The sequence below is a fragment of the Aedes aegypti genome, chromosome 2 (assembly GCF_002204515.2).
Source record: "Aedes aegypti strain LVP_AGWG chromosome 2, AaegL5.0 Primary Assembly, whole genome shotgun sequence".
Taxonomy (NCBI): domain Eukaryota; kingdom Metazoa; phylum Arthropoda; class Insecta; order Diptera; family Culicidae; genus Aedes; species Aedes aegypti.
The window spans coordinates 407029895-407174073 of record NC_035108.1 but is presented as its reverse complement, the minus strand read 5'-3'; the positions used below and the strand labels follow the sequence as shown (position 1 = coordinate 407174073).

The 144179-nt window shown below is 39.1% G+C and overlaps 1 protein-coding gene across 1 annotated transcript; it reads right to left on the bottom strand.

Moving 5' to 3' along the window:
• Positions 1–63460: 63460 nt before the first annotated feature.
• On the bottom strand, positions 63461–121081 carry LOC5573815 (protein Wnt-1). The gene is made up of 5 exons (XM_021847307.1): positions 120332–121081; positions 93021–93283; positions 75228–75526; positions 65929–66245; positions 63461–65854 (listed from the first exon to the last, which is right to left on the bottom strand). The coding sequence occupies exons 1-5, from the start codon at positions 120433–120435 to the stop codon at positions 65548–65550; spliced, it is 1290 nt and encodes a 429-aa protein (XP_021702999.1). The 5' UTR covers positions 120436–121081; the 3' UTR covers positions 63461–65547.
• Positions 121082–144179: the final 23098 nt, after the last annotated feature.

The window sequence follows — 144179 nt, the reverse complement described above, 5'->3', positions numbered from 1 at the left end:
TCATAGATCTTGTCTTCCAACCCTGTTATGATGATCGGATATATAACATCGGATCGGACATCAAACGATCTAGTAGGCATGGCACAACTTCGACGCCTCACTCCTATAGTAATGTCAAAATGGAATGCAAGGTTCTTCGTGGTGCTCCCGCTTGCCAACAACGATTCTGAGCTTCACATTTGCATTTGGCGATCCTGCCAGGAGTTTTAAATAAATTTTCGTTTTTCCTGGAGAGCCTGGATTCGATAGCAAGCGGGAGTGTCCACTAGGAAATGTGTTTGTGTCGAGTGCTTCTTAAACCGCGTGTGAAAATATGTATTCAGAGTGATTGTGGAGTGAAGTTTGAATCTGATAAAAAGGCATCTGTAAGTAAACAGCAATGTGGTATTTTATATGAATAATAGAAAACTGATTGAAGAGGAAATATGACATTGATATGCATTAGCCGCTTCACTACTCGCTGAAGCAGCAATGTTTCTCTCTGTTCTTGTTGTTGCTCTTATTGAACACCAGCATCACCTCAACTATTTGAGTTGCGCGATGCAGGCTTTGAAGTGAATATTTTGTTTTGCATTTGAATTCAAACAGATTGCTTCGATGGAAATATTTGAATGTAATAGAAAGTGTTTTATCTATTTTATCCGATTCAAAGATAATTATCATTTCGAGCTGATTCATCTAAGTTATGAAGTGCGCATTTTGCTTTTATCAGGGACCTATTTTCTGTATAGGTTGAACGGAAAAAAGAATAACGTTAGGAACTGAACTATTTTTTTTCGCAGAAGTCAATTGAACATATCCGTACAAAACGTGTTTGAAAAAATATCGTATAATTAAGTATAATTTGTAAAATAATGTAATTTTGCAAAAGAGAAGTGAAGTGTTGAAGTTATTAGTGGTTTTCATGAATATTAATCAATTCGTATAACTTATCAATTAGTAATTTCAATCGAAAAAAAAAACTCCCGTAATAATAAAACTTCGCTTTGGTTGTATGTGATCATTTCATTGTTTCTTCCGTGATGATACACACATTTCTATATCTTACTAGTGGTCCCGGCAAACTTCGTCTCGCCATCAAGTATGCTGTTGAAAACCGCTATGAATCGTCCCATACAAAATGACAGTTCCGTTCAGTACCGTTTTTCCTACTTTCCCGGTGAACAACCTTGAACTTTTATATACACAAACACGTCGGAACCCTTGACGAACAAAATTGAGAAAGAATCATTCAAATCCGTTGCCCCGTTCGTGAGCCATTTCGTGACATACAAACATTATACCATTTTTATTTATATAGATATATCCTGCTTTCAAATAAAAACAAAATAATTTCAATAAAATAAAATAGAGTGAAAAATGAATGTAAGTGTGTGCAAATATTCCTAACCATGAGCGATTTTGAATTGGTGTTCCAAAAGTAGATTTTTCGTTCCAATTAATCGATTTTTTGATGTTGAAACAACATGAAATCCTAATACAAGGGATTTGATCTTGTTTTGAGTCGTTGTTCTTGTAAATTTGCTTACGAGTGAAGAAATCGAATCGATTTGAATAAAATCGATACAAAGGACGAATCGAATTGTAATCGATTCAGTATTATCGATGTTTTGGTCAAATTTGACCTATAATGCACATGATTGTTTTCTTTCCTATTTGCTTCAGTACATTGTGTATCCCGTAATGTTTAACGAACAAGTTAAGTGTGAAGCATACTGAATCGGTGAAATTTGTGACTTTTGTGTCGATAACCGGTGAGATCCAAACTATTCAAATCTACTTAATTCATTATTATTTCTAAATAAATGCCATGTTAAAAAAAAGTAATATCAAGTTTGAAAAAAATATCCATAACGCGACTGGTGGTTGCTATGGAAAAATGCCCTTAACACAATTGGTGTATGCAATGCAAAAAAAATGTCCTTAACGTGACTGGTGGTTGCAATTAAAAAAATATTATTGCCGCGATTGGTGGTTGCATTTGGTTTGGTATTTGGTTGTCTTTAACGCGACAAATGGTTGCAATGAATATGTTATTAACTCAACTGGTGGTCGCATACTTGTTCATAGCAATCAATGTTATTGATAATGCTAGCGCGACTGCAGGTCGCATATTTGTTCTAAGCAATGGTGGTGTATACTTACTACCGCGACTGGTGGTCGCATACTTGTTCATAGTAACTGCTATTGATGTTGTTCACTCGACTGGTGGTCGTATACTTGTTCCTAGCAAGTATTATTGATGTTGTAAGCTCGACTGGTGGTCGTATATTTGTTCTATACAATGGTGTTGTACACTTGCTACCGCGACTGGTGGTCGCATACTTGTTCATAGTAACTGCTATTGATGTTGTTAACTCGACTGGTGGTCGTATATTTACTCTAAGTAATGGTGGTGTACACTTGCTATCGCGACTAGTGGTCACAAATTGGTTCCTAATAAAAGTGATGTTCACATGCATGCGCGACTGTATCTATAGAATAAGATATGTAAGCCCAATGACGGCTAGTAACTTAGATATGTTATATCAAAACAAGTAACAATAGTCAAACAAGTCTTTGAGTGAGTATTTCCGTGAAAGTACGGTGGATTGAATGTACAACAAGATGAAAGTCAAACACTGATGCTACTCTGTTGAACGCATATATGTCAGTTTATTAATAGCAATATTTTGTCCAAAATTCATCTTAGATATGTCATTTCATATAATTAGCTTGCCGTTTCTAATGTATGGAACGACATTCAACCGATCAATAATTTCAACGCCGTTCTGATTGCGTGGGTATCCTACAGCGGAAAAATGTTTCAAAGTCGCATGTACAAGTGAACAGTTGAAATATGAAACAGTATACATCGGTGAAGTTCTTAGCGATGTGAAATATACATCCTGAATTCCTGAAAGCTTTCGTGATGACGGAAACGATGTGAAAACTCATCACTTCAAACTTTTTTTTCCTGAGAAGAGGGAGGATGTGTGGTACTGAATGAACATTGTCATAGATCTTGTCTTCCAACCCTGTTATGATGGTTGACAATCAAAAGCCTGTTGAAAGAACTCCGAGAATGTAACATCGGATCGGACATCAAACGATCTAGTAGGTATGGCACAACTTCGACGCCTCACTCCTATAGTAATGTCAAAATGGAATGCAAGGTTCTTCGTGGTGCTCCCGCTTGCCAACAACGATTCTGAGCTTCACATGAATAAATCAAAGGAATCGCATTTACTTAATGAACAAAATTTTTGAAAGATACCATAACGCTTGCAAGTATAATGGAAATGCTATTCATTTAATGATGATGATGTATGATATCAATAAAAGTAAGAACCGCTAAACCAATCATGGAGAGTTATTAGTGATATTTTGGCATAGCATCTACTAGCCCCAGTTTCGATCTTCAATATAGATTTTCTGAAAACAAGGTTTTTGACCCTTACACTCCATTCCTTGTAACTAATTTAAAAATTATTTTTGCATGTGACAAAAACGATAATATTTTTTTATAAATGGGTTAGTAGATCGCACTAAACCGATTATTTTGGAATAATAAATTTATAAACTCAGGTGTCCGGTACTGGGGGATCTTCCTCTATTCTTGGTGAACAAATAATTATTTAATTTATAATAAACTAGTGGTCCCGGCAAACTTCGTCTTGCCATCAAGTAGGCTGTTGAAAAACGCTTTTGATCGTCCCATATAAAATGACAGCTTCGTTCGCGCTTGTTTTTTCAACTTTCCCGGTGAATATCCTGGGATTTTTATACACACAAACACGTCGGAATCCTTAACGAACAAAACTGAGAAAGAATCATTCAGATCAGTTGACGCGTTCGTAAGCCATTTCGTGACATACAAACACCATTCCATTTTTATTTATATAGATAAGTTCAAATAACATCATTATACATTTTTTTAAATAGAATTTGTCGGGTATGTTGCGCGTGAATTGGTAACCCGCACAAAAAAAAGGATTTGAGCTTACGACTAAAAGTATATCGCTCTTACGACTCTAGGTATATCACTCGGTTCCGTTGAAGACATATTTCGCTTCCTTTTTCAATTCCCAATAACGTAAATTAGTATCATCGTAGTTAATTACTCGAAAGAATATCAATCTTCTCACCAGCAAAACGCTTCGCGGCAACTTTTCAATGGCGCAATATATTTTCCGCATGGGACATAAAAGCCTGCACTCACCGCAAGCTATAATTTATATTAATTTGGAAATTTGTTATTGTTGTACCCTTTTTCCGTAACACTTTACCTCCAGCTTGCGAACCAATAATACCATCTCAGTGCCAGTCAGCCACAGAGCTTCTTCATCCATTTTGGTCAGCGGCATCCAGAGCTGTTCAGTCTACGCCGGGTTCGTCGCTTACCGTTTGGCTGACGAGTCCGTTGAAGTCTCCGCGTCGATGTTTCTTTGCTTGCTTTGCACATTCCTCTCCTCGGGCAGAGCCTGCGAAAATAGGAAGGATTCAAACGAATCGGAGGCAACAGGTCAGAAAGGAAATTAAAGCCAACACCGAACGTGTAGCATTTGATACCTTGACTCTGTTATTAGGGTGCATTAGTAGATGATGATGTTACGTTTTCTTCGGCTGCAGCGGAGAAGAAATCCTTTGATTTTCGGACCCGATGTGTAAATTTGTTTTGGCGGGCCGTGACAGACAAAATCGTTTGGAAAAAGGATAATTAGTATTTTCAATCCTGAATGGTTGGAACGCTACCTCTCAGCCATTGTGATAGAACCAATCCTTGAGAAAGTACATAAGTTTCGCGTTTTGTGGTGTCAGTGGCTTTGGCCGAAGAATGGCGGTGATGCCGATGAGATAAAAAAGGATCCGATAAAATTTATGATCCTTCTCGACCGTCATTTTTACGATATAATATCCAGTCACTTCGAGGCGGGAGCGATTATCGGACGCGAGCCAAAAAGTGAAATAATTTGTTCATCTTCTCCAAACAAAACCGCACAATAAAGTGAGACATAATGATCCGGGCGGGAGGTGGCTTCTCGAACCATTCACACAGGGATGGCTTTTCCATTAGGCCTTTGATGAGGTGGTTTCGTTGGAGCAAAGAATAAAACCCTGGTCTGATTCGATTGAGTTGTGAACGGTGTTGAGGGATGGTCTTCGGTTGATCCCAGGGGCAATCATTTTTCTCGCCTCGGTCTCGCCAGCTTAATTTCGGTCTGTGTGGTCCAACGTGGTTTCGATAATGATTCTGTTGCTGCTTTTTTGCTATTATTAAAAGCAGAGCGAGGAATGCGTGGTGTGATCCTGATGCTATTCCGTTGAGTATTTTGCATGGTCTCTCGGGGAGATGCTCACCCCGTATAGACAAAGAAATCTATATAATTAAAAGTCATATTATTCCAATACTGTGGACAGTCTGAACGAGAATCTCGATACCATTAGCAGCAATATCCGACCAAAAGGAAATTCTCCAATGATACTATTTCATTATTGATAACTGAAACTGACACTTCCAATAACTTCGAATACGTTAATATAAACTAGGTAATAAAATGTCGAAGTCATCTATTTCACATACAACAGATTTTTATGTATACCGCCACCTGATATTGAGTTATTCCTTTCTGATCGAGTACGTCATTCTATCATCACCCAGCAACAATGTATGATTAAGAGATTTGTGTCTTTTGGTGGTCTGAAATTCCTCGCCGAAATTAATCGCTGTGAACGCGCTAATTATGCAAATCCTTCCCCCTTCCTACTAAATGCTCTTTGTTCGAAAAGATTCTGTGGCAACTCATCGGCATATTGAAACCACATTAACATTTCAAATAGACTGGATTTTAAAAATTAATGAGCTATCTGAAAACCTCCTACACATTCCTCGTGTTTGGTCAACAGAAGAAAAAATAGGACAGTATGTTATTGCATTTGTTCGTTTCCATTGGCATGTCCGGCGATGCTTTGTCTTTGAAGATGAACAGAATTTAAAAAAATGTAACATTGAAAGCATAAAATTATTGGCATTCTATTCCAAAAATAACTTTTTTTTATATTTTCAGTTTCGCATTAATCATGTCGCATAAATGGTTCAATAGCAGATGTGGAACATCTTGGTAAGAATTCATCACTTATGATGACAAAACTGGAAGGTCTTTAAAGTGACGATGAATTATCTGAAGAGATCAATAGTTAATTGATTTTATTATATTTTACTCGGTCCAAAGAATCATAAACAAAAAAAAACCCAATCTGATAATCGTCGGAGAGGTCTTTCTTAGGAAATTTTTTATTCTCACTTTTACAAAACTGATCTGAAAACAGTTTTGTTCCATTTTTGCAATGTTCCGATTTTATTACCTACCTTGATACCTTGATGACTACAGCGTAGCGTCACGCCATTGCCGGGCGTATTGTAGAGCTCCATCTTCGTCGGTCTTGGGCAAAACTTCTCCAGTTGCTCCGAACGTTTAGGGTCGCCAGGACCTCTTGCACTGCGTACATCCAGCGTATTTGTGGTCTTCCCCGAAGCCGCCGATCTCTACCTGGTTCCCTGTTGAACATTATTTTTGCAATTCTTTCTTCCGACATTCGCAATATGTGACCAGCCCACTGAAGTCTGCCGTATTTTACACGTTTGATAATATTCGCATCTTTGTACACTTGATACAACTCGTGATTCATGCGTCTGCGCCACACACCATTTTCGAGTTTCCCACCGAGTATTGTCCGCAGCACTTAACGCTCGAAAACACCGAGAGCTTTCCGGTCTGACTCTTTCAACGTCCACGCTTCGTGCCCGTAGAGAACCACCGGAAGAATCAATGTTTTATACAGGGCGTATTTTGTTTCCGTTTGCAAGCTGCGGGGCCTTAGCTGGTTACGTTGTCCGTAAAAGGCCCTATTTGTAGCCGCAAAACGTCTTTTCGCTTCGCGGGAAACGTCGTTGTCACATGTCACAAGTGTTCCAAGGTAAACAAATTTTTCAACAACTTCAAACACATCCCCATCAAACACAACCTCAGCACCTACACCAGCATGCCTGACTCTATCTCTACCTGCAACCATGTACTTCGTTTTGGTAGAATTAATGGTCGAGCCTATCCTCGCTGTCTCCCTTTTCAGAGGTACGAAGGCCTCTTCCACTGACCTGCGATCGATTCCAATTAGGTCTATATCGTCCGCAAATCCAAGGAGCATGTGCGACCTTGTGATAATAGTGCCATTTCTCTGCACGCCAGATCTCCTAATAGTACCCTCGAGTGCAATGTTGAACAGTAAATTCGAAAGTGCGTCTCCTTGCTTCAATCCGTCTAACATCACGAACGAGGTTGACACCTCGTCTGCGATCCGATAACTTGATTTAGAACCATCCCGCGTAGCACGTATCAGCCTAATTAGTTTCGCCGGAAAACCATATTCAGTCATTATCTGCCAAAGCTCATTTCTTTTTACTGAGTCGTACGCCGCTCTGAAATCAATAAACAGATGGTGAGCCTGCAAGTTATACTCCCGAAATTTGTCTTGGATCATTCGCAAGCTAAACATCTGATCCGTTGTCGAACGGTCCTCACAAAAACCAGCTTGGTATTTGCCGACGGAGGACTCCTCGAGCGGTCCCAGTCTGTTACAGGATGCACGACAGAATTTTGTACGCCGAATTCAGCTGGGTAATTCCTCTGTAATTGGCACACTCCAGTCTGTGCCCTTTCTTGTAGATAGGGCGAATGAGGCCATCCAACCAGCCGGTGGGCAATTCTTCGTCCTCCCATACCTTCAGAAGTACTCGGTGGATCGACTGGTAAAGTGCTTGAAAAGCTCGACCGGGATCTCGTCCTTCCCAGCAGCCTTACAGATCTTCAGCTCGCTGATAGCCTTTTTAACCTCTCCTATGGTCGGTGGGTCCACAGCTTGATCGTCATCATGTATGTTCATCCTGTTCCTCGCTACATTTCCATTTCCACCTTTCAACAATTGCTGAAAGTGCTCCTTCCGCCTGGCCACCGCCGTTTTATCGGTCAGCAAATTCCCTGCTCGATCATTGCACATGGCGGGCACTGGTACGGTATTGTGCCGCGCACCATTGACCGTTGCGTAGAAACTCCGCATATCTTTCCGGTTCATCAGTTACCACACTTTCTTCGTGCTGCTTTTTCTTTCTGCGGTGGATTCGCTTTTCTTCGGCTCTCGCTGCCCTGTACCGCTCTCTGTTTTGTCGGGTACCGGCCACAAGCATACGGCTTCTGGCGATATTCTTCATGTGTGTCACCCTCTGGCGCTCTTCATCGAACCAGTCGTTTCATCTTCGTCGTTGACCAGTGCCGATCACTTCCCGCGCCGTTGTTGTCACAGCTTCGTGGATAGGGTCCCACAGGCTGTCGACGTCTCCAGCAACGTTGATTCTTCCCAACTGCTCGTCTAGTTGCTGACTCTAGTGCCAGGCTCTCATAGAACTCATCCTTCATGTCATCGGGCTTATCGTTCGTTGGCGCATATATGCTGATCAAGCTGTAGTTGAAGAACTTGCTCTTCATTCTTAACACACAGATTCGGTCGCTTACCGGTTTCCACCGAATAATTCGCTTCATCTGCTTCCCAATAACCATGAAGCCAACTCCACGTTCTGCTCTGTCGCCACCGCTGTAGTAGATGTGGTACTTGATTGAAGTGTTGGCGATGGGGTCCACCGCTCGGAATTCGCGTTCTCCGGTTCTCGGCCAGCGTATTTCGTGGATAGCTGCCACGTTCACGCCGACATTCCACAGTTCACGAGCCAGGAGCCCAACACACTTCAAAAATGTTGAAAGTGGCTAATATGCAGTTATGAGCAGATTTATCTCGCATATAAACAGACAGATTTCGTGAACTGCTATAATTGTTGATCATAGTATTGTGTATTTCTTTTACTACTGGACTGCGAAGTACGGCTTCAAAAGTGCGAAAATGTGAATAAAAGTGTGAGGTTGCATCGAATCTTGTTGGTGTCCTAAGAGCACTTATTCTTTGGACTGCGATGAATAACCCCGCTGAAGGCACCGACTCGATTTCATGCAACCGCGCACTTTTATTTGCGTTCCCACACTTGTAAAAACTTCTGCGATAGTCGAAAGAAATGTTCAATATTGGCGATTGGTCAAGATCGATCCGAACTTTTTTACTGATCCATCTTTATCGGCTCTAAACTTATCGCGATAATTATCACAATGCAAATCAAAAATTGCCACCGACAGGATTCGAACCCATGTCCATGAACAAAAACGTTTTCAGAGCGCGCGTGCACCATAACCACACGACCACGCCAGCTGAACGAAGGGGGAGAGAAATTTGGTACACTCCCGTGCATAAGTTTGGGTTCACCCCCTAAAAAACATGCAAAAGTGTCCATATCTCTGTGATTACACGTCTAATTGAAACTCTTTAAGCCGCATTCGAAAGGCAAAGAGTTATTCTTACTTCGTATGTATTTTTCCAAAAACATTCTTTGAACTTTGTATACTAAATATGTACTTAAAGTTGTGACATTTTTCAAAAAACACACTGAAAAAACATTACTAATTTCCTCAGCATTGGATTGATCAAAATTTTAAAATAAGGTGTCTTTAGAATCATAATATTATATTCTTTGAAGAGCACTCATGAAATTTTTGCGGAAAATTCTGAAAAGTCTTCAAAATAAATAAAACAGTCAGTCAAGTCATCGTGCAAAAGTTTGGGTTCACCCCTCAGTATGGTGTATCGTGCAAAAGTTTGGGTTCACCTGAACTTACTTAAATCTGTGAAATCTCAAACCAATCATGTACGCGTCATTATTTGCGCTCAAAAAAGCTTTAAACTATTAAAATCGGTTGAAAAATGGCAGAGATATTGACAAAAATGATGTGCGTGTGGCTCAGGTGAACCCAAACTTTTGCACGATTTGCATCATACTGAGGGGTGAACCCAAACTTTTGCACGATGACTTGACTGACTGTTTCATTGATTTTGAATACTTTTCAGATTTTTCCGCCAAAATTTCGTGGGGTCTCTTAAAGAATATAAGATTACGATTCTAATGACATTTTGATTTAAAATTGTGGTCGACCCAATGCTGAGGAAATCAGATATGATTTTTAGTGCGTTTTTTGAAAAATGTCACAACTTTAAGTAAAAATTTAGTATAAAAAATTAAAAGAATGTTTTTGGAAAAATACTTACGAAGTAAGAATAACTCTTTGCCTTTCGAATGCGGCTTAAAGAGTTTCAATTGGACGTGTAATCACAGAGATATGGACAGAACACTTTTGTATGTTTTTGAGGGGGTGAACCCAAACTTTTGCACGGGAGTGTATATAAAGGCAACATGCGGGAGCGAAGGGCACTCAAAACGACGATACGAGAGTAGAAAAGAAGGAAGCCAACTTCTTGTTGCTGGTATAAATTCGTTGCTGCAGATCTCGTGAGAGCACACTCTCGCGATGCTGAACGCGTCTGATGTTATCGCACGTCTCTTTCCATCGAAAAATCGGCTTGAGCAATAGGCTTATGATTATCGTACTGTCCGATAATTTCACACCCTGCTTCTTACCAGTCCAGTTTTATTTTCACCCTGATTCGTGTCAGATTTCACTATGTCACATGAAATAACATACCCCATAAAAACACTACTTTTTCGTTCTTTAAAATGATATTATATTTTCGGAGTATGAATGTCTTTCTATAACTTTATGAGATTTGTAATATATGTCTGTTACACTGAAACCTTCAATTGAGTTACTTCTATTAACGTAAATTTCAATTACGTAATATTACGTAAATGGAATTTGAGTGAATTTCGTACTACGCGGTATTCATACCCCTAGGGGGCCACGACCACTTCTCAGGGGGTCCACGAGCTTGAAAATGAAACTAAGATTGTTCTTGTTCGTACCTATATGGTATACACCCCAACCTCTTTTTACGACCGTTATCGGAGGGTCGTTAAAAGAACCGGTCATAAAAAATCAGGGTTATAATTGAGTTTTTGGAAAATACAACATCTAGATGTGAGTTGAAGCATTGATTGAGAACTTGCCAAAAAGGCCATTGAAAATTTCATATTCATATATATTTCATAATAAATGGCAACACTGCTCGATTGTTATCAAAAGAGCCAATTATATAGGGGTGTTATATGCAAATACCAAGAGATTTTAATGATAACGATACTGAATGTTCACCAAAGTTGAAAGAAGTGTTGCCTGCTATACAGTCGGCTAGGCAATACTATTTAAGAAGAATTAACTTTTGTTTAGCAGATATCTCAAGATCCTGACAACTCAGAGAGATGGCGTCTTCGGCAAAGTTCTTCAATAGCTCAAGGATTATCGTTATTTGAACCATGAAATTCGGAATTTTGCCTCTAGGTGGCGCTAGTGAGCATAAATTATTTATTTATGGTTATCTCAGGATCCTGTCCACTAAGGAAGATGGCGTCTTCGGCAAGGTTGTTCAGTAGCTTAAGGACTATAATTATTTAAGCCATGAGATTCGGAATTTTGCCACTAGGTGGCGCTGGTGAGCATGATGTTTTTGTATTGCAGGTATTTCAGAATCCTGACTACTTAAGAAGAAGACGTTCTCGGCAAAGTTGTTTAGTAGCTCAAGCACTATCATTATAAAAGCTATAAGGTTCGTAATTTTGCCACCAGGCAGCACTAGTGTGCATGAATTATTTTTTTGTGGTTATCTCAGGACTTTTGGTTTGGCATTATTTTGAATTTAATAGTTTTTATAATAAAAGCGCTTGAGCTACTGGTTAACTTTGCCGAAGACGCCATCTCTTTAAATGGCAGGATCCTGAGATAACCACGACACAAAAATTTCATGCTCACTAGCGCCGCCTAGTGGCAAAATTCCGAATCTAATGGCATTTCTAATGATAGCGCTCAAGCTACCGGATATCTTTGCGTCCTAAGTAGTCAGGATCCTGAGACAACCACAAACAAAAGTTTCATGCTTACTAACGCCGCCTAGTGGCAAAAATTACGAATCTCATGGCTTTTGTAATGATAGCCCTTGAGCTACTTTTTTTACTTTATTTATTAGTATCATTTCAAACATTACATTCATTTCTAATACCTAGGTGTTCTGCGTTATTAGACAACACTATCATCTTAATTTGGTCAAACAAATTTAAGATTTCATAAGCATTTTGTTAACAACATAATACATTTCATTTGCCGTAGCACTTCAGATTTTTTACCAGTGAGTTGATTTCACCTGCTTATAGGAGTGTAGAACTAGCCCTCGTGCGTTAAAATACACTCAAATAAAGATTTAAAAAAAAAAAAAAAACCTGCTTATAGGAGAAAAAAACACGTTTTCAATTTACTTAACCTAACTTAACTTAGCCCTTAAGCTACTGATTAACTTAGTCGAAGACGTCATCTTCCAAAGTGCTCAGGATCCTGAGATAAACGCAAAACAAAAATTTCATGCTCACTAGCGCTACCTGGTGGCAATATTTCGAATTTCAATGACCACCGCATATTACCCCATTATCTATTGAACAATTTTGCTGAGCATCATTACCCTTTATTTTGATTACTTTTTAGGATATTGATCATTCATGAAAACGATCGTTAATCTGAATTTCTGTCGTAAAAAAAGTGGTCGTTAAACGAACTGTCGTAAAAAAAGGTCGTAAAATGAGGTTGGAGTTTACTTAACAAATTTTTGGATCAATCCATCGTAGATTTCACCCGCTTCCTGGTGAGATCCCCTAATCAAGTAATTCTTCCACTGTTTTCACTCAATAAATTCGTGGATCACTCACAAATCAATCAGCAGATTTTTTTGTGGAATTTTCAACTAATATTTATAGTACAGATCCTAAGTATTATTCTGCGAAGATTTCTCATGAACATCTGACAAGGTTTTCGAAGAGTTTCTTAATAATTTCCTAATGATTTCTTTCCTCAGCTTAAAGGTCTAATGTATTTTCTCTTAATATTATTAATAGTTTTCATAGCTTCAAACGATGATTCTTGGTAAGTCAAAAACTCTGCAAAATTTCAAGGTGAGATGTGTGGAAATATTTTTTTAATACCTGAAGAAATCTTCAAGAATTACTTTTGAAGAATTGATGGCAGATTTTTGTTGTGATCTTCCCGAGTATCTCACTGGTAGTAGAGATGTACTGTGAGTGTTCACAAATGTTCCTAAGATTGCACTCGTGTTCATGTTCTGGTTTTGAACAAACACAAGGATCACTAGACTGATCGCACGGCATTTCGTTGTATTCGTGAAATAAATTAAGTATATTTGCAGTATATGTTGTAGTGATATCTTAGTGAGATCTTAGGATGTTTTACAAATACATAGCAACATCCGACTGACAGCCACAAAACAAATAAACCGGAGTAATACATTCGATTCCTTGAGAGCTTTAACGCAAATGAGGATTATATAGAGTATTCCATCAAGATTTTATAGTGCTGCGATGTTGGATTATGAACGTGATTTTTTGGATAAGCTAGCTAAGAATCCGTTGATTCATTCTGGATTTTTTTGCAAAAGGGCCGAAAATTCAAAAAAAAAAAAAATTTCAGGTACCCCCTAATTTTTTTTTTTTTTGAGATGGTTTCAGAACTTCAAAGGGGTTACAGTTTCAATGAGGTTGGGAACCACTGGATAGGGTTTTATAGAACATTTATAAGTATGTTCTAACTTAGGGGAACATGGCCCAATTCGGACCTAGTAACAGTTTTTTGGCCATATCTTTTCAGCACGATGAACTACATCAAAAGTTTGATGTTATCGTGAAAGCCTGATTCAGCGCGCACACTTTTTACTCAGAGAGTTTTATGATATCTCCTGCCAGGACATGACTAGACATATTTGAACGAAATTCTCCAGAAGGTCCGTATTGGACCAGCCCTGTTCCAATCCGGACCCCCCATGTTCTAATTCGGACCATCTTATATATTATTGCTTATTGCTATGGTAGTAATAAAATATAACTCCGATTTGTTTGGTATCAAAGCTTATTGAACTTCTTCTGTAAGCGCGAGCAAAATAAATAAACTCAATTCGTGACAAATTACATTTTAATTCTAGGTAGAACTAGCTCAAGTAAAATGAGAATTCCACTTGAAAAGAAAATCATAAGTGCAATCCACTGGTGAAGATGTTCCAAAATTAGGTACACTCAACTCTCCCTAATTCGATTTTGAACGGACCATAGTGTATGGGAGATATCGAGATAATAAACATATATTTTTAAAACTTTGGAGCTTTTTTCATTTTGACAAAATACATTCGAAAAGGTAATTTAAACTTTGAATGTAGTAAAATTTCAACACATTGAAACTTTGCATGAAAATATCGAGTAAAACAGGTGAACTTGTATGGGGCACTGAAACAGACATCATCGAATCTCAGGACATTAAGTTGGAGAAGTATGGACTCCGATATAGGGGTCAAAGTATCTATACACTATATTGAAAGAACTGCGCATTCAATCGAGCTTGTGAACATGAATACAGAATATCGGGTAAGGGAAAGTTGACTGTATTGTTCTAAAAACTCGTAAATGATTTTAATACCATCCTGCCAAACTATTTTGGACACAGCTTGGCTGTGGTATTGATTGAGATACCTTTCAAGTCGCTAATATATTGATTCCTTTAGTTTTTGGTGATCTACCGTATTTCTTAGATTTATTTTCGAAGCCTTTTCTTGACCACAACAGAAACAAAGGCACCATTGATCAATATTATACCTGCTGTGATTTTCTACCAAGTCGAGAAGACTTTCACGGTGTGGAGCTCTTAGAATAGACTGAGTACACGTTGAAAAGCAAGAGGTACATATTGAACCATATCAAAAGGTCCGGATTAGACCAACGCACATTTTATGATGTTCTATCTAGTTTGAAGAAATATTGTCGCTTAAAGAAGCTTGGAAATAATTCTAACAGACGGTACACTAGAGCACTAAAAAACAACAAACTTATATAAAAATCAAATGAAATTACTGAAAGGCGTCAAATTTATTGTGTTAGATCCAAGCCGGAAGATGAGTAGAAAAACGGTAAACATGATCTTCACAGTAGCGTCAGTATTGAGAAATGCTTGCTGGTCCGAATTAGAACAGGGTCCGAATTGGACCAGGTTCCCCTATAAATGTTCTATAAAACAGAAACACTGCAGTCTATGCTAAATCATCATCTTTCTTGATTTAGACACATTTCCCCAGGCAGAATCTCCTACAATTCTCATTTTGCAGTAAACGATCGCTTGCCTAATAATCACACCCCTCAGGTCATTTATAATCATACTCATTTATCAACTTTTCATCAACCGAAAATTTCAACGGAAAACTATCAGACAATTTGCCTACTTCTAGTAATGTATCTCCTTCTGATTTTGATTTTCTAACTGAAAAATTGATTTAAAATGATAATGCTGAAGCAGTCCAAGTTGGTGTAAAATTTACAAGTCAAATTGTTTTTGGATTACGACAGGAGCTAATCTCTTTTTCCCGATCAGCTTAGATCGACGCGTAGTGTCGGTAGCGATTGTTTCTATTGACTAAGAATTAGCACCGGTGGTAAAAGTACACCTCACAGGTCAGAGATGTGATGCGACCTCGTGCTTACTGTGCCTATGAATGAATGGTTAAGGGGGTCTGAATAAAACCTAACCGCTAACGGAGCCTGTGGGGTATCAGGGAGCCCTCTACAGTATGTGCCCTTCCTGTACTATCCGGAGCAATTGTGCAGGTTACCTTGTGTTTCTCGCTAATAACCGGCTGCCCTTCTTCAGTCTCAAGCCTGAGGCAAAATAAGGGTGGGATTGTGAATATGTTGTAGTTTAGTTAAAATTATCACCATAATGCGAATCATACATTTTACACACTGTACTCTGAGCTTTTTCGCCTTTGGCGATTTCTAATAGATACCGATCTAGGTTCTTCGTTGCTGGTCTTTTTCGTGCTGAGATTGCAAAAAGCTCAATCCTGTCTAGTTTGGGTAGTAGCTACGGCTAGGATAGCTCAGATCAATTTTCAGCATAAAAACAGCATCGACTAATCTTTTCAGACTCATGCAAAATGGTACAGCCCAGTTAGCGCTAGTTCAAGAACCTTACTTTCGTATGGGGAACCAGGTTTTGCTACTTTCAGTGAACATGAAATGACAAACTTGCGTGCCACGCTTCGTACATGCGTTGCTGGTTAATAAAACAATCGCTACTACACTCATTTCTATGTTAACAGCCAGATTTGCATATATTTGCTGTCACAATTGATGTTTCTGTTGGTAACTTCAATGGAAAATACGCCTATTGTTCGATTTATTTACCACATGATGAACCATTTCCAACGGATGATTTCAAATAAGCTGTCATACACTACAAGGCTTTTCGCTGATTGTGAGCAGTGATGCAATGCACATCACATCATCAGGGGCAGCTCATATATTAATGTGAGAGGCTCTAGTCTGATGGAATACCTAAGTAGTAAAGATTTTGATACTACAACATTCTACATTATAGAAGCTTTTGAAGAAGCATCCTCTTCGGTCTGTGGAGACTACAAGAGGTACCACATGGTGGAATTACGATCTGACAAGACTCAGGAAACAAAATAGAAGGAGTTGTAACAGATATAATAGAATATAATAATTTGTAAACATATTTGCTCTTATTGGTAAAGTCATATACTTCTGTTCAGATAGTCAGACTGCTATAAACTCTATTTTAACAGAGCGTGTATAGTTGCTCCACAGTACTGAAGAAAATGGTATTTTGGATGTTATTTAAGAAGCTCTAAAATTTATACATTCTTGAGTTATTTTCTTTTTAAATGGCACATCGCTTATGAGAAGATTAGAAACTCACATCATGATTCTAAATTGATGGATTGGTTAAGGTGCTTGCCCAAAATTCCGCTATCGTTGTGAATGCCACACGATATACAAATGCGATAGCTCTCAGTTATTAACTGTAGAAGGGCTCATAAAAACAAAATTCTGAACTGCTACGGCAAATGAAATGTGACATGCTGTCAATTTTAATAATAACTTAATTTACCAAATATTACCATAATCAATATTTCGATAGCAATCCGAATAAAACTAATCATCATTTCGATAGCAGCTCATCCAAACGAAGACCATTATAGCTCCATCCATGTACTTGGTTTCTTTTTATGATTAGACTCAACCCTCAAGAACCTCGCATTGCGCAATGATTGTGACTTCCCAAGTAGTCAAAACATCAGCCTCTAGTTAAATCTGCATTCAACGAGAAAATTAAGCCATCATCGTAACCCAAAAAAAAGAGAACCTAATCGCCTTGAACACATTTTGCTGCCAACGACAATGGTCGACACACGACTGAAACTTCTCCCGAACACCTCATTCCTCCATCTGGTGGCCAGCAAACCATTGACGGATGAATCGAGCGCGCCAAAAGAAAATAAACAAAATAATTTAAGAAAATACGGCACGTTTTCGGAGAAAGGAAATTCCGAAGCTGACCAAAAATCGTAAGCAAATAAAAATACTGAGGCTAGAGCTTGTTTATGACACGACTCTAGTCAAGTCCCGTATTGGAAGCCCCGGATCGCCGTCAACTGTTTTGTTTCTGCCTGAATGATGCCCATTGTGTCACCTCTCGTCGGAAAAGGGACACCTTTCACTTCTTACATATGCGCCGGCCTCCGGATCTGGGCCCCTAGGGTTGACCCAAACCAAACAGAACACGATTTTTCAATTAGACGATACGCAGACAACCAGGCCCAGGGTAAAGTGAAAGAAAATCAAACACACTTGAAGCGGATTAACGACAAACTCCTTTCAGATGGTCAAATCGAGCCACGAAACTTAAAACACATTTAACCCTTTGACCACATCTGTTCAAACGCCGCGTATCGGAAGGTTTTTCACTTTAATTCCTTCCGAGACCTCAGCCTAATGAGAGAATTCTCACAAGCCATTCGGACGTTCGGATCTTAATCCATCCACGAGATGCAAATTTTCACATCCGTTCTCCTCCGCACTGGCTGGTGTGAACAGGAAAGGAATTCTCGCTAAAATTTATTAATATAGATAAGCTTTTAATTGGCGTAAATTTTTCAGTCCTGCCTCTAGGGACGAAAATGATTAATACCTGCTTTTAAAACATTCGGAACGAAACCCAGAGCGAGAGAGAGAGACCCTGAGTGCGGACTAATCCGCTCAAATCAAGACCCAAAAACGGTCCCGTGGATTGGATTCGAGTTGAGGTATCAATTTCACGTATAAATTATTCTCGAAAAACTGTTAAAACTCACTCGTTATCTGGAGTGGTATTCAGGGGTTACAAAAGCGCAACGCACCACGAAAGATTGCATCTAGAGGTGTGCGCCGAAGCGTATTTTTCGGTGGGTGGCGGCAGTAATCGATGAAGTTGAAGAAAATCGTGAAAAAAACCTTTAGAAGATTGTTGATGGACTGTGAGATGAAGTTGCCAAACATTTATCCAGAAATTTAGCTGAGTTTTATAAAAAAATCAATGATCAAAATCAATTCATATCTCTTGTTCAATTCTCTTTTTAGAGATAGTACAATACTGCGTCTAATCCATCCACACGGAAAAAAAATCTGATTCGCAAATCATGATTCAAAAGTCTTGAAATTCATGAATAGTTTTGGTCATGAAATCAGGATCACTAATCATGGTTCCTGGTGTCATAATCGTGATTCTTCATGAGCGTAACAGCAAGAGTGACAATTCAAAGCGGTGCACTTTGCTTCAACTTATTCGTATCGATCACCAAAAATAGTGTTGTTAAATACGTTGCTCCCAATCGTAAGGTTCTTGATTGGAATCTCGCTCTAGTGTGTTTTTATTTTGTCGATCATAAATGAATGCTCGAGCATTTTCGTCATGACTTCCATAAATCAATCATTAACAACAACGCAACACGTTTGTTATGTTACGGCAGTCTGGCTCATGACATCATGAGTCCAAATCATGGTGTATTTTCATTTTCATTTTTAAGACGAAAACATTGGAATCATGATGTCATGAGTCATAATCTTGTTTTTGTGTTCCCATTTCTATCCGTGAACTTAAAATTAAAAAATCAACACTACCAGCAAATTTCAGGAATGGCTATGAGTAGCCCCTTATCTGAGATTGCTTATCACCAGTCTTGTCAGAAATCGTCACAAACTCGCTGATAGAAATACTGATTATAGTAATCAAGAATTATGTAAATGAGCTGATTCGGTGTATTCCGATAGAACGGATATAAAACTTACTGGGAGCGCTCAACAAACACCACTAGCCTATGCAGGTAACAAACGTTGCATACAACCTCAAAGAAAGAGTATACATTCAATAATATCAATCAATCAAACGGCAACCCTAAAACACTAATTTGTAGGATGACAAACAGTGAAATACAACTCAAACACGAACAGAAAATAATGTTGGAGAAACGATGTACAAATCAACACCGTTAATCGACAAGCTATTACCTTTGATAACAAAACATATACGTCGAACATAACATCGTACAACAATATCAAAATATGTAACTGCAACATTAAAATCATTAAAAGACTTACATGCACATGATAGACGAACAATAAAAATAACTCAACATGCAATAACTTAGGATTCAACAAAAGTTAAAACAATACCGACAATACGGCAGGCTAAAAGTTCTAATACAAGAGCGATCATTCCTTTGTGAGTAGAACATGTTTTAACATTAACATTTTTTATGTTCATGTCTTGGAAATAATGTAAAATTATGAATATATGGTGTAACATGCAATTTTGGATCCCTGAGAAAGGTCCAAATCCAGGACCGAAACGTCAAAGTGAGAAAAATTTAGTTCGCTTGATGTCTTTTAAATTAGAGCCCAGCTTGACTTTTTTTTATTTGTAGCCGAGCCAACACATCAGACTCGTCAGGGTATTATTTTTTTTTTAATATCTCGTTTATTTGTCAGGCTCTGGCGCCGTAGGCCATAACAGAGCCGAAATATTTTTCTTTATTACATTATTTACATTTCAAAAATTGTATTTATTTTAAAAACTATGTTTGTTTGGGGAAGTTTTAAGGTTAGGTAATACATTTGTACAACAGGAAAGGAAAGGATTTTTTCGGGATTTCTTAAGCTACTTAGACTAATAAGCTGATGAAACTTGAAGGGACAGGATGTCCAGATCTGTAACGAGTCTAAACAAAAACGGTTTGTGGGAGACTCGACGAGAAGAGGACAATTTGAAGGGGAAAAAGAGAGACAGGGAACGAACGACAATCAAAACTCGGGTATTGATACGCTTCAAAAACAGATAGATAAAATTCATATATTCTAAATCAAGGCAGCCAACACTTCCCTGACAGGCTTCTGCTGTTTTCCTCGGATCCGGAGAGTTTCTGTCAGCTCAGATCTGATGTCATGATGCTCACCGCATCCCCACACAACATGTTCGATATCCTGGTAAGCCACGCCGCAAACACAGAGATTGCTTTCTGAGAGCCCAATACGGTGTGTATGCGCGTTTAACGAATAGTGATTGGACATAAGCCGACACATGACACGAATGAAATCACGGCTCATGCCCAACCCCTTAAACCATAGTTTTTTCGACACCTGTGGAAATATGGAATGAAGCCATCTACCCATTTCTCCGTCTCTCCATTTCTGTTGCCAGTTGATCTCCCGACGGGCCAATGCAAAAAATTCATCGAAGGCTATTTGACGATCGCAAACATCGCCTTCTTTAGCGCCTACCTTAGCCAGATAGTCCGCTTTCTCATTGCCCGGAATGGAGCAATGGGAAGGGATTAAAGCTAGGGAAATAGTGTAAGAGCGATTTGACAAAGCACTCTATTCCTGGCGTATTCCATTCAGGAAGTACGTTGAGTGCTTCACCGGAAGTGCTCGGGTTGGAGAGATCTGATGTACTCTAAGGCGTAATGTATTGCTGCTAGCTCAGCAACATATACAGAACATGGCTTTTGAAACATGAAGAAGGCGCTATGGAAAACGTTGTAAACATCGAAACCAGTGATATCATCCATTTTTGACCCATCAGTGAAGAACTGTCGGTTCTCACTGACATACCTGAATTTACTTGCAATCATGGGAGGGATAAACTTTGAACGAAAGTGATCTGGTATGCCATGCATATCTTGCTTCATGGAAAAATCAAATACTACAGAGGAACAGTCAAAGTTTAGGAAGCTGTCACGATTGGTGTTAACCGAAGATGGGCCGACCGCCAGCGTCATGTACCAGTAGTACACACTCATGAAACGTGATTGAGGGTGATGTTCAAGCAGCTTTTTGTAGTTTTCAATAATCAATGGATTAAGAATTGTTCAATTTCAGAAGTCACACAAATTTGCAGAACACACCAACTTTCCACAACTTACCGTTTTCGAATTAAATTAAAAAGTCTCTCGGTTACTAACTTTTGTCTTTGAACAACCCTCTGAAACTCTATGTAAAATGACTGCAATCTAATAATTCCCTTAAAGGCAAAATTTCAAGCTATTTGTAGATCGTCATCCAAATTTCAGCCAATTCGGACAACCAGAAGCTGAGATACAGCACCCCAAACTTGGGAATTTTGTATGGAAAAACAGCTTTTGGTTACTAACTTATGTCACTGACTGTATGCTGACAGGCTGCTTTGGCTTTTGCTTCTGCAAACCAGGAGCATCTGTACTCCATGATAGGAGCGGCTTACAACAGCGTCTGTTCCCCATGTCTGGGGCGGCTGATCATCGTCCGAGTGCCAGAGAAAGACTCTAAGCTAAACTGTGCACTATGGTACTCCGAACATTTAGGAAGAATGGTCCTCCGGAAATCAAGGGGCTTGGTGTCAGGCCCTGCAAGCCAGTCGTAAAAAAAACAAGCAACGAATAATAAACGAGAGAATACGAGCCGGGAAAATCGGCGAAGACCACAGCGACGCTATTGGAAGCTGGGCACGTGGAACTGTAAATTGCTCAACTTCATCGGGAGCACACGCATACGCATTGCAGGAAGTGTGTTGGAAGGGATCAATGGTGTAAGTGCCCAAGTCACGACATCAAGATCGTCATAGGAGATCTAAACGTTCAGGTTAGCCAGAAGAAAGAATTCAGACCAACTATTGGAAAGTTCAGCGCTCACCGGCTGATGAACGAAATGGCTTACGACTAATTGATTTCGCCGCCTCCAAGAATAAGACCATTCGTAGCACTTACTTCCAGCACAACCTTCCATACCGATACACCTGGAGATCACCACAGCAGACAATATCACAAATCGACCACGTTCTGATTGATGGACGGTTCTTCTCCGACATTATCGACGTCAGTACTCATCGTGGCGCTAACATCGACTATGACCACTATCTGGTGATGGTTAAACTGCACCCAAAACTCTCCGTCGTTAACAACGTACGGTACCAACGGCCGCCCCGGTTTGATCTAGAGCGGCTTAAGCAACCGGATGTCGCAACTGCGTACGCGCAGCACGCTGCATTACCGGAAGAGGGTGAGCTGGATGAAGCCCCTCTTGAGGACTGCTGGAGAACAGTGAGAGCAACCATCAACAGTGCAGCTAAGAGAAACGTCGGGTACGTTGATCGGAGTCAATGGAACAATTGGTTCGACGAGGAATGCAGGCAGATTCTGGAGGAGAAGAATGCAGCGCGGGCGGTTATGCTGCAGCAAAGGACTCGGCAGAACAGCAGACCCGCCTCTTTTGGGAGAAAAAACGCCGCCTGGAGGAGATGGAGTGCGAGGAGATGGAACAGCTGTGTCAGTCTCAAAGTTCTATCAGAAGCTCAACGCATCTCGCAACAGCTTTGTACTGCGGGCTGATATGTGCAGGAATAAGGATGGGAGCATCTTGACGGACGAGCAAGAGGTGATCAAAAGGAGGAAGCAACACTTCGACGAACACCTGAGAGCACAGGCAATGAAGGTCGGGACAACGGAGGAAATGCTTTCGTCAGTACTGCAGACGATGGATACCAACCAGTCCCCACTTTGAGGGAGGTTAAGGTTGCCATTCATAAGCAGCTGGTAAGGATGGTATCGGAGCGGAACTTATAAAGATGGGCCCGGAGAGGCTGGCCCCGGCTGATAGGCACAACCTGGGAAATAGAACAGCTTCCGGAGGAGTGAAATAAAGGGGTAATATGCCCAATCTATAAGAAAGGCGACAAGTTAGATTGTAAGAACACTCGAGCGATCACCATTCTAGATTCGGCCTAAAAATGATTACCCCAGATCATCTTCCGTCGTCTGTCACCTGTAGTAAACGAATTTGATGTGCTTCCGGATGAAGGCCTACATGCAGCAGCTGGAAGTTCTCCACTGCGTCGAGAAGGAGGATTTCTGGAATACTCCCGGAAGCGCGATGGCGGATGTGAAGACGGCGGATGAAGTGAAAAGGGCCGCTCGAGTTCGCCAGGATAACAAGTATCGTTCCATCCTTATTCAAGGTGTTTCCGATAGCCACCTCGAATACGTGAAGGAAAAGGTTAGTCCAAAGCAAATCTGGGATGGGCCCCACAATGTTTTCGAGCGGAAAAGCATAATCAATCGCTTTCTGCTGAAACGCCAGTTACTTTCAATAAGGTTCGATGAGAGCAACCGCCTGCAAGACCACTTCCACAAATTAGATCAGCTGGTCCGGCAGATCAAAGGTGCTGGTGCAAAGATAGAGGAGGAGGACGTCATATGCCATTTGATGCTCACCATGCCGTCGTCATATGATGCGGTCACGACAGCCATGGAGGCGGTGTCGGACAATCTGACGATGGATCTTGTGCGAAAAAAGTACCTGGATGTGGAGACGAAACGGCGTGGCCAGAAGATGGATGAAGTGGTGGAAGAAACAGCTTTTGCTGGCGGCAAGTCGACGCCAAAGTTCAACCCAGGCAACCAGAATGTACGTATAATGAAATTACCTTTTGCGTTATGCGATGCTTATATGTGCAAAGTTTCACGTACAAGATGTCGCGAAAAGGCCTTATACGTGCAAAAGTGGAGGCGATGTACGTGCATATTTTATATGATCAAAAATAGCATGCAATGCGAGTGAGTAGATTTTATTGCGAACTAATCTGTACTCTTAAGTGACTTAATTTATGATAACAAAATTCATTTGACAGCTGCTACGGATTGATCCGATTTACTTTGTACGAGTATACGGGACGAAACGAAATGTACATATACACTCATAAAATGTCGTTCTATGCGAGGAAACTTATCGATCAAATGATTTCATCCCCCATTTAGTGCGGATGTGATGCAATATGTATGAGTAAACGACTTTGAACGTAAACTGTTATGCGACTTCTGGTTGTCTGGGAAGTGTTTTTTTTGTGGTGAAATGGGGCACCAGATGCTGACGGCAAATGTGTCTAAGTCGGTTGCGTTTGTCACGGCGGATGGTTCTGTTGCTTTGCTGCTTCGAGTGCGGCGGTTGGAGAAAGTGGTTCCTGGATAGCGGAGCACCGGAACATATGTGCAATGAGAAGAGTCTGTTTGAGAGTCTGGAGGTGCTTAAAAAACCAGTGATTGTTCAAACCGCAAAGACTGGCGTAAATCTTTTTGCTTACAAGAAAGGTCGTGTAGGTGCTCTATCCGTAGTGGGGGATGAAGTAATAAACATAAATATGGACAATGTGCTGTACATTCCAGAACTTTCGTTCAACCTGCTGTCATAGCGCCGACTGGAAAAACACAAGTAAGAAAGTAATTTTCTTTGGGGGCTGTGTTACCGTCGAAAGTGAGGGGGAGGTCGTTGCGACGGGCAGGCAGTATTGGCAGCTTTACAGAACATGGTAAAAAATCAGCACGTTCGATTGAATGGATTGATCATTTGACTCAACTCAAAACACCAATCACCATGATATGAAGATTTCTAACTTTGGATCTGTCTCTAACACTAAACTTTGAAGTGAAAGTCGTTGATTTTAAACATCATATCTTTTGTAGGAAAGCAATCATTGACAGCTCGTTGTAGAAACTGATTGAGATCAATTCAACCCCTTACAACTGATGCGAGTTGGTGTCGAGGTAAGTTATACAAGACTTGCACTCCGAAGATTGGTGGTTCAAATCTGGGTCAAGCGGTTATGTTTATTTTAACTTTTTTTTTAAATTTCAGATCAAAACATGCAACGTTGAATTCAAGTGCTTGTTACCTCGATTTTGTCAAGATTTAACAGTAGTGCAAATCCAAGTGCAGAACTATTGATAGCATGGTGTATATTTTTTACAGTGTATGGACTTTGAGTGCAAACGGAAGGGTGACTGTAGTGCTATGGTTGGTATGGTTAATCGAAAATTAGAACAGTGGCACCACCGGTTTGGGCACCTAGGGGAAAAAAATCTTAGAAAGCTGGTGAAGAACGATATGGTTCTGGGGATGAACATTGACAGCGGTCGAAAGACGAGGTCGTTGATCGGCTTGCGCGAGGAAATCTACATGCGGTAACCTGCTAGCTTTGAGAAGGGGAAGCACCTCGTCTGTAAGTTGAACAAAGCCATTTATCAAGTTGCTGATTGTATGACAAAAGAATTGGCGCAAATACGTTTTCGCAAGCTGCTCGACATGCTAAGAGTAAGCAATTGAGGATTGGTGGACCCCTCGTACGCCAGCTAGCTAAACAGTTTGCGAAAAAGCCCATTTTTTGATAAATCTTGGGTTTTTCTTCACGGTATATGTCTCATATTTCACTTGGAACACATAGCAAACTTAGTGGCATCGTATAGAGAAAGGATATAGCTTTCATTTGAAGTTAAAACATTTTTGGCGGCCGTTTTGAATTTGGTCGCCATCTTGAATTTTGTAAGAAAAATCGTTTTTTTCACCATTAACGCATCGCTAGTTTTTAATTCTGAGAGCACCATCAGAAAACTGAGGAAAAATTGCGTAAGATAGGCTACAGAAACTAGGTGAGCAATGGTATTTGCCCTATGAAATGAACGATTTTCTAAATCATGTTCTACGATTTTGACGTATATGGCGAGTGCAATCAATGCAAACATCATTTTTTGTACTACAAAGAAACAAGTTTTCAATAGTTGGTGTATTATTCGAGTCAGATGAAGAATAGGAGTATTATTTTGAGTGAAAAATATTGGCGGCCATCTTGGATTTTGACGTCATCTTGGGTCTAAGTAGTAGAATGAGTTTTCACCTTGTTAGCACTCAACATGTTGAGTATTAAGGTGAAGATGAATCGAAGCCAAAGTTCAAATTTTCAAGAGCACCGATCTGGAGAGCCAAGTATCCGATTAAGCTGAAAACTTAATCGATTTGTCAGCAGCTGGTGGTGACCAATCGATTAGGTTTTCAGCTCAAACAGATGTTTGGTTCTTCAGATCCGTGCCCTTGAAAATTTGAACTTTGGCCTCGATTTATCTTCACCTTAATGATACCGTTACAATTACTTTCCTTCTTGTTCTTCTTTTTCCTGACGTTACGTCCCTACTGGAACAGGGCCAGGCCCTCAGCTTAAAAAGCTTCAAAAACAGAATTTTTACGCTTATTTCCTACCTGGATGATTTTTCTGCATATCTTCGAGTTAAAAAATAGCATTTCTTTCATTTATTTGGTCTAAAACCATTGATAGAAATTAAAAATCAGTTGAACAGCTGAGATAAGATAAGAAAGAAAGAATCTGATTCTTACTGATCTCTTACTTCAAAAATTGTAGGTAAATAATACTATAGTTCTTTACTGGGTGCCTGGGCATCAGGGAATGGAAGGAAATAAAGAAGCAGTTGAACTGGCAAGAGTTGGATCATCTCAACATTTACAAGGGCCAGAGCCTTTCTGTGGAGTCTCACCATGCTCCATTAAAATGGAACTCAGGAACTGGGAAAAAACCATGGTAAATACCAACTCGAATAAAACTGTTGAAGCCCGCCAATTTAAAAAGTTTATAACACCCAATAAATTAAATACGCAAAGACTTCTCACCCTGTCAAAAAAAGACCTGTGTGCATACTCAGGACGAATTACAGGACTTTGTTTAGTTAAATATCATTTACGACTAATCAAGAGAATTGAAGATGATATTTGTCGCTTTTGTAGTGAGGAAACAGAAACCTCTGAACACCTTCTGTGCAACTGCGTTGCACTTTTTGCTGTGAGATTAAAGTATCTTGATCAAGGGTTTTTACAGCCCTCTGATATATGTTCCTTATCTCCATTCAAAGTAGTTCGGTTTATACGACATATTATTCCCCATTTTGAAAATACGAAAATCATGAGTTGAGGATAACTAATCATAGTTATCTATCACCTTGAATACGGTTAAACATTATTGTTTCCAATTGCGATATGTCGAAGAATTATTCTCTTATGAAAAATCGCATTATATAAGAAAATTTCTATTTAATAACCTGTATTTATAACTAATAAAGCTGGGTATCAGGCTCGGCTCCGTAGCGACGTAACGTCAGGAAAATGAAGAATAATAAGAAGAACAGTATACGTAACCTTGTTTTTATTGGTAGCCTCTAAATTCGACATGCTGAGTGCTATCAAGGTGAAAAATTCATTCTACTACTTAAAATCAATATGGCGTCTAAATCCAAGATGGCCGCCAGATTTTGTCACTCAAAATAATACTCTTATTCTTCACTCGACTCGAATAAAACACCAACGATTAAAAATTTTTTCTTTGTTGTACAAAAAAATGATGTTTGCATTGATTGCACTCGCTATACAAGTCAAAATCATAGAATATGATTTAGAAAATCATTCATTTCATAGGGTAAATACCATTCCTCACCTAGTTTCTGTAGCTTATATTAATTTTTCCTCAGCTTTCTGATGGTGATCTCAGAATCAAGCACTAGCGGTGCGCTAATGGTGAAAAAACGATTTTTCTTACAAAATTCAAGATGGCCGCCAAAAATGTTTTAACTTCAAATGAAAGCTATATCCTTTCTCTATACGATGCCACTAAGTTTGTTATGTGTTCCAAGGGAAATATGAGACCTATCACGTGAAGAAATACCCTAGATTTATCAAAAAATGAGCTTTTTCGGAAACTGTTTAGCTAGCTGGCGTTCGAGGGTTCCACCAATTAGAGAAAACCGAAAGGACCACCCTTAAGTTTTATCGAAAACTAGCGATCAGTGACATAAAATTGGAATTCTAACGATGGGTTATAACTGTCTTACGAAATTATGTCCCACAAATACTTACAATTCTCTGACAGTAGTGTGCAGTCTACGTCTTCTATGTCCGTCAGTCGTCACAACCGCTTTGTGTACTTCCTATTCAATCAATTCAGTCAAGTTCAATGTGTTAGTCATAAATTTTAGTTTATGGTTTAAGATTTACTCACAGTTCATGTTTATAGAAGATACATTTAGATTCTAATTCAACAGTCGCTAACCAAAGATAGTTATAAGCAGTTAACAATGCTAACCTATAATTTTAATATAATTTTTAAAAAAAATATTTATCACATTCCGCATTAGTTCTTTTGCATGTAAACTCACTCAAATCCGTGAATCCAGCAGTTTGCAATGAATTTATTTATAAATTTCGATAATAATTAATATGTAATAACATCTAAGAAAGCTTTTTGATTTCATACTCTTCAGTCACATTTCACTTTTTGTCCAGATCTAGTTTGACAGGGTGGTAGGTCATTTGGCATAAAGTCGTTTGGCATAAAGCCATTTGGCATAAAGTCGTTTGGCATAATGGTCATTTGGCATAAAGTCGTTTGGCAAAATGGTCGTTTGGCATAATGGTCGTTTGGCATAATAGTCGTTTGGCATAATGAGTCCGAAACCAAGAATGTCTCAATTTTTCGTTTTTAAGTTTCTATTGAATCTTTCTGATGACATCAGGCTTGTTTTGGAGTCAATTGATTCAAAATGACACTTTATTCAACAATCATTCGCTCTTGAATAAATTTAAGCATATTAGGAAATTATTGCCAAAAGTATTTTATTATTTATCCAGAAATTACCCTTCTTTCAAATACTAATTCCTTTTTTTGAGTTTCGCTATTGGAACAAATTTTTGCACTGAAGATTTTTATATATTTAGCACAAATTTACCCTTTTTTTATTGTTCTATTTTTTTCTTAATATGATGTAACCATAATTGTATGTATGAAAACTGTTGATTTAAAATGTCAATAAATTTCTCCTTCTTTTATGCATAGGCTGTTCTTTGGAGCTATATTTTTAAGTATTTTTTTGTTCCCAACTGACAAAAGGGTGGCAATCGATAACATTGATCTGCTCAAATTGTCAGCGAAAAGAGAAATCGATTACTGTAGTTACTTCGATGGGTTGTGTTATTTTTCCCCGAATGTCGGTTCCCCGAATGTCGTTTCCCCGAGCGCCAGTTCCCCGAATATCCCGTTTCTCCGACTAGCCCACTTCCCCAAAAAGTTTTTAGCACTCATAATTGTCGTAAGTATAAAGTTTCATTATGGTTAACGAACTGACCATCTAATATGCACCCTTCTTTATTTAAATGGCAGTTCTTTCGAGTTTTACCGTCCTCAGCATTTTTGCCAACCTGTGTATAGCCGAGAATGACAGAATACTTCCTTATTTTGACTGTTTATCGTTCTTTCTCGTCACCACTTTTCGGGGAAACCAGTCATTCGGGAAAATGGCATTCTGGGAAAAGTAGCACAATCACTTCGATAATTCTGTCTTTTCGTTTTATTTTGCCGCAATAAATTTTGGCGTCCATTCTTCTATTGGTTCAATTATAAATTTTGCCTTCTTTTAAAAATAAGCTGTTCTCTAAATTTATACTGTTTAAATTTATTATTTAGTAAAGCTAAATGTTAACCATTTTTATATTTTGCTGTTTTATCAATTCTTGCCAGATGTGTTGTTAGAAAGATAATTACTTTAGAACCTGCCAATATTCAACATATACTTTTTTTGGGACAAACGCGTGATCTCCTTCCGAGATATGCTGGAATAATTATCATTTTAATCACAAATTTTCATTTATCTCGATAATAGACGATGTTTTTGATGTACACTTTCAAAATTAGAATTAATGTTGAACCGTTGAAAAGTTTTGCCATTAATATTTTCTTTCAAAGATGTGTTGTTTATTTGAGCTATGCTGTGAAATTTTTTTTTTCGTTAGAGCCTTAAACATTTTAATCGAAAAATAATCTGCTCTCGTATATAGGCTTTTTTTGCATTAAGTCGCATTGATAGATCTTTGGATTAGAGCTTTTGATATTTTGCAAAAAAATCCATTCTTTTATCAAGTTATTTTCATCGAGTGTTACGTCCAAACTGGGACAGAGCTTAATCTGCAGCGAAATATTCTATGAGCGTTCCTTTGATGAATAACTTCGAACTTTCTTTACCAATTTACTGTTTTTACATATTTATATCACAACAAGCTCAAAGATACTCTATGTTTTGAGATGTAAAGACACGTCACGAGTTTTATTTAGTAATGCTCTCTAATGTCACAACAATTATTGAAATTCTTAGCTTGGAAAATCTCTGAACGAACACCGCGCGTGTTTAGAACCTACCATTTTTTTTTTGCTATGGGCCCAATGGCGTTCATCTCGGTATAAGCTTAAAACACCGATATTTATTTTAAGTCAATCATTATGCCAAACGGCCATTATGCCAAATGACCATTATGCCAAACGGCCATTATGCCAAACGACCATTATGCCAAACGACTTTATGCCAAACGGCTTTATGCCAAACGACCTTATGCCAAACGACTTTATGCCAAACGGGGTACAATCGTTTGACAGATTTTCTTGTGTCTACCTACACCACCGGAGCAATTAAACCAGATCGACAGTTTCCCTGTTGGTTGTTGTAACTTCGACGGTCGTAACGCTTTCCGCAAAATAGTGTCTTCTGCAAAGTCTCTCTATTTTTTTTTTTCAGTGGTCTGAAATTAGGATGGCCCACGTGATTAACGAGATCAGAATACAAACTTTTTTGTTGGCATATTTAGACCTATGCAATGTTATACAGTGTTTTAGAAATACTGATTTGGAGCCACTTTGCCTAAGAACCCATTTTATTTATCTTCTGATTCATGCGTTATGATTGTTTTGAACAAGTAAGTTAGGGTGGTCCTGAAAACTCAGTTTTTCTGGATAACATTTTGGGGCCGTAATTTCTCGCAAAAATTTTGTTCCGAGCACTTCTCGCATAAATTGTGATCTTACTCTAAAAGCCATTTGTATCCGAGTGTGTAGTTCCTTGTTTCTAAGCAAATGAATGGACCAGGATAAAAAACTATCACCCCTAGGAGATAAAAGAGGATCTTTTCTTCATCGTAGCATTGTTGAACAACGTGCAAATCCATTCGTTTGCTCGGTAACAATAAGGTACACACTCGGTAACCAATAGCTTTAAGGTAAGATCATGAGTTATACGAGACTTTTAGTACTTTTGATTTCGCAACTTTTTGTTGAAGAAACCATTGTTCTATCTCTCATGGTTGCAGAGTTATCAGAGTTTTTCTTCGAAAAAATCGTTGTTTTCAAATGTTGATATCACTGAAAGGCGCAAACGGATTAAAAATCTTCTGATACCATTAGAAAGATTATCTTATTTATGAATAGTGAGAAAACTGCAAGGATGTTTTTTATTTGAAAATAATACAGTCAAACCTCCATGAGTCGATATTGAAGGGACCATCGACTCATGGAAATATCGAGTCATGGAACAGCTATTCTTCGAAAAGCTGTTTGAAGGGACCATCATAGTAACCATGATTTTATGTTTTTAGTATGGTTCCATGAGTCGATATCGAGTAATGGAACATCGACTCATAGAGGGTTCACTGTATTTGAATTTTGAAAATAATATATTTTTGAACGACAAACGTCTTCTTCTTGACAATAATGCACAATTGAAAGTTCTGAAAGTGTAAGGACTGTTCATTTTATAAATTGGACACCTGATTAATGCAATATCTTTTTAATTTATCAATGAAACCGCAATCGGTTTTCTGTACATCGTTCGATTAATAGTGTTCAATGTTCTTTTTCTTGGCATTAACGTCCTCGCTGGGACAAAGCACTTCCACAATGAGAGCCCTATTAGCCATAGTTGCCATTTTTGCATTCGTATATCGTGTGGCAGGTACGATTATACTCTATGCCCAAGCAAGTCAATAAAATGTCCATTACGAAAAGATCCTGGACCGACCGGGAATCGAACCCAGACACCTACAGCATGACTTTGCTTTGTAGCCACGGACTCTAACCACTCGGCTAAGGAAGGCCCAAATGTTCCCGGTCGGTCTTTTCGTAATGGAAATTTCCTTGACTTCCCTGGGCATAGAGTATCATCATACCTGCTACACGATATACGAATGCGAAAATGGCAACTTTGGCAAAGAAAGCTCTTAGTCAAAAACTGTAGAAGTGCTCATTGAACACTGAGCTGAGAAGCAGGCTCTATCCCAGTAAGGACGTTATGCCAAGGAGATGAAAAAGATAACATATAATGATATTATACCAATCACAGTAAGCTGAATGAAGGAGTTTACAGAAGTTAAATTATTGGTTAAGGAAAAAATGGTCCATGACTTATTAATCCATAAATAGAGTCTTGTTATCTTACGTGAAATATAATTTTCACTACCATAATCCGGGGGCAAATTGATCACTTTTTCACAACTTTTCGTCATGATTTCCTTTGGAATTAAAAAAATATCGAATTTATTTCGGTAAAATCAGTACTTCATTGATCTCTATCAGTTTACGTAATCGATTTTTCATGAAATAAAATTTAACATTTCATAAAATTAATTTTAAATCAAAAAAATTGAAAATGACCCATTGGGGTGAAATTGATCACTATGTAATAAAGCATATTTTAGAAAATAAAGTTTCCCTATCTACTAAATTTGGGTCTCCTGAATCTGAAAATGATGTCAAAATTCTTACAACTCGTGTATATCATAATTTTATTGCAAAATTAAACTTCGTAAATCTGCATAAAACGCCAAAATGTATGCAATTTTTCCTTGAAATAAGCACTTCATTCAACAAAAAGTGGTTTAACGAGCAAAAAAATTATTCTTGTTATGCTGAACGATTTCAAAAATGAGTTCAGCAGTTCACACTGAAGCTAACACAACATTTTTAACACTCAAAGTTTACATGCAGGCTTAGCACCAGCGGATTGTTTAGTGCCGATATTTCCAACAGTATTGTTAACACCTTCAAAAACTGTGAATATTTCTATGCAAAACTGACCTAAATAAAAATGAAATAGTTTAAAACCATCATTAGACATCTATAAACTAGAAAACATGGAATGTATGTGATGGCAACGGAGTATTAAGCATCCTTGAAAGGAAATGCAATTTGGTACCGACCTGATCAAATTCACCCCAGTGATCAATTTGCCCCCGGATTACGGTACTAATTCTATGACGGAGTCCAAAAAAAAAAACGATATGTATGCTCTAAACGTCTGTATTATGTAACTGATCAAAAAGGTGGGCATGAATCACTTTAAGGCGAAGTAGGCCGTCATTGAAATGTGTATGCTCTGTTGATGATTGTTGCTAATTCATCTCACGATTTCGAATCAAATCGAATCAAAGAAAATCAGTTGGTTTTGCACTGAAAAAGTATCAGCATACTTTATGCATGTTGGCGCGTACAGTGATACTTTTTCAAGCCAATATAAACTATCAAGGCTGAGTTTTATCACTTTGGAATGCAGAATGGAAAGTCATCATTGTTGCCAAAACGAATGACGGGCTACTTCGCCTTAAAACTGCTTCAGCAAATAATTCCGCTTACTATGGTTGATCTACTCCAATAATTTATTTGATTTCTAATGACTATTCCTACAGTTGTTTTGGTTGTTCTAGCAAAATTTTCTCATTTTTGCTTTCTTTAGCAAACCAATATTGGTTTATGGTTTATACCCAACGAAATCTAAATCACTTTTTTAGAATTGTGCCCATTTTCGCTGAAGCCACCAAAAGCCAACTCTATTATTTGAGATAAAGAACGTTTTTTGTTCAAATACATATTATTTTCAAAATTCAAATTTTCTCTTCAAACAGAAAACGTCCTTACAGTTTTCTCACCATTTACATAATAAAAAAGATTACCTTTCTGAATACGTCAAAATTTTGAAAATCCGTTTGCGCCTTTTGGAGATATCAGCATTTGAAAACGAGATTGTTTTCGAAGAAAATCTTTGATCACTCTGCGACTATGAGAGATAGAACAGTGGTTTCTTCAGCAAAAAGTAGCGAAATCAAAAGTACTTAAAAGTACTCGAAACAAAGTTTTTGCAGGAAATTATCGCCCAAAAAGTTATCGATAAAAAACTGATTTTTCAGGACCACCCTTACTTATTTGCTTTTAAAAATCATAAATCGTGAACCATAAGAGACAGAAATTTTGGTTCTTGGGCAAACTTGCTCCAAATTGATTGTTCTAAAACATGGTATAAATTTGTATTGATCTAAATGCATCAGAAAACATGTTTATTTTCTGGTCTCGTAAACCACGTGGGCCACCCTAGTTTCATATCTGTAACCAATGTCTGAAAATATGGAGAAACTTTTCCGAAAACACCATATATCTAAAAATGGCGGCTTAGACGCAAACATGTTTGTCTTCCTAGATATGGCTTTGGGACCAATGTGCATTGGCTGCCCTATGATGAAGAGGCTGACGGACCAAGGAAACTAGTACTGCTAGAGCTGATTAACAACCTGTGGACTGGCAACACTTACCCGCTTGAGTTGCGTGAAAGTCTCGCCATTCCTTTCCCGGAAATCAAATGTGGGAAACAGCAAGCTACCGGCCAAATTCCCTCACTTGCTGCCCTTCGAAGGTTGTTGTGGAAGCGATGTAGGTACGATAGGCAAATAGTTTCAACACTAAATAAATCGCACTCGCTCTTCTCGCATGAGATGGATGAATATGGGTTATGAAAGGGGTCCGCGTGGTCTGTAGGGATTTGAATTCTAAACTTCTAACCAACTCAGTTATTGGGTCACCAAGTGGCTCTGTAGCTTAGTTGGTAAAGCGCTCGTCTAGCATACAAGAGTCCTGGGTTCAAATCCCAGCCGAGCACGTGGATTTTTTTCATAATTTCACCCATAATTTGTCCATCTTTACCACGCGTAATGAGTTAATTAATTTGAATTAAATCATTTTGTAAGGAAAATTTATATTTATTGTATGGGCCATAACACTACAAAATACCCATCTCCTCCCCCTGTTATGTTACGTAATATTTGAACGATCCCTAACAAATTCGTCTTGCTTTGAATTGCCAAGTGGTCAAAAAATAATTCCGTAAACAAAGGATCGGCTACTATAAGCAACTTACAGCATGCGGACTACGTCACACCACTATTCAAAACTCACTCGTGGGCCTTACAAAATCTTCCCAATGACCGTACAAATCCTTTCAGAGAATCGCTATTTGGTGATCACTCGGTTATAATGATATTACAAATGCCAAACAAAAATTGTAAAACTTTTTTTATGTCCATCAAGCATAATTCTAGTTTACGCCCTATTTTGAGCACTCTCCATGATTTCATTGAGTTTGACAGTACCACGGACCAAAATTTTTCGGTACACTGACGTTGAACTGCAGCTGTCATGATGCTCCCGGGTTGACTCCGGCCGACGTCGAGGCTTTTTTACTTCCGTTACTTGATTACAGTTACACTTTTTACGAATGCGGCCGCTTTTGCGGAGAGGACCGTTCGAAACGATAGAACCCGCCTCCTAGAAGAGGCCGATATCCTATTGGACAGCATGGACCAATGCACGAGTTCACGAATTTGACGTTTGGGCGGTGCCGAATTCACTGGTTTCCATGGTCACATGGTCAGATAGTGAACTCGTGCATCGGTCCATGGACCTTTGCACGTGTTCACTAATTTGACGTTTGAGCGGTGCCGAATTCACTCGTTGCCATGGTCACGTAAATAACACGGCACCGCTCAAACGTCAAATAGTGAACTCGTGCATTGGTTCATAGTCGGCGCGGCGCTCCCTCTTGTCGCCAAGATCCAATTCTAATGGAAATGATCCCAAACCCAACTTTATGTAGTTTAATGTAGTGTAATAAATGTTGTAGTTTGTTTGAATAAAAGTATTTGATGTAATGTGTACTGGGCTAAAATAAATTGTGTAATTGTGAAAGTATGTGTTGAGTTTTGTGGATGAAACCCGAGAAGACCACCAAGGTGTCGAAGAATCGGTTAACCGACCACCAAATAATTTCGCAAGACGTCCACCCAGTGTTGTGAAAAACTCAATTTCTCACAACTCACGCATGAGATTTTTCATGCGTGAGTTGTCAATCACTCAACTCAGCAGCCAAAAAATCATGGATGAGTTGGCTCACCTTTTCGACTCATTGTCTCGTATTTCCACTGTTTACTCACACACGGCAACAATTTCTTGTTAGTCTGGTAAAATTATAGTAACCCTTTCTAACGTAAACAACAACATTCGGGTTTCACGAGTTTTTGCCGGGTTTTGCGACTGAATCATTTTTTACGGTTTGAGTTGATTGAGTTGATTTTGCATCAAAATCTCAAGCGTGAGATTTGCGAAGCAGATCTCTAATGAGTTTGCTCTCACGGGAGAGCGTATTGATTGAGATTTGAGTGTGAGTCTATCAACACTGCGTCCACCTCAGCCACCTGAAGGAATCGCTACCGAATACAGTCCACTCTTAGGAAGGAAAAGGACCAGCTCCAAAACAGTACCCCTGGCCGATATTCGACGTTAGGTTAAATCTACTATGAACCTCACATGGCAGGTTGAGCGGACTAACTCTTCAGGGGCAAATAGCGGAAAATAAAAGAAAGTGTCGATGCTTGGACGAATACTAAAACAATGAAGGGCCAGAAAATCATCTTCTTGCCTGCTTTACGAAAATTCCAGGCAGATGAATGGGATTTCAGAATATATTATTTTCGTCCAAGATGTCAAACTGTACTTTAGAATTTAGTTTTCTTTGACATCCTGATTTAATGTTTACGGCAAACTTTGCTTTAATTTACTTCGCTACCCGATTCTGTTTTTGCACGGGGGATGCGTACCGTGCAAAAAAAGTTTGCAGTTCAAAATTTCAAAAACCGTGCAAAAAAAAGTAACACCATTTCTCGACGTTTCATGCGAATATAAGGTTTTGGCGAAAAAAATGCATGGAAACTTTTTTTGCACGACCGTGTAAAAAATATCCGTGCAAAAACAAAATCGGGTGTATAAACGTCTGTGATTTTCAAACACCACGGATATGGTTCGTTCTGAACGTTAATTTTATTTCTTGTTTTGGTAGTCCCGAGACTGGGATGTAACATTTAACATGAGACTATTGTCTTTTTAACTACCACGCGATCAAGTTATAACTGTGTTAAAATTCAAAAATTAATTCAAAATAGTCCGCTGTTAAGTGTGGTGCTTTCTTCAAAAGGCATTTAACCCAATAAAAGCGTTAACGTGTAGGTTTTTTTCTAACTTTTCATAGGTCAGTAGCTACGCGTGTAGATCTGAAGTCCTTTACTTAAATTACGTGGAAACCGTAAATAGGCGTTAAGCTCAAAACATAAAAGACTACAATAGTTTGACTTTGTGTGGGTATGAACTGCAGTGTTAAAGCTCCCAGGTAACCAGTCCTTTATAAATTTGAATTCTTTTTTAATACAATTACGAATTCTGATAGGGAAAAAGCACTAATTTTCGACCTACATAAAATCTGTGTCAATTTTCGGTTTTTCATACAAAGAAGGCCGAAATCATATGAGTAGGTCGAAAATTGGTGCTTTTTCTAACATTCCTATGCCTTGGTTTTGCAAAACATCAATGTTATGAGTTTGTCAAACATGTGTAAGTATGCCGTATAGGGCCTTCCTTAGCCGTGTGGTTAGAGTCCGCGGCTACAAAGCAAAGCCATGCTGAAGGTGTCTGGGTTCAATTCCCGGTCGGTCCAGGATCTTTTCGTAATTGAAATTTCCTTGACTTCCCTGGGCATAGAGTTTCATCGTATCTGCCACACGATATACGAATGCGAAAATGGCAACTTTGGCAAAGAAAACTCTCAGTTTATAACTGTGGAAGTGCTCATAAGAACACTAAGCTGAGAAGCAGGCTCTGTCCCAGTGAGGACGTTAATGTCACGAAGAAGAAGAAGAAGAAGAAGAAGAAGAAGAAGAAGAAGAAGTATGCTGCATAGCTCCAAATGCATAGAAAGCCCATTTGCATAATATTACTGAATTTCGTAGATAGAATTGACGTAAAAGGAAGTTTCAGTGTAATAAAAAAAATAAAGATCTATCAATGAAAATATCCCCCTCCAATAATCATTCTCACCAACGGCGCCGATCAATGAGTGAGGAAGTAATTTTTGAGTAAGCGGGACTTAGACCCATTATTATATTCAGCACCGAGATGGCCCCCATCATCGAATATATGGAAGATACTGCCAATGAGCCTGATCAACGTGGTTAATTATTTTCTATTAGAAGGAATTAAAAGGCTCTCTCTTTTACTCATCGTATCGCTTAGCGGGAGGAATGTGCGAAGGAGTAAGTTGCGGGAGCGAAGGAAAATATCTTCCAATCCGCTTTTGAAACGCGCCCGAATCGTCTGTGGGAACCGAATTTGTACTGACCGTACCAGTTCAATAGGCGAGATAATGTTCAAGGAAGTTACGAATTTATGTAAAATATTTTCCCGCGCGTACCATCCACGCGAGTACCCTCTTGAAGACGGGATCGCGGGTGCAGAAGAACTTACAATTTAATAGATACCTCATACCGTAATTAATTGCGTGGAAATTGTTGCGATCGCCGGGTGCGATTAGAGATCATCAGTTTCCCTTCTGGTAGTTGGGGAGTTTCGTGGTATGCCATATATTTTCCTCCGTTTCTTGGGCCATATCGGGAGAGATGGTCGGAATGCGAACGCGCACTGGAATTCTTCGAGTTGCGGCACGTTTGGTTTTCGATCTACGTGAAGTCACGAACGATTCATCGCGAGAAATCGGCAGCGTGCCAATGTGGATTTAAGAAATTGGTTTGATGACCGTTCGGTAACATGATTCGGGTTAAGTCTACGGCGCAGACGGAGCTGAGTCAGAGTTAGAGATTTCAGAGACCGTAACCAGGGCGTTCTCCTTTGTCACTTTGGAACGAAACAACCAAGAAAAAAAATGTCACATTAATGCTGCTTCTTGGCAACGTAAAAATTTGCATAAATTAACCCAATCAGTGTTTGATGGTGGGGTGATTAAAAAAGGCGATCGCATCACACTAACTGGTTCCCGGAGAGCCTGGTAGCGCAGACGAAGACGGTCCCCAAGGGATAGACGGCGACGAACATGTCTACAAGACTGTCCGGAGCTTTCGCATAGTGGTGGTGCTGGAAATTAAGATTTTAATTGATTCATTCACTAATCAAAGTGACAAATTGTGGACAACGAACGACGGAGTGCACAGCTCATGCATTATTTGGTAGAATATGGATACCTGGGTGGAGTGATCTCGGGAGTCGGAAGATCTCTGGGGTTTTAGGGAAACCGGCCCAGCAGGCTATGTGAGCAAGTGTGAGATGGTCTGCAGGAGATGCAGACACGATTGGAATTCGATATTTAGCTCACAAAATTGACTTGATTTACTGTAGGACAACAGATGTAACTCTGTATGTAGTTGAGGCTACATTCATTATATTTAAGAGGAAAATAACCATCATCATTTTACAAATTTATAAAACCAGTTTTTTTGCTCAAGTTTTAAGCAATATTCAAGAAAATCTATCATTGAATTACACTTGCTATCTGGATTGCAATGATAGATTTTTATGAGGATTTCTTTAAATTTGAACGAAAAAACTGGTTTTTTATTTTCGATGATTGCTGATGATTGAATGATGGATTCTTGAGCCTTAAAGGAAATTTGCATTTTCGATGCTAATTTTTTTACATACATTCAGATGCGAGCAATTGAACTTCTCTGACTGCAATTTCAGATCCCTTCTATTCTGATTTTAGTAACAATCACTTATGATAACGGAAGCAAAATTAATTTTTCAATCAATATTCGATGATCTCAAAAATCCCTAGTCCCAAAATATTTAAGAGAATCTCGGAAATTCCCGAACGCCGTCGCCGCCGTTTCATTTTACGTATCGCCGACGCCGAAAGCGGTATCGGCGACGTGCCGGTCAGCGTCGCGACGCCGATTTTGATGGTTTTTCATGCCGAACAATAACAGTGTATCAAAAATGACATTTTATCGTGTCTCAAGGATCATATGACTTATGGTTGTTGAATATGATGCCGTTTATGAAAATGTTCCAGCACGTCACAATTTTGAGCTATAGGTCGCCAACATTGTATAGAACACAGGTTTTTTTTTTTAATTTTAAGCATGATTTATCAAACTTTTTGGTGATCTAATCCACCAAGCATACGAAAAGAATTTCAACTTTCATTGCAGATATAATTTGAACGATAAAACCAGATTAAATCGAATTATTCAATATGCTATCAAACTCCATACAGAATTCATCATTTCTCTTATATGGTAAATTCAAGCAAGAATTCGTTCTCAATTGAATTTAAAGCCCGATCGAAGTAAGCGAAGAAAAACATCACACCTGTAGCGGTCAACGATCGGCAATTTATCACAAGTTGTAACAATTTTGAAAAATAAGAGCGGCGAACGGCAGCCCCAAAGAAAGAGCTATGATAAAATTCATTTTCCTTGTTTGTTTACCATTGGTTTGTTTGCTGGCACGATAAAAAATCCCCGAACATTAAATAGCAATAGTGTCCCACAGATTTGGAGCCTTAGAGTGGGTTTATCATGCACTGCTATCCCCCCGATTTAATCAGAGCTGTTACAGTAGCAGTATGCGATAAACAGGCTCTCAAAATATACTACATATCTTGATAGTTACAGAGAACGATAGGTGAGAGAATCTCTCAGTTTTCTCAGGGTTCAATCCCTGGGCAGAGTGCAACACTTTTCTAAACAATCAAAACATAACTTTTAGGCATCGAAAGAATTATGAATCCTTTTGTTTATAAGTGTTGTTAAACACATTAAGTATTAATTCTGTGGTAAATTAAACAAACAAACTGCAAGTTCATTGCAATGGAGTACCTGCTTTGCTCTTGCCCACAGTTGATCAGCAGAAGTTTTCTCGTTTCATTTTGTATGGGGAAAGGCATCTAACTTCAAATTGCTCGTAAATGAAAGCATCAATCGAAAAAAAATATTTGGTAGGCGTGATAGTCATTATCATTACCCACAACCGGTACTAAATATTTTTTTCGAAAATAGTTCCCAATTTTGATAAATAATTCGTTAGATGCATTTTGCAAATCAAATACTTTTTGTGTAACCTTTAAGCGATTTTTCGTGCATAAACACTAGCGCCAGTGCGTTACTATGTGATGAGTCAGGCCAAGCATGTAACCCATTGTCAAATTCTTCCACAGCCAATATCTTAAAATCAAGATTTGCTACGACAATTTAAAAATTACAATGGATTCAGCAACCCTAAATTAACTAAATATGTAGTGGTATTCTGGTGCTTGAACCAAACAAGCAGTGTAATTCATCTCGAAAAATAGACAATATTTTAATGAAAAATAAGAGCACCAGAAACTATATAGGGAGCCGTATCCTATTCTTGGCACTTTTGATTCACTTGGGCAGTGGGATTTCTCGAAAGCTTTTGAGCTCATATTCGACCACAATATGCATTGCTTGTGATTGCAAAGCTTCAGACCATTCGGCCGAAAACCTCCATATTCCAAAGTTAAAACGCCCATGTGCCAAAGTAAATCATGAAAAAGTCCAAGTAGCTCTGCACCCTAGGCATTAGTTTGTAAGTGTTTACAAGTAATCGCAATTCATGAAGGAATATTTCTAAGAACTTCTCAATAAATTTCTCTAGGTTAAGCCTTCCATCGAGAATCCTTCTCGAAATTTATCCAGGGATGCCTCTTGAATTTTTTTCCGGTCCATCCAAAAATTTGTCTAGGAGTTCATTTCACCAACCTTGTTTTTGACTCATTTTCTATCTCGTTTTTTGTCATTCGATATGATTTTTTCACTATGAATGAATGCAACACATCGTACAAATCACAAACTTGATAACCAGCTGAAAGTAACTGAAAAATATTACAATTTTAAGGTTTTAAAATAAGCGTTTGCTTATTGTGTCCATTATGCCCCTAATCCCCCTGCTCTAAGTTCAGGTTAGGTTCTGGGGGGGAATATATTAGATTTATTAAATCCGAATATAATAATGTTATTTTACTACGCGTACATGCAACATTAGGGCGATTCAAAATTTAAAAATGTTTGAAAATTCAATCTCCCACATCTTCCTTACCATCCTTGCCATAAAAAGTGGGTTCTGTGAAATTTTCGGCTCTTTCGATGGTGATTAAAAGGTGGCCCAAAGACAATGTAGGTTTATACGGAAATTACTATGGAGAAATTTTGAAAAATGTTCCAAACACGTTAGTGCTGTAATGTTAGAATAAACATATCATCCCATAGTGAAAACTCATTCTTCAAAACCTAAAGAAGTATGTTGCTGAAGAAACAGATCCCTTTTGAGCTAATTTTGTTTGAGATTTTTGTAGGTGTTTGCAGGGCTATAATCCCATATGAAGCTAAATAATAGCAAACAAACTCATGAGCATCTTTTCTCCTAACCGTCAGATTGAATTGCTCTCTGCAAATTTCTTTTGAAATGGTTTGAAGAATGAGTTTTCACTACAGGATTAGGAGATGGTACTTACATTCCTGATCAAACGTGTATGGAGCATTTTTCAAAATTTCTTCATAGTAATTTCCATGTAAACAAACTTAGTCTTTGTGCCACCTCTAAATCACCACCTGAAAATTTTACAGAACACTATTTTTATGGTAAGGACTAAGGAAAGTAAGAAAGGAGTAGTGTTTGATCCTTCGACCTTGACGCTTGCTCCTGCGGGGGCGAGCGATGAGGGCAGGATCAAACATGTCGCGCGTCGGTAGTGAAGCAGTGAAAAAGTGATCGGTTCGTTAGTAGTGTTTGATCCTTCGACCTTGACGCTTGCTCCTGCGGGGGCGAGCGATGAGGGCAGGATCAAACATGTCGCGCGTTGGTTGCTAGGAGTGAAAAAGTGATCGGTTCGTTAGTAGTGTTTGATCCTTCGACCTTGACGCTTGCTCCTGCGGGGGTGAGTGATGAGGGCAGGATCAAACATGTCGCGCGTTGGTTGCTAGGAGTGAAAAAGTGATCGGTTCGTTAGTAGTGTTTGATCCTTCGACCTTGACGCTTGCTCCTGCGGGGGTGAGTGATGAGGGCAGGATCAAACATGTCGCGCGTTGGTTGCTAGGAGTGAAAAAGTGCGCGGTCCGTTAGTAGTGTTTGATCCTTCGACCTTGACGCTTGCTCCTGCGGGGGCGAGCGATGAGGGCAGGATCAAACATGTCGCGCGTCGGTAGTGAAGCAGTGAAAAAGTGATCGGTTCGTTAGTAGTGTTTGATCCTTCGACCTTGACGCTTGCTCCTGCGGGGGTGAGTGATGAGGGCAGGATCAAACATGTCGCGCGTTGGTTGCTAGGAGTGAAAAAGTGCGCGGTCCGTTAGTAGTGTTTGATCCTTCGACCTTGACGCTTGCTCCTGCGGGGGCGAGCGATGAGGGCAGGATCAAACATGTCGCGCGTCGGTAGTGAAGCAGTGAAAAAGTGATCGGTTCGTTAGTAGTGTTTGATCCTTCGACCTTGACGCTTGCTCCTGCGGGGGTGAGTGATGAGGGCAGGATCAAACATGTCGCGCGTTGGTTGCTAGGAGTGAAAAAGTGATCGGTTCGTTAGTAGTGTTTGATCCTTCGACCTTGACGCTTGCTCCTGCGGGGGCGAGCGATGAGGGCAGGATCAAACATGTCGCGCGTCGGTAGTGAAGCAGTGAAAAAGTGATCGGTTCGTTAGTAGTGTTTGATCCTTCGACCTTGACGCTTGCTCCTGCGGGGGCGAGCGATGAGGGCAGGATCAAACATGTCGCGCGTTGGTTGCTAGGAGTGAAAAAGTGCGCGGTCCGTTAGTAGTGTTTGATCCTTCGACCTTGACGCTTGCTCCTGCGGGGGCGAGCGATGAGGGCAGGATCAAACATGTCGCGCGTCGGTAGTGAAGCAGTGAAAAAGTGATCGGTTCGTTAGTAGTGTTTGATCCTTCGACCTTGACGCTTGCTCCTGCGGGGGCGAGCGATGAGGGCAGGATCAAACATGTCGCGCGTTGGTTGCTAGGAGTGAAAAAGTGCGCGGTCCGTTAGTAGTGTTTGATCCTTCGACCTTGACGCTTGCTCCTGCGGGGGCGAGCGATGAGGGCAGGATCAAACATGTCGCGCGTCGGTAGTGAAGCAGTGAAAAAGTGATCGGTTCGTTAGTAGTGTTTGATCCTTCGACCTTGACGCTTGCTCCTGCGGGGGCGAGCGATGAGGGCAGGATCAAACATGTCGCGCGTTGGTTGCTAGGAGTGAAAAAGTGCGCGGTCCGTTAGTAGTGTTTGATCCTTCGACCTTGACGCTTGCTCCTGCGGGGGCGAGCGATGAGGGCAGGATCAAACATGTCGCGCGTCGGTAGTGAAGCAGTGAAAAAGTGATCGGTTCGTTAGTAGTGTTTGATCCTTCGACCTTGACGCTTGCTCCTGCGGGGGTGAGCAATGAGGGCAGGATCAAACATGTCGCGCGTCGGTTGCTAGGAGTGAAAAAGTGATTGGTTCGTTAGAAGTGTTTGATCCTTCGACCTTGACGCTTGCTCCTGCGGGGGCGAGCGATGAGGACAGGATCAAATATGTGGCGCGTCGGACGAGTAAAGTGAAAAAGTGCCGCGTTCGATTAGTCCTTATATGTATATATGATTTTTCAACAAACTATGAATGGTTCGTCACTGTGAGTGTCGACATAAACTCTGATTCATGAATTATTAATATTTAACTTTTTTTTTTCAAAACACCCCTTTCTTTTTACCTTTATTTTTGTAATTAAAAAAAACTTTGAATGGTTCGACACTACAAGTGTAGACTTCCGAAAGGTTCACTTTATTCAACAAACTTTGGATGGTTCGTCACTGTAAGTGTCGGCATAAGAATAGGAGTGTTAGGAATGTAACATTTAGGTATTTGTTCAACAAACTTTGAATGGTTCGTCACCTCAAGTGTCGGCATAATCATGTTTATATCTCACAAATAATTATTTATCATGGTCTAATCGCTTATCAAAGTGAATCCTGTGACCCAACGACCCTCCCCATTAACAAATATCCCTCCCAGTAACCTTTGTGGAGATGCAGAGGCAAACACGGTCTCCAAATAGCAAAGGTTACACACTAACATTCCTTCCCTCAATCCCACCTGACTGCAAGGACGTGGCCGGCGCCGTTATTGACCCTGTATAAATAGAGGCACTGAATTATGCACACTGAAGAAGATTATGGCCAATCCCAGTCAAACTTCTAGTTGATTCTTTGTGCATTTTCACTGACTTCGGTCAATCACGGAATAGCAACCATTGATATGTGTAGTCAGTCTAAGCTAAGCTAAGCTAAGCTAAGGACTAAGGAAAGTAAGAAAGATAAAATAAGATATAAGGAAAATAAGGCAAAAACTCACGTACGAGTATCAACATAAAAATATAACTAAAATACTAAGATGCCTACGATTCATATTGAACTACAAATTTCAAATAATCTACCACAGAAGTTGATTATTCGTTGATTTTTTTGTCAGTTCCTCGAAGTTTATTTCTAGGTTTAACAATATTTTTTTCTGTAACATAAACGAATCATATGTGAACCGATCGAATTAGCTGCTTAGCAAGCTCCTCGTAGTCTTTCAAAAAGCTAATTAAGCCGAAGTATGCAATACAATTTGTACTTTTGTTTGCTTCGGATATCAATGGAAAATGTTTGCGATCACTGTACTCAGAGTAAAAATATCTGGTTGATTTCAAAGCCCCTTGTGAAAGAAGTAGAAATCAAATTATGGGGCGCCCAAATAAACAAAGAACAATACAATTATTCCATTATTTCAAAACCTTGATATTTTTTATATGCTCACAGCCTGACATTACATAAAGAGAGGGTATAGAGAGTGATATATTTGCGTTTAAGCTTTATTCAGCATGGTTTTTATGAGATATTTTATTCTGAGGGAAAGGGAAGAGTACTGATTAAAAGATAGCTAGAGGATAATTTAAGTCTGATTTTAAATTGAAAAAAAAAATATTTTCATTTTTTTCTATCAAAAATGTTGATTAATTGCAGACAATTATTAAATATATAGATTAGCTCACATATATCGTCCAAGAAGGAATGTAAACGTATAGATCCCATCTAGTATTTAAGTCATTTGTTAAGTATTGACAGTTAGTTTATTCTATCAATATTTTCATCTTATACAATATTTTTTTCAGCAATCTCACTATAATACTCAGTGCTTCGAATGTGATTCAAAGATGTGAGGCATAACTGGACAAGGTTAGTGTGTTCCATTATTCTTTGCAACAGATTGATATGCTTCAACTACAATTTGTCTTCCTTCAACAGAAAGTCTCCTCCGAGAAAGCACCCATCATCAAGCAGCAAAGATCAAGAACCTCTCCAGCAAACCTCCGGAGTAGAAAAAATCACTGACACACAATGAACGCAACCATTATCAGCTGCGCTCCGAACTGGTTGAATAAATCGTTCAACCGATTAACTAGGGGAAAACAATCGTGAACAAGATTGTTAAAGCACTTTAAGTCACTACCGATTTGGATCGTTGAGGGTCTCTTTAACTCGAAAGAATAAATAAAAACATTGCCACCAGCTCTCGGGCATCAGCTGGGAATCCATGTGGGGCTGAGGGCTTCAAATGTAGACGAGAGATGTCCATAAGTGTATTCGATGTTGGAATGATCGTTGTTTCAGCTTCCTAAACCCCTCACTACGGCACTGACCTTCAACTTTGAAGTGCTTGTTTTCTCAATATGTATTCCATTCAATTCAAATTGATCTCAACAGTACTATTGACACTTCTATTCAGAGTCTCCTATAAAAATAACTTGCTTCTCACTACTGTGACGACATCAAGTGTCAGTCTGCTCTCTTGGACTGCCGCAACCGCTATAGAATAAAATGTACATATTCATTGATTTCCTTGTGTTAAACAGCCCTACCCGAAGGGGGACCTCCGCAGGATGATGACATTCAAGGTGCCAAACAGATTAACGCCGCTCGTAACAGTCCAGTTTCTAGTGAAGTGAGCGAAGGAATTCCGTTGTCTGGCGTACCTGGTTGTCGTACTCTGATTGACTGCCCCCAGTTGGAATCTACGGTTCGATCAGTGCCAGTTCTGGAGATGGCATTGTACGGAATTCAATGGAGCTCTCGGATCGGTTCACGTTTTCAAACGAGTAGCATAACTATTTTTAATTAATTTAAATAACAATGTTGACGATTGCCTTATATGTTTGCACGCGTATGCCGTGGAGTATAAATAATGCAGGGAATTTCGCTATTTAAATCGCACATTCATGATCATACTATGTAAGTAGGTTCAACCGAAGGGTATGCGATATTTCTAGTGACTGAAACGAAACGCCATGGTATACAATGGAATCCAATGATGAGAAATTATTGTTTTCCCAAATCAAAATCTAGACGCAATGCAGCAAAGTTGGTGAAATATGAAAATATTTACACTACAGTATTAGCCATCATTTGCAACTTTGCATACAAAATGTTCAATTGTTTTAGGATAGATCTCAGTTCATGAACTGATTTGAAATTCACTTACGACTTCGATTTAGAGGATATACACGAAAAGTGTTTTCAGCAAACTTGTTTATCTCATTTAAATGAACAACAGAAGAATGGGTTTTATCATCGAGTCCCAAATCTCATTCGCAGCATGAGACGCGCCTACGTTCAAAATCGTGGGTAGGACAAATGTGGCGAAATATTCAAAATTGTTCCAAAGAACAGAGGATTAAATCCATGATTAAATCTTTATAAAATATTAACCCTTTGTCTTGGCGGGGGGTAAAATTTGACCCAAATTTCAAATTGGAATAACTTTATGGAATTTCAATCGATTTTTGATATTCTGCTGTTAAATAAAGTTTAATTCATTTTTACATAAATATATAGGAAAATACAAAAGAGGGGAGGGGTCTTGGCGGGGAGGGGTTACAGTGAAATACAGTCTTTATCTCAGCAACAGTTTTACATAAAACTATAATTTGTTCGGTTAAGATTTACAACAGGGATAGGACTACTATGTTGCACATTGGTAAGTTGGAAATTCCTTCGCATGATGTAGCTATCACAGAAAACATTTTTTTCTGATCTATACAAATTAATAATTTAACAAAATATTGTAAAAGATATTTGAGAAAAAATCCATGTACTGGGGTCATATTGACCACAAAAAACAGACGACAGAGGGTTAAGGATAATCGTTAAGACTAAAAAATTTTACTACCGCGAAGTATCCTAACTAAGTGCATAATCTAATTCCTCGCATTTAGACAAATTATTTTTTTTTATTTAAAAAAATAAAAGTAACATTTGGGGATTTTTTTTTATTTCCGTACAAAGTGGGCCGAAGGGTCTCAGATTTTCATAAAAAAAATATCCACAGGCAGGGCTCATCAATATAAGAATAAAATAATTTGAGAAAAATTCAGGATCGCTTATTTTCCCGGAAAACTCACTTGGAATTTTTTTGTTTTCCTCTGACACTACTAACTTCGAAAAATCATAACTCAAGAACGAAGCATCGTAGAAACAAAGTTTTTTTATGATAATGAAAGAAAATTTTCTCAGAAATAAAAACAAAATAGCTGGAAAAAGTTTTCCACAAAATTTTGCACCGTTGAGAAAATTCGTAAAGAAAAGCCGGAAAAACTATACTCCAACTCATGGAAAATTTTCAAAAAAAATATTTTTGAGGAGATAATTTAATTAGCTTAAATCGCTGAAATTTTTGAAATGTACTTATTTTTCGTTTTTAAGTTATGGACAATTTGTAATAAATGTGCAAATGTGCCATTTTGAACCTTTTCTTGAAAAATCATAACTCAAGAAAGAAGCATCGTAGAAACAAAGTTTTTTTTATGAAAAATGAAAGCAAATTTTCTCAGGAATAAAAAAAATATTAACTGGAAACAGTTTTTTACAAAATTTTCCACCGTTGAGTAAATTTGTAGAAAAAAAGCCGGAAAACTATGTTCCAATTAGTGGAAAACTTTCAAAAATATATTTTTGAGAAGGTTATTTTTAAGCTTTTATTGCTTAAATTTTTCAAATGGTATTTTTTTTTTTTTTCGTTTTTGAGTTATGGCCAATTTTGTGGAAAATGACCATATAAGCTAGGCCGTCCCTTATTTTTCGAAATTGCGAAATGTTAAAAGTTTGTCATTGTAAAGTGCTCAGGTAAAAATTTGAAGTCTGTACGTGGACTCTAAGTGGTCCCCCAACGACCCTAAAGGTATTAGGTGTAGATGACACCCGTGCGCCAAATCGAGCTCGCTGCTCTAGTGTACGCAACATGAGCACGAAAAGCCACTATTAACAAATTGATAATCAGCATAGAATTTTAGGTAAAATGATATTTTATATTGTGAATATCTTCATAACACTGCACGCTGACATCAAATTCAGAAATGCAAAGGGATCGTTCAAATATTACGTAACACAACATGGGGGAGGGAAGGGGTCTTCCGTATTGTTACGGTCCATACAAAAATTTTGTTTTTTTTTCATACAAGAGCTGTTACGTGGAGAAGGGAGGGGGTCTGAAATCGGCAAATCTTGCGTAACGTGATATTTGAACCGTCCCAAAGAAAAAAAACTTCTATACTGATTATCAACGCGCGCAGGACAATTTCTTACTGGTGGCTTTTCGTACTCATGCTACGTGCAGTAGAGCAGCGAGCTCGATTTGGTGCACGGGGGTCATTTACACCTAATACCTTTAGGGTCGTTGGGGGACCACTTAGCATTCACGTAAGGACTTCAAATTGTTCCCCGTTTTTTTTTCTTACCAAAATGAGCACTTTACAATGACGAACTTATAACATTTCGCATTTTCGGAAAATAAGGGACGGCCTAATATAAGCCTTTTCTTTGAAAACCCATATTTCAATCGAAGCATCGGATAAAACAAAGATTTTTTATCAAAGCAATTGAAAATTTTCTAAAACATCTGAAAAAAGATATGGGATTGGTTTAAATGAAGTATTAGTCGGAATGGATGATATTTTTCAGGAAAAAATTACACCGCTAAGAAAAACTGTAAAAAAAAACTGAAAAAATAGATAGTATTAAGATAAAAATGTAACTTATATACTGAATAATTGAATAAATAAAATTAAAAAAAAAAAAACAGTAATAAACTTATTTGTTCCATAGAAAAGAAAGAATCCCTTTTCAGTGTAATGAAAAAATTGAGGCAGAAACAGTTTTTTTTCAGTTTTTCTTAGCGGTGAAATTTTTTATGAAAAATATCATCCATTCCGACATATACTTCATTAAAACCAATCCATATCTTTTTTTAGATGTTTTAGAAAACTTGCAATTGCTTCGATAAAAAATCTTTATTTTTCCGATGCTTCTATTTTTCCTTATATTTTTGCTTATATTTTTCCATCATTTTTTCACAACTTCTCAAAAAACTCTTCTACTTTTGGAATCTATGTCGGTATTGACCATTGGTCAACTGGTTTTAAAAATATTTCGGTGTTCCTTTGAGGACTGACACTTCCCATATAAAATTTCAATATGATATTTTAAGAAGCTTTCAAGATCTTGTTACGGCTAGAGTGGTACCAAAAACATTGCTCAAAAAACAGTTACACCGATTTGTTTAATTTCTTCACAATAGACTTTCATCAAAGTTTAGTTTTGTAAAGCGAATACCGTCAAACGGGGTAACTTGCAACAGGGGTGAAACTTGCAACACTTCGACATGTAACCGAATTATCGTTTCGTTCAGCATTGAGTTTAATTTTTAAAATTTATTCCGCCACTTATTGACCTCAGGCATACAACAGAAGATTTTGGCAAGGGTTTGGGTATTGTTTTGTTTTTTGCTTGGTTGCTGGAGGTGAAAATCATATTAAACATTGAATTTGCATGAAATTTATGCTGAAAACGTTCCTCGTACCACAAAACCGGTTTAAATTTGTAAGTTGAGGCATTTGCTAACAGTAACAGTACTTAGTAGTTTACTAATTGACACTATAAAAGTTTTGATAATTTGATGCTTAAACACTATAAAAATTCAAAAACATTTTTGACTACCCTTATGGGGTAACTTGCAACAGCTATTTTGATCTCAATTGTTTGATATTTTTTTGCCATTTATCATTGAAAACACATGAAAAGGCAAAATTGAACATAAATTTGTTCAGTAACTTTAAAATTTTTATACCGCAATTAATTCAATACACTTTTGGTACTAAATATTGAAAAATTTACATGAATCGCATTATTATTAGATTTAGATTTATTTTATTCATGAAAATAATGAAAAAAAAATTAAAATCTGTGCAAAAACTAACTTGCAGATCTGCCATTGGGGACCTTCTGCATGAAGTATGCTGAAAGTTGTTTTTAGAACACCAATAGAGACCATTTTAAAATATACATATCAATATGTGATACGTCGCTTTGATTTGAATTTGTATAAACAATAAGTTATGTAAAGCATATCCTAAATTACAATTGTATTTGTAGAAAAGTTGCATCAAATCGTTTAATGGTCTTCCAATTATTTTCAAGACTTATTAATATGCTAGAATATCCCCGTGTGGACACCCTATGCAATATTAATGAAGTTTTCAATCAAAATTGGTTTAATACTCATAATTCAATCAATAATAATTAGTTTTGTAAGAGTACAGTAGCCGTTTCTAATTATCGTCATACTTTTTTTTGCAGAAAATTATTATATGATCATAATAACACGATATAGGTTAAGTTTTCAATAGTGTACTTTAGGTAGCACTGTGTGTTGCATGTTACCCCACATCAGGGGTAGCATGAACAATGTATATTTTTTGTCTCTCCTGATCCACAAAACCAAATACTGATAAAATTTATACCGCGTGGTATTCTTCACGTGGCGATTAGGATACTAGCTGGCTTTTGTCTTATCGGAATCCTCAAATTTTTCATTCATACAGCTTTGAAGTTGAAAATTGTTGCAAGTTACCGCGTTTGACGGTAACCGAATATGAGAAAAAATCTGTAGCCAGAGATAATTTCAAGAGTTATTGTTATGCGTCGGTCCCCCAAGGAATTTTAAATATCTCCGAATATAGATGACCAATGCTCAAAACCGATACAGATTCTGAAAATAAAAGAGATTTTTGAGAAGTTGTGGAAATTTTTTTCAAAAATATTGAGAAACAAAAAAGTTATCGCGATTTGAATATTTTGAAAAAAAGAAGCTGCCGGTAGAGGGGTTAATATGGGGTTATAGTACTGCAAACAAGTACAAAAATCCCAAACCCATTTTAGCCTCATGATGTTAGTTTCTGATCTTTTCATAAGCACTGTGCCATTAAGAAAATAACATAAAAATATAAGATTTGAAACTTCTCATATACCATCCATATTAGCGTATTTTTCAGCACCATGGGGCAAGTATATTACATGCCTTATAACAAGGTTTATCACATGCGAAGCCCTCTACTAGTTAATTCGAATAACTGAAATTGTGTTGTTTGAAAGGCGGGTGACTTATGTATCTAGGGGTCATGCACAAATTACGTCACGCTCCAAGAAGGGGGGGAGGGGGTTAAGCCATGCGTGACAAGCCTTACAAAATTATCGTAGGACTCATACAGAAAGTGTGACAAAGGGGGGGACGGGCCCAAAAAATTGAAATTTAGCGTGACATAATTTGTGTACCATTCCCTACGAGTAAAAAGAGAAATCTCGCATAATTTATGATATCGTCCTAAAAGCCATAGCTTGTTATTACTGAGCAAACGAATGGATTTACACTTTATTTCACAATGCTACGACGTAGAGAAGATCCTCCTCTGTCTCCCAGCGATGACAGTTTTTATTTTGGTCCGTTTATCTGCTTAATAACAACGAGCTACACACTCGGTTATCAATGGTTTTAAGGGTGAATATACATAGAAGCCAAACCTCGAATTTTCAAAAGCACAAGTCTAGAGAAGCAGACAACCGGTAACTCACTGGTCACTCGCTGGTGGCGACTAATCAATAAAATGTTCGACGCAAAAGGTTGTCCAGGTTCTCAAGATACAAATCTACAAACAAGCTCTTGGAAATTCGAGGTTTTATATCGATGCATCTTCACCTATTAAAAATATTTCCTAATAACTTCTTACATCATTATGACCAATTAAAGTAAGATTTTCAAGGTTTTTCGTGGACAATAACTAAAATGACGTTTGAGACAGTTTTGCAATTATGCGTATATCATATGTCATATATGCTTATTACAGCTCTTTTGAGCAAGAACAACTTTACCTTCCAAACCAAGGTGTTCAAATGATTTGATCTTGCAGTTTGTCCCGTATCTATGTTCAAACATATCCATGAATACTTCACTCAAAATTTAAAAAAAAATGTTCTGGACCCCCCGACCAATTATTTTGATTTTGGTCGCAAATGAAAGAGCAAAGTCTAATTGTTTTTAGTTCGAAATTTCAGACTTACCTATTTTTTGTAATAAAGTTACTCCACAAAGACATCGTGCGTTACTTTGATTTTGAACCAGTTGATCCATAATTCTGGGTGATTGTAGCTAGTGTTTTGGAGGCCGAATACGGAAATATATATCAACTAGATAGTCAACTCTCATCTACATTCAAAACATGTTCGATAACGTTTAGCATTTTGGCGAAAATGTCATAATTTAAAGTCCAAAAATAATAATGTTAAGATTTTTTTTATATTTTAGAAAGATTCATGGATAATTTGCTGTAGTAAGCGTTACAGAAGCATATCTTTTAATATTATTATTATCTTTATGAAGTAGATTTTCAGCCCTATGACTGGTTAATCTCTGTACGAGAGAAAAAACATACCTGGGTTAATTTAAAGAAGTATGCCTACAGTGATTCATAGTTTAACTCATGGAGGAACATAGCTGCTGAAATCGCTGGCCGAATTCTTGAAACCAAGTAGCAAATTTATGCGCAAATCACTAAAAACATTCTTGTTGTGATTTTTGGAGCAATTCCAGAAGGCAATCTAGATGAAATGCTTAGTTGCATAATTTATGTTTATTGAAGTGCTTAGTCAAATTATTTAGAGATTAAAAATTCTACAAAATACTGTAACAAATATGCTTAGGAATGCATTTTTTCTGAAACTCTAAGTTCTTTAAATTCTAAGATAAATTTCTCAATAAAATTCTGAGAGATTACCATAGTTCTAGAATGGTTCCTGTAGGAATTCCTAAAGAATCATTGAAGAAAACTGGTGAAAATTTTCAGAATCTCCACTACCATTTCATTAAAAAATTACTGTAATGAATGGGAGACATGTGCATAAAGCATCGTCAGATACATTTCAACTGTACTAAAATGGTTTTTCGCTCAAAGCAAGTCCTTAAGAAATTACTAGAAAAATCCTGAGAACATTTTGTAAAGTTTCTAAGTGGAAGCGGTGGAAAAAGTTTCATGGATTTGTTGCGATTGTTGATTCTAAAAGGAATCCAGTAAGAATTTCTGTAAGAACTCGCCAAAAAAATGCTTGAAAGTGTTTTCGTGATTTTTTGAAGAAAATATTTAAGAATCTGGGGATATGTTTAATTACAAATGGTGAAATCCATCGCTTAATGTAATATAAGGACCGTTCATTTTATAAACTAGACAACTTGGTCATGTTTTATCTTTTTATTTATTGAAAAAAATCGTTATCGGTTTTCTGTGCAACGTTCTACTACACTTCTAGTAAGGATTTTTTAGTTCTTCAAAGTTTAACATTATTTTACGCATAGCAAAAAATGTTTTTTTAATAAACAAATTGTATGTTGATATTCTTTACTATTCTTAAGGTAGAGAATGAAAACCATCAATTATTATTATATAAAAGCAAGCAAAATCGTGAGTTTTAATTGCATTCTAAGGTATTAATTTTACTCTCTTTGGTTGTTTTACTGCAAAATCACCTATTTTTAAAAACATTTCCGCATATTTACTGATCAACAGCAATTTCTTAACGATTTGTCAAATAATTTCGAATGGTAATATCAGAATTACACATTATGAAAACAATACATGGAAAATTATTGCAATTCTATGACAGCAGTGTTGCCAATTTTTTTTTATTTTCGTTTTGCTTTAAGAGGTCTTCTGAAAATAACGCATTTTTTTATCTATTGTGCGTTATTTAGGGGCCTAATAAACAACTCTATCTGCTCTATAAGAAATACCGTGTTGATTCGAAGTGTCCGAGTACTTCGAATTCCGTACACCAGGCTTGAATCACACACAAATAATTTTCGACAACTTTCATGCCTGGAGAATGTGGAAGACATCTTAATGATGATAGGCGAAAAAAATGGGATTTGATTCAAAAGCACTGTGAAAAAGGCTTTCGAAGCGTTCGGCAATTCGATGCATCACGGTACCGTTGTGTCTCAAATTCCGAACAGACTCATATTCCGAACACTCGGTTTTTGTATGGCGATTTGGTTGAAATGTTTCGCTGAAATATGTCATCAAATAACCAGGAAATGGCAGTCAATTGCAATTCAATTTTAACGTCTTAAATATAATTTATACCGCGGGAGCAGTGATGATTCTCTAGTTTGAGACCAGTAGAATCAGCTCAGATAAATTTATTTACGAAATTATTCATTTGAATACGGGTTATTCGTGCTGTTCGGAATTTGAATCAAGGTGTTCGGAATATGAGACAGAATCAACACAGTGTTCGGCATTTGAATCAAAATGTTGTTTCATACTTTTACGTAAAAACAATGCTTAAACTAATTAAATCAACATTATTATCGGTACACCCAGCAGCTAACAGATAGGCTTTGCGAAGAAATTTAAATTTACACAAATATCAGCTAATTTATGCCAATCAGATGCATTTGAAGTCACTGTTGGCCTTGAATGTTCGGAATATGAGTCAAAACGGTATATTAGTGCTTTCTTAAAGACGTATTTTAAATCTAAAAATTCTACCCATTTTAGTTCCATTTAAATTTGAAATATTTTTCTCTCAAACAGTCGATGAAAATTGGTAATTATGGTAGGGAATGTGTACCAGTTATGGATATAGCGGTTCCCTATTTGGCCATATGTGTTTTCTCGTAAACTTTTACATTTTGAATATTTTTGAACGTTTTAACATCAAGATATATTTGATATCAAACTACTTAAACACACGGAATGATTGAAAATTATAAGATAATCAATTAATCATGTATGGCGAAAAAGAAACCATTATGTCTGTTTACGCAAGTTCAGATGGAATCAATGAATTCAGATTAGAATAACCAGACTGTAGTGTAACCGTAACTAAATCTCATGGAATTGTTATGCACTCAGTCACTCAGTACTGTTACCGCCAAAACTTAGTATTATGTGCAACACACTTCCAGTAAAAGGTGATTGACCGCTCTATAATTGCTTTTAGAAATAGTTCAGAACAATTAGTCTGTACAGCATGATCATATAAAAGACCAAAGTTGAGTACATTACAGTTGATAACCGATCAACAGTTAATGTAGTTAGTCCGCACGCGTCCAGTTTGTAATTGTCCAGAAATACAGTGAATGTTCAAAGTTTATGTGAACAGTATACAGTACAACACAGTGATTGATTCGAAATACAGTCAGAATAGTAGTTGAAGCTAAGTTTGCAATAAATAGCCGTATTAATATAGAAGACTTTGTGTGCCACTTCTCCGTCAAATAAACGTTGTGTTGTAGTTCAGCAATTTCGTGTTCCAATTCTGCTACAGTTCCGATTATCACCGCGACCATGAATGAAAGGTGTCCGACAAGATTCCGACTACCACACAGACGCTCTTATGTGCGCAAACAATGTCCATAACTGGTAAACCTACCTTTTCTGGAAAGTATTTGCTCCAAACCCAACGTGATTTTTTTAAAGGCTAATTAGGCTGATACAAATAATAATTTTCTTTTATGTCACCTCCCCCCCCTTTCAAAAATCCAAAAATTTTGAAGGGGAGAAAAAAATATTCATCATTTTTCGACATTAGTTAGGTTTTTTTCAATTTTTAAAGTAAAAAACAAGTAAAATAATGATCCAGAGGACGTTTGAAGAAAGTTTACCAATTATCGTTAAAAATAAAAATTCGAAAAAATAACTTTGTTTTCATTTTTATTTTTTTGTTCCTTATTTATTTTTATCCCCCCCCTCGTACCTTCCAAATGGTCTCGAACATAAAAGAAATTTAATATTTGTATCAGCCTTAATGATTATGCTTTCGAAGAGCAAGCCCTTTTTGAAAATAGAAAATATAGATTGTTAAAATTTTGTACGAATTTCTAATAAGTTTAGATTTTATTAACATTCAAAAACTAACCGTTCTAAATATTGTCTCTTATCCGTGTCAAATTTAATTATTTTTGTGGCCTTTTTTATTATGACATCGTACAATATTAGTCGAACGATGTACAAAAATTCAATTGCTGTTTCATTAATAAATTTAAAAGATATAGCATGCACTAGGTGCCCATTTCATAAAATGAACAGTCCTTAAAGTACCATTCGAAATTTCAGGAGAAATATCTTGATTATTGAAGGCCATACAAGGACATACTTGGATGGCCGTTGTTGCAATTCTTATGATTATAAACAACTGAAGAAATGGTGACTTAAAATAAATTTCATGGAAAAAATCACACTTGTTTGAACAAGTCCATTGATGGAACCCGACGAGAATTCATCAAAATACTCCCTAAACCCTTCTATCAAGATAGAAGGAAGCATTGGTATAACGCAGGAAAAATACCTGGAGTTATCTCTTAAGGATTAGGGTTGAAATAATTAAAATAAATAAACGCTTTGTTTACTTATTGTACTCAATTGGTTCTTTTAGAAATGTCACTAACGCACAAATTTGAAAAAAAAGGTATAATTCAGACGTAATTTAGAATTAAACTCATCAGAATAGTAACCTGAGCCTACTTAAGTATCTACCTCAAGTCATGAGGAGAATCGATACCATATCATGACTGTGGTCGATTGAACAACATGTTAAATAATTTACAAAAGATTATTTAACGCAAAAAACCAGTGTACCAATAGTGGAGGTATTATTTTTTACTGACGTGCGGTGAGTTACCACGATGAAATTATTTTTCTCATTAAGTCAATGGTCGTTACTTACCGTTACAACATTAACATGTACATTAATTGCACTTTTTGAATTAAGGCGGTTGAATGAAGTTCAATCGTGCTTAGTACCTCCACTATTGGTACATCTACTAGCCACACTCTCGTTTCGCATCGTATCGACATGGAAAACAAATGCATATCGCATACCCTTCAACCTTGTGCGACAGTTGGGTGGTAAGGATCAGATCGTCAATCAATAAACCGGCGCGCGAATCACAAGTTGCTCACAAAAGATGACTAACGGGAGAACGCATCAACATTCTACCCCCTTTTCTTCAGAGGCGTTCAGAGGTCTTCCTGGAAAAGAGGCGAGACTCAATAGGGAGACAGCAGCGGTCAGGTACCTACTCGCGCACAAAAGGGCGCTCCACTCCAAGTGTCAGATCTGTCGGATTGCTGACAATAATTGAAACCATTAAAAAGACCCACTTCGAAGATGATAATGATGGGAGACTGTGGACGCTCAGGTTATCACAGAGGTCTAGTTTTTTTTAAAAGCTGACAAAACCCTTATTTATAAACATAGTTTCCGAATGAAAAGCAATGCCAAACATTTATTTACAATATCAGATAGTTTAAAATACATAATAGAATTGAAAGAAAAAATATGTTTAAACATGTTCGTTCGATAAAAAGATGTCCAAAATTCTAGTTTTTGCTTCAAATTCGATTAAATTGCCTTACCAAAGCCCGAGCAAGTTTGAGCTTAAGCATACTCTTTTCTGGAAGTATCTTGCTCAATCGCTCAATCAATCGATTGAAGTAGATTCCTTTTACTTAGGTTTGGCTGAAAGTTAGTTTTTAAAATAAGTTGAGAGCCTCAACTTATTTGTTAGAGGTTTGTTCAACTAAAACAACTAAAACATTGTGACTGCCTAATAAATAACAATCAACCCTAAATAATGATCCAAAGCACTTTTCATGGCTGAAAATATTAAAATATTGGGAATGCTGAATTTTTGCCAATTATTTTTAAATATGGACAACTATGGTCCATGACGAGGAGGGTCGATTCGATATTCCACAACACGGAAGACGAAGAGGACGACGACGACGATGGTGGCGATGATGATAGGGCTCCCTCTCTGAAGTGCGCGGTTGATCGACCGAATCGGGCGTTTCTGTGGTAATGTAATCGCGCCCGAAATTGGTCCGGGAAAGAGCTTGTTGCCACCCAGGAATACGGTTTTGGTGCGATCAAAATATGAATTAATGATCGGTTGTGGTGTGCAGTAATGATATTGAACCTTCTCAGGCAGGGTGCTTTTGGTAATGATGCAATTATGATACGTTTCCATGAGGGTAATTTAGTTGCAGTATGCGAGAAAAGAAGGCACGGAAAAATTGTGGATATATGTATCTTTCAAAATCTTGTGAAGAAGTTCAAATATCTTGAAAAGGCATATATTCTACATGTCAAAATATGAGGTTGGTAAATGGCTGGGCATGGCGTACCATTGGGACTTCGCGTACCTGAAGAAATAAAATAGACCCCTCTGTGCGGTCCTTAGCATCCTGCTCAGTAACTCCTATACCTACCTCCTCGCGGTACCGGCCGGGGTACGAGTAACCGGTGGGAATTTTGGTGGTATGCTGACAGGAAGGCTTTTGCTTTTGCTTCTGCAAACCTGGAGCGCCTGTACTCCATGTTAGGAGCGGCTCACAACAGCGTCAGTTCCCCATGTCAGGGCCAGGTCATCATCGTCCGAATGCCAAAGAAGGGGTCTAAGCTAAACTGTGCACTATGGCCCTCCGAATGATCCGCCGTGAATCTTGCGGGTTGGTGTCAGGCCCTGCAAGCCAGCCGTAAAAAAATTAAGCAACGTACCCATGTAACCACTAGCCCGCTAATTCGCCTTTTTGGGCTTATAAGGCTATTGTGCGGCCAATATAGGGCATGTAAGCTCTTTAATAGCCTATATTAGTACGCAGGGTGATTTATAGTGCCATTTGGTAACTTGGGTATAATCAACGAGATAATACGAACCGGGACAATCGTCGAAGATCACAGCGACGTAAAGGGACATTCGTAGCACCTACTTCCAGCACAGCCCTCCATACCGATAAACCTGGAGATCACCACAGCAGACATAATCACAAATCGACCACGTTCTGATTGATGTACGGCACTTCTCCGACATTATCGACGTCAGGACCTATCGTGGCGCTAACATCGACTCTGACCACTATCTGGTGATGGTCAAACTGCGCCCAAAACTTTCCGTCGTCAACAACGTACGGTACCGACGGCCGCCCCGGTACGACCTAGAGCGGCTCAAGCTACCGGATGTCGCAGCGGAAAACGCGCAGCACCTCGAGACTGCATTACCGGAAGAGGGTGAGCTGGAGGAAGCCCCTGTTGAGGACTGCTGGAGAACAGTGAAGGCAGCCATCAACAATGCATCTGAAAGCAACGTCGGGTACGTGGGACGGAGTCGACGGAACGATTGGTTCGACGAGGAATGAAGGCAGATTCTGGAGGAGAAGAACACAGCACGGGCGGTCATGCTGCAGCAAGGGACCCGGCAGAACGTGGAGCGTTATAGACGGAAACGGCAACAGCAGTCCAACCTCTTTTGGAAAAAAAAAACGCCGCCTGGAGGAGACGGAGTGCGAGAAGATGGAGCAACAGTGACGGTCTCAAGAAACACGTAACACCTATCAGAAGCTTAACAACGTTGATAGGCGCAGGGTGTACGCACGAGCCTATCGATCGCAAGGTTCGTGGTTGAGTTCCAGGTCGCCGTGATTTTGTTTTTCAGATTTCAACTTCATAAGGTAAATTTTTATAAGGGATTCCTATGTTTGTCAAAAGTCCTTTTGCCTGAGTGTATTGGAAATCCTTGGAACCTCTGGAGAAATTTTCAATTAAATTCCCCGAGGAATCCCTTTGGAATTCCGTTAAGTCTTATGGAAATTCTTAGTAGAATTTCTTGCAAAAGAAACTTGTGGCGCTCTTCAAAAATGACAATATATTATAATATAATTCTTGAAATGGTTCTTGTGAGAATCGCTGGAGGCGTTCATGAAGATATCCTTGTAGGTATGCCAGGAGGAATCCCTGGAGATATTATTGAATAAAAAAACAGGAAAATTTCCTAGGAATCCGGAAACTAAATCCTGAAGGAACTCCATCCGAAATGTTAAAGAAAAGCCTTAACGAATCTCTGTGGACATTCCATAAGCAATGGCTGAATTGTAATTTTTTTCGATGTATATTTTTGGAGCTGAACTTATTATCGGCGTGAGAGTATGAAATCGGCGGCGCGATGTTGATCGGCGTGACGGCAGAACATAGGTTTGGCGCCTCTACCGAAGGTACGTGTAATACCGTTTGTCGGACCGTTTTCGTTGGTTGGCATCGATTATTTTGGCCCATATTTCATACTTACCATCTGTTGTTTCATATCAGACAGACTTGATAATACTCCTCAACATCACCAGAGTTCGGTAGAATGCTCTAGAGTAGGGTATAGTTTGTGAGGTAGTCAAAAAGTACAAAGCAGTGGGACAACGAAAAATGCGCGAGGAAGATGTGACTCAAAACACAACGGAATTATTCTATCTAAACAGAGCGTCATTTTTACTCCGCAGGAGCCGTTTTGTTCGGACGGATCACTCAAAAGTTTTTTTTCCTTACAAATGAGATTGAGTCTCAGAAATAATTCTCGCATTTCGACGCACTCTCATTTGAGTCGTATAAAGATTCGTGTTGTGATTTATGAGATCAATTTTACTGCTCATGAAAACCTCGTAATCACCTTATTTTTGCATCGCCCAGGAATTTCTGTCAAGCCTGGTTTCAGGCGGGGCACAATTCAGTAATGAGAAATGAATCATGACAGATAATGCAATAACATGGTTTTCCAACGGAACAGATTAGATTGACACGTGCAATCCCAGGCCCGTCCCTTTTCTCGTACTTTGTATTTGTATCTTTCATAGCATTTTGCTAGAACCAGAGACGAACAAAAAAAAACATTTCCCTTCGCTTCCATTCTTTCATCTTTTATAGCACGCCTTTCCTTACGCTTGATACATAGGCAATCTGCTAACCAAACAGCAAGCCTCTCTGCCACAATTTTATCACCCCACACCTTCCCACATGAACTGGCGTAGACGCAGTGGTATATATGGTCAACTGTTGGAGCTAGTTTATTCAATTTCTCTCCCTTCTCCTCATTGGTCTGCATTCTGACGTGGCAGGCGCCACTGTTGCCTAAAAATAGAAGATCACCAGCACTTATACATTGAGGGTGTCTGTAATCCCAAACATCCAACCGGGTGGTTCTTTGTGTAAGTGAAGCTGATCTGGCGATACTGGAGTAGCAACCACGGGCGACCAATCAAGCTCAAGCTCGGGAAAACCTCGTAAGCACCTCATTTTTGCATCACCGAGGAGATTTCGTCAAGCCCGATTTCAGACAGCATACAATTCAGTAATGAGAAATGAGTCATGATAGATAATGCAACAATATGGTTTTCCGACGGATCTGTTTAGATTGGCACATGCCATCCATCGATTATTAAAACAAACGCATAATAAAAAGTCAACTTGTTGGCAATCACTTTGTCACGGTTTTCTAGTTGAATAATGTCATGCTCACTACTATTGCCTAGAGGTGAACAATGCATGATTATCTAAAAAACAGTCCCACATGGATGATCCCAGAGGATATTTCGGATTGTTTTCGCACAAAACACCAACTCAGAATCGGTTTCGATTGTCATGAAAAATTTCATTTTCTATTTTTCGAATCTGTGTTTTCACCAATATTTTTTTTTCTGTATCAACATTCAATTATAATATGTAAAAAATACAAAAAAGCGTGTTAGATTTTCGTTGCGTTATTTGTTGCTTTCGTTAGTCCAGCGATTGTTGGCAATCGAGGGATTTTGTTTTGTTTTGCTCACTCTCACATTCGCTCGCTCTCTCTCTCTCTCACGTATACTCATCTTAAAACTGAACATCCATTGACACGGTCGTCTATCTAACAATGTATAAAAGTGTAAGTGTATGGTGTGTATGAATATGACAAAAAAAGCGGGAGACAAACATCCATTCTTATGTGCTATTAGTTGCTAACTAAGTAGGGAGCCTATATTTGTTGCGTTTCGCGCTGCTAAAGACGAAGAGCAACACATTTCTTTTGTCATCTCTAGAGTTAAGTAGTTAAAACCGAGAGTGTTCTTTGAAACATTACTATCACTTGTGTACGACGCTGCAAGAGCTTCTGCTGTGTTCTTTGCTTCCTATATGTACAGTCGAAGGCAGAGGGGGACTTCTCTTACGTTTGTTTCTATGGGCACTGATCCAATCGAGAGAGGAGTTAATAAGTTACTAGTTAGATCGAGACCAATCAAGCACTTAAGGGGGGGTTTAGAGCTCACTTATGGCGACTATATTTACAATGTTGGAGGGGGCTTTTGATTAGATTGTTCTATTTTGATCTTTCTGTTAAGGGGCGTTAAGGGACAAACACTTGAAGAAGATAACCTTAATCGATATAAACAATAAACAGTGATTCTGTCCGTCACAGTATGATGAAACTGGGAAAGTTGGTTACGTTTTAGAGGATTCGAAAACGGGAGTTTTTGTTGAAGGGAGGAATTTTCGGAAATCGTTTCATAAGAGTGAGATTAATGATCTCGTTTGAACCAAGTTCGAGGGAAGTTCAATGTTTCGATGTTGAAAAAGTTGTGGGCAAAGAGTTCAAGGACTTTGATCGTGATCCGTTTGAGGAGAAATTCAACAGTAGCCGTCCTCTAGAACCTGGGATGGTATATGGATCCAAAAAAGGATAGCGTCATCGAGATGATAAGTGATGAATACTGATTGAATTCAACCTGATGCGTTTAATGTGCGAATGAGATAGAAAATCGGGATCACGAATCAAAGTGGTTGTCAAACTTATCGCCCACAAGATTCGTTCGAAAGCTTTACCTCCAACAGAAACTGATTCTAGCGAGATCACTTACCTCAACAGACTTACGATCAGCAGCCGAAAATCAGCTCTTCAACAAAAACGCACGTTCTCAAATCCGATCCTAGAATAGTTATTTTCTGCAAAATTAGTGCCTGCACTGATATTTCTACTAAACAGCTGTAAATTTTGAAAACAAAGCTATCGTTCTTTCTCGCTTTCTCTCGAGGCAAAATTGTTTTAATTTCTATCAGTCTTTCGTTTGATTGTTAGTCTGTTACTTTTTTCGTTCCACTATACTCTAAAACATAAAAAAATATTAATTTGCATAACTTAGTAAAATTCGTTGCTCTTTCTCGTTCTGTACAATTCTTATCCTAAACAAAACAATCTTACAATGCGTTATAATAACTGGGATCTCGTTTTCGCTTACAAAGCTACAAGGTCAATGCGTTTTCAGGTTCATCTTAGTCGCTACAGTTAATCAAAAGATTAAATAGACATTTAATACTGAAACAGTTTTTCGCTTTCTTTTGTAATCTGTTGCTTCACCACATCTAGCTGCTTTTCGAGTAAATAAATACTTAGGTATATGATACACTTCCACAGACGGGGAAACAGGTTCAAAACGGGCAAGGGGAGACCTTCTTCTTAGCATTATTTTTCTCTTGCGAACACAAAAAATAACCAAAGAATTAAGTACCAAGCGAAAATATATAATATTTTTGGTTGTCAATTTAGTTAATTAAATAATATATTTATAAAAAAAGAAGCGGAAATATTTACAATTTCTTCTTTGTCTGTCCGCCTGGTCACCTCCGTGGATTGATTTCAGAATCTTAATCTGGGCTCGGTTTTTATCTTAAACTTTTTCAGCTACTCCCAAGAGGAGGGCAGGAATTCCTCACAAGAAAAAACTACAGACGAACGCTCTCGCAAGGAGGCCTAAAATGTCATCCATTATAACTTAAAACAAAAGTCGAATATTTAAGATAAGGAGATGTTCTCGTTTTTCTCGTGTGTGCTTCGGTTCCCACCGCCGCGATGTGACTGGAAACTGGACTGAGGCGGTCGCGCGACTGACCTCCCACCACCACTGCCGCCTCTCCCACGCCACCCCTTTTCGGTCAACCCAGGTCTCAAGATTATGATTCAGAGATCAACGCCACGCCGACGGACAAACGTGGACGCGAAAAAAGAGCTTTCGTCGACGTTTTTTTTCGTTCTTCGTTCTCCTTCGCCGTCCCCTCACAGACATGTGTGAATAATCTTCTTGGTTCGGCACAGCTTACACTTTACCTCGCAGCACCAGTGGAAAGTACAGGCGCACCTTTCCACCACGATGACCTCCTGCGTCCGGTAGCCTCGGCCACAGCACATCAGATCACACCCGTCGACCCCTATCGAGGTGTCGTTGCACTGGCGGCCGTGCGTTCCCTGAATGCCCAGCCGAGGGTTCCGATCGCAGAACCCCGGCGACGGTTCCAGATATACCAGGTCTTTCGTACCGGGCGGTTTGTGGTCCGGATTATGCGGCTTCAGCTGGAAGTTGTACCTGTTGATGGAAGAAGGAAATTCGAAAATCTTAGTTAGCAACTTGGTCCACCTTTGGAAATCCCCGAAACTCACCGATTGATCTTCTTCTGCTGGTGACTCCGGGCGTGGATCGAATTGCTCGAAACGCTGTTGGGTCCCCCGGGACTGCTGCCGCCGATCTGATTCTGCGCCTTGAGCCCATTCGGGTTGGCCCGGTTCGAGAGCGTCGCCTCGTTGACGCTGGTCCGCAGGCTGTTGCTCACCATGACCCGGGAGGCGCCATCGAAGCGATCCTTCAGCAGATCGCCCACCACTCGGAAGCTCGGCAACCGCATCCAGCAGGTTTTGACCGTGCACGAGCCGGACATCCCGTGGCACTTGCACTCCTGGCGCATCTCGGACTGAACGTGCTGCATATGTGAAAGGTAGAGGGAGAGAATGAAATTGATATCATAAATCGTCGGAAGATAATTTACGATCGCGATGTGGTGATCTCAATCGTGGGGCAGGTTAGAGTGATGAGCCGATCGTCAGGGATTAGAGGTGGTTCATGCTAGGATTTCTACATGGAACCTCTAATCAAGCTAATTTTAGCTTTTTTTGACTCAATTTGGCTGTTCCGTAGGATTCCCCCGTGGAAAAAAAACTAAATGCAGTTAACTCAAATTTGAGTAAAAAGAGTTTTTTTTTTTTTGATATTCTGATCTCGCCGTGTATTATAGTGTTTGACATTTGGGTGAATCAAAATCATCTTGTACGCAATACTGTTTCGATATTAAGAGATTTATATTTCAGTCGAAAAATGGCTTTGTTCTTATCATTGCCAACGTTTCAATCCAGTTTCTGAGGTCTTCTTCAGGGCTGAATAGGAATCACCCTTGAGAGGCTGTCCAAGGTTTCATGAAGGGAGGTTCATCAATCTAAGCAGTCAGTGCGTGTGAGGTAAGGTCAGCTGCGGGGAGATGAAAATGACAGCTGGCGAGTTGACTAGCAGGCTAGATGAATTGAAAATTTTCTCCACATTCCTCAGGGAAATTTGTCTTGTTTTTTGTTTGACATTATGTAAACAGCAAATGTTTTGATGCTTAAGTGTATAAATGTTTGTGAGACATAACTTTTTCAAGCATCCTCCAACCAAAACAAACTCGCTCTGATAGTTAACAATTGCGGATGTAGTATTCTGACAGAATGAACTGCCTCCCTTTTAGATACCTTGAGGTTATCCATAAACCACGTGTAGTGATACTTTTCTAAATCTATATTCTTTATGATGACTGAGTTTTATCACTTTAAAATTGTAAGCAGCAAAATGAACATGGCTGTTAAAATAAGTGACGGGCTACTTAGCCTTAAAGGCACCCAATTGCGATGAATGGCAGAATACGGTAGGTAAAACACATTCACGGAAGCTCTACACCCAGATGTTTACGAAACCACGTTGCCTCGTTATGGATGATGAGACGTATGTAAAATCAGACTTCCACAGCTCCAGTTTTTCACTGCTTGTCATAAATTCGATGTCCCTGAGGACGTTGGAAAGCAAAAGTAGTCAAAGTTTTCAAAAAAAATATATGATTTGGCAAGCAATTTACTTGTTTGGAAAGCGGAGCACCCCATTTGTGATAGCTGGAACGGACAATGGGCAGGTATACCTGAAGAAATGCCTCTAAATGCGTCTACTTCCTCTTCTAAGATCACATGATGGTCCTACGATTTTTTGGCCGGATTTGGGCACGTGCCATTACTCCAAAGTGGTACAAGGAGGTAAATTTCGTGCCGAAGCCCCACGAACGCACCGGAACTGCGACCAATTGAAAAGTACTGGGCCACCATGAAGCAGGCACTTCGGAAGCATCATAAAGAAGTGAAATTGGAAGAAGGTAAGAAGAAAAAATGGACTCCCTCGCAAAAAAAGTTGATCCAAGTGTTGTACAGGACCTTATGAGCAGTGTGAAGAGAAAAGTTCGCCAAATATTTGTGTGTATCGCAATTTGTTTCCGTACACCCTTTATTCGTGGCACTTTGCTTGGAGACCTATATACCTCCTCTTTCCTCGAGGTCAAGTGGTTATACAAAAATTTGTATGGACCTTGATCTTTGGCCAGACTCCCTAACCACGTAATTTATGAACGGGCTCTGAACAACTAAATCCAAAAATAGGCAATTGATAATAATAAACGCTTTTTGCGACTGAAAGCAAAATTCTACAATAATTGTACAAAGGTCCAAATTGACAATTTAGCAGGAAAAAAGTATTTTCTCTGTTCACTACGATTTTGGACGTTCGATGTCTTCAGAGAGTTATTCGTAATTTAATTTTGAATCTTTTTAGAAAAATGTTGAATAGAGTAGCCCTTATTAATGTATAAAGTTCGACCTAAACTTTGTGATACAGACAATGGAAAAATATATCATTGACGCCATCTAGCGGAAGAATTCTCAATCAGAATCTTCACCGCCAGATATTCCTTCATTCTTTGAACAGCTTTTCCGAAGACACCAACCTTTCAAGCTGATAAGGATTTTAAGATACAGACAATTGAAGATAATTTGTTACAAGCGCCACCTAGCGGATAAATTCTCATTCTGGCTCTTCACCACCAGAAAGCCCTCAACCTGCCGAATAGCTTCCCCGGAGACATCAACTTTATCAGCTAGAAGTTCTTGAGGTAAAGAATATTGTAGATTTATTTTTAGTAGCGCCACCAAGCGGTTGAATTTTCAAGTAGACTCTTCATCGCCAGAAAGCCCTTGATCTGCTGAACATTTTTGTCAAAGACAGCATCTGATCTGATCTCCATCTGATAAGGAACTTGAGAAAAAGACAATGGGAGAAAAATCGTCACTAGCGCCACCTAGTGGAAAAAAATCTCAATCAGAATTATCATCGCCTTGTCCCTTATATGCTGAATAACTTTACCAAAAACATCAACCTTTCAGCTCATTTTGGATGTTGAGATATCCGTTTGAGGGCAATTTTTGAACTGCCGTGTTTACGCTTGTTCCTTTAACTAGAAAAGATCTCCGCCGGGTCAGGGGGATGTCTCACCCAAGGATTGTAAGACCAACTAACCTTTTTTACTTCAACAATTCATTTAAAGTTAATTGATCTACTAGTATCCTAGTTGAGATAATTTAAAAATTCAAGGTTCGGCCCGGGATTTTAAGGTTTAAATACTGGAGAAATGCTTGGAAGAACTGCAGGAGTTCATAACTGACATGCTGGGAAATGTTCTAGAGAAAGTTCTGAAAGAACTTCATAAGACATCCCAGGTCGAACTTATTTTTGATCTCTGGAGACAGTTTTAGAACAATTCCTGGGAGTAACCTAGATTGAATTCCCGAAACAGCTCATATAAAAATATGTAAAAGAATAACCGAAAAAATCGGATTAGGTATTCTTGTAGAGTTCTCTGGAACAATCTCTAACTTTTCTTATTTTCAAAAACTTTTGAGTTATTCATTGTTGACATTAATTGAAGAACCTCTGAAGAAATCTTTTAAAGATCTCCTAGAATATTTTTTGGATAAATCGGCGCGATAATTAGTAGCAACATACTTGAGAGAAATCATGGAATAATTTATGTGAAAGTTTTCTGTGTAATTTTCATTGAAGTTATTTGTTGAACGAATAATCAGAAACAAATTAGAATAATCCCTGGAGCAGTGCCTGCAAGTAATCGAGAAGTAATCTCTGGAGAAATTCCTGAAATTTTTCCTTGAGGAACCTTAAAATAAAAGTTCCAAAGAACATGTGGAATAGGATTGTGCTACTTGTCCCTCCAATGCCATTTCCCCGAACGTCAGTTACCGGAATGGCCCTTTTCCGCGAATGCCATTTTCCAAACCGCTTCCCTGAAAAGTCATGCAGATCACAAATGTAACAGAACAATTTTAGCGTTACGTAATAAATGTACGCTGCCTAGGGCGTTTGTTCTAATTCTTACCTAGATACTTGCGTAGAAAAAATCTAAGAGCAAAAAACGTTGTTGTTTAAATAACTTCTGTGGCACTTACGTCGAATTTGCGAACATGGGCAGTATAACATTAAGTTGTAAAACTAGTAGTGTTAATCTTAACTAAATGTGGGCTGAGCTTCGGAGTCGGATGATTTTTGAAATCCTGTAGGTGTTATGACTGAAATTTCAAAATATTCTGCCGAAAAAAAACCTGCCATGCCAAAGTGAAATATGGAGGTGCCCAATTAGTTTTTTATCTTATGGGATTTTGTAAATAATTCAATCAAAATCTGTAAATGATCCATATACTTTCAGAGCATAGAAACCTTGATATTAAGATTTCAAAGCAGCAATAATGTATTTGGGAAAATCTGTTCAAGTACAATAAAAATGATAAGTATGTGACTGTTAAAAAATATGTAAATGTAAGTTTGCAAAACAGTAAGTTTTTCAGAATAGGATTCGAAATGTTCGCATAAGTTGTACAATATTTTAATACAGTGACCGGCACAAAAAAAGATCCACTCTCAGTTTATTATTGTGATTCTTTTGAAACTTATTTTTATTTCAGTATTTCATGTAACAGAATAGTAAACTTCCAAACTTCATTTTTTCATAGAAACATCATTGATTTTTATTAAAAAGAAAATTTAAAAAATCATATCGCATTATACTTAGGTTTTTGAGTATGACAGAAAAAAAGATCCACTTCATGTTTTTTTTTTCACAAAACAATAACAAAAAAAATCAAAACAAATCATTAGTACTTAATATGACCTCCTTTGGCCTCAATCACCAACTGAAGACGCTTTGGCATGCTTTCGACGAGGTTTCGGAGATGCTGTTGGTCTAAATCGTCCCAAGCCTTTTGCAGGGCTGCAAAATACGCCTGTTTATTTGTAACACCAGTTTTATCCGCCTTGTTGTCAAGTATTGCCCAGAGATTTTCAATGGGATTCAAATCGGGGCTCTGGGGTGGCCATTCCATGGATTTGATGCGGGTTGACCGGAAGAATGCTCGTGTTTTTTCGCCGTGTGTTTGGGGTCGTTGTCTTGCTGGAAGGTGTTATTATTCTCCAGTCCCATTTTAAGCATCGATTCCTCCAGATTCTCACACAATATGTCGATGTACTCTTCTGCCGTCATAATGCCGTTGATTTGGGCCATGTTTCCCACGCCAAACCACGAGAAACAGTCCCAAACCATAATGTTTCCACCGCCATGCTTCATTGTTGGTTGGAGATGTCTATCCTGGAGCCCCTCATCGCTCTTCCGCCAAACTCTTAGTCGCCGTTTCTTGTTGAAGAGCTCAAACTTTGACTCGTCTGACCAGATGACATGCTTCCAGAACTCCAGGGGCATGTTGATGTGGTTTCTGGCGAAGAGGAGTCGTTTATGTTTGTTGACCTTGCTGATCATTGGTCGCTTTTTAGCAAAATAGCTCTTCAATTCCCGTTCTGCCATGCGTCGTCGAATAGTACATTCGGAAATCGTCAAATCTAACCTTTCCTTAATCGCACGCACGGTTGTGCGTGGATCTTTCTTGATTTGCCGGATGATCAGGGCGTCGGTTCGCGCACTGCTCTTGCGTTTTGATCCTCTTCCCGTTCGATCAGCAACACTTCCGAACTTTTGGTGCTTCAGTATTATCCTTTGCACTGCGCCACGGCTCACTCCAAACTTCTCCGCTATTTTTCGTTGTGATTGGCATCACGCAAAATAAGGTTTCGGATCTGCATTGAGATTTTGCCTCCGCCCATTTTTCCACAGATTCCACAGCTTCAAAATCAATTCTTTTGAACACTTGCAGTTGACTTAAGAGCTCTACAATTTATGTTGTCGACAAACAAAAACAATGAAGTGTCAAAACTGGGGGCTCACCAACGTAAATTACACGAAAAATTAATTTTACGGTAGTGGATCTTTTTTTCTGTCATACTAAAAAAAATAAGTAAAGAGTAAACTTATTATTTTTTATTTTTCGAAAACAAAATCAATCATGTTATTATTCTGAAATGAAGTTTGGAGGTATATGTGACTTTTACATTAATTGAAATTATGATAAGTTTAAAAAAAATCACAAGTTTGTGCAAATTTCGATATATGCTTGGGGTGGATCTTTTTTTGTGCCGATCACTATATAAGATTTTTTTAGAAAAAAAAAACTATTTGTTTCGCATATAAAATTTGGAGGATTTAATCCATGCAGACCTAAATGAAGGAAAAAGAACTAAAACTCGAACTTCTCAGCAAATAATGAACGGATTTTATTTTTATTTTTTCAGTTTATTTATACACATATCTAGTTTATTAGTTAAGCAGTTAAGTGACCATAAAATCTCGGGAATATTCATATGGCCGGAATTATTCTGGTGGATCTCAGGGTCAGGTCGGATTAAAAGTGTACTGTACTTCTGTACTCCGGACCATGTTCAATTCCCTGGGACGCCTCAAGTTAACTTTGAAGCGACCAATTTGTATTTAAGCTAATGGAAATGCATTTTTATGAACTTATATGTTTGGCATCTTCTTGTCGAGAATTGAAAGGGTGAGGCTTATTTTCCTAAAGTTCTCCAAATCAAAAATTCTTGTGCTTCTTAAAACTACATACTAAGAGAAACCTCAAGTTTTGAGCCAAAACTATTAAGATTTAGAGGGGTTTCCTCTTTTCACATTTTAAATCATTTTTGTTTGATCAATAGAAGTGAGTTTGATTAAATAGAAAAGTAAAAATGTAATTCCTGGCAAAAAAATCAGCAATTCAAAGATATTTGATATTTTTAAATAAAACATCATATTTAACTAGTTTTTGTAAAATAAGTAGGTCAAAACAATTTTTTAATTGAAATCGATGTGTAATAGATGCTCACAGTTTCAAGACTACTGAATGAGCTTTGAAAGCATGTAGAAAGATATGGAATCGAATGAGTGTTAATGAAGTTAAGGTTTAAAAGATGCATGTTTTAAGTGAAAGGTGGGAAAATTTGGAGAATACTACTTCTGACTAAAACTTGCTTTGATTTTAGACAAATTTAAAACTCTGCAAACTTTTAGTAAATGTTATTTTGAAGAAAATGATGTCAGTGTAACTCCAAAGATAAATCATCGGAGTACGGCTTGGAGCCCCAACTCCGCTGGAACAGTACTCAAAGCAGATCATCGACCCAGCATGGGGTCCCATCGTCTCTTCTTCAATAATTTACTGCCACAAGAATGCTGCCCCGTTTACAAGTTCATTTCCTCCGCTGTGCGCACGCCTGAGTAAACAGCAAAAGGCTCCCATCGATTGAGATCCTCCTGCTGCAACCCCTCCCATCCCCCTTTTCAAAGTTCACAGCAAATCTCAGATTTATGGCCACATTAAATACCCATTTATTTCGTTTTCAATTCAAATAAAATCCTATAAAAATCAATTAAATATCATCATCCGCTCGAATTGGCAGGATTTCGCATTCTTCCATACAGCGTCGTCGTAGCTCTTCGCGCCAGGGCAGTAAAGCTTAATCCTGCTCCAGTACCGACCCGCTCCATACACATCGCGCTCATCTTACGGGACCCCGGACTTGGAACGGACCGTCCGATTTCCCACAGGAATCTCACCTTAATTGCTGCTGCCGTTGGGAGCAGCAATAATAAAAGATTGGGATCTATTCACCTTCAATCCGATTTTGATGTTTCTTGGGGGAATTTGAAGATGCTCAATAGATCTTTATGAATTTCAATGCAAAAGTTTCTCAAACGTACCCCTCAGATAACAACTTCGAAATTTGGTGCCTTCTCTCCAAGAAAGGTAAAAACCATAAAAAAAATCTAAAGCAGTGAAATCGAAACCACTTCACACTAATCCCTGGTCTTGCGTTCTTCGTCGGCATGTCATACCGTGTGTGCGATCGCATTCGGAGTCGGGACTTTGCCACCGCACAGTTCCCTAAAGTAGACCAAAAATTGGAAAGAAAAACAAAGTTGTTTCTAATTCTTTGTTTTTTTGTCTCTGACAAATTTTCTTGTTTCATTTTTTGTATAGTTTTTGAAGAGCTATGACTTTGCTCAAACGATTTTGTGTCAAGCTAAGAAAATTGATTTCTTGGTACATAGCGAATCAGGCCCTAGAGGTTTAAAAAATATTTTTGCTATGCACATTTTGGCATTATCAGCTTTCGAAAAGATTCAGGAATCATCAGAACTTTTCACACGTTGATGAGATGAGATTATGTCATATTTTTGGCCAACTTGTGTAAGAAGTGCACCCACTATGCACCGTCTCGCCATCGCCACCCGCTGCAACAAACATCGTGATCATCCCCAACGTCATCCCATCGGCTAATATGTCACTTAATTACAATCACCACAAATTAATAAAATTCATAAATGATTTCATTAGGTCTTTTATCAGCTGTCAGCGAGAGCATAATATATGGGGGATTCTCTTTTCGTTTCGAATCCCCGTCTTTTTCCTCAGTTTTGGCGAACCATGGTCCTCCGCGGTGCCACCCAAGGAAGCCATCAGGACAGGCGTGCATGCTTTCGTGGCTCACGCGAACCCACCACAGAGCGCGCAGGGGGATTAAAACATTTATTAATGAAATTTTAAAAGTATGGCGAAATGGGTTTTGCGCCAAATGGCCGGCCGCAATTTGGTGGTTGGTAGCCACGAAGACACGGTTATAAATAAGTTTTATTTATTTGATTGCTGGTTTTGTGGGGAAAGGGGACGAAGAAGTGGGGGGTCCCCGCGCAGATCAATAAGTTTGGATTTGCTACTTGTGTGGTAGCCAAGTCGAGAGTGAAATTATCTGGAGAAGGATTTAAGTAACGTTTTATCGGTTGTGGTAATTTGAAATCATGATTACAAGGCTGGTAGCGTCTTGATAATAGGAGCTTTAGATATAGCGTACCACTTGTCTTGAAGTTACTCTAATCTGTCCAACATTAAAACACATTTCCATTGAGAAGTTGAAAAAAGTGATTTCAGTGAACATTTTTCTATAAAAAGAGACTTTAGAGATCTTTAATTGAAAATAAAGACATTATAAAGAACAGCGCTGCAACTATGAGAAAGAATTTTTAGCTGTTTTTAATTCTTTCTCTCATCACTCAAACCCTGCCGCTAACGGTCAATCGAAAAAAAATACAGGAGTAGATATTACTTCTCGCGTAACTTTTTGATAGGATCTATCCAACATTGAGAGGCTCAATTTGTTTACGTTCTCTTTAAACAAAAACTATACCATATGAACCTTCTCTGATGCGTTTTTTAAATGAAACGCTAGCCAAGGACATTGTCTTTCAATCCATAGTTAAAAAATTCTCAAAATCCTTTAGTATTGCACTGCTATGATCGAAATAAAGCGAGACAAGAGAGAATCTCTAAATGCTACATAAATCCTTTAGAAAAGTTCAGAGCGAAACCGAATTTTAAAATCCGAAACTTACCGCTCGTCCCGCTTCGTTGTTGTGCAGGTTCATCTTCTCTCGAAGCGTTCGCCCTCGCTCCCCGGTGTCCACAAATTCCCGCGAGAACTTGAACCCGAACCCGATGTTGTCGCTGCATCCGCCCCACTCCCAGTCCCTCACGCCAGCCACCGCACCCATGGTGCTGGCCTGCGGTGCCCTGCTCTGGTGCGAGTAGTCACACGTGCAGGACTCAATGGATCCTTCGCTGCACGCCCGGGCTATACTGTGCGTTACGGCGGCGCTGGTGATCGCGTAGATGAAGGCCGTCTCCCGGCAACCTGGAATTGGAGAGAGGGGAAATTCGTAAGTTACGATGGTTAAGCAGTTTGCCGTGGCCGGCAATGGTAGTTGCCATGCTTTTTCGGATATATGTCGTTACCGCAGTTTTCCAGCACCCACTGCCCCCTAAAAGTTTGTAACATAAACCCAACTAGACACGTCCAAACGGCCGACAGACCCACTACAAGGGGTCTCGCTGTTCCCTCTGATGCTTCCTGGTTGGATCACGTTTGTGCAACCTACCGCACCCGGTCTTAAAAGGCGAATTGATTTCGTAATCTGATCAAACCCTAACTGTGGCATATTAGTGGCCTCGAGGTCCACGCACCGCTCTAATTATATTGATGGGTGTCGCTTTCAATCTTCGTCCGCGCCGCCGGCCGCCTCGTGCGGAACATCTGTTCCGAAGGACCCCACACACCCGTTGTTCGAGTTCCTTTCGTTCGCCACCGCATTGAACGATCCCAGCGAGAGAAAGTCTCGTGCAAGCACCGCCGTAAAAGAAATTAAGTCATTATTCATCACCGGAGAGTCCCTGCGAGCAGCAGGGCTTGGTCGGGTGAGAGCGAGGTGGGGGATCGTGGCGTGCGCGCGCGATCCATTAGAGAGAATGCTCTCTGCTGCAATCTCGGGCACACGGTGCCCCCGCTGTATCATTAATTAATGCAGCTCTTTTCTTTGGATGGGCGGGAAGGAGGTGGTAGTGGTGCAAGCTAGACGAGGTGGAAAATCTGCAGCGACCTAGGCGGTTGTACATCTGGACCCCGGTGGCAACCAGTAGTAGTAGTGGCGGCGGTAAATTATAATAATTGTCGGAAAATTAATGGCAATTTAGTCAAACAGTTATAGCGAACTTCTACTGATTGATTAAGTAAACATGCAGTATTAAATGGCGAGTGGCGTTTTCTGTGAGGGTGGAGGCCGAGATTGTATGGAGCGGGGATTTGAATCTGGTTCTAAATTTCAAATGTCTTGTCTTATCAAGACAAGTTGGTAACCTGTTGAAATTGTTACTTGGGAGGTTAGCCTAATGTGATGATAAAGTTCATATTTTTCGAACATCTAGGGTGATGTGCTAGTATCCATTCTATTAAGCATTGATCAGTGAGAACTGCAATTTTCCCAGTATTGCAGTGAATGATGCTGATACAAACCGATGCCAAACAATTCTTTCTCAAAACGGCTTTAGCATTGTACAGTAAAATTTTGATAAATCTTGATGTCTTTTTGGAAATAATGCAAAGAAAATGCATCTTACCGTATTCTCAATCCGTCGTATCGTTTTCAACTCCGTCGCAATCAGTTTCCAGATTCGTCTCACAACTTACGGCTCACTGTGTGTATTAAGTGGTTAAAACACAACATATCAACGCTATAATAAAATGTTTTACTAGAATATATAGATCTACGGGCATCTCCCTCAATTCCTTCAGCATGATGCAAACTACTAATTTCCTATGAAATTAATTGTTCGTCATCAAAATTCAGCCCATACATATGAACACAATTCCTTTTGACCGTACAATTATAGCATTTGCTCACAGTACAGCGAAAACAACACAATCAAAGGAACCATATTTTTACGTCGAGCGTCGCGCACACATTGATGCGCACAAGCTTTTTTTCTCAGTACGACGGATTGAACTTTGTTTACATTCTCAATTTTACGCGGCGAAAGAGGAAATTTCGTAGAATTTGGTGATTTGTTGAAGTTTTGCGGCGTGTGATTGGAATGAAATCCAGCAGTGAAGAAGTACGAAGGTTTTCCATAGTGAAAATAAGTGCCCACGGAGGCGGGAAGAAACTTGTGTTGGAAAGTGGTGTGGCTCAGTCGATCGCTAAGCATTTCTCTCAAATCGTGTTCGTCCATGCGATTTCGGTGGAAAAGTGCAAAGTGGATAATTGAACTGAAGCTATTTATCGAAATACAGTAGTTTTATTGCATTTTTGGTGTACAAGTGTACAAACCATAACAGCTTTCACAAAAGTACACTTGGATAATGAATCTAAGTTGCAGGTAAGTTTAAATATCCGCCGTAGTGGAACATTAAAGTTTGATACGACGAATAGTAACGCTTACGACGAAGTAGAACAAAACCCTACCAAATATCTTATTCCTCTGATCAATCATAACTGTTTCCAAATGCGGTTCTTTATTCTGCTTCAAATCCCCGATATCGAGATAGGTTATTCGAGAGAGATTAACCAGCCAATTCGGGTTTCTTCATTGACTTCAACTGCCAGGGAGGGGTGAAAAATTGTACAAAGCAGAAAAACAACACTCCACAACTACGGTGCGTTGTGTCACCAGAGAGCTTCCTTTGTGAGCGGTTTGCGTCTCAGGTTCGTTCCGTTCCTCAATCCCCGTAGACCGGAGAATTAATCCCGAGAAAGGCGGCCTCCTGATGCAACAGGATCCCTGAGTCCTGGCGAGGCAGTCAAACGCTTAATTGTTTGTTATTCCTATTGAAGGTTGTGTATGTACACTTTGATGTTGGTTTTTCCCCCTTCTGGCAGGCCCTTGAACGCGCGCGCACAATCGTCAATTTCCTTAGCCGGATTCGTAAGTGGCTCGATTCTTCGGCTTCGGCTTGTCGAAATGAGGAAGAAGCGAAAGGAAGCACCCATTTGACGACGTTTAACGTTTCCTTTCTCTGTCCGGCTGTCATCGAACCACTTGAGAAGACGTTAAAAAGTTTTTTTTTTGCCTTTATGGTTGAGATTCGGATTTAGGGACTTCGTACTGCTATTTTGGAGAGTTTGGTGAAAGAACCTCTAATAACAGTAATAAAATTGTCGTTGCGTTCTATCCAACCGTCTGGGGACAGAAGTTAGGCGGCCTTATCTGGCTGCCAAAGTGCGGCAATCTGTAACATATTTTTGCGTTTCACTGAACCAGGAAGGGGAAGCATGTGAGGGTCTGCACCGCCACTAGGGTGGATGCACCGATTTTGGGGAGTCTAAGAGAAACTATTTCTTGAAAATGTATTGTACTGCAAAAACGTCAAATGAAAGTTTGCCATTCATATACTAAAACTGATCAGAAACATTTTTTGAGCATTCAAAGATCTACCATGTATATGTAATTAACTACACGAAAAATAATTCATCCTAATTTTCTTTGTAAAACTGTGTAGCTATGGGTATATAACCCACTAAGGTTACCATTAGTACTATGACCAAAACCGGTGCTTCTACTCTATTGCCACCCTACCAGTGTGCGTAACACGAGATCGCCAACGTTACACAAGATCTGACATTGGAGGAATCATGTGCGCGCCTAGAGGCGACAACGGCATAACATCCATGTGGACGGGAATCGTGTCTAGTGTGAAAATTATCAGTTTTCTGAATCCGAAAACGTGAAGGGATGCTATCGGAGATCAACGTGCGCGCGGTGCGTAGGAACAACCAACCAACCAACGCAACACAATGCTGCCGGATAAGCTCTACGATGATGAGTTGACATTGAAATTGGCTGCGCAGCAAGATGATACACTCTGGGCCTGGACGAGCGATTTGCGTAGGTCTAGGGTTTACAGTACAACGTAGACACATCGTCGCGCAGCTCAGCTATTCGGCGTGACCACAATCCTACGCAGTGCCACCACGTAGCGACTCGATTCCGGCGGAAAAGGTTATGTAAGTTTGTGTGGTGCTTTGCAAGGGCAGCTGTTGAATGATAATGAGGTGAGGAGTTGTGAGTAATTCCTCGTATCTGGAGATAAGAGCAATCGAGCCTGATGAGTTTATTGGGGAGTAAGGATTAACTCGAACACTTGCCGAAAAATGAATTGAAATACGGAACAGTTTTCAATAGGAAACCGTAATCTTGGCACTTCTGATTCATTTCGGTAGGGGGTGTTTCAAAGTGCTTCTTATAGAAAACTTTCAAACAATTTGTGCGAGAAAAACTAATCCCCGGAGACAGTACAGCTTGGAAACTTTGAGGAATTTCTCATTCCATTCCATGAGAAACCTCCAGCAAGAATCTTAAAGTTGTCCTGAGAGGTATTTCCTGAGTGAGCATAACTACACTCAAAATAAGACCTTATACAAAAATTGTGTTGATGCGTTTAGAGAAAATGTAATCATTTATAACAGAAAAGTTAAGAAATCATTACAAATATTTCATCCATTCTTAGAACTATATTTGCTGACTATGTAAGGAAGCTTTACAGTTTTTTTCAATGTTTTCATAATTGTAATAAAACCTTGCTGTCACTGAAGGGTGTACTGCAAATGATCAAAATTCAGAGAGTGTAACAGTTTATGAACTCAAACATTTCGTAGCACATCGCAATCGGAGAGCCCTATGAATGTTGATGTTCACTCTCTCACTTAGTTCGTGACGAGAGAGCGTTAAGGAGTAGCAACTCTCACAGACGATCGACATCAAACAGAGAATGTGTATGTCTTACTTTGCAATTCATTATCTGCTACAAGCGCTGAAAGTCATGCGGGTTGTGTAAATGCAGGTGGATAGAAGGAATAAAATTATGGCTCTTGAGTGAACGATCGCTGAATTTTCCAAGGACTGGGCCGTTTTGAAGCTAATCAGCTTGTTTGAAGATTTCCTGCAGCATTTCAAACAGCTTCTTTATCAACTTTTAAAATGAACTTAAGGCTCTAATAAGAATGGAGCATTTGTCAAAAATTTTACAGCCGTTTTCTATCGGGAGGTCAACAAATCACAAAAAAAAACAAGAACCTTCATTGATCTTTATTGACAAAATGACATCCGGAAGAAAACTGCCTTTTTCGATTTTGCAAATGCACGATTCTTAATAGAATCTAAACGATTAGAGCATAGGCGCCATTTGTGACGAAGTTGGGGGCAAAGACCTTCCAAAAACCCAAGTTGCAAAACAAAATCGATGCAATCCACCCAAATTTGACACTTTCGTGTGAAAGCATTTACTTGGAAAACATTACATTTGGTTCAGTTTTTAAAAGCATTATCCCCCCAACTACGTCACAAGTTTGCGTCAATTTGTTTGAGTAATTTCATTGAAGAAATTACAGAACAAATTCTTCGAGAAACCTCTGGATAACATTTGAATTGATCCTAAATAAATCTGAATTCCTGAAGTATACCCTTGAAGATTTCTAAGAAGAATTTCTTGAGAAAGTATACAACAATGTTTGAAGATGTTGTTAGTGACATTTCTTATCGATACATAGTGAAAAACTTTTCAACAGTTTTAGCGTTGCATTGAAATGAAAGAAAGTGAGAGAGGAGTGAATCTGTCATTGTTACATAAGTAATTTTGAAACGTTATATCTTCGAATCCATTCCATCAATAATCTTTATTGTAACTCCACGGAAGATAAATCTTGGCAAATTTCCGGTTGAAGTCGTGGTAGTCGTCCTACAAAACTAATTCAAGTTATCTTTTAAGAAGAATCGCCACGAATCACACTCTGAAGACATTAAAAAAATGTAAGAAGAAAACCATTGCTTAAAACGATGATGACATTCAGATGCAATGTGGCGATTTGATATGATGCTTGCCTATCAAAGAGAGGACTTGTACGATATGTAAAGTTACAACAAATATCGAGATACATTGAAAGATGAAGTGACAAGCAGAACAAAAACCAGGAAAGTTCATACAAAAACGTAACTTTTGTCAGAGATTTGAGAATGAGGAACAAATAATCGAGATAAAGTTGGCACGGTGTTCGTGAAAGTCATCTCTATTGCAAGCGGGTCCGCCTTTTTATTGTTCGGAATCGAGCAATGTGAAGGGACCCTAACCAAGATTAAGGCGTGGTTCAGCTCGAGTGCTTCACCAACCTCATTGAACGAAAAGCTTTTTTTTGAGAACACAAACTGCTGATCAGAGAGAAGAATTGCATCTTTTGAAGTAACACTGGTTTGTCAACTCACCTTTTTCTAGTCTTCATGTTGAAGTATTAAAAACAAATACGTAAGGAATCCATAGAGGAATTTCTTAAAAATCTTCTAATGAATGTAAGAAACAATAATTCATAGTTTTGTTTAACAAAAGAATAAACCAATGAATCAATATTGTTTGTGTAATCCCTAGGCAACTTCACCATCTCAAACTTATGTCAAATATTCTTCAGGAATCCACGGAAAATGAAGGAATTCTTTGACAAGTAAGCCGTTTGTTCATAAAAATGCCTCTTGATTTCCTAAGCAGAATCATCCTTCAGAATAGTCAAGAATCTAAAAACAAAATGTGGATATTTTTTAGATAAACAGGTACCTGGAAACATAACAGAAATCTCAGTAATAATGTATGAAATCATTATCTAATTCAGCACCATCTTAATGCTGTTTTTTACAAACTGAAAAGAAGTCTATCATGCGATTTTATATAGGTTATGATGTAGTCTAGCTTCTATGAGATGGAGTTCGGGGTGAGATTTTTAACTTCAAAAATTATTTTACTCACCTATTCTACGCAAGAACGATCATATTTGTATCATAACTCTCGCAGTTCTGATATTCCTTAAATTTAATTTAAAACCTAACTATGCGAAAAATAAACATTCAATCGATTGCTAACAGTCTAGTAGAATAACTTTTGAAGTTAAAAATCTCACCCTGACCTCCATCTGATAGAAGCTAGACTACATCATGACCTATCTAAAATCGCATGATAGAGCAAAGATACTCACAATCAGCCATGCAATTTAACAAAAAGTACCACCCACGTAACAAAAATTGCCCAATCTTCCTCCCTCAATTCCAAGATATCAATCTCCTCAAACAGGCCTCAATCACCCTGAATGGATTTGTCAATCACCGAAATGGACCATTGTGATTTGAAATCTCAGCTTGAAGCTGCTGACCCGTCTGATGCATTCCGGGGTTTTGTCCAAAAATTGCAATTTGCAACGCCCAAATGCAAATGAATGCATTTTCTTTCGTCAGTTTTCGTTTTCGCTTTTTTTTGCGAATCTTTCTCTCGCTTCCCTTCAAAGAGACAGGGTCGTTCCTCGATCGTCTTTTGTGCGAGCGTAAACGGGATGAACCCATCAACGAGACATCATCAAAGAGCTTCTCTTGTGGGCTTCTTATGCTTCGTGGTGGAGAGGGGCCGAGGGGAAAGCACAAAAACCCATCGTTACGCCCATTGCTCAATTTAACCATTAAACTAATTGTTATTTAACGAAAACTGCGCCAGGGACCATTTATTTTGTTTGGTTCGTCGAAATTTCGGGAGGCGGCTGACGAGCGCAACCGGATTTCCTTTCCTGGGTCCTTATGAGCGGGGAAATCGTTCGTTTTTTTAATTATTATCTCTGTGAGTCTATTATTCGCTGATGGACGCTGACGGTCATGAAAACCGGTAATTATCTCTCTCTGCCGCGGAGAGGTACGCAAAAAACAACACAAATCAAAAAGTGCGCCTTATTTTATCCTCTATTATGGGATTGAATGGGTGGAATGATCACAAATATTTTGGCGTTTTGTAGAGGATTCGTCTGAAGACAATCGGCGAGAGAGAGATAATAAGGATATGCGATTTTTGATTTTTCATGTCATGTTCAAATGTAGAAAAAAATCGATATGGAACAGACTTTTTCTAACACTTAAAAACTTCCACCAAGATTTTCATTTAAAATATCGTTAAGAATTCAACCAGTATTTTTTGGGATTTGCCTAATAATGCCTCCAAAAATACAAAGAAGTGTAGGGGACAGAATTGTAGTTCAAGGTTTCATTAACATTTCAAGCAAAAATGAAGGTGTTCTTAGATAAAATTCTGTTTGAAATGTTAACGAAACTTGAACAACAACTCTGTCCCCTACACTTTTTTATAGTTTTTAAAATTAGTCGTTTAAAATTAGTCACTTTGGAGGCATTAACAATTAGAATGCCCAACTAGCTTAAGTCCTTAAAACTGATTCTGTGGTATTCCGCGGTAAATTACGGAATCATCCAAAATATCGCATACCCTTAGGAGAAAAAGATCATATCTCCCAGCTGGGTCCCGGTAACAAAAGGGCTGTTTTGTCGAATTCATTCATTCATGGTTCCGCCGAATCACGTGGCGACAGCAAAGACGAAGCGGTTCCTCGGCGGAGATCGCTATCTGGCGTGCGGATGGTTGCGCGCAGATGTAGGGCAAACAGTCAGAACTGACGGACAGCTCTGGGACGCGATCCGATGGCGTGTGAACTCGCAAAATGTGATGTCGAAGTTAATATATTCAATTCGTCATCATCCGAGCCGGGGGATTAACATTTTTCGAGACACTTTTCCTTCGGTTGAAAGGAGGGTGGGGTACGAGTGGGAGGTAACGAGGGAGAGTATCAATTACCTACTGATGTCTGAATCTAAAAGTGGAAATCTGGATGAATCGTTGTTAAAAGCAAGGGATTTCAGCTCGAAAGAGGAAAGGGTCGAAGAGATTTAATCCAATAACATATTCATCATGACTTGTGCTGTGAGGTGATCCCGGTTTGGACCCCTGGGACGACGAGAGCGATGACTTACTTATAGAGCGATCATTTAGCTGATGCCCAAAATAAATAAACGACACGGCTCTATTCCATCAAACCCAGAGCTGACAAATCTCAATAAATCAATTAATATGAGATCTATCACACAGTGTTGTAGCACTTTCCAAGGGGAGTTCCGGACGAAAGACGCGGACAGCGCGAGTGACAAATGACATCAATAAAGATTAATCCGTAAGCTACCTCTTGGACTGGTTTCTCCTGCTTCAAATTCAAGCAGCACCCGAAAGGGATAACTTCTCGCTGTCAATGATCAATCAATTGCTGAGACTCGATTTCATTAGTCAGAAATTAATGGCATACAACGTTTGACGCATTTACAAACCGATCCAAGACAAATGAATTGTCAAATTTGTCTGCTCTGCGCCTCGAAGGCATGCTGATCGAACAACATTCCGCGCATATTTTACAGGAATTCGGATGATACGTAGAGAACATGGAGCAACAAACCCAGGCAAGGTGTCGACCGCCTTTCATTTATCGTGTGTCACACGCCTATCGTGTTTGCAATCACTGTTCTCCAAATTAGTTTGTCGTTGACTCAATACCTCTCGACAATAGCGCATTATCAACTTCAAACAAAGGGGTGTCGCCAAACGAAAGAAAACCGATAATAGCTATTACACCAACCCGAACCGAACCGAACACCGATCCCTAATTGCTTTACAACCTCGATAATAGAACACGGCCACGCAACAGCCTTGAGTACAATCGATAAACTCGCTCATTCACCCGTATTGACTCGGTGATGATCATCAACTCGTGAGCTGTCCAATAAACGTCATAATTTGGCAGAAAAACACATCTATAAAAGGCACCGGGGGTGATTCCCGAAAACGACTCGAGCCCAACGGCCTTCGGTCCTTCCTGGGAAGCACTGTTCACCTTTTGCTGTTCCCTACAGGCAGTTCTTCTTCCCCAGCGTAGTCTCACTCGTGATTGATATATTGAGCGGAAAATTTGACAACTCAATTGCACCCACTACTATACAGGACGAGGACGACGATGACGAAGACGAATACAACAACCGATGCATCTCGGAACGGAATCCCTACTTCAGCTACCAAGTGGTCGTCTGCAGCGGGTGACGAGGACTCCAGATGTGCGTGGATCAACTTCGGTCAACGCACTTGACTCCGCTTCCTTTGGGACACGAATCGGCCTGGAACGGAAGGTGAGGGCTAGAAGAATCAACAGGATACCGTTTCAATTCTCCTGCTCGACCCAGAGGCAGAATGGCCCAAGTTTTATGATGATTGATTTGCTGCTGCAGTCATAATTGAGGATCATCTAGGAAATTATTGGAAGCGATGGGTTGGGTTTTAGGCGTGAAATCGGTGTCGGAATGAGTGCTAAATTCTGCCGGAGTGCAAAGCAGGGAGCGTTGCTCCTTGGCAGGGGGTTCTCTGGATTGGTCTCCAGGGGCAAGAAAATATGAGCGATGCAAATTTGCTTGATTTAGGATTTGTGAAAGACAAACTATGGAGCTTATTCCAATGATGGAAAACATATGAGCATTTCCGCAATGAAAATTTTTTGCCAGATTGAAATTGAAGGCTTATTTGGTGTGCAGAACCAAATGGAACCATGGAACTTACCCGCCAAAGTTTATTTAAATCATTTGAATATCTCAGAAATATCCATTTCATCGAACGCTTAGATATTTTTCAACCCCAGAAGCTCGCCGTTTCCCGAAGCCATCACAAAACCCTACAAATGTGTTCACATCCAATTAACACCAATCAGGTTGATTTAAATTCAACGCACGCTCTCCAGCCGCATCGGCCCCAGTTGTGGCAACTACCGCGCACAAACGATCGAAAGTAGCTTTCCCACACTAATCGGCAAACCTCCGCTGCAGCCACAGCTGCACACCTGAAGTCAAACTTAACCCACCACCCACACACACTCTGCCACTGCCATTTTTGTTGCAGCAGCAGCAGCAGCCCACCTACGAACCATTCATTGCCGTTTATTTGCTGTTCCGCGTCCCTCTCCTCGGCTGACGTTGATGAGAAACGAAGACGAAGACGACGACTGAAAAGCCTCCTTTTATAAATCGCTATTGTAGGATCCATCCAAACGACTTGGACGAGTTGCACTCGTTTAGTCCACCGATGATGATGATCGTCGGAAGCCGACTGCAGATCGGTTAGTGTTTGCTCATAGATCCGCGCATTTCTGCGGCGAGCTTTGAAACAATGAGCGCCATTCATCCATCGTTTCTGCCGAATGCGCTCTCGGGCGCGCGATGACTCTTTCGTAATTATGTTCAAACTGAACACTGCGCGGCATTTTGCTACTGGCTTGCTTCCCACTAACAGAAGCGCGGACTATCACGTAGGTACCAGAGCTCTAGCTAATGGGGACGAATCGTGAGTGTGTCACTTTGGGATTCAACCCAAAACGTGTGAATCTTTTTCTGAGTTTAATGATATTTGATAATGATAGTTAGCTACTGATGTTTAATAAAAAAAAAATATACTTGCACCAAAACTTTTTCACGTCTTTCAACTATTTCGAATGGATTCAATACATTTCAACCCGATGATTTCGAGTCTTTTTGCGAGATATTTCGATTGAATACACAGACCATAACTTCCGAAAAGCTTAATATAACCTATACTTTGCAATAGAATTAAATGGACAAATTGATGTGAAGTTTTGCGAAAAAGTTACACGTCTTCTCGGTGAGAATCGAACTCAAGACTCCTTGATCTCTAGTTAGGGCGCGTTACCCCTGCGCCACAAGAGGACTCATGGACGCAGAAGTTAACCTGAATTCGATTACAGCTTAATAATCACGTGGTCCTTTTTCGCAAAGTGCACCTCTTTCGGAAGAATTAGATGCCCATCCAAACACAATGCTTTCTATTTATATCCAATATCTAGCCCGAGAGCGCATTATTTTTTAGGTAGTGAAAGTACCACACATCACTCGCCACCGACGTGCTGGCTGAGATTTCTAACTAGAGAGCAAGGAGTCGTGAGTTCGTTTCTCACCGAGAAGACGTGTAACTTTTCCGCAAAACTTCACATCAATTTGTCCATTTAATTCAATTGCAAAGTATATGTAATGTTCAACTATTCGGTAGTTGTTAAACTTCCGCCACGATTCATAATTAATTGCAAACAAGAACATTTAAAATTCCCAAGGAAAAGTATAAAAATATGTATTTGTTTGGAAAAATGTCGCGATTCTTGTTTTCAAAGTCGTGCCCGTACTTTCTGGGACACCATATATGCACAAATTTCCATATTTTATGTAAATTCAATTTCTTTGATGAAAAAAACCACAGATTTAAGCTGCTTAGGATCTCAATTTATTCAAATAGTTTATTGATGTTAAGAGTTTTACACTGGGATTGCGGTTCATTCGCTGGGCAGGAATTGTGTCCGGTTCGCCTAGTTTAAGCGCGAAAAAAGTATCGCGAAATGCATCAGTGTGTAGACTTTAAACTCTGTTGCATGCTTCTGTGGTGCGAGCGACTGAAACAAGATCAATCGTGTTCGGTTCGCGTTGTGGGAGTGTGAAAAGGTATTCGTGTTCAACGAGGATAGAAGATGACTGATGAGCTCGTTTCATGCTTATGATAACACATTTTTATCGTGGCATCGTCACATTTATGTAATTTTCAAACAAACAAAGGATGGTTTGTCACTACAGGTGTCGGCATAAACCCTTATTCCTGATTTTAATCACTTAAATATTCACATTCATTTCTTTTTTTGTCATAACTAAAATAACATAAGAATAGTTCGACATTATGAATGTCGGCGTACTCTTTCAGTCTTCTACCAATATATTTTCACCACGAGACAAAATGCAAAACTAGTTTGGGCCTGTTCACAAGTTCCATAAGGGGTGGGGTAGTATCTACAAAATGTTACAGCTCAAAAATGGTCAAAAATGGACATTTTCGGCGTAATGAAATTTGTGATCAAACCCTTTTAAGTATAAGTAAATTTTTCCTCATTATGCGCGGATTGCACTAGTGACCAAAGGTGACTCCCAGATCTTTTTCCTCCATCAGTAATCAACAACCTTCCCGTGATGATTGTGGAGATGCAGAGCGATTCTCAGTCGCTAGAAGCAACATCACACACTATCATTTCTCTCCCAACTGACTGTAAGAACTTGGCCGACGCCATTATTGATGAATTATATGAGATCTACTAAAATGTGCATTTCAAGAATAAGCGTAAAGCCCCATCCATTATTCGTTTAGATCGAAGTGCAATTAATACCGGTTCCGATCAATCCCGGAGTAATAACCATTCATTCTATGCTATGTGTTGCAATTTTTCTACTAAGTATGGAGTTTAGCTTTACTTCTCGAAATCCATTCTTGAACTCTTCGTTTCAAAATTCAGCCAAACACATATCTCACGTTGAAAACCTAGAATATTCTTTTTCTTTCGTTTCCCTTTTAGTTGCCCAACATTATATGACACATGAGGTAATAGAGTTATAATAGAATACTGAGAAGAATTTTTTCTGCAATCTATCCAAAGCCAAAAATAGCAAATTAAGTTACCAGATTTACGAAAATAGTGAACTTGAAAATCAAAACGGATCATCCTAAATTTAGATCAATTGCTCTATGTTATGATGGAGAAAAAACTCCATCTAAAAACCTATAAAATTCAATAAAAAAGGTAACATTTGGATCCAAAACAATATATCGCTTAAAAGCTTTATTGCAGAGTTTATTATCAGCTTCCCTGAATATAATATGAGAAGTCAAGAGACTGACAAATTTTAAGTATGAGAATGATAACGATCCGTTTGATCAATTGTGATTGTTGCATTCCCTACCATTGACTTCATAGCTGAGAAAACGTTATTTTAATAGTTCATGAACAACTTCCCTGCAAATAATATCAGAGATCATAACGAAAGTCTGATCATTTGGGGAATTTTGGTAAAATGAGCATGATAACGATCCATGTAGTCAGTTTTGGTCAGACTTGACAGAAACTCCTCTGTGATGCAAACAGGAGGCAATTTTGCCGTTTTTCTGAGAAGTAAAAACTAAACTCAAAATTTTCAACAAAATTTCTAACACACTCAAAATGTGAGGATCTCTCTCTCTAGTTGCGATGCTCATCTTTACTCCCGCTTCAAAAGAACTCTTGAGTGTACCGCCCGAACAAGACAGTACTCGGGGAGTTGTGAGAGCATTCTTTTTTTATGGAATTTTACTCTGTTGTGTTTTGTGCTGCATCTTCCTCGCTCATTTTTTGTTGCCTCTTTGCTTAGCATTTTTTCGCTCCCTCACAAAGGATCAAAGTCAGCACACTGCTCTAGAGTATGACATCGAACTCTGATGATGTTGGGGAGTTTTATCAATCCAGGTTTTGGTCAGTTTTAATACACACACTTTCTCCTGTAGACTATTTTTGCTTAGAAAACATTAAGTCAGCTGATGAACGGTTTCCCTGTATGTAATATGTTAAAGCATATACAAAACCTGATAAAATGGGGAATTTGCGTTAAACGGGCATGAGAGCAAACCGTGCGATCTGGTCCAACTACTGTACTCACATCTTTACATTCCTATCACCTGAAAAACGTAAGAGGAATGCAATCGAAAACCTGATAAATTGGGAAATTTGGGTAAAAGCTCGATCAGTGCTGTCATTTTTAATTCATGCACTCCCTCTCTAGACTATTATAGCTTAGAAACATTATGTCAATAGCCAGTGTTTGGATTTTGATCCAAAAAATCCGATCGAACCATATTCGGAGAATGTAACAGTTCGTGGCACATCACATTCGGAGAGCCCTTTGAATGTAAACATTCACTCTCCCGTTTGGTACGTAGCACGAGAGCGTTCAAGAGCAGCAGCTCTCACAGACTGCAACAGTATCGAGCCATTCGGGTGATATATGTTTTGCATAAAATTGGTAATAACTTTCATATTTGCTGGTAATGCAGCCTTCAACATCTTAATTATAGTCTATTGGACCATTGGACACCCCTTTGGTTACGTTACATAAAAAATATTCGGTCCAACTCGTGCACCCACATCCTGATATTTCTATCGTCTATAAATCGTTATTTCATACAGCTAACACACAGATTCCCTGCATAAAATGTGAGAAATCCTATTAAAAAAAACCTATTAAATATGGGTAATTTTGATAAAATGGGCTTGATAACAATCCGTGCGGCCATCAGAATCACTTTTATTCAATTCCTTAGACATTTTTACATAAGATAAAGGAATTTTTCTGGGATTACTCGTTTCGTTTAGAAGATACAGAATTCTTTGTCAGTTTGTTACCTTTTTTCCCCACTGTGTAATGGGTTAACTTCTATCGCAAAGTACTTCAAAACTGCAAGTAATATTTTTTGACATCAGTCAAACCCGTTAGTGACTCAAAACTGCATTCGGTGGCAATGATGCCATTTCTCCTAGTGATCTGGCAACACCTAGTGATCAAATCGTTCCATTAATGCTTTCAAACTTATTGAGCTATTCCACAATTTCACTTGTGTATAATGTCATATATTGCTTTAAAGTTTTAAATTTCAGGCAAATTGCTGCTAATTAACTCTTTGGCAAGAACACATCGAGCCAACCGTTTGATACTGACATGAAATTATTCTGGGGATGGCCTTACTTAACACTTGGCTTTACTTTCGGAAAAGTGGCCGAAAACAATGGCTTTATTTGATATGCCCTCCAAAAAGAGCCTTTTTTGTGAATGGATTCAAAAAAGTGACCAAGTTAGTAAGAAGTGAATCGCTACCAACCCTGTGAAGTTGTATTCACTCTGAGCACAACTATTACATTGTTCGAGAGTTACTTTTTTGGAGCCTTCCTTAGCCGAGTGGTTAGAATCCGCGGCTACAAAGCAAAGCCATGCTGAAGGTGTCTGGTTTCGATTCCCGGTCGGTTCAGGATCTTTTCATGATGGAAATTATCTTGGCTTCGCTGGGAATAGAGTATCATCGTACCTGCCACACGATATTCGATTGCGAAAAATGGCAACTTTGACAAAGAAAGCTCTCAGTTAATAACTGTGGAATTGCTCATAAGAACATTAAGCTGAGTAGCAGGCTCTGTCCCAGTGAGGACGTGATGCCAAAAAGAAGAAGAAAGTTGGTAAATCCTAGCGTCAAATGTACTTCAATAATTCCCACCTGAATCAAATCTAGTTTCAATAAATCTAGATCCGCTTCAGTAACCAGTATTTCTTCTTCCATTATACTCAAAGATCACATCACAACTACAACCAGATTGCTCTACGCATAAGAAGTGAAAATCCTCTTAAAAGATCTCTTCGCTTTCAATCTCTTCTCATCCTTTGGATGAGGTGCTTATCTACCTCTTAATTTCATCATTTACTCGTCGAAAATCGAGCAACCGTGTGGTCCCAGCCATCCAAGCCCAAGTGCCACCGCCAAGTGGCCATCCATCTCCGGCGATATCCCTCGGCCCGAGAACTCCTCATCTCGGGTGGAACAAAGATTGATCAGCTTGCGATAGACGATCACGACGACGAAGAGGACCGATCGCGACGCGACCAAAACGACGACAACGATGATGATGCGACCGGTTCGACCGGCTTCCGATCCGTTTCATCTGCTGCGTGCGGCTCGGACCCGAGAGCAAATCGAAGCGGAAAAATTCGACCGTGAGAATATTTTTATCGCGATTTTATCTCCTCACTTCGATTTGTTTATCGCACCGAGGCAGCGCCACCAAGTGACTAACCGACCGACCAACCGACCGACCAACCGACCACTTCGGAATGGTCCTAATTGACCAGCAAATTAAGGCTACCTCGCTGCGATTTGCCTCAGACACTGCGGTTGACCACACACTACTGCTGGATGAAGCATCTCTACGCCTCCTCGCTCCAACTCTCTTTCATCTATCTCCATCCCGCTACAACTTTATTACCAGAAGGCAATTAAAAGCTATAAATCTTGTCACACGGCCTACTACCACACACCACAGATCTCCTGAGCCCAAGAAAGGTTGTGGTCCAACCGCACAATATTGAATCGTCGCGCCGCTAGATGCGAAGACGAAGACAAGGCCGATCTAGCGCCCTCGGGCTGACGAACGAACGAAAGCCCAAAGGTTCCGACTTTTATGACGAACCGGGACGGGAAGAATCCAGCGTCGAACGGACCAGACACCGATGACAGTTTCAGTTTTTAATGTCGCAATATATATTTCACATTTTGAGGTCCACCAAGGTTGTACCGAATTACCGAAAAAGGGAGACCCGAAGCGAAGCCGAACATTTTTGCACCCGTTTCGGATGGATGTCTGGAAACAAAAGGGAGCTTGTCTAGTCGCACCGCTATGAGAGAGATCCGATCCAATGCCAAACCCTATTAAAGCGTGTCAATACGTATTAATAAATGATTTTATATGGGCCATAAATCAGGGGTTTTTGTGGATTGGCTAAATGGTCTGGATTTTTTTTTCTGTTTTGGTATTTCTACAACATTGGTATGGAATGAAACGATTTTGGGTCAATCTACAGAAGCACGTTGTTTCAAACAACGAGATGAGTGCCTTTCGACGATCTATCGATAGTTTTTCGATATAGATGAATTCTACATTGAACAATCAAGTCAAGTTTGGACGTTGACCGAAAGCTCAATTGGCGTCAATTCGTTTTTATTCTGAGGAAATCGATTTGTGTAAGATTGATCGTGCATTGGTATTCGAGGCAGTTTGCTTGTTGACCTCTATGCGTAGACATCTTGAAATAGATCATGTTTTCTACGCGATCACGATCACATCTGCATATTGACACGCCAAATTTATTTCACACGTCCAAATCGATCCAGCCAACGATGTTTACATCTCAATTCATCCAAAAACTCGTGCGTATTATCATCCAATTACAGCCTCCCCGTCAACCAACTCAGCTGTCAATATCCGCATTACACTTCGTTTGACACCTCTGAACCCTACAATTGTTTCCCCAACTGATTAGCAGTCCCTCCCTCACGCACTTACCTCGTTCAACGATCTTCCCAAAAAGATTCTTCCCTCGCAGGAAGTTTCTCGTCGAGCAGTTCCACCTCCGGTTGCGAAACTGATGCTGGCACTCGTTGATGGCCATGTTGGCGCCCTTGGCAATGGCCGCCAGCACGCCGGGATTCTCCCTCGCCAACCGCCGCTGTTTCCGCCTCAGGGTAGCGTGGATCGCCGGGTCCATGTAGATCATGCCGTTCGCCAGCGGCGAAATGTTGTTCGGTTCTCCGGCCTTGGCGATTCCCCTGTGGAACAAGAGAGGGAGGAAAATCATCTGTTAAAAAATCCGAGTTCTGGATGCGCTTTGACTCTGTCGTAGGTAAGTCAAGGGGAAGTTTGTTTTTCTCTGGGATACCAAAATTCTTTCGGTCAACAGCGGAGAATTCACCTGCTTTGTGGAAGAAAGGCAGGTAGAAGGTAAATAACGTATCGACCGGAACAGAAAATGGATGGATTAACTCTTGCCATGTGAGGGGGCTTTCAGGTTGAAGATTGACTCGGACAAATATTGACCTAGGAAAGGACGCATCAAATTTCACACAACTCCGACACATTCAGTTGATTGAAAAATGGCAGGAAGTAACAAGTTTGATTTCAACTCCAGCATCGGAATTTGAAAAATGAATCTTCACAGTGACTTCCCAATTTTGGCAACAGAGTTTTTTTCAATATTTGACAAATAATCAAATCCTTGTTGATAACGATTTCAATAAACGTGTTATTGAGAAGTTGGACGCTATCCTTGGACGAGAATATTTTTATAATCTTGCGTCTTTTTATAGAAATATAGCATATTGTTCCCGTCCTTTAACTGAAACAGAAATTTGGGACCTTAAAGATAGATTGACACATCCTCAAATAAACGAGTGTTTCCCTGGCCACGTCCTTACAACAGCGAGATTCAATGAGTTCTTAGAAATCTTTTCGAACGATTTGCACACACTTCTGCAACTTGTCATTTTAGTTGTGTGTTATTAGTTTAATATTTTTTGTTTGGGTTCTAAGCTTTCCATAAAAGTGGCAGTTTGAGGTTTAACTCATTTCATGCTGCTTCGGTAAGCAGTAGACGCATTTCCAGAAGAATTTCTCTAATAAAATTCAGTAATAAATTACTGTCAGAAAAGAAAAACCTCAAAATTTGAGCCAAAAATATTAACATTTACAGCTGGCGCAAGCAACTTGATGATGAATTTTCAAGTTATCAAAAATGACCTTCAGTATAGTGTACATAACTTTGTTATTTTTTAATAAATTTTGAAACTTTTTGCATCATTCTCTTCAAAATCAAGACAAGTCCTTATTTAACTCAGACGATTAAATTTGTTTGACCATAACTTCATGAATACTTAACCGATTTCATTTTTTACATTTTGAAGCTATTTTAATTGTTTTACTTACTGTGCATGCAAAATATTTACCTAAAAACAGATTTTCACTAGATTATTTAACGAAAGTTACACAAAAACAAGTTTTTTTTTTTAACGAAAAATATCGTTTTTTTTTCATATTTACGTTTTTCTAAAGCTGAAACTGGTTCTTCTCTTGTGTTCAACCTTTAGAAAGTCTATGCAACAATTTTCAAATAATTTTGTAACAAAAATATGTTTGCATGTTTTAACACATAAATGCACTTTTGAGCTTTAAAACAAGATGCTTTATAAACTTTAGTTTTAAAGTAAAAATGCAGTTTCCGGCATTTTTCACTAAAAAACATGTTTTTGGGTAGTTTTTGTTGAATAAGTAAGCCAAAACCAGTTTTCAGGTAACTGTGTTGTATACACAGTTTGACAACAATTTGATTTGCTTCAAAAGCATGACAAAAGATTTGGAATCGGTTAAGTATTCCTGAAAAATGATTGAACATAGATGATCAGTAAAATGTGCAAAACTTTGTAGAAAACTACTTATAACTAGTTTTGAATTTAGACAAATTTAATGTTCTCCAAACTTTAAATAAATTTAAATTTGAAGAGAATGGTTCTAAAAGATTCAAATTTGTTAAGAAAATAACGATGTTATGATGACTTTACTGAGGGTAATTTTTCATTACTAGTAAATTTAACTTCAAGAAGCTTGCGGCACTTCAAAATCTTAATATTTTTTGTTTAAACTTTGAGGTTCCTCTTTTTATGTTCTCCAAATTCAGAAGAGCATACGAATTTTTGGCCTTGAGAACTTTCGAAAAATAAGCCGCACCCTAATGCTCACTAACGTCGCCTGAAAAGTGGCAAAGTCTCGAGTCTCTTGGCTAAAATAATGATAATCCTAGGGCTACTGAACAACTTTGTCGAAGACGCCATCTTTCTAAGTGGTCAGAATCCTGAGATATCCGTAAACCAAAGGTTTAACGCACACTAGCACTGCTTGGTGATAGAATTCCGAGATCTGAATGACCATCGCATGTCAGCCATTGAGCTATTGCACAACTCTTCCCAAGACACCATTCTTCCAAAACATCAGGATCTAGAGATATACGTTCCAAAGGTTACAATTTTATCCCACCTCAAGTTTCATATAGTGCAAGTTCGAAAAAGCGCCCTTAACGGACAAGCTATCAACTACCAAATCGTTTTTCTAAAGGCTCACACGCCGTATCAAGTTTTATAGAGCCGAACTAAAAGGATAATCCGAAATTCCTAAAGGTAGATCGAAGACAGTACTGTACTATCTCTTGAGATATTCAACAATACACCCAAATTGATGGAATCCCATAAATCCTGGGTCTTCTAAACGCCCCTGACCATGCGTGTTATAAGAAACTTGACTGTGTTTAGCTTACAAGTACCATTTTACCAGTGTTGCCAGCGTACAAATGATTGCGTGTCGCTTTCCCGAAAACAATGTGTAATACAAAATGCAGTCTTAAAATTTGCTCATAATTATTTTTAAATAACGTGCAGAAAATTTGTTATATTGAGATTCATCGATTTTACTTGAGCAGTGTTGCCAGCTGTGACAAAATTTTGAACCCCTCATTAAAAACTAGATTAAGGTTGAGATACTCTTGTTGAACATTCAATTTTTCTATTCCTTTCAAGTTTTATGATTTTGAACTTTTCCTAATTCCTAAAGTTTGCAATCCATGCTTCAACTTTGCCGAATATCTCGGATCAGTATTTCCACATCTAGACGTTGAATTTTAATATAGTTGAGGGGGTTAGAAGCAAAGGAGAGTAAATGATAAAAGCCTAGTTTGGAGAAAATCGACTTTGAAGATTTTGTAGCAACTTTCATTCCGTACAAATTGTATGGGAGCCAAAAAACCTAGCCACTCTTCTACGAATTATGCTATTTTTTTCTGTTGGACGGAAAAATCACCTACACCCCTTTGTGTTTGTGCCCCTTAATTATAACCCTGCTATTTCTACTGCCGATACTATTTACGACCCCCCAATAACGGTCGTAAAAAGAGGTAGGAGTTTACTTAACTCAAAGTCAATCACAATATCACCCTTTGCGTTCAGGTCACTCATGTACTCCTTATTAGCCCACGATTTTTTTATTTATGTATGACCAAAATCAAATATATGATAAACCGAACATGTCAAATCATCAATATTCTCGTAAAATTTACCATGTTTGCTATCTCATAAATCTTGCTTGTTTGTATTATGAACTATTATTTTATAACGATACGTTGCAAGAAGTAAAACATGACAAAACACTCGGCTAAGGAAGGCTTCCAAAAGGAATACTCCCTTGAAAACTCACCACAAATGAGCTATGCCAGAAGATCTCAGTCAATTCGGATTCTGCCCTGAGATAATAAAAACTAGTGTGGTTTTCAGTTAGTATGTGCACTCAGTACGTGATGTCGCAGCTTCTGGGTTCAAAGTTGACCTAAGGAAGACTGCCAAAAGTTTCGTAGCGATTTATGTGCATGAATTTAAACGGTGATAAAAATACATGCAAAGTGATGTTTCAGAATTTAGAAACATAAAATACTCGCCTTCTTGTCAAAAACGGAAAGCACTGTATTCTTAATCGCGCCAAAAATCATATGCTTCAGCATGCCTCGAATTGGTTGAATCAACAAACTCGTTGACGCCAAGATGTTGCTACTACGAAATCTCCAGCAGCGAAGTCAGTGTTTCGTTACGAAATGGTTGTTGTTTTATGCAAATGATGTGTGCGTACAAAACTGTGAACTAGTTGTGAACGACGCACGACGCAATTGGGTGATAAATGGTAAACAAGCTTCTGATCGTTCCTCGACTGGCGACAATTCGGCGACAAATACAACCCACAAAACTAACAACCGAAAACTGTACTCCTGTCTATTTCGGCGCAGACGACAATAATCTCCGACAGTTCCGGGAAACCGCAAAAGTGTGATTAACATTCACCGCAGCCGCCCAGGAAAGTGGCTCATATTCGGAATCGGAATTCCTGACCAGCCACGCTTCATAACTCATTCCGGTGTAATTTAATAATCATCTCGCGCGGTCCGCGACTCCAAGCCGGACCATCCATCAGAGAAGGAAGCGACGACAAATGGAACCACATCTCCGCGAGTTTGCCACCAACGCCACCACCGCGGGACCGTTTCTTGTCGCGACGAATTTTTATTAGACTGGTTCGAATTATGTGACAAAAGCATAGATTTGCTATTGCGTACGTATAATTCCCTCATGACAGTTGTGGATTTGCAGAACTGTACTCTATCCATCAAAGTTACAAATCTTCTCTGCAAGACCGTCCTTAGTCTAGTGCTGAAGGTGTCTGGGTTCGTTTCCCAGTCGGTCCAGGATCTTTTCATAATGGAAATTTCTTTGACTTCCCTGGGTATACAGTATCATCGTACTTTTCACACGACATACGAATGCGAAAATGGTAGCTTTGGCAAAGAAAGCACTTAGTTGATAGCTGTGTAAGTGCTCTGTACACAATACGCAAGTAACCCCCAAGCATCCAATGCTCCAAAACAGCGATAAAGAGCTATAACATAGCTAAAAAGTCGTTGGGCTTCGTGGCCGTGCGGTTAGTGTTACCATCGAGTCAAGGGGTGTGGGTTCGATTCCCGCTTCAGTCCGGAAAATTTTTCGTCAGGAAAGTTTTTCGACTGTGCCACTGGACGTTGCATGCTAGTCCGTTATCAAGTGTGGTGCTTCCTTTAAAGGGCAAATCGTCCACTGGAAGCATTAACGTGTCGGTGTCTATTTAAGTAGATCTATATTGGCAGATTTGTCCCAATGAGGACATACAACCCTTGAACCAGTCTACCATGGCCGCGGTACGTGTGTGACAAAGTGGTATTGCCATAAAATCGCCCGCAATGATCATAAAAAGAGCGAACTGTGACTGACCACGCTTGAGACCTCGCCGTCGCCGCCGTGAGCATGTTGTTTTGTTGAATGTTTAATAAGCTGCCGGGACCGTTGAGCATGATGATGATGACTACCGCATGACTGGTGGATGCTGCGGATGGATGCTCTCTCTATGCTGTTTGACGACGATGGCATTTTGTCATTCGGGAAGGGCAGTCCAAGTCGCCAGCCACAATTGGACGGAGGACTCCGGAGGTGCGTTCCGTTTTTGTTGGTGGTAATGCGTGCAGATATGCGTACAGATATTAGAGTGCCGGAGACCATAATGTATGGTAGACGATGACGAAACCCGTCGCGTGGTGGCGCTTTATCCCCAAATGGGCATTTTTCGATTGCAATCGTGGCGCGAAACCATTCGGGGATGGTAAGAGAAAGTGTGGATGAAAGCCGGGTGACAGTTGCTTTTTATAGGTGGACAGCAATATTGTCTTCTGGTTAATCGGTAATCTGAGGAGGAGCTAGTCCTAACTGAAAGATTCTACTAGAGCGCTAGTACCGTTTTGATTCATATTACGGACAGCTTCAAATTCCGGACACTCTCGATTGTATGGGAAACATTTCACACGAAATGTTTCAATTTTCGCCGTCCAAAAGTTCTCATTCTCGAGGCTCGTTTTATTAGGTTTTTTCCATAAATATCATTGCAAATTTATAATGCCCAACTACCTTAGACGTCTCTTAAGTGGTTGAACGATTTCAATTGATGATTTGACTGTTCCATTAATGATTATCATGAGCTGTCCGTAATTCGAATCAAAGCGTCCGGAATATGAGGCAAAAGTGAGGGAGCGTCCGGAATAAGAATCATGAAAAGGCCACACGTTTTGATTTATTTAAAATTATTCAAGTTGCGGACGCGTATTCTTTACCCACCATCCGAAAGTTAAGGGCTTCCGACGCTCGATAACGTTAAAAAATCATACAGAATGATTTATTTTGTATGGTCCAAGCTGGGTTATACTTCACTGAGGCCTTAAGTGTCCGTAATATGAATCAAAACGGTATCCATCGTATTAAGCTTTGAGCAGTGAGAACCTGCAATTTTCCCATTATTGCAGTGAATGATGCTGATACAAACCGATGCCAAACAATTATTGTTACAGATAACTCTCCCTTACTCGATATTCCGTATCTCGATATCGCGTTAGAGAACCATAGTAAAAGTTGGTTTTCATGGCAAACTCGATGGTCCCTTGGAACGCAGTTGCACTGCTTTTGTGTTCTGTAACTCGATACCTCCCTAGCTCGATGGTCCCTTCAATATCGAGTAAGGGAGAGATGACTGTATTATTATTCTTTCTCAAAACGGGTTTCACATTGTACAATGAGGTTTTGATTAATCTTGATCATTTATTGGAAGTATTGCGATGAATTTTGTTGAAACTTGCCGTTTTCTCGATTCGTCGTATCGTTTTCATTTCTGTCGCAATCAGTTTTCAAATTCGTCTCACAACTAACGGCTCACTGTGCTATAGTGAGTGGTCAAAATACAGCTTATCAACGCTATCATGACAGCTGTCTGCAAAAACGACACAATCAAAGAAAACATTTTTTTTTTTTGCATAAGAATTGACTTAGGTGCGATATCATTTTCCTCCAAAATTAAGAGTACAATGTGTGAACTGAGCTCCACACTGTTGCTAGCGTAAAATAGTAATCCGAACGACTTGGTAAACCCTTCCGTCAAAGAAGCTCACTGTTTCTTCGTTATGAAGAGAAGAAGCCAAGACTTGTGGTTGCTAGAACTATTATATATGTTACTTAGTACGATTCGAGGAATTAAAGCAACCCGGTCCAGAAGAAGGACAAGTAAGTCGTGAACCGTTTTAGTTACTGTCAAAAGCTGTCTACAAATGTGGTGTTAAAACTCTGCTAGCAGTTATTACCGCTAGCACAGAAGTAGATAATTGCTTGCGTTTAGGATGTTCTTCTTTCAACACTGACAGTTTCTTGAACTATCACTAAAGATTTATCCTTTTTTCAGAATAAGCTGAATAAATTCTTTGAACTTCAGCTTCGAAATTCGTTACAAACACATGCTAGAAGTTATGAGCTATAAGCTGGAAGCCTGAAGCAAGAAGATAGAAGCTAGCAACTAGAAAATAGAAAAAAGAAGCTAGAAGCTAGAAGCTTAAAGCTAGAAGATAGAAAATAGAAGCTAGAAGCTAGAAGATAGAAGCAAGTAGAAGCTAAAAGCTATAAGCTAGATGCTAGAAACCTGAAGCCTGAAGCTAGAGACAAGAATTTCGAATCTATAAACTAGAAACTATAAGCTAGAAGCTAGAAGCTAGAAAGTAGAAGCTAAATGTTAGAAACTAGAAGCCATGCGGTTAGTGTCATCAGGCATTAAGCCGCATCGTACTAAGGAGTACGGGTTCGATTCCCGTCCCAGGCCGGAAAGCTTTTCGTAAGGTATGCTTTCCGGCTGTGCCACTGGGCGTTGCATGCTAGTCTGTTATCTAGTAAGGTGCTTTTTTCAAAGGGCAAAATACCAACTGGAAGTATTAATGTGTCCGTTTCTTTTTCAAAATGGTATCTAAAGAGGTCCCAGAAAAATCTTCAGAGGCTCCTACACAACTGTTCCATAATTCTTAAAAAAAATCATCCTCAATTTTCAGCAACTCATCCAGGGATTCCTTCAAAAGTTCTGGTGGATTTTCGCACAAAACTCCTCCATTAATTTTATTCAAGAATTATCTAGAGGTATTTCTCCAGAATTCGATTCAGGAATTCCTTGGGTACTACAATGCGTGTACCATCAGTAACTTTCACATGTATTATAAATAAAGTTTCCCAGGGATTACTCTACAAGTTTTCCCAGGGACCCTCCAGAGATGAATCAAATAAAACATCAATCGATCTCTATTTTTTTTTACTCTAGGTGAACTTCATTATATCTCTACAGGAATCTATTGAGAAGTTTACCTCAAACTCCTCAATATATTAGGTCATGAATTTCTCATATAAGTTCTCCAGCAATTTTTGCAGTAATTCCAGGAATTCCTTCTGCTTTTTTTCAGAAACTTCTGTAGCATTTGACTAAGATTCTTATAATTATTTTTCCAATAATTATCCCGAAAATCATCTGCATTAAAAAAAAAACTACCGCTTATTTTTTTTTGCGGAAATAACTAAATTAATAAAATTTGAAATTTTGTTTTGTTAATTCTGTACTCTGGTATCGTATCTCTAGGGAAATTCTTTAAAATCCTCGAGTAAATTTTTAAAAATTCTTGAAGATGAAATTGTATGAAAAAATAATAAAAAAAATGACTGAATGAATTCCAAGACGATGTAGGACTTTCTTGGAAAATATATAAATAAAAGTCTATAAAATATCGAATATTTTTTTTTAATTTCTTGGGATTTCCGTAAACGAAAGCTAGAGAAATCTTTGGAGTGATATTTTAAGGAATCTTTGGGTGCCTACCTGGATACATTTATACTAAAGTTTCAGAAGTAAATCATTGAAAAAGTGCATAAAAAAACACGAGCTATTGTAATTGTCATTCCCAAAAACATTTAGAAAAAAAACCCTTGTAAAATGTCTGGTCAGATAATTTGTAGAATCCAATTGAAAACCTTTATCACCTGATTCCTGTTTGGATTTCTTCTTGGTTTCAAAAAGTTTGTTATGATTTCTGCAATTGCAAAAACCTTACCAAGTGAAAAAGCTGAATTAAAATCTGCCAACATTTGGCCAAGAAACTTTCATCAGCATTAGGAACAAGTTTGCTAACGATCTAGAAATACAAAATCATTAGAAATCCTGTCCCGAAATCTATCCTATTTTGCCAGGAATCTTTCATTGATCGTGAGAAATATACGCCAGGGATCTCTTCTGAGATGTCCCGAGTATACCTCATGAAGTAGTAAAAGTAACCTAACTATTATTTTTTTTTTCAATCTCTATAAACCCTCTGACTATACACAGGTATGTCACATTCCTCGCAAAATGCTTTTGGAATGACATCACGTACCATCATTTAGCATCATCGATTGACTCATCGAACGACACTGCCACAATGCATACAAATAAGGCACACCATCACTGGAAGCACATTGTTCTCCTGGTGGGTGCTGTTGCTGCTCTTGTTGGAAAATCGTCTCGTCAATCAATTTCGAAAGCTGTTAGCGTATATCTTTATATGCGCATGCACTCATATTGATTCATGCTTATTTTAAGCCAGCACTTCCTCCCAGATGCACACACACCCACCTCACACCACACCGTTCGAGTTCGATGATATCACACCAAATTATGTCGTTAAACCGACGCAGCTTCCTTAATTTATGTAAACCTCCCAAAAAAAACTCACCATTAAAAGGCCATTAGCTTCCCATTAGGCACTCTGTTTTTTCCCTACGTTAATCTCCTGGGCCGTAGGTTTACGGAGGTTTTTTTATGGCTGGATCTCCTGTTTTTGAGACCGTTGTTGGTTTCGATACTGATTAATTGGATATTTATGGACTCATATGGATTGAGGTGGGGTCACACGGTTCGGGTGACCTCTAATGGGTTCAGTAGCTACTTTTTGAACGGCTATATCTGTTGTACAATAGCCCAACATTATTACGTACGGTGTCCCAAAGTGCTCTTTCACTACTAGGGTGGCTTTCAACCGAACCATAAGTGATAGCGAACCACACACTGTTGGATCGTTAGTGGAATGGATCACTTCCCGTACCCGTAGATCGAGTGGAAAAACATGACTTCGATAAACACGGCAGCCAACTGCCACCGAGTTCGATCCCGGCTTGTAATCAATATTGCAATCATCGTCAACGTTGATTATAATTATTTGTGTAATTAATTTTATTATTTAACCAGCATTATATGGCATTTAACGAACTCGTTAACATAATTTATATGCGCTCGGTTACATTTTCATCCACGTTTCGCGCCTTGTCATCGCGTTTCGCGTTTCGTACGCGCGTTGATCTTTCATGCAGATTTGCAACCTGAGCCCGTAGCCTTCGTCGTCAGTCTGTCAGCAATTGATTTGTATTCGCTGGCTGTCATCTCTTTCCCAGGGCCCGAGCACGAAAATCCGAACAAACGAGCATAGTTTTGCGCTAATTAAATTAAACTTTTCCCTTCGTTACTCGGGTGCATTTAATTGCAGCATTGTTGCACAATGCAATGGCCAGCACTCTCCATTTCGATGTGTGGCTTGGGAGTGAAATGGTGGTACCGTTGCGACCCGAATCGATCACTATCTTGACGCTGCGCAGTCGTACCTTCACCTTGTCATAAAACCGTGTTTTAGCGGTTTGCTTACGCGTCTCCCATGGTCTTGAGGTGCCAAACGATCTTGGGGAGCTTTTAATTGCGTCAGCAGCTCTCCGCGGACCGGGGATATAAAATCAGTGCAGTTCTGTAGGATTATGTTGATTTCGTAATGATATCTTTCCAGGTTGATTCATACGTTACATTCGTAAAAGATGGAATGAATTTGACACTGAAGATGTCCTTCCATGTTCTTTATGATGATATCCTTCATTTATTCTTGTTCATCTTTTTCAGCAACATCCTTCATTAAGATTTGGAGAATGAGTTTCCAATATGGGATGATAAGTTTATACTTACATTACAGTACAAGCGTGTATGGAAAATTTATCAAAAATTTTCCATAGTAATTTCCATATAAACCTACATTATCTATGGGTCACTTTTAAATCACCACCTAGAAAGCTGAAAATTTTACAGAACTCTATTTTTATGGTTATGAAAGGAGCATATGGGAGATTGGATTTTCAGACATTTTAAAAATTTGAATCGCCCTAATGTCTCGTGCATTGAATTAAAAAAAAAGAAGTTCATTTATTAGGACGACCTCTGAACTAAATTTTTACTACAATCATACTTGTTCAATGTAAACTATTTTTTGTAAAATGCTGATCAATATCGTCCAAACAATTCTAACAAATCTTTCATTTTGAATAGACTCGGGAAAGATCTTCGATAGATCAAAAAAATGAATTTCTTAACGTATATCGAATGAGAATCACAAAGGGATCAAAAATTGTTTAATATTCATATTTGATGCACGCCTAATTATAATAAAAAAGTATACGCTACCCGTCATAAATACGGACTCACTTGAAAAAGTATTGCAACACTCAACTGAATATTGAATCACCCTGAAAAGTTTAGTACCACCTCAAAACAGGAACACTTATGATGCTATGCATAACCCAAGATGCTGATGTTCTTAAGCAAGGTTGTTCAGCAGATCAAGGACATACGGAAAGCAAATAGTTTGGTTCGCTAGAAAAATGAATTAGAAAGTTCGAATATTCGGCAAAGTTATTCAGAAAGACAAAGACATCCGGAATGTAAACAATTTGATTATAAATTCTGCCGCTAGGTGGCGCTAGTGAACATTAAAAAAATTAGCATCTATCTCATGATACAAGCAAAAAATTTGTGCGGTAAAAACAACCATTTTAGGGGGTTAACTTGAGCGCAACCACCGGCAATTTTCAGCAGACCAGAAATGCGCTGGATTTTACCATGTCTGTAGTCGAAATCAGATTGTTGTAAGTTATTTCTGTCAAATATACCAGTAATGTGGTGGAATGTACCGTAAACATAGTAAATTGGTCTGAAATTGCATGGTAGTTTCAAGAATGGGCGTAGTCAGCTAAAAATAGCAATTTTTACTAAAGAATTTTTTTCCGTGTAATATAGAAAGTTCGAGTCCTCAACAAAGTTGTTTAGGATATCAAAGACATCCAAAATACAAATAGTTTGGTTTGAAGTTTACCCGCTAGGTGATGCTAGTGAGCATGTAAAATTGAGCATTCTGAACTAGTTCTATCTTGTGATCCACTTTAGATAGGGGAACTTACGTATTCTCGGCAGTCTAAGCCGGTACCGCGCTTCTTCTGTTATTTTCTCGAAAATCAGCAGTCAAATTACGTGTTTGTATGTTCAGATTTAAATCGATTCACACCGACAGACTTGTTAAAATCTTGTTGGAAACGTTTTCACAACGCTGCGAACATCTCTTTTCAGTGTGATTATTGTCGGCAGCCTCATTCTCATCGGCAGCTTTCCCATAAAGGCTGCAGGCGAATCAGTTTGGCAGCTCCAAATCAGTAACATTTTGAGGCGTTTTCATTTGAATTGATGACATATCTGGCGAAATTGTTTGTTCCGTGTCGGAAATCTCATCAGCGGGAAGCTGACAGAACAAGGAATCATCTGAATGTTTTCATTTGTGTGTTTTGATAGAAAAATACTGTGTATTTGGCGTTTGAAATTTGGTTGCCGATAATAGTCGAATGGTGCCGAAGCCGTTAGTCTCCTTAGAAAGATCTAGTCTACGGTAAAGTTGTTCAGAAAGTCAAGAGCATTCGAAAAGCAGATAGTTTGATTTATAATTTTGCCATCAGGTGGCGCTACTGATACTTAGTGAACATGTGAAATTGAGAATTTTAGGATAGTTTTACATTGTGATTCGGATGAAATAGTAAGTTCGAGTATTCGAAAAAGTTGTTCGGACAGCCAAAGGAATCCGGAAGGCAAACAGTTTAGTTCGTAATTCACCCGGTGGTTGGTGCTAGTGAACATGTACATTTTGAACTTGAAATTAAAGGTATCATTCCGTTACTAAACACATCATCAGTATTAGAGATGAGCAAAAAGAATAGGCACGGACAAAAAGTAACCCAAAAAAAAAACGAATCGATATATTTCCCATATCTATCTACGCTCGTTTGTCAGTTTTTTTTATAACGCTTGTCACGTGCCCTGTTTTGCGCGCCACGCCACACATGCAAGTATAGTTTTCTGCTACTCCGTACTCTCAGCGGTCTCCAGCATAGACAGATAAATTTACCCGACCCACTTGCATCCAGGCAGATGATAGATAGAGAGAATAAGTGCTCACTCAATGTGCGAAGTATGAGAGAGCGAAAAAAACGGAAGATACGACGCATGTCGCGCAATAGACAGTGAATCGCTCTTTTTACCGTACGCTCATTCTATGCGAGCCACTGAGCAACTGAACCGTTTAAAAGATCCGGTTTACTGAAAAAATTGAGTGATTCGGATCGGATCCGCTCACTAAAATGCGGTCCAACGTTGGTATGGAAACCAATTTTTACTCTGGTTCTTCAACTTGTTATCGAGATATTGAAGTCCAGTTTTGGAGTTATGTTTCATGATTTCGAAAAGATATAATGTCCAGAATGTTGTTCAGAAAGCCTGTGGCGTTTGGAAGTGGACCTTATTAAGGTCAGGTTTAAAGAAAGTTCAAAGGACAAAAGGTCGAAAACTGTTTGCTTGAAAGAAATTTGTTCTTGCTTTGAAAACAAATTTCAACCTTATGTCCATTATTTTTTTTTCGACCTTTTGTATTTTCGACCTTTAGTCATTTATTCTCTCCATTTATATAAGAATCATGTTAAATTCACTCCATGTTCAAGTGATTCAGAGATGGTTCGATCCATATCCAAGTTTTAATTTTTTAGTTATTCAGGGCTTTTATTTTCAAGTGATTCATGTCAGGTTGACTTTATATTCAAGTGTTTCAGGTACGATATACTTCATTTTCAAGAGTTCAAGGGTTAATTTATTTCATATTTGATGCATTCATTGATTAATCACTTCATCTTTAAGTAAGTCAGGTCTGATTCACTTCATTCACAGGTGATTCATGTCTGATTTACTTCATATACAAGTTTGATTTAATTCTTTTTAGCGATTCGGATCGCATTTGCTACATATATAAGGCATTTATGACTGATTAACTTCATTTTCATGTGATCCAGGTAGAAATGGACAAAAAGAATTGAAATCGCTCAAAAGATGCGGATCACTTAAAAGAACAAGTGATCCGTGGCTCTTTTTTTGGCGCCAGTCGGTTCATTTGATCAGCATGGATCAGACGAAAAGGGACTCGAAAAAAGGACGAATCTCCTTCGTTCGTTTCTTGGCTTTGTTATAACGCTTGTTACGTGCCTTGCTTTGCGCGCCATGCCACGCAAATTTTTCTGCTGCTCCGTGCTCGCAGCGCTCTCAGCATAGACAGATAAATTTTCCCCGCCTACTTTCATCCAGACAGATGGAAGATAAAGAAACAATGCTCACTAAAATGGCAGAGCACATTTTGCTTCTTCTTTTTGATTCGGGTAGGAGAAATCGGCCAAGTACATCGTTAGATTCTGGGGAAGAATGAGAGAGCGAAAGATACGACGCATGTCGCGTAAAAGGGAGTGAACCGCTTTTTTCCGTTCGTTCTTTCTTTGCAAGCCATTGAGCCACTGAACCGTTCACTAAGATCAGGTTTACTAAATTGAGTGATTCGGATCGGATCCGTTCACTCAAATGAGCCGTTTTGCCCATTTTTAGATCCAGGTCAAGTTTCCCTTACTCAATATTCTGTATGTCGAATTTACCCCAACTCGATGGAACGCGTAGCATACTTTGATCCCTTTGTATGTCGATACTCGATGTTCCTTTACTCGATGCGATCTGTTTCAGTTTGCTAGGCAAGTTTACCTCTCTAACTCGATATTTCCATGAACATTTCCAAATATCCCCCAAATGTTAATAAATTTCATATATTTGATTTTTATGATTATACTCAAAGTAAAATAGAGGTTAACAGGTCATTTTAGGGCAGCAAAAATTTATTTTTTTTAAATACTATTCAAAAAGTGTCGGGTTGATAAATGTGTTAAAAATTTTCACATTTCATTGACCATTTTAAATGTTGAAAAAATTGAAAACTTCAAAAATTGAAAAACATGTGTTCTGTATCTCGATACCTCCCTTACTCGATCGTCCCTTCAATATCGAGTTAGGGATAGTTAACTGTAATAAGTAATGTTCTAATTTTTGTTCAAGTGTCTCAGATCATATGCTTTAATTTTTTAATGATTTTTAAATCTATTCACAATCGAGACTTTTCCCTGAATGTTTCCCTGAATGTCCCTTCCCCGAACGTCAAATCCTCGAATGATCCTTTTCCCCGAGTGACCCGTTCCCCAGATATTGATGCAGTTGAAAAAGGTACAATTCTTTCCAGTGGTAGGGTGATGAATCAGACAGAACGATAGGCAATTGAAAGAAGGAGATATTTTGCTCTCCACTAAACGCAAACTGCTATGGATGCCAAGAACGGTGTAACTCGAAAGAACCGCCAGTGAAATGAAAAAGGGTGCATATCAGATGATCGGTTCATTCACGAATAGCCGGGGAATTTCGGGGAAATGGGCTGTTCGAGAGAAACGGGGTATTCGGGGAATCAGCGTTCGGGGAAATGACATTCGGGGAAAAGCAGCACAACCCGTGTGGCACGTGGAAAAAATCGAGGAAAAATCCTTAACTTATAACGAGATCCTTAGCACATTCCGAGTGATATTTAAATTTCTGAAGAGTTTTATTGAGTACCAATAAATCGGTCCAAAAAATAGAAAGACAAAACATTGAAAGGACATTGCAAGATCTAAAAAACAAAAGGTCCAAAATGATGTTCGGTGTGAAATTTTCCCTGTTTATAAATAATGTCCAAACATTTAATTCTTCCATTTCAACTCTTCGACCGTCTGTCATTTTGAATCTTTGTCTATCGAGCTCATTTAAACGTTTTGTTTTACGATCTTCGTCGTTCTGTCTTTTGGCCTTTTGTATGGATTCTAAGCAGATTTAGCGAGGGGTTCCTGTCAAAATTCTTCAGAAATCGTTTCAAAACATCAACCGAGTATTTCGTAATTTTAATTTCACACAACTTGGGAGAAAAACTTTGTAAAAATGTTCGAAAATCCAGCAAAAATAGAGCATGGAAAACTTAGTTCTGCGAGACAAGCAACACAAATCTCGCGCAAATTTTTCGCGACCAATTTTCAAGCATTGGAAGAAAGTTGCTTCCCGGATCATGAGATAAAATGATGCAATCGAAAAAACTGTTTTGATTTAAATCCCGGACACTCTACTCTGGGGAACATTTCACACACTATTTTACAAAATTTTGCCTGTCGGAAATTCTTATTTTGAAGGCTTGTATTAATATATATTTTTTTTAGATATTTATGACAATTCAGAATATACAACTGCACTTGACGATTCTTTAATAGCGTTATGAGTGATTTGAGTTTTCTAATTATTATTCTTATGAATCGTTTGAATCAGTGTTCAGAAAATAAGGCAAAATTGAAGAAGCGTTCGTTTTCATGATTCTTAGAAAACACCACACATTTCTATTTATTTTAAATTATTAAAGTTTCGGAAGTGTAATCTTTATCCAAAATTCCGAAGCTTGATAATGCTGATGAATTATAAAGATATATTTCATATGATCTACGTTGAGTTATACTTTACAAGCGTCCATAATATGAACCAAAACGGTTCATAAGAATCTTTACTGTGCATTGCGATCACTAAGTTTTCATCCCGAAATTTGAGAGAACCTTAAATAATCCGATATAAATTCTAGTAACCTAGTCATGCGTTATTTTTTATTTAAACTCAAATCCACATGTCCAAAGAAACATTTCAGATTTAATTGTGATGAAACGTCATGAAAACAGAATTGTTGCATGTCGAATTTCGAAGCTTTTAATATCCTATGAAATTCAAAATTTGATAAAATTCAGAAGACACTTTTTCACATTTCCATATAGGCCATTATAGCAGCCAGATTGTTTTATTAAAAAGGAAGTTTTTGTTTGGGAAATCTCTAGTTTAATCTACATATCTTTTTTCTTTCTTGGCATTACGTCTTCACTGGGAGAAAGCCTCTTTGTTTAATGTTCAATGAGCACTTCTCCAGTTATTAACTGAGAGCTTTCTTTGCCATTTTCGCCTTCGTACATCTTGTGGCAACTACGATGATACTTCATGCCCAGGGAAGTCAAGAAATTTTTCTTTACGAAGAGATCACCGACCGGGAATCGAATCCAGAATCTCACTAAGAAGGCGTATAGCTAACTTAAATTTCGGTAAAATTTATCCATTCTATACCGTTTTGATTCATATTACGGACACTTAAGGACTCAGGGAAATATAACCCAGCATAGAGCATAAAAATAAATCATTCTGTATGATTTCTTAGCGCTATCGAGCGTCGGAAGCCCTTTACTTTCGAACGGTGGGTGAAGAATTCGCTTCCGCAACTTCAATAATTTTAAATAAATCAAAATGTGTGGCCTTTTCATGATTCTTATTTCGGACGCTTCCTCATTTTTGCCACATATTCCGGACACTTTGAATCTAATTCCGGACAGCTCATGATAATCATTAATGGAACAGTCAAATCATCAATCGAAATCGTTAAACCACCAAAGAGACATCTAAGGTAGTTGGGCGTTATAAATTTTCAAAGATATTTATGGAAAAAGTTTACTAAAACAAGCCTTGAAATTGAGAACTTTTGAACAGCAAAAATTGAAACATTTCGCGTGAAATGTTTCCCATACAAAGTAGAGTGTCCGGAATTTGAAGCTGTCCGTAATATGAATCGAAACGGTACAACTGTGAGGTACACGCTATGTCTAAACCAGCAGATTATGCAAATCGAATGGACCTCGGATTTTTTCCCGCTATCTATCAGTATTTGGTCTATAATTTCATAATCGGAAGGTTACAAAATAATCTATCGGTGAAATTTTTCTCATACATTTTGTATGGGCTGAAATGTGTAGGAAAACGTGATTTTTATTGATTTTCATAGTCTGTATATGGAAAAATAGCTAAAAAGTGAACAAATATCAAAATATCACCGATGGAATATTTTAAAACCCTCCGATTATGAAAATATAACCCAATTTCTGAACTCTAGCAGAAAAAAATCCAAGGTACACTCGATTTGCATAGTCTGTTGGTTTAGACATAGCGTGAGGTATATATGTTGTCTTGATATTCGGATTATTAAAAATTGCAAAGATCATCAAATTCAGAGTTAGAAAACCATTGAACAACTGATAAATAACCATCCAACCACGAACATCCATCTAACCTGATCTTCCCCAACCTCCATCTAGAAAAAAATCGGGTCACCTTCAGTCCTCTTGTCCTCGGCAAGATAATCACTCGCTTGATTGGCTGTTGCACCGCTTCGTCGTCGTCATCATCCAGCAGCCGGCATCTATCACAGGTGTGAAATGCAATTAATTTGCTTGTCAACTTTTAACATGGGAATCCGAGCCGGAGGCGTACGCAAGCCAACCAACACTGCTTGTTAACGACGCGCAACAATTTATGTCCCCGGTCACCGAAATGCACCCAAAATCGTTGTCCTTTTGGGCGGAAGGAATTTATTGCACTTTTTTTTGGGGGGAAGATGTTTTCGTCGCGGCCGCAATGTGTCTAATTAAATTAATTTGACTGGAAGCGGTCTAACAGACAAAAGACTTGGGTGTGGACTCCCAGCAAGCGACGAACCCGATCCCGAGATGGACGACCGAGCATTCAGACAGATCGGGCATTTGTTAATGGCGTAATAAATGACAAATTAACACTGTTGTGTCATTTCTCATTCGACAGGCCATAATTTTTCGCGTCCGTTTGCCGGGAGGAGGGTTAAGAAGGATTCGAGACGAGTGGGAGTGGGAAGCCAGAACGTAGATGCTGATCAGGAACAGGAAAATGATTACCGATTTGATTAATAGTAACAGACAAGCGCGGTGAAACGAATATGAGACGGAGAGAGAGAGCATCACACGAGTGGGTCTAGCCGTTTGATAAATTAATTTAGTTTTATTGCAAATCGTTTCGCGTAACCAAGCGGGGTACGGTGGTTGCGCTCCATACAAATGTAGGCCAAAAGTCTAAATACTATACTACATTCGTAAATCAACGAGGTTTGTTGACCGTCCTGAAGTGTGTCCTGTGTGGCAACTTGCAAAAACTCAGAAAACTTCAAAAATTTTGGAGGGGTTCTCTATTTTGTACTTATTGTCATATTCAAAAGGGAAATTTATCTAATACGATTCGCAACATCTTCAAAACAAAGAATAAAATCTATTGTTACCAATGAGACCGATTGGGCTAAATTTTATTGACATTTAATACAGGAACAGCGGTTTTGAAGTAACAATCAAAAAATTTGGAAAATTCAAATTTTCTTGTTTTAGTTGACATCAACAGTTCTGATGACGATAAAAATCGAAGTTTACACCAATCGAACAAACATTGGGGTATTATTCAACATTATTGAAAGCAAAAAAAACATCGGCAAAAAAATTTGCCAACTTTTTTTGTTTGCTGTTAATTAGCTATGGGCCACTGTGTGGCGTCAAGTTGTGTACTAGCAGCCGTGTGTGTCGGTAGACTGACTGACGAGCGAAAAACTCGAGCCGGACAGTAGGTTATGGAACGAATATAATTACCGTACTGCAATTGCAGCAGTTGATCGGTTGGATCGATTGGAAATCGGTTCGTCTTAGCAGTTGGCGATCGATAGGTAGGTCGACGGTGCAGTAAGTAAACTGTGCTACAAGTTTTTTTTTTTCAGTGGGGTTGTAATGGAACGGGTGTCTTAATCGTTGTCGCTGTCGTTCTATTTGATTGTTATTAATTACGAGCAAATTTATGGCTTTACTAACGAGATGTTGCAGTATGATTAGCTAGATGTTGAGATTGGCAGGGCATTTGCATGCATTCGGAAGTGGTGGAAAAGCCTTCATCAAAATTCACAATTTATGATTCATAAATGTACCGATATGATTATCTCGCGTCTAACTGTTCTGGACATCATGATGCAATCTCTTAAATCCCACAACTACAACGAAAAAACCCACCGGAACACTGCGTAAATTCTTCCATGAACCGCACATAATCTGCTGGTCACGTAAAACCGTTTCCCTCCAATCCCGGGTCCATCTCATCTTCACGCACATTTCGATTTCAATTTTCGTCGCATGACGAAAAACGGAACGTTTCGCTGCTGGGGCAGCCGTTAGTGAGATGTTGCGATCACGGCTCAAACTGAAGACTCAAACTCAAGAAGAGATACGACGGCGGAGATCAGCGAAGTCAGCGTGCAAAACATGTGTAAATTTTAATTTGAAGGAATTTAACAATTTCATTTTCTCGGTTTGTCGCGATTTTTCGGGGGACTGCTGCGCGCTCGGTTGTCATCGCTTGAGAATTGATGATTTATACGCAGTATGATGTCCCGAATCGGAAGAAATTATTTGTATGAATTTGTTTTTGATTATGTATTATAAAGGGATTCAAACTTTTTTGTTTATCGTAATGATCGACTGGATGGCGGAGTTGCAATCATCATTCATTTTCGTACAAAACATCAACTTTTTTCGTATTAGGAAACCAAATTTTTTGAACCTTGAGTGTTTCTGTTGAATTATAGCTTGGTTAATATACTTTATAGCTGCCTATTCGCTTTTTCAATGCTCTGGACAGCAAGTTAATTTGCTCCAAACTGACTTGCGAAAATTGACTCACGATAAGTCAAAATGTTCTGTCTTTGTTGACTTCAATGCAAAACATTGCTCAAGGAATAATTCACAAAGCAATTCCAACGGCAGAATTTCAATCGTTGAGGATATTTCTCAATCAACGTCAAATACTGAAATACGTCAGAGAGAATTTCTCATACAAACACTTGTCCAAATTTGATTCGAACTTCCAATCCACTTCCAATGGGCATCTCTTCACACTCGGACCACAAAAACTCATCATCGTAATTCGGCAAACTTCCCGAAGAACTCGTCAACCACACACGCACTCGTCGTCAACGGCGATGGTGCCGGCCTGGAATGGGAAATGTTTTCGGTTTTTATCGCTCCTTCGACGCGACGCGAATTCCCTTGGGATGTCAATCATCCTCTGCTCGTGGTGGTGGAAGTGGTGGGTTCAAGGATTCGCTCACGAAGGCTATTCCGGCCACGGGGACACAAAAAGTTCGCCCTTACATAATAACCTCTTGTTACAAAATAAATTAGTTTGTCTTTCTGTCCCAAGATGGGCAGAGAATTGTCAACGCCGGCGGAGTCGGGGGAGTCCGGAACGCATCGGACCAGTTGTCCCCGGATAATAGCCGGTATTGTACCGAGTGGGGGAACGCGAACAAAAAACGACCAATGGCAGTAATAATAATTATCATAAACAACATTGCTGTGCATTGTAAATCATCATTTTCTGCTCTCGTAGTCATTTTCCAGCCGTGGACGTGACGATCGGTAAGCAGAAGTTCGTCAGCAGCAGCAGTATCTACAGTGTTTGCGTTGATCTGTCTGTTGTCACATATTCTACCTGTGGCCGTCCAGGAAGAGTCTTAAAACGGGACATTAAACAGAGCAAGATCGCGAACGATCCGAAAATACTAATAAGGTGCAGATGGTCCGGAGCGATGCGAGATGCAGTCATTGGAAGTTTCTCGTCGGACGGACGGACGAACGCTTCGTGAGAATTTCTGCGAATGCATTTTGGGATATTGGCTGGCGCACGTCCGGAGATTTTCGAGATCGCTAACGTAGACAACAATGCTGTGAGAATTCGAGGCGGATTTGATTGCTGATTTGATCGGGGTTATGGTAATCAAACTGCTTTAATCAAAGTACTCAAAAATTTTCTTAATCACGCTTTGAGCATATTGTAAAAATGGATGTCACTGCCTTCGTTGACTGTGATTTGCCTTAGGCTGACAACTGTAGCGTGATTCTCATGATATTTCTCTACTTCGACAACAAAGCTGATAAGGATGCATCACAAAAGCATCATTACATAAGAAATTTTGTAGAGACAATTCTTTCGAAACTTTTACAAATTTTATTGTTTAAGCAAGGGGCCTTTTCCTACAGCAGCTATAAGCGTGAGTTTTACTGCCTTTGCTAACTGTTATTTGACTGTAGTGTGAATCTCATGACTTTTCCCAACTCCGATTACAACGCTGAAAGGTTACAAAGCACAAACGACGTAACATATCCAACAAATCTGAAGGCTATTCTACTGGTCTTGCTCTTCTAGACATAGAAAAAGCATTCGGCAGTGTTTGGCATGAAGGTTTGATTGTAAAATTAAAAAACTTTAATTTTCCAACATACATTGTTAGAATAATTCAAAGTTATCTGTCAAATCGTACACTTCAGGTTAATTATCAGAACTCCAGATCTGAAAGACTTCCTGTAAGAGCTGGTGTTCCTCAAGGTAGCATTTTGGGACCAATATTATACAATATTTTCACATCTGACTTACCTGAGTTACCTCAGGGATGTCAAATATCCTTGTTTGCGGATGACACAGGCCTCTCCGCCAAAGGACGAAGTCTGCGTGTCATCTGTAGTCGATTGCAAAAAAGTTTGGATATATTTTTCATACTTGCAAAAATGGTAGATTTATCCTAATGCTTCCAAAACTCAACTAATAATATTCCCACATAAACCAAAAGCTCTTTATTTGAACCTTCAAGTAGACATGTTGTCACGACGAGAGGGGTTCCAATAAATTGGTCATATGAAGTTAAGTATCTAGGGCTCATGCTAGATAAGAATTTAACTTTCAAAAATCACATTGAGGGCATTCAAGCCAAATGTAATAAATATGTAAAATGTCTCTATCCCCTTATTATTAGAAAATCAAAACTTTGTCTTAAGAACAAGCTTTTGATATTCAAACAAATTTTCAAGCCAGCCGTGTTGTATGCTAAACCAATATGGTCTAGCTGTTGTAATAACAGGAAGAAAGCTCTGCAGAGAATTCAAAATAAAATTTTGAAAATGATTCCGAGACTTCCTCCCTGGTACATGAGTTAGTTGAGTTACATAGAATATCCAATGTTGAAACATTGGAACAAATGTCAAATAAAATAATTAATAATTTCAGGCAAAAATCGTTACAATCTTCTATTGCCACGATTAATGCGTTATATGTTTAGGTTAAGTTAGGTTAAGTATATTCAAAGCGTTTTTTTCTCTTATAAGCAGGTGAAATCAACTCACCTGTAAAAAATCTGAACTGCTACGGCAAATGAAATGTAATATGTTGTTAACAAAATGTTAATAAAATCTTAAATTTGTTTTACCAAATTAGGATGATAGTGTTGTCTAATAACACAGAACACCTAGATATAAGAAATGAATGTAATGTTTGGAATGATACTAATAGAGAAATTAAAAAAAAAGACGTAACATAATAGCATAATTGCACAAGAAATTTTGTACCGACGATTCTCTCGAAACTTTAACACTTTTTATTGTTAGAGTAAGGGGCTTTGCAATATCAAAATGTGCTTTGAAATGAAATTTCATTATGGTCGATGAAATTTCAACGAAATCACGATTCATAAATACTCAATCAATTCCGAAAATCTTTATACATTTTTTGAAGCAAATTTAGTTGTTTTTCAACTGTTCATACAATACATTTTTCTTAAAAATGGTTTTGACTGAGTTATTTCACAAAAACTACCCAAAAACATGATTTTTTTAATGAAAAAATAACATTTCTTTGGATTACTTAAGTTTTTATTGTCGGGAATTGCATTTTTTTTTTCTATAAAACTTAAATTTATAAAGCATCTTACCTTTATTATGAGATGAATAGTACATATAATTGTTAACGTATGCAAACATATGTTTGTTTCAATTTTATTTTAAATTGTTGCAAAGTCCTTCTCAAATGTTTAACATGTAAGAAAAACCAGTTTTAGCGTTATAGATAATATTTAACTGGCAAAAATGTGAAAAAAGGCATTTTTCGTTAAAAAAAATCATGTTTTTGTACAGTTTTTGCTGAATAACTTTGGATAGACATTTTTTGTGAAATTTGATGTATGAAAGGTTTGAAAACAATTGAATCAGCTTTAAAATCATGTGAAAATATTTTGAATCGGTTGAGTAATCATGAAGTTATGGTCAAACACAGTTGAAATTTTTAGTTAAAATGAGGAAAACTTTGGAGTAAATTACTATTAAACTTGTTTTGATTTTAGACAAGTTTGATGATCCACAAAGTTTTCATAAATTGAAGTTTAAAGATATTGATGCTGAAAGTTTTCAAATCGGTTGAAAAATAAAGATATGTATAATTCATTGAAGGTCATTTATTATAACCTGAAAATTCACCTTCAAGACCCTTGCGCCACCGCTAAATGTTGATATTTTTGGCACAGATTTTGAGGTTTCTCTTTTAACGTGATTTGAATTCAGTAGAGCAAACGAATTTTTGGTTTTGCGAACTTTTTAAAAATAAGCCTTTTATGGAAAGTTTGAAGAACATCAAATTTGTCTAAAAAGAAAACTAGTCTTAGTAAAGTCCAAAATGTTTCCTCATTTTACTGTAAAAATCATATCTGCTTGACCTTAAAGAAAACTTCATGGAAGCTTGGCCGATTCCAAATGTTTGTACAGTTTTTTGAAGCACCTAATGCACAGTTTAAATGCAAAAAAAATTGCTTTATGGTTTTCTTCTTACATATATAATTTTTCGTTGAAATCCTAAATGAAATCAACTCTAGACTGATCAAAAATAATAAATGTTTATCGTATCTCTAAGAGCTCCTTGAAAAACTCGTCTAGAGATTCTTGCATAAATTTCTCTTATTTTTGTTCATGATTTTTTGAAGAATTTAGACTATACATAACTCTTTATGATTCTGAACTGTTAAGATTGAATGATTTCTACAGGAATTATGGTAGGCAGTTTCCAAGGATTTTTGTTAGCTACATATCCAAGCATTGTCTTAGGCAAGGATTGCTTAAGAAATTGCACCAGGGATTCTTCAAAGGAATTTGCCATAAATAGTTCTTAGATACAGTCAACTCTCCCTTACTCGATATTGAAGATATCATCGAGTTAGGGAGATATCAAGTTACAGAACACAAAACCAATGCAACTGCCATCCAAGGGACCATCGAGTTAGCCATGAAAACCAACTTTTACTATGGTTCCAATAACTCGATATCGAGATACGAAATATCGAGTAAGGGAGAGTTATCTGTACTACCTTATCTTTCTTCAGAACCATTTTTGAGCTTCTTGCAACAAAGTAGCAGAACATCTCCGTTTATTGGAATTTGTATACGAGTTTTCCCTGTATATTTGCATAATTCTATGAGTTACTCCAGATAACAATCCTATGGCGATTCCTGCAGAAGATACCATGAGGTATTTTTTCATCACTTGGAATTAATCTTGTGATTTTCCATAGAAAAAGTTCAATCATGTTTCTCAGGAATCATGAAATTTTTCAAATTTTAAAAGTAATTCTTGTAAATATGTATTTCATATTTTATAACGTTTTTTAACAGCCTTCTTGATGTCAAGATGAAGTTTACCGGGACCGGATTTACCGTTCCGTTTGTAATGGGATCCGACGTATTCATGTAATAAAAAAGCTTGGTTAAGTTTCCGGAAAGGTCGAAAAAAAAAAACGGAAGAAACTAATCTGTCATATTTTATAACGTTTTTTAACAGCCTTCTTGATGTCAAGATGAAGTTTACCGGGACCACTATTTCAGAATAATTAAGATAATATCGTCTAATAATTACTTCAGATTTTACTGTCATTTCTCTAAGAACACCTAAGAAACCATCTGCATAGTTCAAAAGAAATATTAAATATGCTTTTTCAAGAAATATTAGAAAAAACTCTTAATTTTCAAAAACATTTCCTGAAGGAAATTTCCTTAAAGAAATCTAGTGGGTTTCCTAAAGAAAATCAAGAAGGAATTCTTCAATGTTTTGAATTTTCGGAGTATTCTTTAGAAAATTTATCTGAAAATATCTGAATGGAATTCAGGATTTTTTTCCAGAAATTTTATGAGGAGTAAAATATTCCGGAGAAATTATCAGGAGTGATGTATAACGAAATATCCCAAGAAAAAGTCAGTACAAAATTTTCAAGAATTACTAGAAAATATGTGAAATTTATTCCTGATTGTATCCTTAAACCAAACGTTAGAAGCATTTCTGGTGTTATTCCTGAAGGAATTCAATAGGAAACATTCGAAGGCATCCGTCTAGAAAGTTAATGTAACACTTGTTGAACTCTTATAACAAAACATAGTAGAAACCAGGGAGAAAAAGTGGAGTAGTTTATGGAGGAATTTCTGCAATGAATGTTAGTACCAAGCTCAACAAATCATCAATCAAATCATAAAACATCAAATATTAGAGTACATTGAGGTGTTTCTGGAAGAACTCCTTTAAGCATTATAATTTCTTGGAGAAGAAATTCAAAACAAATCCTACAAAAATCTCTACAGCATTTATTCTACATTTTACAGGGCGATTTTCTGTCGGATTCAATAGAGGCATACTTGCAAGATGCCTGAAGAAGTACATATACTAACGATTCATGCAAAACAGAGTGCGGAGGCCGTATTTAATAATCGTTTTGCGTGAAATTCATGAATGACCTTATGAGGTCGCCTCTGATGGAAATCTTGGCTACGCCCATGCATGAAGATGATAGTACATCTAGTAATGAAAAGTGAATGATGTTTTAAACAATGATAATAATCAAAATAAAAAAAATGGTAAATTACTTAACCTTCATACTATTTCGAACAATTTTGCACAATAAATTAAGTGGCAGTAGCATAATTTGCAAAGATTTTCAATGTGAACCTTCAACCACTACACAAAAATATTTGGCGCTTGTTTTCCGACGGAGTTGTATTCAAAAGTTGTCCATCTCACAGATGCGGATTTGTTAGAAAGAAGGACCTTTATGATGAATCAAACGGACTCATATTATGGATGATAACACTTCTCCCGCTGCTCCACAGTTTTGAATCAATGCTTCTAACTTAGTAACGGTTTCACATCCTTCCAACTGACCATACAAACTTCATCATTCCATCTTTTCTACACACGAAGCAACAATTTTGAACGATAACTGTGATTCAAAGTTTTCAGTCTGAACATCCAAACTCAAATCAATTCCTGTACTACTGTCAAACATATATAGGCCGATATAGGACATCTGCCTCAACTATGGTAATGAATTTTATTGAAATTGCTGCTAAAATTAAGTTAACTCTACTTACCACCACATGGACCCCCGTCCTCGTCCGGGTTTGCTTTTGCTCTCCACCTCACCGTTCGCACTGACCGCCATCAGGCAAACCAACACTATCGACACCAGTTCCATCGTCCTTCCTCTTCCGTTTCAGCGTTACTTATATCTTCCGGTTACTTCGTTATCACTTCAAACCTAACAAGCTCTAATCACCTCTGTCAACTCTTTCGATCACCAACTTTCGTTTTCGGCAAGAATCCTCACCCTATTTCCTAACACTGTCAGACGCGGCTATCACTGGATCGATCATTTTCCTCCGTTCACTAACTTGATCATCACTATCCTTCAAGGACACCGCCGGTACACACGGTCCTCTCGAGATCGATCACCAACGGCGCCGGAATTCTCAAACTGAATCCACACTCCAGGATCCAGGGTGTACAATCCTCTAAATCCTTCCCAAGTTTTGAGGTCGATCTCACATAAACCGTAAACCCCCACACCATCCAAAACCAAAATATGCGACGGCTCTAAAGTAACACTTTCCACAAAACACGGCAAATCAATGGGGGCCGCCGAGTCGAACGAACATCAATCACGATCGCGCACGAAAACTGTTATGCTGACGTTCTGCGCTACTAGACCGACGATATCCTTCGGGCAGCAGCAGCACCTTTCTCATGTCTGGCTTGCATCTACTGCTCTCTCGGCGCGCGCTTATGCCCTTAGCACCTACGAAGTCGCAGCCGTCGTCGTCGTCTTCGTCACTTTGTTGGATTGTTTCACCACTCCACTCTCCACTCTCAGCAGAAGCAGCTGCTGGCATGGGAAAGACACTTCCGTCTCGCTCTGGCACGGTGAGACATGGCCTTCTCGCTCCTGCCTTTGCATCACTGCCAACCGCTTCGGCATTTTTCGCTATCGGTCTCCCTTTCTCATTCTTTCTTTTAAGCCCCGCATCGGCACGCTTTTTTGCTTGCAGCGCTTACTCGCTTTTGTTTTTGTTCTCTTCACTTCTTCCGCTTCTTCGCCGCTGTCCGACGGCCTACCCGATATGTGTATGCTTTGCGGACTCGTCACCACCTCCTTTTTTAGTTTCTTTTCATCCTCCGTTTTCTGCCGATCGATCGTGCGCGGGATTCGCTCTTTCTCTTGTGTGCGGCGCGTATTCTCTCCCTCGGCTTGTCCGGAGCGGGGCTTTTCCAGCAATAAAAGACCCTCAAATTAGCCGGTGTGAAAAGAAAAGAAACTTTTCACTTTTCTTTTTGCACTTAAGCGCCCGCACATGCTCGGGCTCTGCTTCTAAGCTGCGCACGATCGCGTTCTTATTTTTCTCTTGGGCTCTCCTCGCTTCGAACGGTTCGCTTAGCTCAAACGATCGGGACCGGCACTGAGAGGCCTTTTTATTAATGAAACTATGAAGATAAACAAACAAACAGCAACAACAGTCGGCGAAGAGAACCGAACAACACTCACGAGGTGCGGCGATCACTTGAGTGGTCGAGTGTCTGCTGATTTTATGCTGCACCAAACTCACTTCGATTGAGCACTGAACTTGTTGCACTCGCGATCACTATTAAGCATGTTTCAACACTGTATCGTTGCGTAATTAAATTCTATTTAGTAACTTTCAAACTGTCAATACCTGTCGTTAAATGGTGCTTCGTAATAAAATGTTTTCAGTAAACAGAAAGCAACAAGAAACCCTACGTCTAATTGTGTTGTTACCCGGCTCGAAGCATATGCTGAACTGAAAACTGTTTTGGCTCAACACTTGTTATGATTATGAGATGAGATGACACCTCTCCTGTCTACGCCTAATTGTCCCATGTTGCTATCTTTTTTTTCAGGTTCATCGCGTACCCAGTACACTGTGGATCAGATGTTGAGATCAATTCAATTTAAATTATATAACCACTTAGAAAAAAAGTTAATCTTGAAATATACTAGCTTGAGTATAAAAAACTCGGTATTAAATATAGAAAAGTATGAAGAGCACTTTAATCCATCATCAAATTCTCTGAGGGTTTGGAATTTTGTTTCCTAACACCTTAATTCGGATATTGATCTTTGGTGTACGGATAATAGAGAATCCAACAGCTAAGATCTCAGTAATTATTGGTCGAATCGTGGTAAAACTTCTCAAGATCTCGGTGAAACTCCTACCGAGATCACGATAAATGTTAACCGAATCTCAGTAGCTTTCGTCGAGATCATGATAAAAATTTGATTTGCTGACATCTTGGTAAAATAAGTACAATCGTACAGCTTCGTAATCTAAAATTACCGCCTTATCACTTTTTGGGTTCTTGGCGAATCGTTGATGCTATAATTTAAGAGTGTATGTTTGAAATAAAACCCTGAATTATACTTAAATGTGATATGAAACAATTAATATTCGAACTGATTTTGACCCTTGAAACTTTTAAAACAAATTTTCGAAATCTTTGTAAAACTAAGCCACGTGCGATGCACATATAACAGCGGTTATGCAAGTCTCATTTCCTGTTTAAAACGTTTTGCATATTCGCCCATTACAATTATCTATTTTTAACGTTTCAACACCGGAATCACCATTGGGACATCTATGCGTACAGTGGCAATCATTCACTTACCTTTCAGCATACCTCTCTAGCTGTATCGTGTGAGAGAGGGTGCGAAACGAAGGAATTATAGGGACAGGGAAAACGATGACGGCCACAATATACAAATCTCGAAAACTTATTCAAACAGACTCAAGTCAAAAAAGTATACAAACTTACTTAATCGATTCTACGTGTTTCGCAGACGAAATTCTACACATTTTGCTCTAAACCAACTCGATTTTTCACTTTTAGAACGTTTACTTTCCGGAATTACAAAACGACGAAAGTAAGATTTTCAACTTTCGCTACCTAACCACTACTTTCGCCGCTCCGCTGTATGGAGAGACAAACTGACTTAACCACGAATCAAAACAAAACACTATATGAGCCGATTTTACACTGGTACAAAAACGTCGAAAGTAACTGAATAAATCGGCTTATCATTTTGTAATAAATTTTTTTGTGGGAAATAACAGGAACTCCCTAGTTTTTGAATGCGAGCTTATTGTATGCAAAATTTAAGCAATGTACACGGCTAAAAAATGTGAAAAAGGTGATTCATTTTAAAACAGTTTTAGAAGACAGGTTGTGATTCTTCTGAATTAATTTTCTCAAAACTGTATGAAAGTTACTTACGTCGATTTGAAAAAGTAATCGAGAAATGTATCTGGTCTCGAAGTGCCCGTATTGTACCATGTTCGTTGCGCTCACGCGTATAGTTATGGTACGACGCTCTTGTCAGGCATGTTTGTCATTGCGTCGTTTATTCTGTGCACTATGGGTGATGGTAAGGCATTGTGTGGACATTGCCGCTGTTTAGTGATGGCTTTTAGAAAATAGTTGAACATCTAACTTTAAACTTGACATTCAAGTCAAAATTACCAGCAGCTGTGCTTAGAACTGCAGAACTCCGTGTGAAATACACTGATAAAAATCGACACGTTTGATCCGTGTGTTTAAAATTATGTATCGTTTCATGAACGGTCGATTTGTTGTGGTGTTTTTACAAACTTCGTGTGAGTTACACATTAAATTCGTTTGTTTTTCTTTATCAAGGTGTCGACTACCTGGAAAAACCTGGAAAGTCGGGGAATGTCAGGGAATTTATTTTTGACTTGGAAAGTCAGGGAAAATCAGGGAATTTCATTTGAGGTCAGGGAAAAAATATCAATACTACAACATCAAACGAGTTTATTGTCTGCGAAGTAATTGATCATGCTAAATCAATACAGCATGGCTTTGCTTTGCAGCCGTGGACTCTAACCACTCGACTAAGGAACCAGGACCCAGAAAATTATCCAGAAATTCTGAGGATGATTCTCAAAGTTCCTCGATTATTTTTAGTAATCCAGAAAATCATTGAAACGCAGAAATTTCAGGAATATCATTTGAAATAATCTTGATAATTAATTGACAATTGCTGGGATGGTAATAGTAGTAGGCTTGAATTTCGCGAAAATCACGTGGCTTTCCCAGTACAGTAGTTCAAAAACGTGAATCTCATCAAGTAGCCTATGTTGGGTGCATGAATTTTCTAAAACGTTAGTGTCATTGAAGGCAGCGGAAATGAGCTCTAATTATATTGTTTGATTAGTGTTTGCAATATAAAAGTGAAAGCGATGAATATTCAAGGATTTGGCTAAATCGCAGCCTTAAAATATAGTGTAAATATGTATTTAATGTCGTGAACAAAGATTGTCCGGAATCACAGGCAAGTGCCTTTAAATCCGGACATTGTGTTGAAGTGGTATCTGTTACTTTTTCGAGAGTGTAATTAAATAATATCATTACAATATTCGTACAATGTTATTGTAAAAAGTGTTACTAGTGAACAGAATGCCGTTCGGATGTTCAAAAACGATAGATCTAAATCATCATCGCAACAATTCGATCGCACTGCGCCAAATAGAATATTTTTGGTTTCAGGTGAGGTAACCAAAGCTTAATTATGTTTATTTTCTCTTTAAAACCGGATTCGCTGCTGACAAGTAATTTCTTGGCCTATCTTGATGCATGGGAAATTCCTGCAAGGAACCGATCAAGAAAGCGCTTTTTTCTGATCGCAGTACGCAGTTGAAAAGAGATGTCAATTCAAACGGGAGTCGCTGCAAGGAATCGACGAGAAATTTCTTTAGCTATTCCTGTTCAGCAGCAAATTAGGCTTACCACCAGCCTTTGCTACTGACAAGAAAAGGAATCGTGTATCTCGATGCGTGGAGAATTTCTTCCAAGAAATGGTCAAGAAAATCTCATTTTTCTGATCGCAGTACGTAGTTGAGAAGAAATGTCACTTCAAAGGGGGCTCTCTGTAGGAAATTTCTTGACCCATTCAGTCAAGGAATTTCTTTACTTTTCTTGAGCGAAACAGCATACTTAGCTTAAAGCTACAGTAATTTTGGGTTGCCCTTAGGGTGTTTTGCAATTTTCAAGGTTTTTGCCTACAGCAGCGATGGACGTGAGTTTCACTGACTGTGATTGGCTTTGTTTGGCTACTGTTGAGTGAATTTCAGATTTTTGCCCAGCCCTGCTATTGACAATTTGTGATACAGCCAACTTTTACTCGTTGCACTAAAGCTGTAGCCCACCTAGTGAAAGACTTTCACTAATCGGGCTAGAACAAAAGAAAATCAGAGCTACCAACATTGACAAAATTCGTTTTATGTCAGAAAGTGACGCTTGTCTTCGTTTTAGATGGGCTATAGCCCACCTAACGGGAGCCCAATTAAAACGAAGTGCAATTAAACATAGTGCAACGAACGAAATTCGACTGTATTACTTAGAGATACTCGTAGATGAATTCTTAGAAGAGTTCCTCGGAGCATTACTGAAGGTACGACAAGTACAAGAGAAACATTAGAAACCTAAATGCATTCTGTTAAGAATATTTAGATATTTTTTTTGGGGGAGAAAAACTAGGGGTAATTTATATCGAAATCCTAAAATATTAACTGTAACGAATCATTGTGAAGAATTATCATAGATATTCTAAAAAAAAAGAAGGCAATTAGGAAAAAAATTATGTTATCCTGAAAAATCAGAGGCGACTCGTAACCTCACGGATCTAAAAATGATTATTTCGGCAAAATTAGATTATAATGCAAACAGTAAATTATTAGAATTGTCTTTTCTAATGAAACTCTTCTCAATAGATGCAAATTTGTTGCTGAAATTCAAGAATTTCTATTCGTGGAACTGGTAGATTTGAGGTTAGGGAATCGCCGCTGTGAAAAATATTTTCATAAGCATTCCTGAAATAGTTCTAAGAAATCCAAATGCTTTTTTTAGAAATATTTTAGACTGAAAGAAATTCTCTAACAATTTTTAGAGAATCTTGGAGATGAGGAGCTTCTGGAAGAAATCTTTCAAGAGTTCATTGAGAAGTATTGAAGGAATATCTGGCAATCTATGTAGAATTCCTTGAAGTAATTCTCCAAGAAAGTTGGCATTGGCTAGAATTTAGCCTGGAAAAAGAAATAACCAAATTTTAGGATAGCTTTCTTCCAACAAAAAAGTATGGTGGATGATCGTAAAAGTGTTGCCTCTTGTATAAAAAAGTTATAATCAGGAAGGAGTCCAAAATTTTCGTTCATGCCTAAAATTTTAAAATAGGTCTAAGGTAGTTCACTAGCCGAGAACATTTTTGTTCATACGGATCTTCAAGTTTGAAAAGTAAATAGTTTCTCAGTTGTTCAGTTCTATCATATCAACTTGAATAAACGTTCAAAAATGTCATCTGGCAGGTACATATATCTCAATAAAATAAAAGCTTTTGATCAGTTTATTCATACGACCTATAACATAACGAATATGTATCTTCTTGTACAAATGTTACTTATTTCGGTTCAAATTAACCAACTAAGTGGTCTGGAACTTTTCTGGAAAATGACTGGAAGGTCAGGGAAAGTCAGGGAATTTTATTTTCAAAATTGAGTCGACACCCTGTTTATGAACTGATTAATAAACTGACAACAGGATTCCATAATTGTTCCACATATGTTCCAGAGGCTTTCTTTTTCAGTTTCGTATGCGTCAACCTATGGGTGCATAGATCATCAACACAATTTCAAAGTATTTTACTTATGGTTAAAGTTGGTGGATTCATTCATTTGCGCAATTAGTGTATTATAATGCAATCGATGAACCTCACTTTCGATTTCCATGTTCAAAATTTCTAAATTGCTTGTGATCAACCCATAGTGAAGTCAATTGCGGTCGGATCTCGGGTCGAACTACAGTCATCATCATGTTTCCAAAGAAAAGAAGCAATGTTTGAAGTTGAAAATGTTACATGAAAATTTGCGGATCCTTATTCCTTTTTATTGGTGCATGATGTCTGAAAGAAGAAAAATACATTGCAATTTTCTAGAAAAAAAAAATGCATTACTTGCATTATTGAACAAAATGTACGGTTTAGGAAAAATCATCGGATTCCACTAGCAGTTTTTTTTCTAGTTTTCAACTCCGAATAAATGGAATATGCTAATCCCGGGCTTTCCAAACCATGGATTTGTGGGCTCCGCTTGTCGCTGGCTCACTTGTTTGTAAAAAATATTCAAGTGAGCTTGCGATAAGCAGAGGTGCCTCGAATCTATATTTTAGGGAGCAATGGTTCTACTGCTAAATTTTTTCTTCCAATCTCACGAAATTCATGTTCTGTCACACATGGCTACCCAAAGCCACTACATTTCGTATTCAATAAGTAAAGCATTATTTAAACTTTAGACTTTCATGTTTTGATACACACGAAAATCTTATGTTGACACCCTGAAGTCAATGACGAACTTTTTATGGCTACCACACTCGAGTCACGTGGTTTGCTTATTGCGCATATCTGTAAGTAAAACATACGAATTTGAAGTGTGGATTTTTTTAAAGTAGTCGTGTTGAACCCCAAGAACAGCGGCTTCATTTTACAGCAAAAAATAAAATAAAACTGCGATAACATGTTTAGTTCTTGATATTTTTGCACCATCTTTTACAAACTCTCTTAAGTTTTCTAGTTTAAGAATCCGTGCCGATATCAATCATTGGTGATTTGGTTTTGATGATATTACGATATTCCTTAGAGGACCGACATTCTCCATATAAAATGTTTTTGTTGATAATTTTGATTTACGTCAATTTATAAAAAATAAAATAAAATATGTGCTATACAATATCAGGTTCATTTCATTTATTTAGTTAACATCTAAACAGATAACACTGAATCAACTATTTCACACCACAATACTCGGTTCGTGGCCGCATCCCTCCACCCTCCGTTCTGTCCCACGCTCGCCAAATCGATACGCACTTGATCCGCCCACCAAGCTCGCTACGCTCCACGCCTTCTTGTACCAACCGGATCCAAAGCGAACACCATCTTTGCAAAGTTGCTGTCCGGCATTCTTACAAAATGCCCTGCCCTGGATACTGGGTTCGCCGTACAGTTGGGCGAGCTCGTGGTTCATCCTTCGCCGCCACACACCATTTCCTGCACACCGCCAAAGATCGTCCTAAGCACCCGACGTTCTAAGACTCCAAGTCCTCCTCGAGCATCGTCCACGTTCCATGCCCGTAGAGGACAACCGGCCTTGTGAGCGTTTTGTACGTGGTACATTTTGTGCGGGTGTGAATCGTTTTTGACCGCAGCTTCTTGTGCATGCCATAGAAGGCTCGACTTCCACTGATGATGCGCCTCCGTATTTCACGGCTAACGTTATTGTCAACCGTCAGCAAGGATCCAAGGTAGACGAACTCGTCGACCACCTCGAACGTATCCCCGTCTATCGTAACACTGCTACCTAGGCAAGCCCTGTCGCGCTCGGCCCAACCAGCTAGCATGTACATTATCTTGGACGCATTCATCACCAGTCCAACTTTTGCTGCCTCGCGTTTCAGGCGGGTGTACAGGTCTGCCACCTTTTCGGCCGACGATGTCCATATCATCCGCGAAGCAAACAAATTGACTGGATCTCGTAAAAATCGTACCCCGGCTGTTGAGCCCGGATCTCCACATAGCACCTTCTAGCGCAATATTGAACAACAGGCACGAAAGTCCATCACCTTGTCGTAGTCCCAGGCGGTATCCAAACGAACTGGAATGTTCGCCTGAAACCTTCACACAATTTTGCGCACCTTCCATCGTCGCTCTTATCAGTCTTGTGAGCTTCCCGGGAAAGCTGTTCTCGTCCATGATTTTCCATAGCTCTACGTGGTATATACTGTCGTATGCCGCCTTGAAATCGATGAAAAGGTGATGCGTTGGGACCTGGTATTCACGAAACTTTTGGAGAATTTGCCGTACAGTAAGTAAGTACAGTACAGATTCTAGAATCGTACCTCCAAAGCATGACTGCTTCATCTCGTCACACCATGCAACTGAACAAAGCACAATCAGTGCTCACTTCTCGTTCTACGTTTCTACTCTGCTATCACACTCATCAGGACGCAAGAACCAAGGCTCTATGGAAGCCCCAAATCCGCCTAATACAGTCGAGCCCCACCGCCAGCTTCATCACAGCCGTCCTAATCCTGTTATTGAGACTGGGGTAGGGGTCTTCCACCGGACCTTTGTAGGCAAGTACTCGAATGTTGTAAAAACTGCATGCTCTGATTCAACATCCGCTTCTAGTATCGGCTTCTGGCCGTTCGTTTCCGGCCATCACACGGCCGATCCAAACTACACGCTGCATATCCTCTGGAATGCGCTTCACCAGGACGCACGATCCGTCCAACTCAGCCGTCCTGGTCCTGTTGAGACTGTGGAAAGGGGCTTCCACCGCGCTCATTTTGGCAAGTATAGTACTGTTAGCTTCACCTCACAAACTGAAACCACTTCTGCTCTCAGCAATGATCCCTTGCATTCGAATAATATTAAAACGCAGAGTCATCCCGGCCCTGTGTTTGGGGATATGGAGGGGGTATTCCAGTCTATAACCTCAGGCTACTCCAGTGACGAAAATTATGCCCAAAATTCTTCATCACATCCGTGGCGCTTCGTGGAAAGCATTTTAGAAGCCCCGGGCTCTTCTGCCTCAGTCATGCCTACTCCAGCCCCCGCTCATCACAGTCGCCTCGGTCCTGATGGCAATTATAGTCCGGGGTCTTCCAACCTGCTTTTGCATGCAAGTACATTCACGATTTGGCCGGATCCATCACCTCTTACATCCCGGGTTAGCAGCCAACAAGACGAGTTTTGCGTTGCTGCTTCGGATAACGCACTCGGATAACACACTCTATCTCGTCAGGTATTTGGTAATGGTTATGAGGTATTTCGTTGCGATCGCAATATCAATAATTACCGCAAAGTAAAAAGTGGAGGCGTGTTAGTTGTGGTAAGATCAACAATCAACATTCCAAGCCAGAGAGCTCGAGAATGAAGCTTGGAGGAGCTCAGAGCAGGTGTGGACGTCGATAAAGCTAGGTGATCGTACGTTATTTCTGTGCGCCTTGTGCATTCCGCTTGATCGTGTACGCGATCGAGCCCTTGTCGAAACTCATTGTCAGTTAGTTTTTTTCTGTTATGCAAATGGCTAATGCAGTGGTTCTCAACCTTTTTGAAATTGCGGCCCCATTAGAAGGTCTACAAACATCTTGCGGACCCCTGATAATATATTATCTTGAAATCGAAGCTTATGCTAACGAAAGATTTGCCCATAGTGTAACTCAATTGAACGAACCACAAATTAAGAACCAAACTAAATAACTGAAATAGCTACATCTTGCGAGATTTTCACGAAAGATCTTGTTAAGCACCAAAAATATCAATTGGATCCTGTTCACAATATAAGTGGAAACTACCAAAGATCTCAGAGTAAATGAATACATTTCCTTGGCAGACAAACCCAAACATTGCGCCGTTATAAAAGAATTCGGCTATGATCATGTCGGAAACTTCAGTAGAAAATTAGCCAGGAATCTACCAAGTACAATTTTGGACTGAACAAAATACGAATTGGAAACCTGGATCTTAGTATTCTAAATACAAAGAAACCTCCCATTTTGACCATTGTTGCATGAAAAAACAGCCAATAACACAGCGTAACAAAAATGACATTTTTGCGTGTCTCAAGGATCAAATTATGTGCCTCTAGTAGATTTGGGGTTGCTGAATATGGTGCCATTCTCAGAAATGTTCCAGCACGTCACAATTTTTAGCTACAGGTCACCAAAGTTGTATAAAACACTGGTTTTATTCATGTTTACATGAAATTTAAAGTACAATTTATCAAAAAATTTTGTAATCTCATCCATCAAACATGCAAAATAGAACTTGAACTTTCATTTCAGACATAATTTGATTGAAATTGCTCGATTAAATTTCGATTAAACCGATTTTATCAACATGCTTGCAGTCTCCATACAAAATTCTTCGTTTCTTCTATATGGCAAAATACAAAAATTCTCTAAACCATTAAACAATAACTTTTCCGCATCGAAAGTATTACAAACTTTGATGATAAGTATTGTTATACACATAAAGTTTGAGTTCTGTGGCAAATTAAGCCAATATATTACACAGCGTAACAAAAATGACATTTTTGCGTGTCTCAAGGATCAAATTATGTGTCTCTAGTAGATTTGGGGTTGCTGAATCTGGTGCCATTCTCAGAAATGTTCCAGCACGTCACAATTTTTAGCTACAGGTCGCCAAAGTTGTATAAAATACAGGTTTTATTAATGTTTACATGAAATTTAAAGTACAATTTATCAAACTTTTTTGTAATCTAATCCACCAAACATGCAAAATAGTACTTAAACTTTCATTTCAGACATAATTTGATTGAAATTGCGCGATTAAATTTCGATTAAATTGATTTTTTCAACATGCTTGCAGTCTCCATACAAAATTCTTCGTTTGTTCTATATGGCAAAATACAACAATTCTCTAAACCATCAAAAATTAACTTTTCCGTATCGAAAGTATTACAAACTTTAATGATAAGTATTATTATACACATAAAGTCTGAATTCTGTGGCAAATTAAGCCAATATATTACCTTACAAGCTGGCAAACTTGCATGCAAGTTGGCTGAAATAGTCATTTTTAGCATTTTCAACAGTCGATATCTCAAAAACTAGACGTGCTATGATATTTCTGAAAACGGCAATGGATTCAGCAACCCTTAATTAAGTGAATAGCGGTATTTTGGTGCTAGAGACAAAAACGTGTTCCGCAGTGTTACCTTACAAGCTGGCAAACTTGCATGCAAGTTGGCTGAAATAGTCATTTTTTGCATTTTCAACAGTCAATATCTCAAAAACTAGACGTGCTATGATATTTCTGAAAACGGCAATGGATTCAGCAACCCTTAATTAAGTGAATAGCGGTATTTTGGTGCTGGAGACAAAAACGTGTTCCGCAGTGTAATTAACTGTATTTACCAATATAAATGGTATCAGAAGGAGTTTGTAGAAGATTTCTTCATGAATCTTCTAAGAAGATTTTCGAAAAGATATGATATATTTCCTTGGATATTTTCCAGTAATCCAAGGAGGCGAAAAATTAAAACAAAATATAATATAGGCCCAAAAATTAGCTCCGGAAGCTGCTATTCATATTTTAGAAAAGAAGCTCTTTTTTATGAGTAAACCTTCAAAGATTAGGAATTTCACAAGAAACTATAATCGCCTCTCCACATCTCGATATCGAAGGGACCATCGAGATAGGGAGAGATCGAGACAAAGAACAAATTTTTGATGAATACAAGATTGAAAAACACTCCGTTGCCAAGAAAGTAATACACAAACAGACGTTATTTTGCGCTCCTAATTTGTTTTTAATCCTAAAACTTTGGTCTAGTAACCTTCGATATTGGTCATAGCGACATACGGAGAGAGAATTGAGATCGAAAAATCAACAGAAACAGATCGAGATATGGAGATATTGAGATAAGGAGGATATCGAGATATGGACACACTTAAATTATTTCACCGACCTCAGTAAAATTTTTCGCCGAGAACCCAACAGCTGAGAATTCGGTAATGTTCAACGCCGAATTTCGGAACTTATTTTACCGAGATTTCGGCAATCCAACTTTTTTGCAGAGATCTCGGCGAACGTTACCGAGATTCGGTAAACGTTTTCCGAGATCTCGGTAAAAAAATTACCGAGAATCGTCAAATTATTACCGAGATATCAGCTGTTGGGTTCTCGGCGAAACCGTTTAAGTGTGGAGAGTGAAAATGTATGCAGACTGAAGGGACTTATGAAATCATCGACATAGGGTGCAATATCGAGATGTAGAACATCGAGATGTGGAAAGTCGACTGCACTATGAACATTTACAACAGCTCTAATAAAAACCCTGCTGACAGATTTAAGAGGATTCCGCCAATATTTTGAGTGGTAATAGCGAATAATTTCTGGCCACGAAGTTAGTAATGAAGATTGTTGGTCAAATCTTGCTAGAAAAATCAAAACAAAATATGCCAGGAATCTTACATAGATACCTCCAGGAATGATCTAAGTTTCATTTTGAAGCTCGCATGGATATAAAATATACAAGCAACGCAGGTAAGGAAATACCTGGCTTGCAATGACGTTGAAGGACGCACAAAAACCTGCGATTCGGTAATGATGAACTCTAGTAAAGTAAATTAAATAAGAGACTACTCACATATATCTATCGATCAAAGAGCACGGCACACATTTACAATGGCTTCACGGACCCCCTGGAATGTCGTCACGGCCCCCTGGGGGTCCGCGGACCACCGGTTGAGAAACCCTGGGCTAATGCAACCGACGAACTCATCGTGATCGGCGACTTCAATCTACCTGACATATCATGGAAAACGTCACATAGCGGCTTTCTTTTTCCAGTTGTGGATCACTCGGTTATACATGCCAACGTCTCGTTTTTCGTGGATAATTACAGTTCAGCTATTCTCTCTCAAATCAATCATGTCACCAATTAAAATTATCGCAGTTTAGACCTCTGCTTTATGAGTGCTCAGGACACAGCCCCGTTTTTATGTGAAGCTCCTTCTCCTCCAGTAAAAACAGCTCTTCATCATCCTCCTCTGCAGCTTTCAATCAAAACTACGCTGACTTTAATATATCGCCCGCCGCAGTGTCATACGATTTTCGCATAGCTGATCACCGTAACATCGCTCTCATCTTGTTCTCCAGTTTCAATAGAGTAACGACTGTTTATTTCGTTATTAAACGCTAACAGTTGGCGCCAGCGGCAAAAATTACAGACAACAACCTTTAGAACATTTAGTTTCTTTTACTGGCCGCCGAGCGACGACACTGTTGTTTGTATTCCACCCACTGATCACGCTACGCTGGATTCTCAAATTTCTCAAACTTTCAACACAAACGCATGGAATAATGGTAGTCGGAGAACTGTCAAAACGTATGGAAAATAATGAAAATCGTAAATTACTTGAAATTAGGAAACTGGATCAAAAAAGTAGTGATTACAAATCAAGTGTAAAGTGAATACATAACTTTTTGTGTTTCGTTCATCTTCTGTGGTGCTTTCTTTGCTTCAGGATTTCGATTTTACTACCACTGAAAAAGAGCCATCTATTGCCTTTTCAGTTTTCAATATCGCCCTATTGGGATGACATCCTCGGCAATGCTGATATCGATACAACCACACAGACTGTTTCTAACGTTTTGAATTACGTCATTGATCGACACGTCCCTAAGAAGTCTCATCATCTTCCATCTCGTTCCCCTTGGCAAACGAATGAACTGCGTCGTCTGAAATTGAGAAAAAGAGGAGCCCTTAGAAAGTACACAAAGCATCGAACAAAATCTCTTCGTCGTAGTTATGTTAAAATCAATCACGAATATAAACGAGTGGCGAAGCAATGTTTTCTGCGGTATCAGCAAGGAATACAAAGAAAACTATAAGCAGTCCTAAGCAGTTTTGGAAGTTCGTGAACGAACAACGTTGTGAAGCTGGCCTGCCGTCCTCCATGATGCTCAATGGCACCGTAGCTTCCACCCCGAATGACATTTGTCAACATTTTGCACGGAAATTTTCTAACGTCTTTACCGAAGATAGATTGACTGAGGACGATATTCAGCTCGCTGCCAATAGTGTTCCTCTTCTTAGTGAAAACATGGACGCTATTGATATTGACAGAAACGTGATTTCTAGGGCATGCTCAAAGCTAAAAAATCTAGGGCTTATATTTAGAATTTATAAACATTTCTCAGATATCTATTGTCTTAAATCGCTATACTGCTCCCTGCCTCGTTCCGTCTTAGAGTACCGTCAAACGGGGTAACTTTGATAATGCGGGTAACTTTGATAGTGCGAAACCCACAACATATCAAACGAAATAACGAAGTTCCTGTTAATCAGTTAAGAAAAACGAATGCAGAAGTAAAGAGTATTAGTATGACACTTCATGTCAAAGCTATTTTCGTCGGAATCAAGTGCATTTGAGCATTTCTATGCAAATATTAAAAATATACAAGATTTTAGCATATTAGCAACGCTTACAAACAATCTGTTCTACGATCACTATTTGATAAAGTCATAATGAGTTCGTCACTTATCCATGACAGCCTAGTTATAGTAGAACATGAATTCGGTCTCAAATTTCTTAGCAAAACCCATTTTTACAAACTGGGACCATTTTTGTAATCTAAGTCAGAAATTTCCATATAATGTTAAACGCCTAGAGGTATGCAATACCCTACAAATGTTACATGATTCATTCAATTTTGTTCGATTTATACTCCATTATCACAGTTTCCCCAAAACACAAAACCGACTTTCGATTATATGAAAAATAATATATCCATTTAGAATAAATCTTTTGGCAATCTATCAAGTGCAATCGATAGCTAGGATGTCAATACTTGTTTTAAAAATATAAATTGTAATTCTTTGAAACAGCATGCATAAATATTGAAGTTTTCTTCGAAAAAACTATCAAAGTTACCCCGTTTTACGGTACTGCTCGGTAGTTTGGACGCCTCACTACGACTATGGAATTGAATCCGTTCAAAGGAGATTTTTGAGATTTGCGCTACGAAGACGGTCGGATCCCTATCGGCTGCCAAATTATGAAAGCCGTTGCCAAATTATTCGACTGGAACCCCTATCCATCCGCAGAGATATAGCTAGAGCTTTGTTTATTGCCGATAAGCTGCAAGGAGGCATAGATTGCCCCAGTCTCAGTTTTCACCCAATGAGCTCAAATTTTGGGAGGACACCAAATATCTTGAATCGAATAAGCAGTGTGGCAAGTATCAACCTAGTATGTGATAATAAGTCTTGTGATCTAAATTCGGTTTTTCATCTAGTTTTGAATTTTGAGCTCTACAATATACCCGGCAATCAAGTAGCGCTATTCTGTAGACATGGCACGGTAAATGGCTGGGCATGGCGTACCATTGGTACCTCGCGTACCTGCAGGAATAAAATAGACCCCTTTGTGCGGCCCTTAGCCTCTTGCCCAGCAACTCCTATCCCTACCTCCTCGTGATACTGGCCGGGATACGAGTAACCTTGGGGAAGATCGGGTAACCAACCCCCGGTGGGAACTTTGGTCGTATGCTGACAGGGGAGGGGGGGTTTGCTTTTGCTTTTGCTTCTGCAAACCTTGAGCGTCTGTACTCCATGTTAGGAGCGGCTCACAACAGCGTCTGATCTTCATGTCAGGGGCGGCTGATCATCGTCCGAGTGCCAGAGAAGGACTCTAAGCTAAACTGCGCACTATGGCCCTCCGAACATTTAAGGGAATGGTTCTTCGGAAATCTAGGGGGTTGGTGTCAGGCCCTGCAAACCAACCGTAAAAACACATCAGCACAAGAACGTCAACGAGAGAATATGGACCGGAACAATCGGCAAAGACCGACTTTGACGGAAATGGACTAGCGATTGGAAACTCGGTACGTGGAACTGCAATTCTCTCAACTTCATCGGAAGCACACGCATACTCTCCGATGTGCTGAAGATACGCGGTTTCGGAATCGCAGCGCTGCAGGAGATGTGCTGAACAGGATCGATGGTGCGAACGTTTAGAGGTAATCATACCTCCTACCAGAGCTGCGGCAACACACGTGAGCTGGGAACAGCTTTTATAGTGATGGGTGATATGTAAAGGCGCGTGATCGGGTGGTAGCCGATCAACGAAAGAATGTGCACGTTAAGAATCAAAGGCCGATTCTTTAACTTCAGCATAATCAACGTACAAAGCTCACATTCCGGAAGCACTGATGATGACAAGGACGCATTTTACGCGAAGCTCGAACACGAGTACGACCGCTGCCCAAGCCACGACGTCAAGATCATCATAGAAGATTTGAACGCTCAGGTTGGCCAGGAGGAGGCGTTCAGACCGACGATTGGAAAGTTCAGCGCCCACCGGCTGACAAACGATAACGGCCTACGGCTGATAGATTTTGTCGCCTCCAGGAACATGGCCATTCGTAACACCTATTTCCAGTACAGCCTCCTGTATCGGTACACCTGGGGATCACCTCAGCAGACAGAATCGCAAATCGACCACGTTTTGATCGATGCACGGCACTTCTCCGACATAACCGACGTCAGAACCTATCGTGGCGCTAACATTGACTCCGACCACTACCTGGTGATGGTGAAACTGCGCCCAAAACTATCCGTCATCAATGATGTACGTTACCGACGCCCGCCTCGGTACAATCTCAAGCGGCTGAAAGAACCGGATGTCGCCAATGCGTACGCGCAGCATCTTGAGAAAGCGTTGCCGGATGAGGGCGAGCTCGATAGGGCCCCTCTTGAGGACTGCTGGAGGACAGCTGCCGAAAGCATTGTCGGATATGTGGAACGGAGCTCAAGAAACGATTAGTTCGACAAGGATTGTCAGGAAGTTTTAGAGGAGAAGAATGCAGCGCGGGCAGCAATGCTGCAGCATGGTACGCGCCAAAACGTGGAACGATACAGACTGAAGCGGAAACAGCAAACCCGCCTATTCCGGGACAAAAAGTGCCGCCTGGAAGAGGTGGAATGCCATGAGATGGAGTTGCCGTACCGTTCTCAAGAAACGCGGAAGTTCTATCAGAAGCTCAACACATTCCGCAAAGGCTTCGTGCCGCGAGCTGAGATGTGCCGGGATAAGGATGGGAGCATCTTGACGGACGGACGCAAGGTGATCGAAAGGTGGAAGCAGCACTACGATGAATACCTGAATGGCGCAGAGAACACAGGCACGGAAGGTCAGCACAGCGAAAGCGATGGCTACGTCAGCACAGCGGACCAACCAACTCCCACGATGGGGGAAGTTAAGAATGCCAACAGCTCAAGAATAACAAGGTCGCTGGCAAGGATGGTATCGGAGCCGAACTCATCAAGATGGGACAAGGGCGACAAACTGGAGTATGAAAATTATCGTACAATCACCATCCTAAACGCCGCCTACAAAGTGCTATCCCAGATTCTCTTCCTTCGTCTATCACCTATAGCAAACGAGTTCGTGGGAAGTTATCAAGCAGGTTTCGTCGACGGCCGCTCGACAACAGACCAGATCTTTTTCCGTGCGGCAAATCCTCCAGAAATACCGTGAGTATCAGGTCCCTACGAACCATCTGTTCTTCGATTTCAAGGCGGCATACGACAGTATTGACCGTGTTGAGCTATGGAAGATCATGGACGAGAACAGCTTTCCCGGGAAGCTCACAAGATTAATTAGAGCAACGATGGACAGTGTACAAAACTGCGTGAAGATCTCGGGCGAACACTCCAGTTCGTTCGAGTCTCATCGGGGACTACAACAGGGCGATGGACTTTCGTGCCTGTTGTTCAATATTGCGCTAGAAGGTGTCATGCGGAGAGCCGGACTTAACAGTCGAGGCACGATTTTCTCGAGATCCGGTCAATTTGTTTGCTTCGCGGATGACATGGATATTATTGGGTGAAAATTTGAAACGGTGGCAGATTTGTTCACCCACCTGAAACGCGAAGCAACAAGAGTCGGGCTCATGGTGAATGCGTGGAAAACAAAGTACATGCTGGTAGGCGGAACTAAGCGCGACAGGGCCCGCCTTGGAAGCAGTGTCACGATAGACGGGGATACCTTCCAGGTGGTGAACGAGTTTGTCTACCTCGGATCCTGGTTGACGGCTGACAACAATGTTAGTCGGGAAATACGAAGGCGCATCATCAGCGGAAGTCGTGCCTACTATGGGCTCCAGAAGAAACTGCGGTCAAGAAAGATTCACCCCCGCACCAAATGTACGATGTACAAAACGCTCATAAGACCGGTAGTCCTCTACGGGCATGAGGCGTGGACTATGCTCGAGGAGGACTTGCAAGCTCTTGGGGTTTTCGAACGCCGAGTGCTAAGGACGATCTTCGGCGGCTTACAGGAAAACGGCGTGTGGCGGCGAAGGATGAACCACGAGCTCGCTCAACTCTACGGCGAACCCAGTATCGTGAAGGTAGCTAGCTGGAAGGATACGCTGGGCAGCGCATGTTGCAAGAATGCCGGACCTGTAAAGATGGTGTTCGCTACGAATCCGGTCGGAACAAGAAGGCTTGGGGCACAGCGAGCTAGTTAGATTGACCAGGTGCACCAGGATCTGGAGAGCGTGGATCGCAGTGTAGGATGGAGAGAAGCGGCCATGAACCGAGTGAATTGGCGAAATGTTGTTGGCAAGGTTTTATCAAGCTAATCGATGTAAAACCAATGAAATAATAATCCTGTAGACTACAAGTTACCGAGGTAGGTGACGACTAGTTCCATTATTTGGGTAAATTGAGATCGAATAGGTAAAAAACAACAAAAATGTATAGTATATTCAATACAGAAAGAAATTCCAAATATTAGCAATAATACACAGCGCAACAAAACTGACATTTCTGCGTGTCTCAAGGATCAAATTATGTATGCCATATTCGGAAATGTTCCAGCACGTAACAATTTTTAGCTGCAGGTCGCCAAAGTTGTATATTGAGTTTTATTTATATTAATATGAAATTCAAAGTAAGATTTAACCAATATTTTTGTGATCCAATCCACCAAGCATACAAAAAAGGACTTGACAAAATAGAATTTACAGTAAATAGATTTTTCCATCATGCTTGCAGTCTCCATACAAAAATTTTCGTTTCTCTTATATGGCAAAGTACAAACCACCAAAAATAATTTAAGACTATCGAAGTTATTAAGCGCTTTGATGAACAGTACTGTTACACACATGATGTTTGAATTCAATGGCATACAAGCAAGTATGCAAGTTGACTGGAATAGACAAATTTTTGATTTTCAACAAGTCATATGTCAAAAACTAGACGTGCTACGATGTATTTGGAAATGGCAATGGATTCTTCTTCTTCTTCTTGGCATTAACGTCTTCACTGGGACAGAGCCTGCTTCTCAGCTAAGTGTTCAATGAGCACTACCACAGTTATTAACTGAGAGCTTTCTTTGCCAAAGTTGCCATTTTCGCATTCGTACCGTTTTGATTCATATTACGGACAGATTCTTATTCCGGACACTCTACTTTGTATGGGAAACATTTCACACGAAATTTTTCAAATTTTGCCGTTCAAAAGTTCACACTTTCGAGGTTCGTTTTAATCAATATTTTCCACAGATATCTATGAAAATTTATAACACTCAACTGCCTTCGACGCCTCTTTAGTGGTTTGCCAATTTCAAATAATGATTTGACTTCTCTATTTATGATTTTCATGAGCTGTCCGTAATTCGAATCATAGTGCCCGGAATATGAGGCAAAAGTAAGGAAGCGTCCGGAATAAAGATCATGAAAAGTTCACACATTTCTATTTATTAAAAATTATTCATGTAGCGGAATCAAAATCTTTGTTAAGTTAAGTGTTTTGAAGGCTCGATATCGCCGAGGAATCATGCATATTGAATTATTTTATATGCTTCCTGATCGGTTATAGTTCATTGAGGCCTTAAGTGTCCGTAATATGAATCAAAACGGTATATCGTGTGGCAGGTACGATGACTCTATGTCCAGGGAAGTCAAAGAAATTTCCATTACGCAAAGATCCTGGACCGACCGGAAATCGAACCCAGACACCTTCAGCATGGCTTAGCTTTGTAGCCGCGGACTCTAACCAATCGGCTAAGGAAGGCCCCGGCAATGGATTCCGCAATCCTTAATTAAGTAAATGGCGGTATTTTGGTGCTTGAGACAAAAACGTGTTCCGCAGTGGTATCTGTCTGTATTGGTAAACATGTAACAGTGTTCATAGCTAAAATGTATCTAACGTTTGTTAGAATACAAAGACTTCTACAATTTTGACCGGCAAGGCGTTAAACGGATTAGTGCTATGATATTTTTGATATCCAATCTACTGAATGTACCTTAATAACTCTGGATTGTATTTTGACCTTCTTTCCACCTACTTTATACCACTTTTCTTCTATCGCCTACATTATGTAAACGTTTCCCCGTTTCCCATCATAAGCTACACTATCCCTACAGAAGACAACAAACAAACAAAAACGTTTCACTAGCAGTTACAGTGGTGCTCGAGTCTGTATGTGAAAGTAGCTCCCGCTTAATCCTCGAACCACGAGTCGACTCCGTTCAGAAGACGCGCGTGTTTGCGTATTCAGATTCATCCGCACGTTAAGAGGATTTTATCTCTTCTCGGCAGCGATGATTTGATATGCAAGAAAAATATCTCGAGCATCACACGCCGAATCAACAACAACAAACTCCAGTGGCCACCGAGCAGCAGCTTCGGACAACATCTCGAGAGCGCGTCGAGACTCTCGCCTCATCATACGGAGGCAACCAGCGCGCGCGCTCGAGTTCGAGTCAAGAGCCAATATCCCCGAAACGAGCAGCGTGCTTCCTATTTTGGAAAACCGATTCGAAAATCCCAACCCTATTGCTCTCGGGCACGCTGCTCTTTTCATAGCTCTAATTCTATAATTGTTGTTGAATCATTAAATCCACCCGACGGCGATGATTGGTTGAGTGGTCGAGGCTCTTTATCCCCCAGCAACCCGTGTACTCCAACTTCGAAGGTAGTTGGTATACACGGTGCTCCATTTACTGTTATTTTCAGCAAAAAAATCGTCAAAGCTATTTTTTTTTGTAAAGTTTTTACACTTCTGAACCGATCTTCAAAATATATAGTTAAATAAAATTTTGAGTAACGCCCTTGTGAAGGCGTAACCGTCAAAACTAGTGGTCCTCAACCCATTTGACTATGTGAGCAGTCATTACTTCTAATACACCATCTTGATTGGCTCACGATTTCTCAATTTATCGGGATTGTCCAGGATCTTCCCTAATATTTAGAGACGATTTATTGTACATACAACGTTTATGAACTAAAAATCTACGATTTTAAAGCGTAGCTCAAAGACTTTGTCAAATGATTTTTCTTTTCAAAATCAGTGTAGAGGTGTAGAACGATGCATAAACACCTTGCGTTATACGAAACACCGTGAGCGCCGTTGAGATCGCTTTCCTGGAAATTGGTGCCAAAAAGAGCATCTGATTTTACACGTCGATAAGCGCAGGAAGAAAGGCACTCTGGCTGTAGGCTGTTGGCGCCTGAATGGATTAAAACGTTCCCAACACTAAGCCCAATTGCATTTGGCCCGTCGAAGAAAAGAGAAGAGCGAAAAACAACAACTAATGGCAGCGAAATAGATTCAGAGCCGTAAAAAGAAAACTAATTACTGCCTCGTCATAATTACCGGGAAAATGTGCGAATTTTGACTTTTTGGTCAGCACCTCCGCTATTCCTAGGGGTCGTGATCTTTGCCGGTGCGTTGCGCCTTTTTGTTTTTCCTCCGGGTTTTCTTGTTTGAGCCCGCTTCCTTTCGCCCACTCGTTTGGGCAGTGAACCTCTCACCGGCCGTCGTACAGTGGGACGAATATGTAAATAGACGGTCAAAACCTCTAAGAGGCTTTCAAACCATAAATGCATATTTCAAAAAAATGTCCCTAAGAATTCTTTGGGTTAAAATGGCTGTAGGAAGTTTTGACGTCTATTTCAAGTTTCGTCCCACTGTGCAACCGGGGCTCGGTCTCTTTGCCTGGAGATGATCTGATTAGATATGATATAATTATAACAGTAAGGCGAACTCGTCCAAAAAACGCAACGAACTTGGAATAAGAGCAAATGATTGACTTTCAAGTGGCTTAAAGCCCAGAGGAAAGAAAGGCTCGTCGTCTTCGTTGTCGGACTTGGGCATGTTGTGATGGTCCACGGGCGAAAACAATCGTAACGTTTGTTGTTCTTCGCGCATGGTAGTCTCTAATTATGTTTGTCTAGCTCCTACACCCCGGCTTAAAAGGTAGACTTGGCCGTTTTCTGGAAGTGTTTGCCTCTTTGGGTGAAGGTGAGCCAAACAAAAATATTCAGCGGCAAGGTTGTTTGAGTAACAGTTTTTATTTTTCTGAGGGATATCTAGAGCATGATGGATGATTTGCTTGATAAGTTTTCGTGAGTAGGTTTCACGCAGTTTTGGGCTATGCACAAACATAAGCACTTAGTGAATGAATCTCAAGATTTGCGTTACGATTTCTTGGAAAGCCTTAGCTAGTTGTTGTTCGCTTACGTTTAATAAGAAAACATAAATGTTTTGATATACTCTGAAATCTGGATCTTTGCAATGAGTCTACTAGCGTTACCAGTATTTCCTGAGAAGAGCTTTTGGACATGTACAGTTAAATCCATAAAATCTTATGACAATTCTGGACAAATATTTCAAAAGGGCACATCGACATTGGAAAACATTGGTTTTGCAAGACGCTGTTGAGCCCAATACAACTCGATCACGCTCATCAATACCCAGTGTTGATAGACTCACACTCAAAATCTCAATCAATATGCTCTCCCGTGAGAGCAAACTCATTAGAGATCTGCTTCGCAAATCTCACGCTTGAGATTTTGATGCAAAATCAACTGAATCAACTCAAACCGTAAAAAAATATTCAGTCGCAATTCCCGGCAAAAACTCGTGAAATCCGAATGTTGTTGTTTACGTTAGAATGGATTACTATAATTTTACCAGACTAACAAGAAATTATTGCCGTGTGTGAGTAAACTTTGGAAATACGAGACAATGAGTCAAAAAGGTGAGCCAACTCATCCATGATTTTTTGACTGCTGAGTTGCATGATTGACAACTCACGCATGAAAAATCTCAAGCGTGAGTTGTGAGAAATTGAGTTTTTCACAACACTTTCAATACCACTATCGAGAAGAGCTAACACCAATCTTTCTGAGAGTGGTGTTAGTTTGCATGGGCGGGCTAAAAAGGGCTCAACAGCAACGTTTCTGAAAAAAAGGCTCAAGATCTCTTGGGCCTTTTCCAAATGTTTGTCCTGAATTGCGCATACGTTCGGTAAAGTTT

What these genes read in the sequence shown, in the direction of transcription:
- LOC5573815 (XM_021847307.1), bottom strand. Translation starts at nt 120,435, where the DNA reads ATGGAACTGGTGTCGATAGTGTTGGTTTGCCTGATGGCGGTCAGTGCG. An exon ending in GGACGGGGGTCCATGTGGTG is followed by an intron (nt 93,284 to 120,331) that starts GTAAGTAGAGTT and finishes CTTGTTCCACAG; the next exon opens with GGGAATCGCCAAGGCCGGAG. An exon ending in CAGCAGAAGAAGATCAATCG is followed by an intron (nt 65,855 to 65,928) that starts GTGAGTTTCGGG and finishes TTCCATCAACAG; the next exon opens with GTACAACTTCCAGCTGAAGC.